The sequence below is a fragment of the Thamnophis sirtalis genome, unplaced genomic scaffold (genome assembly GCF_051295495.1).
Source record: "Thamnophis sirtalis isolate CommonGarterSnake01/CBP01778 unplaced genomic scaffold, rThaSir2_p1.2 scaffold_4, whole genome shotgun sequence".
NCBI lineage: Eukaryota > Metazoa > Chordata > Lepidosauria > Squamata > Natricidae > Thamnophis > Thamnophis sirtalis.
Window position 1 is genome coordinate 61,108,460 of NW_028261384.1, and position 144,179 is coordinate 61,252,638.

The window sequence follows — 144,179 nt, forward strand, 5'->3', positions numbered from 1 at the left end:
TCCACCATATTTTTATCCAAAATGCTTTAACCTTTTTACAAGTCCACCATATATGAAAATAAGTAGCACCAGCACAATCACATCTCCAGCATTTAGGCTGTAAATTCGGATACATAGAGGCCAGTTTTTTAGGATCTAGATGCCATCTATAAAACATCTTATAAAAGTTTTCTCTCAAATTTGGGGCTTGTGTAAACTTTCCATTTCTAATCCAAATCTTTTCCCATGTATCCAACATTATTGGTTCTTCAAAATTTTGGGCCCACTTTATCATATAGTCTTTAACTAATTCTGTTTCCGAATCCATTTCTATTAATGCATTATATAGTCTCTTTATATGCACTCTTCTGCTGCCTCTGCCAGAGCTTTTTTTGTATTCTCCCACCCCATTTTTAGAGCATTCATCCATTCAGTCGGGAACATGGAGGACGGGGGTTCTCTGGGCAGTACAGGCATAGGAACAAATTCCATGCTGCTGGTAATTTGAAAAGGAGTTAATCCAATGCTGCTGTGGACAGCGTTGTTATACACGACTTCAGCAAAAGGTAGCAAGTCTGACCAATTGTCCTGCTGGTAATCCACATAACAACAGATGTATTGTTTGACCATTGCATGTGTGTGTTCCACTGCTCCATTTGTGCTGGATGGAAAGCTGTGCTGAGTCCTTGCATGGACCCAACAGACCTCAGGAAATCCCTCCAGAACTTGTCAATGAATTGAACTCTGTGGTCCGAGATTATTCTCTTGGATATCCATGTAGGCAGTAAATGTGTTTGAGAAATATCTTCATTAGCTTTATGGATCCTGAGCAAGTGATGAAATTAGCTTGCTTGGAAAATAAGTTGACTGTCCAAATTACTTCATTTCTGCTGTTGTCTAGGAGCTCTACAATGAAATCCATTGTGATCTCTTCCCATGGCTAGACCTGGGCACCTGTTGCAGTAATCCAGGGGGGTTGTCTGGCCGTATTTTCATGGTGCACAAGTGGCACAGCTTTTCACTTATTCTTCCACTTCTGCTTTCATTTTAGGCCACCAAAATTGACGTCTGTTGAGGTGGAGTGTTTTTAGGAATCCAAAATGACCTCCCAACTTTGTGTGGTGGCTATACTGTAGTACTACCAGTCTCAAGTTCGAAGGGATGTATCCTTTCCAGGCTAAGCCTCATCTCTCATCGTCATTATGTCTTTGTTGTCGTTGAGCCAGGGGTCGGTTGGCAGTGCCGACTTCATTGCTGTGGTCAGCTTGTCCTCAGCCAGAATGGGCTGCCATCTGGTCTGGTCTCTAGTGGTGACTTGAACTGCCTTCTGGTTGGGGGGAATGATGGGGTGAATCACTTCTTTCCTCCAACTGTCATACTGTGGTTTCCTCAATAAGGCATCTGCCAGTAAATTCTTCCCGGCAGGGATATGCTTCAGTTCGAATTTAAACCTTCTCAAGTATGGTGCCCATCGGACTTGCTTTGGAGTCAGTTTCCAGGGACTTTTTAGGGCTTTGAGTATTTATGGTCAGTCCAGACCTCAAATGGCACATCCCCCCTCTAGGAAATGTCCCCAGGTGAGTAGTGCCCACTGGACTGCATAGGCTTTTTTCTCCCCAATAGCCCATCTTCTTTCTGTGGCGGTGAGTTTTTTAGAGACAAGCACATGGCAAGAGTTGTCCCTCTTTGTTCTTTTGCAACAGCACAGCCACATCACTGGCTTCTGCCTGGATTATGAATTGCTGTTCTGGGTCAGGGTGTTGCAGAATGGACTCTTTGGTGAAGAGCCATTTTAATTTTTCAAATGCTTTTTGACAGTCTATTGCCCAGCCAATAGGCTGGTTTGGCTTTGGCTTTGTTGGGGATGGCCTTGTTTTTAACAGTTCACTCAAGGGCAGAACGACTTCTGCAAAAGCCAAGATTAATTGCCGATAGTTAGCAAATCCTAGGAAACTTTGAAGCTGTTTGCGGGGGGGGGGGGGGATTGCCAGTCTAGCACCATTTTCACTTTCCCTGGGTCCATTTCTATCCCCTCACTGGAAATACAATAGCCAAGGTAGTCCAGTGAGGTCTTGTGGAATTCACACTTTGATAGTTCATCCCTGTCCCTGATTGGTATGTGGTAATATACCTCTCTCAAGCCCAGTTTGGTGAACACCTTGCCTTTGGCCAAGTGGTTCAACATGTCCTTCATGAGAAGTAGTGGGTACGTGTTTGCTATGCAAACAGCATTAATTCCCCGGAAATCAACGCAGAACCTCAACCCCACACCCTAGCCTATCTTTCTTCTCTTTGAAGAGTACGGGGGCTGCTACTTTTGACTTGGTTGGTTGGATAAAGCCCCATTTCAAATTGGCATCTATATATTTTCTTAATTCCGTCATTTCTTTATGGGCCATGGAGTACATCTTCAGCTTGGGTAGTGATGCCCCAGGTACGAACTCTATTGCACAATCAGTGGGTCAGTGATGGGGAAGATAATTGCAGTCTTCCTCACTAAAAACCCTTCCAAGTCTCAGTATTCTTTCAGTATTCGCTGTATGTCTGGAAGTTTAGAATCTACAGCAGGGCCTGCAGGCTCTGGACTGTCCACTTTAAGGGGTTTGATGGTCCTTGGTCCTCAGGTGGCCTTCTGGCTTCACGGGGGTAGCGGCCCAATGCCAAGGGTCAGTTTTCAAATACTTTATTGTAGGTGCCCACTTGTCTAATCATGCAAGCCCCAAGATGATTGATTCATTCATTTTTGGTGCTACAATGAATCTGAGGAGTTCATGGTGGCGCCCTATCTGCAACTTGACTAAGTCGATGTTTAGCTTGGCTGGGGAGCCTCTGATTAGTGTCCCATCAACTTGCTCAAAGCAGATATGATGGGGCAAGGGTGAATGCCCAGCTGCTCCATGACAACATGCTGAGTAAGCACCGGGTCCAGCCCGTGTCAACAACTGCCTCAACTTCTCCTTCTACCCCAGTCTTGGGGGATATGTTTGGCTTTGATGGAAAGGGGCTGATGGATGCACTTGCCATTGGATCATCTTCACTGCTTTTTTCCTCCTCTGAACTGGAGGGGTTTCCCCGTTTGGTGGAGTCTCCGTCTCCTCAGGCTGGGAAGCAAGACTGGGGCCAAGCATTCTGACACTCTGTGCCCATGTTGACCACACTGGTAGCACTTTATTGTTCCTGCTGGTTTTGGGGAAGGCATTTTGGCTTGCTTCGTTTGGGTTCAGTGGCCCAAAGGTCTTCTAGACTGCTTTTCGGTGATAGGCTTTCGATGGGGGTGAAGTTCATGATCGAGAATGACTGCAGTAGTATATCAATTCTGGATACATTCCGGCACCCCTCTGATGCTGCATGTTTTTCTCAGTTTGGGATCTTGGGTATCTTGGACCGTGTGCACAAAGAGTCATTCTGGCCAGTTCCGTAGTTTTCTAGCTGCCCTTCTAAACTTCCAAACTAATTCCTTTATGGGACAGCCAGCCTGCTGCAACCTTTGGATTTGCTCTTCTGCTTTCACATATTGAGCCACGTTGTTAAATCAGATCCACAACAGTTGAACTAATACATCGGCATCTTCCATTCAAGAGCCACCTTGTCATGGAGCTCTGCTACCCATTTGGCCACTTCCCCCTCGTTCATCCCCTTAGTTATTGCGCAAAGAAGCTCTCGGTCGGAAGGGTACTGATCTCCAAATTGATCAACATGTGCCCAGATTTGATTTAGGAAGTAGGCTAGCTGCCTAGGGGCTCCATCAAATGTCATTCAAAATCAAGGGGGTGCAGGAGCCAGCGGGCTGGTGCCTGGATTTGTGTAGGTGCTTGAGGCTGGAGCCCCCATGCACTGCTGCTCCCTGCAGCTGCAGTTGGGCAGGAACCTGTTGGGGCATTGCAGCTTGGGGCTGCAGTGTCGGTTGGGCTGAAACTGCTTGAGGAGTCACTACTTAGGGTTGCCTTGGGCCAGTTATCTAAATCGGTGCCATCTGCTGGGGAGGGGAAGGCATCCATGGTATTGCATCCAACCGTGGCTTGGGAAGAAAGCCCATCTCGGTGGAATTTGATTCACAGATTGCAACCCAAACATTGGTGGCTGGCTAGGGGGCAAAATCCACCAAACGCTTTGCTGCTGGCTGGGTTGACCTCCCCATCCTGGTTGATGGGCCATCTGCACCCCAGGGTGAAGGGGCACTACCATTGGTCTTATTCCAGCGGCAAAGTTTTGGGCTGACCTGTGTTCACTGTATGGAATCCCTACTCCAATGCGTTGCACCTGGGCAGGCGAACGTTAGCTGAACCATGGTCAACCTGGGTGGTTCAGAACTAAGGCAAGGGTTGATTCCACTCATGTTAAGCTGTTTGAATTGGTCTGGGAGGCTGATCAAAGACTGACCGCATGATGGTGGCGGGGATCCCCAATCTTTGAAGCATCTGGTTGGCATCTGCTTTGATCCTTTCCACTCATGGGTTGAGGCTGATCCCACACTCATCTGTGGCTACAACAGAAACTTCTTATGGGAAGTAAATCCTGTGGCTTGGTCTTGCGGAGTTAGTTCCGATTGTGAGGGATACCTAGGAGCCAGCTCTTTGCACCTGGCGCCTAGTTGGCATTCCCTCTCTGCGGCCTCCACAGCTTCCACCATGGTTTTGGAATGGTCTTGACATAGATAGGCAAACCATCATCTGCCCATGGGCTTCTTCTCTTCCTCCATCTTCCCTGAGTCTTTATGCCGCATGGATTTGGGTCAGTGCTGGGGCTCAGAACCCCGGACAGCACCAAAAAATTCGGGGTAGCTGGCAAAGTATTTTAATGGAGATTCGTGTTAATGTCAAGGTTCCAAGTAGCATCCAAAAGTAAATCAGAATCCATGGCAAAGTATTGCTCAAAGTTCCAATTTATTAAGAAGACATCTGGAAAAACCCAAATCTGAAAGCTTCCTGGTTTTCCCCACATAGTTGAAATTTCAAGATCTTGCCCCAAGTCCATCACATGGTCCGATCTCCTAGAGCCATGCTGGCAGTTCCACCCATCCAATTCCAGTCAGGTGCAGAGGTGCAAAGACAAAGGATGACCTTGGCTTTCTAGAAAGAATTTTGTTATGGCTACATAGTATGTAACTCCTTACAATCCCTCTCCCATTTTCCCACAATAGAAAATGCATATTAGAATAATAGAAAGTGTGGCAGGCCAAAGATCCAAAAGAAAATATGGCTGCAGGCCTGACAAGGGGATAGTTTCAATCTAACTCTGAATGGGGTGTCTCTGTATGTATGCTTGGGTATGCAGCTACTTTTAAAATACAAGCAATGCAGACATTTTGGGCACATTTCCCTCCCACCAGACAGAAACCCAAGGTGTTCAGAACTTGCTGTTGCAACCACTCCCAAATAAAACTGATTACAATATAAATGAGACAAGAAAGAAAACTGTTAGCATTCCAAATATCATCCAGAATTAAATCAGAGTTCAAGACATAACTTTCATCAAAGTTCCAATTTAATAAGACAGACATGTTGGTACATTTGTGGAAACCCGAATCTGAAAGCTTCCTGGGTTTCCACCCTGTTGAAAGTTCATGATCTTGTCCCCACACCCAAAAGTCCATCACATGGTCCAATCTTCCACTGCCGAGCTGGCATTTCCACCCATCTAGTTCCGGTCAGGTGCAGAGGTGCGGAGACAAAGGGGATGGAATGGACCTAGAAATTTTGGGCCTAATTTCTTACTAAGCATTCCTAATCTTATATATTTGGTAGATACAAAAACTTTGTCCTCCACACAAAAGGGGGATTGGAGCGAATGGTGTTTATCAGCTTGCTTCTTGTAGACTTCTGCTGCATCTGCTAGAGCTTTCTTCATATTTTCCCATCCTTTCTTTAGTGTGTCCATTCATTCATTCAGAGACATAGAGGAGGGAGGTTCTCTAGGGAGCTCAGGCATGGGAACAAATTCCATGCCACTGATAATCTGGAAAGGAGTTAATCCAGTGCTGCTGTGAATCGCATTGTTGAACCCCACTTCGGCAAAGAGTACCAAGTCCGACCAGTTGTCTTGTTGATAGTCCACGTAACACAGAATGTATTGTTCCACCATCGCATTGGCCCTCTCCGCTGCACCGTTCGTGCTGGGATGAAATGCTGAGCTGAGTCCTTGTGGACCTTGACCCAATGGATCTCAGGGACTCTCTCCAGAACTTGGCGGTGAACTGAACTCTGCGGTCTGAAATTATCCTTTTGGGCACCCTGTGCAGGCGATAAATGTGTTTCACAAACATTTTCGCTAATTTCTTTGCGAGTGGCAACCCTGAGCAAGCGATGAAATGAGCCTGCTTGGAAAACAAATCAATAAGTGTCCAAATTACTTTATTCCCACTGTTATCTGGGAGTTCAATGATAAAGTCCATTGTGATCTCCTCCCATGGTCGGCTAGGGCTAGCCACTCATTGTAGTAGTCCAGGGGGCTTCATCATTGTGCAAGTAGCACAGCTTTTTACGTAATCTTCTATTTCCGATCTCATCTTTGGCCACCAAAATTGATGCCTAGCGAAGTGGAGCATTTTTAGGAATCCAAAGTGGCCTCCTAATTTCGCATCATGGCTTCACTGTAGGACTTCCAGCCTCAATCCTGCAGGGATGTAGAGTTTGGATCCCTTCCAGGCTAAGCCACCACTCATCGTTCGGATATCCTTGTTATTGTTGAACCACGGGTCTGCTGGGAGTGCTGCTTTGAACTCTGTCGTCAGCTTATCCTGGCTTAGGGTGGTGATCTGGGCCACCTGTTGGTGGGAGGAAGAAATGATGGGTTGAACAAGTTCTTCTTACTGTCATATTGCGGTTTTCTCGACAAAGCATCCGCCAACAAGTTCTTCTCTGCAGGGAAGTGTTTAATTCCAAACTTAAACCTTTGGAAGTATTATGCCCAGCAAACTTGTTTGAAGTATAGTCTTCGATGGGTGTGGATAGCTTCGAGGTTTTTATGATCAGTTCAGACCTCGAACAGCATATCCCCTCCTTCCAGGAGATGTCTCCATGTGAGCAGCAGCGTTCCCTCTAAGGTGCGTGCGTGAGCGGCCGCGCAGGTAACAAAAAAACACCGCGCACAAGTTTCAAAGTGCAGCGCAGTGTTTTTTAATGCCTTCAAATGTGACTGAAAATATCCCCTTTCCCTCCCTTCTGAACTCTGATTTCTGATTGGTGAAATCAAGGAAGACTCTGCCCAGAGATCGATGACGCTGCAGAAGGGAGAATTCCCATTGGTCCTCTGGGGCTTCGTCAGTTCCTGGGAAAACGGGATTCGCTGGTTGTAGCGTTTCTCTGCACATCCAGGGTTTCTCAGGCATTGCCTCGTCTGAAGCCCGTTCTGGGCTCAGCATTTTTTCTGCGATCCCTTCGCTTTGGGGAGAGAGGGAAGCAGCGTGGGATTGGAATGCCTGAGCCAAAGGGGTCCACAGGATCTTGAGACTTGAGTTTTGAGCAGTACCAATCCTTTCCACTCTTTCCTTTTCCTTTCTGTCCTTCTTCTAACTTCTGTTCTTTTTCCTTTCCTTTCTCTTTGCCTTTCCTTCTTTTCCTTTTCTTTCTCCTTTCCTTTCCTTTTTCCTTTCCTTTCTCTTTTCCTTTCCTTCTTTTCTTTTTCCTTTCCTTCTTTTCCATTTCCTTTCCTTTCTCTTTTCCTTTCCTTTCTTCTTTCCCATTTCCTTTCCTTTTTCCTTTCCTTCTTTTCTATTTCCTTTTCTTTTCCTTTCCTTTTTCCTTTCCTTTCTCTTTTCCTTTCCTTTCTTCTTTCCCATTTCCTTCCCTTTTTCCTTTCCTTCTTTTCTATTTCCTTTCCTTTTTCCTTTCATTTCTCTTTTCCTTTCCTTTCCTTCTTTCCCATTTCCTTTCCTTTTTCCTTTCCTTCTTTTCTAGTTCCTTTCTCTTTTCTTTTCCTTTCTCCTTTCCTTTCCTTTTTCCTTTCCTTCTTTCCCATTTCCTTTCCTTTTTCCTTCCCTTCTTTTCTATTTCCTTTCCTTTTTCCTTTCCTTTTCTTGTTTCCCATTTTCTTTCCTTTCCATCCCCCTCCCCTCCCTCCCTTCCTGGGGGTCTGAGGGAGAGGGAGGGGCCCCTTTTCCTCCTTGCCCCCCTCCCAACATCTGCTCTGATGGCAATTATGGCTAAAAAAAATTCAGGTGCTCAGGCATGAAAATGTGCTGCTTGAACACTATACTTTTCCGCACACACTGAAAAAAAATTAGAGGGAACATTGGTGAGCAGGCTCTATCTGATCGCAAACACTTCTTTCTCTCAAATGGCCCACCTCTTTTCAGTAGTGGTGAGTTTCTTGGAGATGTAAGTGCATGGCAAGAGGTGGCCCTCTCTATTCTTTTTTTTTAAAATATATTTTTATTATTTTTACATTTAAAACAATGCAGTACCGCAAAATCGGAGTGACCATACATTCACATTATATACAACTAGTCTCAACCATTAACTATTAGCCTACTTAGTACATTGTCTATGTTTCTGTCCAATCACAATATATACAATTTGTTCCAGTCTTGTCATCTTGTCTTATACCAATCATAAAATCTGTTCCAGACTTCAAAATATTCTGATTCCCCTTTATTTTTAAGTTCAAGAGTGAGCCAATCTGTTTCCGCACAGGCCAACATTTTTCTGATTATATCTAGCTCTGTTGGTGTATTTAATCTTTTCCAATACTGCGCATAAGTCATGCGCGCCACTGTTAGTACGTGTATAATTAGAAAAAGTGTATCTTTCTTAAACCTCTCCAGTATTATGCCTAGGAGAAAAATTTCTGGTTTAAACAAAATTTGGTCTCCCACCATTTGTTCCAACCATGATTGAATCATTTTCCAATATTTTTTTTTGCCTCATTGCACGTCCACCACATATGATAAAAAGTGCCTGGTGTTTTTTTTACAATTCCAACAATTTGGGGCCAAATTTTTAAACATCTTGGAGAGCCGTGCTGGGGATATATGCCATCTGTGGAACATCTTATAAAGATATTATTATTATTATTATTATTATTATTATTATTATTATTATTATTAGTTTTAAAAAGTTTTACAAATATATACCTCCCCTCCCCCCCGAACCCTACTCTCCCCACAACCTCCCCCCCTCAATCTCCCAGAGCAAATACACGGTATAAACATTAACATCTAATAATAAACTAACAGACTTTAGCATCATCCCGCACTTGTACTTTAACTCCCCTTTTGTAAAGCTAACTTTAAACAAGTTGTATCATTCCTTGCTCATTCACTCATAAGCTATCTGGAGTTTCTTAGTCCCATATTTGTTTTGAATATAATCAATCCATCTTCTCCATTCCAGGTTGTATTTTTCAATTGAATGGTCCTTAAGATATGCTGATATTTTAGCCATCTCTGCTAAGTTTGTTACTTTTAATGTCCATTCTTGAATAGTAGGTAATTCTTCCTTCTTCCAGTACTGCGCCACCAACAGTCTTGCTGCCGTTGTTAAATTCAGAATCAAATTAGTCTCTATAACTGTACAGTCTGTAATTATACCTAGCAAAAATAACTGAGACGTGAACTTTATCCTCATTTTAAGAATATTTTGCATAATCCACCATATTTTTATCCAAAATGCTTTAACCTTTCTACAAGTCCACCATATATGATAATACGTAGCATCAGCACAATCACATCTCCAGCATTTAGGTTGTAAATTCGGATACATACAAGCCAAATTTTTAGCTTATTTCAATTTATTAAAACTTTTCCACCAAATTGTTAACTCCAAACAAACCGCTTGTTCCAATTATTAACTCTTGTAACTTGTTAGTAAATCAATGCTGTTTTAAGTGTTCTTAAACTCTGTAGTAGCTTGTTAAGTTTCGATTCAGCCCCACCTTCAAAATTCCAGTGCCATTTTGACTTCTGTCACGTTAGTTTTAACAGAAGGGTTTTGTAAAACGGAGCTAAAGTTTTAATGTACCTGCGATTGTGAACTCTCCAATATTTGCTCTGCCTGCTTCTTGCTCAGATGTAAATCAATCATTGATTGCAGGGGTGGACGTGACCCTTTGTTCTGCGAAAAGCAGAAGAATCCCAAGCTCAGAGTGTGCCGAGCTACAGGGCGGCTCACACTTTCCACACCCCAGAATTATCTCCTGGGGAGTTAATGGAGCTCTACCCACGCTCAGCAGCTCTCCCCCTTCCTCTTCACTCAAGGAAAGGGTTATCAAACTGTCAGACAGTTGATATACGCTGTCCAAACAGTGTAATGCGATCTCGGGGCTAGAGCGTCTCAGAAGAGACCTTGTCAGGGCTGCACAGTGCCACCGGAAGCTTTTTCTTTATACACCGTAGCCATTGTTAGTTTCCGATTAAGTATCCAAAGTTTTTCCCACTTAGCCAATTCCACATTATAACCGAAATTTTTCACCCAGGTGACCATAGTTTCTTTGACATGTTTTTCCTCTAGTTTATGTCCCAACAAAAATCTATACAACACTTTGATCAACTTGTTTTCTGTCTCTTTCAAAAGTTTATCTAATATAGTGTAATCTTTGGTAATACCTTCGTGTTTCGGTATAGTGGTTGTGTTTAGTTTTGTTCCATACTAATAACAGGGACTGTCTGATGTAGTGTCTATTGAAATATTTATGTGCAGATCCTTTTTCATGCCATAGGAAGACATGCCATCCTGCTTGGAGGTCATGACCTTCCAATTTGAGTAATATTTTATTTCTCAACATAATCCATTCTTTTAACTATGCTAGAGTGGCCGCAGTATAATAAAGTTCCCAATCTGGTATGCCAAATCCTCCTTTTTCCTTAGTATCTTGCATAGCTTTGTTTTATTCTTGGTTTTCTTCCCTGCCAAATAAATTTCAAAACCAATTGATTCAAATCCTTAAAAAAACCTTTTTCTAATTTAATGGGAATATTTTGAAATAGGAAAAGAAATTTTGGTAGTACATTCATTTTTATGACTGCAATTCTACCCATCAGGGACAATTGTAGGTTTTTCCATCTTTCTAAGTCTTTCTTAGTTTTATTGACCGGATTAATATAGTTGTCTTCTTTGATGGACACACGCCTCGCAGATAAATGTATACCTAGATGTTTTACTTTTTTGACAATTTGGATACCCAATTTCTTCGTTAACTCCTCTTTCAATTTAGTTGTTATATTTTTAACCAGCATTTTAGTCTTTGTCATATTTATCTTTAAACCCATTACTTTCCCATACTCTGTCAATTCCTCAATAGGTTCATACCATATTTTATAGGATCCTCTAACACGAAAACTAGATCGTCTGCAAAAGCCTGTAACTTAAATTGTTCCTTTTTAATTTCTAGTCTCTTTATCTGTTCCTCTTTATGTATATTCCTAATAGAACTTCTAAGGTTAATATAAACAGCAGCGGGGATAGGGGACAACCTTGTCTTGTACCTTTCTGAATTGCTGTACTTTGCATTAGTTCACCATTAATTTGGCTTTGGCTTTTTGATTTGCATATATTGCTCTAATTGTGTTTATAAATTTATCGCCAAATTCCATGTATTCCAATTGTTGATGCAAAAATTCCCAGTTCACATTGTTGAATGCCTTTTGGGCATCGAGAAAAAATAGTGCAACCTGTTTTTCATTATGCACTTCATAATATTCGAGAATATCCAACATAATTCTCATATTGTTTTTAATTTGTCTTCTGGGGAGGAACCCATTTTGATCTGGATGAATGATGTGAGGAATTTTTTCAACTGTTCTGCTATTATCAGAGCAAAGATCTTGTAATCTGCATTTAGTCTGTAATTTTGTATAAACATCTGATCTGTGTCCACATTAGGTAATAATACAATGTTAGCCTCCATCCATGATAACGGTGTCTTCGCCTCTTTCAACACTGCATTATAAACTTCCAACAGCGTTGGAACAAGCACATCCTGGAATTCTTTATATATTTCCGCTGGCAGCCCATCCAGCCCTGCAGCTTTATTATTCTTTTGTCTTTGTATGGCTTCAATTATCTCTGATGTTTTAATTTTTTCATTGAGCATATCTTTTATTTCCTCTGGTATTTTTGGCAGATCTGACTTTTCCGGATATTGTAGTATTCCTTCCTTTATATAGTCTTGGTTTTCTCTTCATAGAACTCTTGGGTAATCCTTTTTTTTCCCCCTAGTTGATAGCAGATCTCGCCTTTTTCATCTTGTAATTTATGATCCAATTCTCTTGCTTCTGCTTCCTCAGCCTAGAGGATAGCCACCGCCCTGGTTTATTTGCATTCTAAAAGAAATATCATTTTGGTTTTTTTATAGACTGTGCCAATTTTGCTTTTTCAAATATAGCCAATTCATGTTTAATCAATTCCATACTTCCTTTTATACTTCTATTTTGTGATTTCTTTTGAAGTTCATTCTCTAAATTTCTATACCTTTCTTTCAACTCTCTTATTTTTTGATTCTCAATTTTTATCTTCCTAGCTGTAGCCAATATTGTGACCCCTCTTATAAATGCCTTGTATTGCTGTGTCTCCTGGCCAGTTTTCTTTGAAGAAAAATCTCAATTCCTGATTAACTCTTTTAATATATTCCTGATCCTTTAGGATTCTTCTATTGAATAACCAATGATAACTGCCCTTTTGTTTTTTCCATATAATCCTCATGGGATTGTGGTTGGCCCATAAATTAGGTTCTATGTCTATCTCCTTCACTTCCGAAATTAACTTCATTGATATCCAGACCATATCTATCCTTGACCAGGATTCATGTCTATTCGAGTAGAAGGTATATTGCTCTCCCTCTGGACATCTTTCTCACCATACATCATAGATACTTAATTCTTCGGCCATTTGGAAGAACGACCTGGGCAAAGTTCTCCTAACTCCTTTTTTCTTCTTTCCACTTTTATAATCCCATTTCTGGTCAACTATAACATTGAAATATCCCATTAAACAAACATTTTCATTTCCCATCTCTTAAATAATGCTATGTAGTCTATAATAAAAATTTCTCCGGCCTTTATTAAGTGCCTATATTACAACCAGTAACACCTTTTTTTGGTTTAACATTATTTCTACAATTAATATTCTCCCTTCCTCATCATGATAAATTAGTTTAGTCTGGATTGTGTCTTTAACATATAATGCTATTCCTCTTTTCTTTTGATCAGCTAATGCCATGTAAATTTTACCCAATCTAGGATATTCCAAGGTCTGGATCTGTCGCTTAGTTATATGGACTTCTTGCATTGCAATTATATCGTAATTCAAACGCTTTAGTTTATTGAAGGTTGTTTTCCTTTTCTGGGGCAAATTTAGATCATTGATATTCAATGATAGAATCTTAATTTCTCTCAACATGATTCTATGTGTATTTAGATAGTGTGCTTCTTGTTGCCCTTATCTTTCTCACTTCTTTTGATTCTTCCCCTTTGTTCTCTAAAACAACTTCTTTCTCCTTTCTTGTCTCCACTAGTTCCTTTTCTCTTCTTATCTGTGCCCTGAGTCCTTGTATCCTTACTCCCAACTGTTCTCCTTCATCTTCCTCATCCTCCTGCCCAACAAGATTATTGTAGAAATCTTCTGCTTGTTCCACCGTGTCTATTTTGAATCTTCTATCTCTCCAAGTTACCAGTATGCCCTCCAGCATCAACCATCTGAATTTCGTATTTATTCAGCACAGATGTTAAAAATTGAAAGGGCCTTCTTAGTTCTCTGATTCTTCTCGGTACCTGTTTTAGGACTGTTAGTTGTCATTGATTGTGTACTATCGGATCATCTCTTGTTCTATTCAGCACCTCGTTGCGTATTGATTTTTTAAACAAATTTTACATGGACTTCCATCGGGAGATTGTTCTTTTCTGCGTAGTTCGTCTGGATTCTATATGTCTCATCGATCTCACTTGCCATCTCATCCTTTCCTATTCCCAAAGCCTTTGCCATAAGGTGTGGCATCAAATCTGGTAAATCCTTGCCTTTTTCTTCCTTTACATTCTGAAACCGTAGCAATTGGACCGCTTTATCCGATTCTAACATGACTCAAGTTCTTTGTTTGTCTGGATCAAACTAGAACTCAGCTCCTCCATTTTTTCCTCCTCCTTCTCCATCCTTCCTTCCATTATATTTATTCTTTGTTCATTTTTATTAATCTGTTCCTGGAACTTTTCAAATTTATCATCCATCTTCTGCATCCTCTCCTTTAGTTCTCCAGTATCATTTCTTATTTCTTTGATATCCTTTTTCAGTTCTTTGTGATTTTTAGCCATTGTCTCCTGCATAACCTGTAGTATCATCTGAAGCTACTTGGTTGAATTAGATCTTTCTCTCTGGAGCATATCCTCAGAGGATCTTTGGTTCGAAGGACTGGTGGCCGCTAGAGTTGGCTGGGATGCTGACTTCCTCTCCGTGCTAATTTTCATTAGGTTTGTAACGCTTGTCACATTTTTAAAGAATTGGATCCCTAATTTAGTTATTTTACAGAACTCCCACTTTCTTCTCTCACGCATAACTTTCTCTGGTCCTTCTTCATTTCTGCCTTCTTCCCCCTCCCTCTTTTCCCTCCTTCTCCTTTTCCCTCTTCCTCTACTCAATAATAAATGTAAAGGAGTATTAAGGGTAGTATAATCTATATGTCAATAGATTAGTATATTATATGAAAACAATTATCATAGGATAAAAGGAGAATGAGAGAGACTTGTCAATTTATCAATATGTATGTATGTATGTATGTATGTATGTATGTATGTTATCACACTTATAATATTCCTGTATTTCTATATTGCTATTAATCTATTCTATTAATCTAAAAGTCAATTCTAAGAGTCAATTCCTTATTATTATTCATTCTATTGTAATCAAACCATCTCCTTAATTAATCAATACTAATGCGAATAATATCTAAAATGGTGGAATTAATAATCTTACAGCAATAACAATACCCAATGACAATAAAAATATGTTTCTTTGATAGTAGTATTATAACATTAATTGCTAACATAAATATACTGAGTCCCCTTGGTCGATTAAATATTCTTTCTCTCTCTCCAATCGTTTCTTTTAATAATGTCCAGAGATTAACATTAATGTTCTCCAATAGTCAGGTCTCTGTTATCCAAGAGGTATAGTCACCAAAAATTCTGTTTTCTCTTGAGGTATACCATGGGGGGGGGGGGGGATTCCAGATTTCGCCAGTAGATGTCGCTCTTCCACAAGCTATCCAGATACAGACGAACAAGATACAGACTTAACAATATGCACTGTCATGTTATGAGTAAGCTTATTCTTCTTCAAACCTTCAATAGTTAACTCATTTCCCCTGAAGGCATCCATGTAATCAGAGTTATTCATAGCTGGCCTTTGTTATGTTAACTAATTAAGTTTAGATTCGACTCCTCAGAAAGTTCAAAAAGAAAAAAAAGTCTCCAGCCTTCGCTCAGCATATTCCTCTCGCTTCTACAAAGGGGGGAGGATAGAAGGAAAAATCCATCCCACTCCTTCTTCGAGCCCCTTAATCTCTTGAGCTATTTTGGAATAAAATATCTTCTACCAAGATCAGGAATCTGTTAAGCCACTCACAACTCCTACAGCTTCTCTGTAATAAATCCTCGCTTACTTTGAACTGTTATCAGCACTCTGGGATGGCCTTTACAGATTGCCCCCTTCCACGGCCGGGGTTATGAAGGAAATTTCAAGCACAGACCATGAACTGCCATCCTATGGTCGTGCCAAACCAACCTTCTCTTCAGTCTTCCGTTTAGGAAATCATCGGTTTACAGAAGTCTTTCAAGAAACCCCTCTGGATGCAGACCCAACTGTTCTTCACAGAACTCTCCATTCAAGCAGCCATTCGTGCTGGCACTAGCCCCACCTTTCTATTCTTTTGTAGTAGCACTGCATCTATTACTACATCACTGGCATTTGTCTGGATTATGAATGGTCATTCTGGGTTAGGGTATTGCAATTTGCCCAAGAGCCCTTTTAATTTCTCAAAGGCTTTTTGACAGTCCATTGTCCACTTCAGGGGTTGGTTTACTTTTGGCTTGATTGGGGAAGGACCCATTTTTAATAATTCAGTCAATGGGAGGGCAATTTCCGCAAAAGTTGGAATGAACTGCCGGTAGAAATTGGCAAATTCAAGGAAGCTTTGCAGTTGTCTGCGAGTGCTTGGAGGTTTCCAGTTTAACACAGCTTTCACTTTTCCTGGATCCATTTCTATCCCCTCATTGGAGATGAGATACCCCAAGTAATCTAGTGAGATCTTGTGGAACTCACACTTCGACAACTTGTGTATAGCTTGGTGGCCAGAAGTTTTTTCAGGACTTGCCGTACCAGCTTTACATGTTCTTCTAGGGCAGTGATGGGCAACCTTTTTGGCGTGGTGTGTCAAAAATCGGCAAAAAATCAAGCATAACTCGCGTTGTGTGTCACTTCAACAAAAACATAATTTTGCGCAATTTATAGTTTAAACTACAAAAATGTATAATTGCAATATATAATTGTATTTAATAAACCAAAAACAAATTATTTAACATACCTGCTTAGTAACTTCTTTGTTCATCAGTCGATTTCGTATGTTGCCCTTGATATTATTGAACTTGTTTGGGGTGCCGTGAACCAGGGCTGTGGAGTCGGCTGCTTCCAGCTCCACGTCCTCATCAACATGCTGCTCCAGCCCGCCCCTGCTATGAATATTCCTAGTGACCCGAGGGCGTAACCGACAGTCCCAGGAGTAGACTCTCTGTGCCGGCCTGACTGGAGAGAGGCGCGCACTGTTCCCGCGCTCCTCTCCTGCGGGTCCTCCCTCGCCGCGCTGATGACGTGTGTGCGCACGGCACGCACGCCTTACCAGCAGCCCCTGCGCTCAGAAAGGGGCGGCGGCGATACAGTAAGTGAGTGTGGGCGGGGGAGATCACACGTCCCGCCCCCCCCCTTCCTCCAGCACAGATTCTTTCATCCTCGGCGGCCGTGCAGGAGCCGAGGATGAATCGCATGAAATCCTGTGCGTGTCACCCCAAATGGCTACGCGTGTCAGCACTGACACGCGTGTCATAGGTTCGCCATCACTGTTCTAGGGTTTCAGAGAAGATCAAGATGTCATCTAAATAAACAAGCACTCCGCGGTACAGGTGCTCATGTAGCACCTCATTTATGTACTGCATGAAGACTGTGGGGGCTCCTTGTAGCACAAATGGCATGACTTTGTATTGAAAACTGCCAAGGGGGGGGGGGGGTTTAAAAGTTGTCTTCCACTCATCTCCCTCTCTGATTCATATGCAGTAATACGCATCTCTCAAGTCCAGCTTGGTGAAGATCTTGCCTTTAGCCAAGTGGTTCAACATATCTTTTATGAGGGGAAGAGGATAAGTGTTCTTTTCGCATACTGCATTCAAGTCTTGCAGATCAACACAGAGACGAATCTCGCCATCTTTCTTTTCTCTGAAGAGCACTGAGACTGCTACTTTCCACTTCGCTGGTTCAATAAAGCCCCATTTCAAATTGATGTCAATGTACTTCCTCAATTCAACCATCTCTTTGGGAGTCATGGAGTACATTTTCGGCTTCGGTAAAGTAGCCCCATGTTTGAAGTCTATTGCGCAATCTGTGGGCCGGTGAGGGGGAAGATTGTTGCAATCTTCCTCACTGAACATCCCCGCTAAATCCCAGTAGTCCTTTGGTAGTTGTTGGATCCCTAACGGGTTTGGTGTCTGCTGTAGACACAGCAGAAGTTGGTCTGGGAGGTTCCAATTATCTTGCCTCCTCCAGCCGTGTATAGAATGGGGCGTTGGTTCTTACCTGATACGCCCCTTCTCTGGGCAGGTGGAGACAGTGGTCATGCATGGGTTAACTCAGTCAGTAACCAATAGAACTGAGTCTACCAAAGTGATGTCATCAGCTCTGAGGAGCATGCTCCCGCTTTTCTTGACGAAGGAGATTAGTAGACTGCTGTGTGTGAACAATCGCTTCCTCTCCAGACTCAACACAATATGCTCCCCACACACCCCTGCAAGGTAAGTTAGAATGCTAGGGTGGGGATGACCGCTGTCTCCACCTGCCCAGAGAAGGAGTGTATCAGGTAAGAAACAACTCCCCATTCTCTTAAGTTGGTGGAGACAGCGGTCACGCATGGGACGTACCAAAGCTGGCATGTCCCCGGGAGGACATGAGACTGGCCTAGGAACTGGAGGACAGAAGGACCTGCTGGAGCACTCGCCGTCCAAAAGCTGCATCAGCCAATGCATACCTATCTACCTTGTAATGTCTGATAAAGGAATTAGGGCTAGCCCAGGTGGCCGCCTTACAGATCTCTTCCACCAAAGCCTGCCGCACCCATGCCGCTGACGTGGCTGCGCTGCACGTGGAATGAGCCATAATGTTGGGTGGAAGAGGGAGATGATGCCGGTTCCACCACAATATCGTGAAGCCCTTCTCCGCGGAGACATAAGCGCGAAGGGCTAATCTGCGCCATCCGAATCGCTGAAGCAAAATCGACCTTACCGTGCTGACATAATGGGCGGAGGGCAAATCCGTGCCTTTCCAAGCTATCTATGAACAAAATGTGACGCTAGCGCGGCGTCATCACGCAGACGCAATCACACTAACATGTTGCAGCTGTCAAAGCTGTCAACTGTCAAAGAATCGCGCGTGCGTTGCAACTGTTAAAGGATTCAAATGGCAAACCATCGCGTGCTGTCAAATCATCGCGTGCACGTTGCAACTGTCAAAGCTGCCAAACGTCAAACCATTGCGTGCACGTTGCAACTGTCAAAGCTGTCAAATGGCAAACCATCGCATGCACTTTGCAACTGACAAACCATCGCACACACATGCTGCAATTCAAACGGCTGTCAACTGTCAAAGCTGTCAACTGTCAAATGCTGAAAACGTTAAAGAGCAGCTACCCTCACAGGTACAGGTTGCAGTTCTAAACGCTGTGAAAGCTGTCAGGTTGCTGTTCTGAAGCTGTCAAGTGTCTACTGCTTAAAACGTTAAAACCCTGACACAATCTCAAGCTGTGCAAAACCTGTATAATTAACTGCACTGTGCCAGTAAAATTAATTCTCAATATTACTTTAATTTAAATTTAAAGTGGCATGGAGATGATAAAGTCAAAAAAAAGCAAACCTCATTTACTCTATGAAGGTTATAGATACCGACAGGACAAATTAAATTTAGATAAGTCTTCTTCCTGGAGGTGTATTAAAAAAGAGTGTGCAGGCAGACTTAAGATGAAGACAGATGGCACATTAGAATAGCAATAGCAATAGCAGTAGACTTATATACCGCTTCATAGGCCTTTCAGGCCTCTCTAAGCGGTTTACAGAGAGTCAGCATATTGCCCCCAACAATCTGGGTCCTCATTTTACCCACCTCAGAAGGATGGAAGGCTGAGTCAACCCTGAGCCGGTGAGATTTGAACCGCTGACCTGCTGATCTAGCAGTAGCCTGCAGTGCTGCATTTAACCACTGCGCCACCTTGGCTCTTACATCTACTGAACACATGCACGCTCCAGACACTGCCAAAAACGAAAGTGAGAAAATAAAAGCAACTATACGCAAAAGAGCGGAAAACAGTGTCGAAAAACCATGCCAAATTATTCTCAGTAGCACAGCTGGAGTCTCACTAGAAGCAGCCCATCTTTTGCCATCCTTTTCAGCAAGCCAGCATACTATACAGCGAAAATGGAAGAGGCCTGATGTCACGAATCCTAGACCACAATGTGTTCAAGAAATTATTATTCCAGACTCTATGAAGGTGACAACATGTTCCGAAAATTTTCTTCTCTGGGATTCGGGTGAGCAAGACACAAACAGAATGTTTATGTTCGGGATTGCAGCAAATTTAAAAATGTTGGAGGAATATCCACACTGGCTCATGGATGGAACATTCAAGATAGCGCCTGAAATATTTCTCCAGGTATTTACCATTCATTCTTTAATTGACAATCGCCCAATTCCACTAATATATGTTCTCATGAAAACAAAATCACGGGCTGACTATGAGAGGGTTTTCCGCAAAGTAATTGAACTGCAACCTTCTGTCACGCCTGTCAGCATTCTAATAGATTTTGAAATAGCAACTATGAATGCACTGACTACTGTATTTCCAAATGCTACCATACTTGGCTGTCTGTTTCACCTTGGTCAGTCCTTATGGCGTCGTATACAAAACGAAGGGTTATCCAATTTATATCATGACGATGATAAATTTAAAATGTACTAAAAAATGCTGATTGCACTGAGTTTCGTTCCTCCGGAAGATGTTGGCTCTGCCTTCGATGAACTTAATGACACTAAACCTGACAATCTACAAAATATTTACGATTACTGGGAAGATAATTACATTGGCCGTTGGAGACGCAATCGAAGAGCTAATCCATTGTTTCCTATCACAATGTGGAACATGCGAGAATGTGTTGCTCATGGCTTGCCACAAACCAATAATTCTATCGAGGGTTGGCATCACGCTTTCCAATCATCTGTAGCATGCCACCATCCAACCATTTACACATTGGTTCATCATTTCCAGCATGAGCAAGACATGACAGAACAAACCATCACACGTATTCAAAGCGGAATCACCAACAGTCAACCAGCCAGCAAATCTAAATATATACAACTTTCAAGACGTCTTGCTGCAATTCTGCCAACATATGCAGGGCGTGAACGTCCAGATTATCTACATGCAATATTTCATAATATTGACTTCTAAATTAATTGATTTGTTGACATAATAATTTTGAATAATTTAAAACTTAATGTATTTTATCTTATTTACTGACATAATATGCTTCTACTGTTGACTTTTTATCTTAGTGACATAATAAGCTTCTAGTTCTGACTTTTTATCTTATTTAATGACATAATATGCTTCTACTGCTGACTTGCTGACTTTTTATCTTATTTACTGACATAATAAACTGATTTATTGATTCTGTATATTTAATGACATAATATGCTTCTACTGCTGACTTGCTGACTTTTTATCTTATTTACTGACATAATAAACTGATTTATTGATTCTGTAATCGATATCTTTATTCCATTTGATGCAACAAAATAAACTTTTAGTACTACATTTTACTGTCTGTAATTGATATCTTTATTCCCTAACCCTAACCCCTAAACCTAACCCTAACCCTAACCCTAACCCCTAAACCTAACCCTAAACCTAACCCCTAAACCTAACCCTAACCCTAAACCTAACCCTAAACCTAACCCCTAAACCTAACCCTAACCCCTAAACCTAACCCCTAACCCTAACCCTAACCCCTAAACCTAACCCTAAATGTAACCCTAAACCTAACCCCTAACCCCTAACCCTAACCCCTAACCCTAACCCCTAACCCTAACCCCTAACCCTAACCCCTAACCCTAACCCTAAACCTAACCCCTAAACCTAACTTATTTAGTGACATAATAAACTTAATAATAAATAAATAATAATAAAACTAGTCAACAAAACTGATAGATTTGATGCAACAAAATAAACTTTTATTTACATTTCACTGTTTCAAAACATTCAAAAGCTGCATTTTACATATAAAACAAACATTAAAAAAACATTCAAAAGCTGCATTTTACATTTAAAACAAATGTTAATTTTTACTGTGGTTAAAACAAAAGTTAACTTTTCCTAGCATTCAAAAACTTCAAAATACAAAATCCTTTCAAGATTCATAGCATTCAAAACAAACGTTAACTTTTCCTAGCATTCAAAAGCTTCTGTTTCAAAACATTCAAAAGCTGCGTTTTACTTTTTACTGCGCTTAAAACAAACGTTAATTCAAAGCATTCACTTTTTCGGGCTGCCATCGTCGCGCTGATATTGACGCGGTAATGTGGGCACGCTAATGACGACGCGTACTTGTCGGCGCGTATTTGTCGGCGCTCTTTTGACTAGCGCGGTTTTGTCATGCCACGGATGATGCCTGATGTAAGTTTGAGCAATGGCAGATCTGATCCAACTTCCAATAATGGAAGGAGAAGCTTTTAGGCCCTTGTTGGTTGGGTGAAAAGAGACAAAGAGGGCTTCACTGTGTCTGAAGGCAGACGTCTTGGCGATGTAAGTTTTAAGAGCACGCCTGATGTCTAGCTTGTGCCATTTGTGCTCCAGACTGTGAGATGGAGCCGGGCAGAAATTTGGAAGGGTGAGATCAAGAGAATGATGGAATGCTGAATTTACCTTCAGAACAAAGGTGGGATTGATGCAAAGTACCACACGGTCTGGGTGGAAGACACACAAGTCGGCCCGGATGGAAAGGGCCACCAACTCTGACACCCTCCATGCTGATGTTATGGCCACCAGAAAGGCAGTCTTGAGAGTGAGGTGGTGCAGAGTTGCCGCCCTGAAGGGTTCAAAGGGCGGTTCTGTAAGGAAGTCGAGGACTTTGGTCAGATCCCAAGAGGGGAATCGGTGCATGACAGGAGGACAGATATTGGATGCCCATTTGAGGAACCTGTGGACATGAGGGTGCAAGGAGAGGGGTTCATCTTGGTGGAGAGAGAGAACTGAGAAGAGAGCTGCCACCTGCCGCCACAAGGTATTCGGAGAAAGTCCCTTATCAAGATCCTGCTGCAAGAATTCAAGAAGCTGGGGTACTGCAGCTTTCAATGGATCTTCCCCTTGCACCAGGCACCATGTTACAAAAATCTGCTATGTAGATTCATATATCCTATTGGTAGCTGGGCGGCGTGAGGCTTGAATGGTATGGATCACAGTCTCGGAAAGGTTATCTGCTCTCAGGACCGCCCGCTCAGCCTCCAAGCCATTATGTGTAGCCAGCGTAGATCTGGGTGGTGAATGGAGCCCTGATGAAGGAGAGACGGAATCATTGGCAGGAGCCATTGAGGTTCCACTGAAAGATTGACCATGGTCGGCGCAGCCAATTGGGGGTGACCAGGATAAGCTCAGCCTCTTCCTCCAGCATTTTCCGAATCACCCTCTGTATCAGGGGGAAGGGAGGGAAGGCGTAGAGGAGACGTGAGGCCACCTGCACCTGAGACCGTCCGTCCCTTCCGCGCCTGGTGTCATGTATCAAGACAAGTACCTGGGTAGCTGGTTGTTGGCAGAAGTTGCGAAGAGGTCCAAGGTTGGAGTCCTGTACCAGGCCGACAGCTGATGAAATATGCGGCGATTCAAGCTCCACTCCACCAGGTCGATCGTTGTGCGGCTCAGTCAGTCTCCTGCTGTGTTGCCGACCCCGAGATGTGTTCGGCATGTAGGGAGAGAAGGTTGGCTTCCGCCCAGGTTCCTAGTTGAAAGGCAGATTCCATGAGAGAGACAGTTCTCGTTCCCCCCTGGCGGTTGACATGCTCCTTGGCTGTGGTGTTGTCCGTCCGGATCAACACATGTGAGTTTTGGAGAAAGGGCTGGAAGGGAAGGAGAGCTAGATGGATGGCCCTCAACTCTAGCCAATTCATACTTTGTGATAGGTCTGAATTGGACCAAAGACCCTGTGCTACTTGTTCCTCCAAGTGAGCTTCCCAGCCCGTGAGGCTTGTTGTTACCACAAGACGTGGAAGGTCCCTGAACGAGAGCCCTGAGCTATGACTGGGGAGATCCACTAGTCCAGGGATGACAGGACTTCCGGGGTCAGGAGGACCTTTACTAAGGAACAGCTGCTGTTGGTCTTCTGGAAAGGCCGTGCCCAAGGGACGATGGAGAAGCAGGAGACCATTTTCCCCAGCAGTTGAGATAGCTGAAAAAGAGGGATCTGCTGCCTCCTTCGTACCTCTTTGGCTAACTCCCTGAGACTGCTCTGGTGGTCCTGGGACAGGAACTTTCCCCTAGGATGAATCTATGAGGGCTCCCAGGGGCCCCAGGCGAGGAGTGGGGACAAAGTGACTCTTCTCCCGATTGATGGAGAACCTCACTTCCTCTAATACCTGAAGGGTGTCCTGGAGATCCCTGGGGGCCTGGGTGCATGACCTAGACAATAAAAGGATGTCGTCCAGGTAGGAGAAAATCTGGATGAGCCTGGCCCACAGATGTGCGGCTACTACTGACAGAAGTTTCGTGAAAACCCTCGGGGCTGAGGACAGCCTAAAGGGAAGGGCCCGATATTGGAAATGGAGGCCCGCATGGACAAAACGGAGAAACCTCCTGTGCCGTTTGTGGATGGGCACGTGGAGGTAAACCTCCGTAAGGTCCACTGATGTGGGGAGATTGTGTCTGCGAACACTCTCTAGAATTGAAAGGAAAGAGTACATCTTGAATCTCCTGTATCTGATGAATTGATTTAAAAATTTTAGATCAAGAATTGCCCTCCAGCCCCCCAAAGACTTTGGCATGATAAAAAGATGAGATTAAATACCCCGTACCTCCTGGCCTGGAGGCACAGGCTGAATGGCCCGAATCTGGAGAAGGTGGTAAACAGCCTGCTCTACCAGGAGCCTTTTTTGAGGGTCCCTGGAGATCGGACATGGGACAAAGTGGTTCGGAGGGCTGGAGTGCAAGTCCAGGAGAAGGCCGAATCTGATTGTGGACCTGACTCACGCGTCATTGGTGATGTCGACCCAATGATCCACGAAGGTCGCTAGACGCCCCCCTATTGAGAGATCCTCCAGGCAGTCACTTCTGACTCTTAAAGGAACGGTTGGAATTGTCCTTGAAGGGCTTTCTGGGCTGGAATCTCTGATTGTTCCTGTCTGATCTATAGGAGAAGGATGGGGCCTGTCTAGGAGAGGCCTGTTGCTGGGGACGGGAGTTGAAAGTACTACCCTCCTGGGCACGAAAGGACTGCCTACGGTAAAAGGATTGGTTCCGACCTTCCTGCTTTTTAGTGGCTGGTTGCAGAACCTTCCTCTTATCTTTGGACTCCACCAGAAGGGATTCTAATGGAGGACCAAAGAGGAGGGATGCAGAGTAGGGAGAGGATGCAAGCCTCCACTTGGCCCGAGCTTCCGCTTGCCACTGCTTCAGCCAGATAAGCCGGCGGGTAGAGATGGAGGAGGCAATGGCTTTTGAGGCCGCGTCCAGGAAGGTATCTGCGGTGTATTCTAGGGCCGCCTTAATCTTATTGATGTCCTTGCGAGCCCTAGAATCCCTGGCTGGAAGGCGAGCCTGAAGTTGCTTCAGCCATAGAAGAACTGATCAACTAAAGAAGGAAGCTGAGGTGCCCACCCTAACAGCCCAAGCTGAGTCCTGGTAACCCTTGACCAGAGTTTGCTCTATCCTCTTGTCCTCTGGATGTAGGGCTTCTTCTGGAGCTGCTGAGGCTGCGTTGGGGGAGGAGAGAGCAATTACCGGCAAATCAATAGAAGGTACCTCTAAAGCCTTGGCGAGGTCAGGAGCGACATTGTACAGACGCTTGTCGGAGGCATTGGGAAGGGTTAACTTCCCAACTTTATAGGACCTTATTCTGGGTATTATCAAAAATTTGGAAAGTATTAAATGTTTTGCTTAATATTTAATATTTTAAATATTAAATAATGGTGGGTCCCAGTCTTGCCTTTAGCTATAGGTAGCTGCATATAGTCCTATCACAGTATGGGAGCATGCTCTGTAGTTATGCTAATATGCTGCACTCTCCTGATTTGTCTTCCTAAGAAGAAGGACAAGTCTGCCTAGCAGCTTTTTCTTACATTGCATGATTACACCTATCAAAAGTCAAGAGCCAACCATGGCTAGTTAAGTGCAATTAAATTTGGATTTTTCCCCATCCCTAACATTGTGAATTTGTTTGGACTTAAATGATATTTAAAGGTATTTTATCAACAAGATCATAGGAGTATGTTGAATCGTGACAAAATGAAGGTGAACACTTTGAGTTCTGGTGAACTGTGGCTTCTGGTGAATTGTGCCTTTGACTTCTCTGGCACCTGTGGCAAAAGGCTGATGTCCAGGTGTCTTATCAGATTCCAAGACTGGAACAGCTCAAGTCGGTTATGGCATTTATGACTTTTTAAAAGTTTTTTAAAGAACTGATTTATCTCCTGTCTGACCATGGGTCATTCAAGCAAGGGAAAATGCGCATCTCACCTAATCTATTCAATTGAACCCATAGAAGATGATTTGCATATTCCAGGTATAGCAACGGAACAGCAAATGCTTGATAATATCAATATGGAATCTGAGTGGAAATATTACTAGATGTGTGTTGAGTGTTAATAGAACCCTGGCTTCCTGGAACTAATGACTAGAGATTGTCTTTTGATTCAGTAGATTTTGATAGGAACCTATGCAGAGAAAGTACAGCCACTTCAGGAACAGTTCTCCACACTGCTGAAATCTATACAACAATGAACTTGGTTACACGTTCTTCCTGCTGATCACTATAAATGCTGCACGAACTGATCACCAGTTCAGTTACCACAAGATTGGCATTGCTGGGCTGCCATATGATTGATTGACTTTGTACTAGGACTGATGCTATATTAGCTTACCAGAACATTGGGATGGTAAACATTTGGGCATTGGTTTGTATGTAATTATTTGTATGCTTTCATTTATTGTGTGTATTTTCTGTTCATGTTCCATGTATTTGAAATGTATTTATAGCCTAACTACACCTTACAGAAACCAATCTGGGGAACCTCCAGGGAATACTTGCAGAAGGGTGTAGAATAATTGTGGGATAGTAACTTATGGGGATAACTGACCTTGTATTTACCTTTTCTTTCTACAGAAGGATTTCTTGCTCCATTGTGCAGATGGACTGCATAACATGGAATATGCTAAACAAGATGGCCAATATTACAACTAGGTCACCTATTGACTTTGAAAACTATTTTCTCTCTCTCTTCAAATGTTGCTGTATGTTTAAAGCTAGTAGATTTCTGGATATGTATACTACCTATGGAGGGCATTCCTTTTTATTGAGAGTTCTTTTAACTCATTTTTTCCCTAGATGCATCTTATTTCTTAGTCTTTAGGATGATACAGGATGATCTATACTTCCTGCATATATTGCATATCTCTCCACACAAAGGTCATTTTTGTGGGGAATATGGCATACTGAATTTGGACTTTTAATGTCTCTGCCGCATTGAAATATTACAATACCCCCAAAGGTTGGTTAATTTTAGATATTTGGGCCTGCTGTTTATACTGTTTTATCTTATACATGGTATTTGCCTGGTTTGAAGCTCTTCAATTGGCATTGCTCTCCTCTTCATTTCTGTATTGCTTGTAATCTATGCCCATATTAGTGTCAATGCCATTAAGATACTACCTACTGGATTCTTCCCTATGTATCTATTTGGCCTCACATGGTCCTAGCTTTTTATCAGCAAAGGTGTATATTCATTCACTACTTCTGATTGTTATGCCCACTGATATGCATAGTTTTTAATGTATTTTAACTTAGGCTATGTTTTATAAAATAAGTGTTGATGTCTATTTTTCTTCATTTTTTAAAGACATTTACTCCTTCCTGGCTATCTGTCTTGACATAATTGACACCATTTTTTCATGCTTGTTATTGTGATTGATATATTAGAGATTTTGCTTTCTTTCTTTTTCCTCAGAGTGCCTGCCAAATACAATGTGATTTTTGTGCACTGGTTTCTACCAGGCTTCTATTCTTTTTTTTCCTGAGTAGACTCTTCTGCACATTTGGTCTCTAAACTGGTTGGTCAAAACTTCCTTCTTTTTGGTGATGCTGAAAGAGTCAAGGTGGCGCAGTGGTTAAATGCAGCACTGCAGGCTACTGCTAGATCAGCAGGTCAGCGGTTCAAATCTCACCGGCTCAGGGTTGACTCAACCTTCCATCCTTCCGAGGTGGGTAAAATGAAGACCCAGATTGTTGGGGGCAATATGCTGACTCTCTGTAAACCGCTTAGAGAGGCCTGAAAGGCCTATGAAGCGGTATATAAGTCTACTGCTATTGCTATTGCTATCTTTTATTTGCCCTTTAGCATCAAAGAGGGGGTTATGAGGGGCAAATAACATGGGTTTTGTTATTTGTTAACTAACATAATTACCTTGTATTTTAATTTGATTTATTTTGTCCCTTTTAAAATGATGCTCAGATTTATTAGCTTTTTAACATTCCTAAACTGATAAACAAGCTGGAGACTACCTCCAGATAAGAAAAGTTTGTAAGTAAGACTTGGGGTCTGGCTTATCTCTTTTGGAAACTTTAAACAACCTTTTCCCTTACAATTACTCCCCTTCTGACATCAGACCTCATTTTAATGAACATGTGTGATATTATTGGATACAAATATGTAATATGTTTGATTACATATAACTGATTTCCTATGCAAAGAAGTGGTTACTTTTATTCTGTCCAATCAACTTTCCTCGTGCATTTTCTTTGCTGTGTTAATTATAAAAATGAAGGAAACATGGGGCTTAAGGTTCTCTCTCTTATCCGGGTACCCTAATGCACTGCTTTTAAATGATCTTCCGACTCAGTTGCTTATTGGAAAGGTAAACTGAGACAGAATCTAGAGCCAGATTTGGCTTTCACTAGACAAATGCAGTTTTCTTGGCAAGTTTGTCATTGCCTTACTCCTAGGGTAAGAGAGAATCGTGGCTCGACAAAACCGCGCTCGTCAAAATAGCGGTGATAAAATCGCGTCGCTAAAGCCACAACGTCATCACCACGCGTCATCACCGCCGCGACAACAGCGCGGCGACAGAAGGGCGCTTTAAAACAGCACGGCGGCAGAAAGTGGATTTAAATTAAGGTAAGGGTTAGGTTTAGGTTTAGGGGTTTGCTTTAGGGTTAGGTTTAGGTTTAGGTTTAGGGTTAGGGTTATGTTAGGGTTAGGTTAGAGTTAGGTTTAGGTTTAGGGTTACGTTTAGGGTTACGTTTAGGGTTAGGTTTAGGGTTAGGTTTAGGTTTAGGTTTAGGGTTAGGGTTAGGTTTAGGGTTAGGTTTAGGGTTAGGTTTAGGGTTAGGTTTAGGGTTAGGTTTAGGGTTAGGTTTGGGATGCTGAGTGCTTGGGAATGCGCGGATTTGCCCTCTGCGATTATGTCATTGCGGTAGGGTCGCGTTTTTCCTTAGCGCTTCGAACGGCGCAGATTAGTGTTCACGCTTATGTCTCCGCGGATAAGGGCTTCACGGATTTGTGGTGGAACCAGAGAGAATGACAAGCCAAGATCACTTAATTGGCTTTATGCTTAAGGCGGGACTAGAATTCATGGTCTCTCAGTTTCTAGCCTGATGCCCTAATCACTACACAAAAGTAGTTCTTTGTCTTGCATTTAATTCTATAGAATTAAATATAACATTCTATCTTAATCTTTTGGAGAAGAGTGGCATGATAGCCTCCTATTAGGAAGGTTGAGAGTTTAATCCTAGATAGCAGCAGACAGTGACATGCGGATAGGTTTATGGCTGGTGAGGCAAAAAGAAAGAAAGTGGCTTTTGGGCGCTAGCAAGAAAGAGGCTTTTGGATGCTCTGGCGTTATGTCCGACATAGAGGTGGGACACGTCCCGCCTCTAATGGCGGACACAGCGGCGGGGCTGTGTCCGCCATTATAGCACCGGAGCGGCCAAAAGCCTCTTTCTTGAAAGCACCCGCTGTCAAGAGGCTTTTGGCCGCTCCTGCACTATGTCCGCCATAGAGGTGGGACGTGCCCTGCCTCTATGGCGGACATAACGCTGGAACGGCCAAAAGCCTTTCTTGAAAGCGCCCACCATAGAGGCTTTTGGATGCCCTGCTGCTGTGTGCTCCATAGAGGTGGGACGCATCCTGCCTCTAATGGCAGACACAGTGCCAGGGCTTTTGGACATCCAAAAGCCCTGCCGCTGTGTCCGCCATAGAGGAAAAACTTCCTTAGACCAATGGAAGGCTTTAAAAGCAGAGAGGACCTATGGAAAGCTTCAAAGAATCAATGCTGGATGGAACCAGTGGAGGACCTATGGAAAGCTTCAAAGAATCAATGCTGGATGGAATCAAAGCCGCCCTGCTGCCCTGGCGCTAGAGGCAAAAGCCGTCTGCTGCTATGTCCAAAAGCCCTGGCCTGCTGCTATGTCCAAAAGCCCTGCTGCTATGTCCAAAAGCCCTGCCGCTATGTCCGACATAAAAAAAAGTGCCAGCTCGCGTGCCAGCAGAGGCGGGTAAAACACACACACACACACACACACACACACATTACTTACAATAATGCAATTACTTACAAATTACATTAATTTTGAATTCCTCCCCCTCTCTCTGACCCACATACCTTTTCCAGCTGTTTCACAGAGGATTTCAACTCTGCTCTTGTCTGCCATGATGAAAATGTAAAAATGTAAAAGGAAAAAGGCACAAGCTGCTGAGGTCAGGCTGGATTAGCTGCTGCCAGAGTCCCGAATGGATGACTCTGCTTAACTGTTTAAAAAAGCCTCTTTAAAAAGTGCCCTCTACAGGAGGAGGCAAGAGAACCAAGTGCCTCATCTACATAAGGAATTTTTCGGCTTTTAACCCTTGTTTAAGTCTGCTTGAGTGATCATAAAGATAGACTAAATGAGGCACATGGTTCTCCCACCTCCTTCTGTAGAGGGCACTTTTTTAGAGGCTTTTTTAAGCACTTAAGCACTAAGCAGAGTCATCCACTGTGACTCTGGCAGCAACTACCTCAGTCTTTTTCCTTTTAATTTCCTTTTATTTTCATGATGACAGTGGTGAGGCCCTGCCTCCCCTGACTGCACGTCACGGGCAGCAGATGTTTCTCTCCGAGAGTGCAAAGCAAAAATATCTGCTGTGAACTCCGTGTAGGCTTCAGTTAAGGCATCCATCCAATAAACTCTCAGCTCCATCCAATTGCTCTATCCTGAATAGAATTATAGGATCATAGAAAGGGAGTTTTAATCTATTAGAGGCAGGAAATTATAATGGCATTTTTAAAAAATATGTCTTTTTGCTATTGGATAATGGAGCATTGACTATAAGGGGTGGAAAGTACCTTGGAGATTATCTAATCCCTGCGTTTTGAGAAATCTGCTACTCCTTGATATTAGACCACTCAAGTTTGTTTAAACCTAACAGAGGCCATAGTCTTCTGAAGCAGTCTGTCACACAATGAAATACCTTTTACAATTATGAAGTTATAGTTAATCTACAAACCAAATCTACTTTTTTGTAATTTAAACTAATTTTTAGGCTACTTTTGTAATTTAAACAAATTTGTTAGCTGCTGCTGGAACAGCCTTGAACAATTCTGTTCTGTAGGATGACCCTTGATCATAGATGGCCATCATGTCTCTTCATGGTTTTCTCCATACAAGCATTTCATCATTAAACAGTATGTCCTCTGGGTACAATTTTTTGTGTCATAATAGTTAGAGCTTACCACCAATGTATGTATGTGTGTATGTGTGTGTTTGTGTTTGTGTGTGTGTGTGTGTGTGTGTGTGTGTGTGTGTGTGTGTGTAGTTATAACATTTATCTTCTTAATTTATTTAACTTTCTAGTACATCATTTTCATGTTTATTTTCTAACTATTGATAGAATAGCTCCTATATATTGTAATAATCAGATTCTTTCTTTCCTTTAATTGCAAGTGTTAATCTAATCATTTCTGCACATTGTAATATTTTTAATCACATTTTCATTTGTGAGGATCTCTTCACCCTTCCAATTTTGTGCAAATACAATTCTAGCTGCAGTTATTACATGAATAATCAAATATACATTTTCTTTACTATATTTTTTGACATGATACCCAACAAGAACAGTTCAGGTTTTAAATCAATATGTTGCTGCATCTTCTAAAATCACATTTGAATTTTTGCCTAGTATTTTTTTGCTTCTACACATGCATATGATAATACGATCCCAGTGTCTGGTGACATTTCCAACCTTTAGTTGATTTGTCTTTAAACATTTTGCTAATATTTCGGATGATATATGCATACCATTAAAACATTTTATACAAATTCTCCTTGTATGCAGTTGACATTGTTAGTTTATAATTTCTATCCCATAGTTGCTGCCACTTATCTAATTCTATTGTATGCCCAAAGTTCTTTGCCCATGCTATCATTGTTTCTTTTACTTGTTCTTCTTCTAATTTAATCCACAGTAAATAGCTGAACAAATTTTTATTGCCCTTTTTCTGTTCCTATTAATATCTTATCCAATTCTGTCAATTCCATATAAAAACCATATAACTTAACATCTTTTTCATATCTAGATTGTATTTGAAATTGTGTATACCACACCATATCAATACCTTGTTTTTCCAATTCTTGCTTCTTTTTAAGTTCCCCCTTTCCTGACAAAATATCTTTATATCTAACAGTATTTCTCATATTGATAATATTTGGTGTATTAGTGCTTCCATTGTTGAAAGCCAAACTGGTATCTTCAAGTAATGTTTTTCTCTAATTTTCTCCCAAACTAATAATAAAGCATTTCTTATGTCTTTGAAAATAACTATATATCTTGATTTTCCCATACCATAAAAAGGCATGCCAACCCAATTGCAAGTTATGTCCCTCCAATGTCAATAATCTTATATTTCTCAATACAATCCATTCTTTCATCCATGTTAACATTGCTGACTGGTCATATAATTCCCAATTTGATAGTCCAAACCCTCCTCTAGTTCTTGTGTCTTGTAACATTTTAAAACTGATTCTTGCTTTCTTCCCCTGCCAAATAAATTTCATTATTATTTTATTGAGATTTTCAAAATATTTTTTTCCAATTTTATTGGGATTATTTGGAATAGAAACAGTAATTTTGGTAATATGTTCATCTTAATTGTTGCTTTTCTTTATATTAACAATAATTTTTCCATCTCTCCAAATCTGCCTCAATTTGTCTTGTCAGTTTATAGTAATTATCTTCCTGAATCGTTACACATCTTGCTGTTAGTTGATTCTCTGTTTACCATCACCTTTACCGATTGTTTATAATAAATTGTCTTAATCATGTTTATAAATCTCTCCCCAAAATCCATAACTAATTACATTAGCACGAATTGCCAATTCACATTATCAAACGCCTTCTGTCCATCAAGAAAAATCAACACCATTTGTTTCTCTGGATGACATAATCAGAATCTGAGGAAATTATGCTGATTAATAGATTCTCTGATAAAGACCAGTATTACAATAGTGAAGCACTAAATTTTAGTAAAATGACTTTGACATGTATTTCTAACCTGAAATTCATACTGTCCGTTGTGCACACGCCCAAATTATGCTAGAACATTACTACAACTGTAAGTAGAATCATGTTTTAAAATATTCAGTAAATGTGGAAAACAAATGGGAACTGTAATTCAGTAGCGTTTATCTTTAACTCTTTAAAAGAATTTACTTCTTCAGAAAAGTTTCATGAACAGAAATGGGTTAAAGCAGCATTTATTAAAGTATGGTGTGAGTTATTCTGTAGGTCATAGCTTGTTTTTGACAATAAACATTTTATGCTGAAAGCCAGCTGTGAATGACCAAGTGAATTGGTTAAAAAAAACCTATAATTTATTAACAAAATATCAAAAGGAAGAAAAGCTTATTTATAAATAGATTATTTTCTGTTTTGAAAATAAATAAGAGAGGCAGTAAACCTTTTTAGAAAAACAAGGAAAAGTATTTAGTTTTAGTTTACTATTGTCTTTTAAATATAAATCTAGGTTGTTCACAGTGGCTGCCTGGAGGTTCCCACATCAGTCCTGACCCTATGCTGGCCACCTGCACATACGTGGCCTAGGAGCTGAGCACAGAACCAAGGGACATGTGGCAGCAGAAAGCAAAATGCATGGATCAAAGGGAAGACCACTCCCTCATGCGAGGAGACCCAGCTTTGTAAGCAAAGCATCCTCACCAATGGTTGGGAGACTACCGGGAGAGGCCAGTAGAAGGGGGCAAAGGAATGACAAGAGAAGTAGGCCTGCTGGTGGCCAAGTGTTGAGACCAGATTTCCCTCAGATCCTCCCTCCCTCACATTCCAATCTCCCTCCTACTTTCCTTCCATCCTTCCTCCCTGTCTCCTTCCCTGCCTCCCTCCTCATTCCCATCTCCTTCCTTCTTTCCTCCAGTTTTTAGCCTGCTGCCTTAACCACCAAAACAATATGGCTCTATTGCATTAAGATACTGCTAAGCACTCATTGTACCATAATCTAGAATAGCACCTTGACCCAGATGCTTTCCTAACATTAGGTATGTTTAAGGTGATCAGACGTCCCGCTTTTGGCGGGACACCCCCGCTTTCCAATGCATTTTCCCGCGTCCCGCACGCTTTTTTAAAAAGCACGCTTTTTTTGGCGCTCGCAGCTCCCGCCCATCAGCTGCTAGCTTGCTGGGCTGGCTCATCGTTCTGTTCTCTATCCTAACAGATGAGCCAGCCCAGCAAGCTAGCAGCTGATGGGCGGGAGCGGCGAGCGCCAAAAAAAGCGTGCTTTTAGCCTTTTACCTCCTACAAATTTAAGCCAGCCCAGCCTGCCGCTCACTGATTGGATTGGCCTGGACTCCAGCCAATCAGTGAGCTGGCTGGGATGGAAAATTTTCAGCACGCCACGTGCTGAAAATTTTCCATCCCAACCAGCTGACTGATTGGCTGGACTCCTTAGCTGAGCACGCCTGCGCGAGTCTCCCGTTTCATTTCGTCTTTGTTTTGGGGTTGCAGCTGTGCTTACTCACTGGTGAGTAAATCATGTTCATGTTATGATTTGGTACCGGTGGGAATCGGGAGGCGCTGGGGGGAGGAGACAGCCCTCGTCTCCTCCTTCTCCCCCTTTGCGGAGTTCACAGCCAGCCCCTGTGCTGCGCTGGCATGGGCAGCACAGCTCTGGAACCGAGTGGAAGTTCTCGGGCGGCTGCTCCCTCGCTCTCCTGCTGTGGAGTCCGTTTGGAGTCCGTTTCAGTCATCAAGATAACTTCCACTCGCTTCCGGGGCTCCCGCCGCCCGGCAGAAGCCCCTGAACCACATGGAAGTTCTCGGGCGGCTGCTCCCTCGCTCTCCTGCCGTGGAGTCCTTTTGGAGTCCGTTTCAGTCGTCAAGATAACTTCTACTCGCTTCCCGGGCTTGTGCCGCCCGGCAGAAGCCCCAGGACCCAGTGGAAATTCGCTGCGCGAGGTGAAACGGCTGGCAGCAGCCTCGCTCTCCTGCTGCGGCTTCTGTTTCAGTCGCGCAGAAAACTTCCATTCGCTTCCCGGGCTTGTGCCGCCCGGGACCCAGTGGAAATTCTCTGCGCGAGGTGAAACGGCTGGCAGCAGCCTCGCTCTCCTGCCGCGGCTTTTGTTTCAGTCGCGCAGAAAACTTCCATTCGCTTCCCGGGCTTGTGCCGCCCGGGACCCAGTGGAAATTCGCTGCGCGAGGTGAAACGGCCGGCAGCAGCCTCGCTCTCCTGCTGCGGCTTCTGTTTCAGTCGCGCAGAAAACTTCCATTCGCTTCCCGGGCTTGTGCCGCCTGGCAGAAGCCCCGAGACCCAGTGGAAATTCTCTGCGCGAGGTGAAACGGCTGGCAGCAGCCTCGCTCTCCTGCGGCCAGCGTCCGTTTCAGTCGCTTCCCTTGTCCGTCTTGATTGCTGGAAGCAGTAACAAACGGCGCGTCCGCTCCGCAGCGCCCTGACAACCACCCCAGCCGGCGGCTACCGGGCCTCGCTGGAGTCAATTGCAAAACTGCGTTCAGCGCTTTGAGGACCTGAGGCATCTTGGGAAATGTAGTTCCCTATCAGAAAGAATGGAGTACCTGCGAATTTGTAACAACATAATATAACTTGGTGCTTCGCAGGTTACGAAAATCTCGTTTGATTTGCACACTGTTTTTTAAAAGTTAGATAAAGAAATTATGCTGTGAAAGCGACTAGATAGCCCCCCCTCCCCTTCCTGTGTGCGAGAAAGGGAAGGAGAGGAAGGACGGAGGGAGGGGGGAGGAAAAGAAGAAGGGAGGGGGGAGAAGATGGAAGGAGAAAAGATGGATGGAAGGAGAAAGAATGGAAGGAGAAGGAGGAAGATGGAAGAAGAAAGGAAGAAAAAGAAGAAGGGAGAAGGAAGGAGGTAGGAAGAAAAGGGGAAGAGAGGGAAAGAGCAGAAAGACAAAGAGGATGAAGTTGATAGGCAAGAGGAAGGGGGAAGGAAGGGAAAAAAAGAGGGAGAGAGGAAAGAAGAAAGGATGGAACTAGAAAAGAAAGAAGGGAAGGAGGGAGGAAAGGGGAAGACAGGGAAAGAGCAGAAAGACAGAGAAGGTGAAGGTAGATAGGCAGAAGGAAGGAAGAAGCAAGAAATAGGAAAGGAGGGAAGGAGAAAGGAACAGAAGCGAAGAGGAAGGGAGAAATGAAAAGAGCAGAAAGACAGAGAAGGCAGATAGGCAAAAGAAATGAAGCTGAAAATGGAAGGAGGAAGGAAGAGAAAAAAGGAGGAAGGGAGTGAGTGAGGAAAGGAAATGATGGAAGGAGAAAGGAAGGAAGAGAGGAAAAGAGCAGAAGACGGATAAGGTGAAGGTAGATAAGCAAGAGGCTTCACACTTAGCGACCGTTGCAGCATCCTCATGGTCACGTGATCAAAATTTTCTTTGGCAACAGACTTGTATTTATGCTGGTTTCAGTGTCCTGGGGTGACCTTTTGACAAAAAATAAAATTTTTAATCAAGCCCCCCCCCTCCCCCGGTCAATGGTGTCCCTCTGTACCAATCTGAAAATCTGGTCACCTTAGGTATGTTGGATTTTCTATTTTTAGAAAATACTACCTTAAATAAAAGAAATGATCTAAGGTGGCAATACCAAACAACTACCATTGCTGTGAATATGGAGCATGTCTGCATTTAGTCTTCTTTAAGTAACTGTTTAAATATTTTGGAATCAACCAAATCTGTAGTTGGCTGTTTACACAGTATAACATTAAGTTGCTATATAAAAAACACTCAAAAGAAACTCTGAAGACAAATTAACATTGTTATAAAAAGCTAGTAAGTAAATTATTTATAGTTTAAGTAAGCAGTGGGGAATCTTGTGAGAATTATAAAGCCAGAAAACAGATTTTAGATGGCCAACAATTGGATTGCAATGGGACCAGAATTCATGGGAATGACACAGAATTAATTTTTGAGTGAGCTATGTATCCACTTAATTGTCATGATATACATGTAACCCATACATATTTTCTAGATTCTGAGAAAGAGCAATTTTGTTTGGACCTGGAGAAGCCCCTCCCCTCTTTTTTTTCTTCTTTTTTGTCTTTTGTGAACATCCTTAATAAGCATATTGTTATTTATAAATGAAAACCTTATATTAATAATTATTATATTAATTGAATATATATAGAACAAAGATGACTTACTAAAACATTACTGAAACTTGAATCTGATTAAGTTTCATTACTTTTTCTGAAATATATGTAAAACATTTAAAGATTGCAGGATTGCATATAAAACAGAAACATTAAACATATTATCATATGGTATACAAATATCAGATTCTAACATCCTAATATCAGCCAAGTACATAGGTTTCAACCATTCTATTAATAGTTTATACCCAGATGAAATATTACCAGCTGGTGTGGATTGATGTGTGACTGATTAATTAATGTTATTCTGACCTAATTTCAGGAGCTCCCCCTTTCTTAGATTGAAATAAATGTAGGAAAATTGATTAAACACTATAATATATAAGTTGAAGTTTTCATACAATCTCTCTTGCTGTTGCTTTTGTTCTGACAGATTCTGAAAATCTCTAACCTGATTTCCCTTATTATGCTTCCTACCATTCCCAAACTTTGGATAATGGGAAATGACAATTGGGGATCATCAGATACAGGAGATCATTATTATAAGATCTGAAGAACTTGTAGCTATCAATTGAAGATGATGTATTTTGACTAAATTCCCTTTTAATAAGACATGGCATAACAAACTGAATCTCAGCTCATACTTTCACCAAGTATTTTAATCTTGCTGATTAAAACACTTGAACTAATTAATGCAATGACTGAATAAAAATATTAACTAAGCAATAAGTACCATAAATTTATAAGAACAGAACTGAATATGATTATCATATGCAACTAAATATTAATTTGCAAAAGTGCTCTGAACAATGTTACATAATAACCATATTTTTAACATAAACAATACTTACTGGATTCAAACTTGCTGTTAAAATTCTAATAGATAACTCCCTGAACTTCTTTGAGAAAAAGGTAAATCTGTGTGATGTGACTGAAATAAATTTTAAGCAGACCATATTTTTTATACCAATGCTGGCCAGTTCTATGATATTCTAAGAAGATCTATATATGATAAATAGAAAACTATCAGATCCGTATATCTGCCATTCTTCAGTGGACAAAGATGGGGGGGTTGGATTTGATACATTTTGTTCTTTCTCTTTTTTCTATGTATCCTAACTATTCTAGGTCTTGCCTTGCCTGTTTGTATAACTTTTTGCCTGATTTATAACTGTGGCCAGGCACCTCAGAGGTCTGGAAAATCCTCACCACTTGGAGGATGCAAAGGGGGCGGGGAGACATGTGGGTTGCAACTCCGGAATATGATCCTGAAAATCCCTGCTTATCTGCTTCTCAGAGAGGCCAGTACAAAAACATCTTCACACCTGCGGATTGGTGGGAATCCATATTGGTCAGGTGGGAGGGGTTCCTAAGTTCCTTTATCATGGATTGTATAGCCTGAGGCTCTCAGAACATGTTTTGAATGTTGGCTTGCTTTCACCACTTTTCAATAAAAAGATTTCTTTTGAAATACCAGGTTTTCAAGAGTCTATGCTTTTTTGAAGGGGGGAGAGGCAGGTTCTTAAAGTGGCTGAGTGCCTGGCACTCACTCCCCAGCCAGCAGCAAAGTCCCCCACCCAAGCTGAAGAAGCCACAGAAGAGGTGAGATAAGTCAAACGTGGTGCACCAGTTCACAGAGGTCTCCGCTGCTAGTAGCAAGGGGGAGGGAACCCCGACCAAGGAGAACCAGCAGCTGATCCTCTACGAGAGTGAGGACGACGGGGAGAACAACCCCGTGGTAAGTGGAGTCCTTTTTCAATCCCTGTGAAGATCATAGTGCCAAAGTTGGGAGCCCAGGGAGAGATGAAGGCACTCATAGATAAGGTGACCAGATTTTTAGATTGGTAAAGAGGGACACCTTTGGTCGGGGGGGGGGGGGCTTGATTAAAAATTTTATATGGAAAATTATGGACTGTGCCGAAATGGATAAATTAACGAAAGAAATACAGCTGGGTGAGCTCTCCGGTGCCCCGCGCTTTCCTGCCTCCTTCCATCACGAACCAGATCACAGACAGTGGTTACATTGAGGAAATGGGGATTTTATAGTATCCTTCCCCTGGAGTGGGGAGGAAATGGGGATTTTGCATTATCCTACCCCTGGAGGGGGGAGGGAATGGGGATTTTATAGTATCCTACCCCTGGAGGGGAGAGGAAATGGGGATTTTGCAGTATCCTACCCCTGGAGGGAGGAGGGAATGGGGATTTTGCAGTATCCTACCCCTGGAGTGGGGAGGCAATGGGGATTTTATAGTATCTTTCCCCTGGAGGGGAGAGGGAATGGGGATTTTGCAGTATCCTACCCCTGGAGTGGGGAGGGAATGGGGATTTTAAGGATGCGGAGGATGTGCTGGCTCACTGATTCTCCCCAACCACGCGATTTTCCTCCTTTCCAGCTGGGTGGCGGGAGCGCCTGGGATCTCCCTAGGTCAAAGCCGAGAGGAAGGGGGGAGATTCCATATGAAGGCATCCCGAGGCTCTACTTTAACCCATGCGGGAAGTTTGGTGGGGGGTTGCATCTTTTCCCTGGCTTCTCCGAGCTTCGTTCCTCCCGCTTCCGCTCCTTCAGCTGGAGACAATTACAGACACACACCCCAAAGAATCCCAGGCACACAAACAAGCAGCTTCCCCACTGTGGGCTTTGTTCTTAACTGACAGTGGGCAAAGGGAATAGAGAGAGGCGGCGGCGAGGCTACGTTTTGCGGGGAGAGCAGGAGCTTGGCCAACCGTGGAAAGGTGCCCCAGGGCTGGGATCCAAGGCGCGCTTAACTAGGCGAGGAACTTTTGCGGACCCGCCGGGGCATGGGAAGTGAGGAGAAGAATAGAGACCGGTGGGGAAGAAGAAGGAGCGTGCCGAGCTGTCATCAGGGCTGCTGAAGCTTGTGAGGGAGATCTAGAAGCAGATGGGATGGGACTTGGAGTCCTATGATCTTGGCGAGTGGGGATTCCTGCGATGGGATTTGGAGTCCTAAGACACTGGCCATTGGGGGCTGCTGCGATGGGATTTGGAGTCCAATGCCCCTGGCGATTGGGGGTTCCTGCAAGGAGATGCGGGAATAGGGGGAGGGGTCTGCACAAGCCCCCCCGACCCCGTTCTTTAGAAGAGCCGGAAGCATTAGAGGAGGGGGCTTTGCACATCCCCCCTCCCCTGAAGCCCAGCGCCTGCTTACAGCAGCCCCAGATCGCCAGTGTCTTAGGACTCGGCACGCTTCTTCTTCTCCACACGCCCCACTCTCTAGTGGGAACCTTTCCTCAGTTCCCACACCCCGGCGGGTCCGCACAAGTTCCTTGCCTAGTTAAGCGGGCCTTGGATCCCAGCCCCAGGGCACCTTTCCATGGTTGGCCAAGCTCCTGCTCTCTCCACAAAAGGTAGCCTCGCCGCTGCCTCTCTCTATTCCCTTTGCCCACTGTCGGTTAAGAACAAAGGCCACGGTGAGGAAACTGCTTGTTTGTGTGCCTAGGATTCTTTGGGGTGTTTGTGTGTGTAATTGTCTCCAGCTGAAGGAGCGGAAGCGGGAGGAACGAAGCTCGGAGAAGCCAGGGAAAAGATGCAACCCCCCCCAAACTTCCCGCATGGGTTGTAGATCCCTTGTAGGGGGAGGGGAGTGAGGGGAGGGGAAGAGGCTCCGCAGTTGGGGGAGGGGAGGGGAGGAAAATGGGGGACGCTGCGGAGGTCAAGGAGATGAAGAAGACCTTCATTGTGCCAGCCATCAAACCCTTTGGATCACTATGATTTCGCCACCGCCATTTGCAAGGAGTGGGAAGGAGAGGAAGGAAGGAGAGGGGGGAAGGAAAAGAAGAAGGGATCTACATGGCTCTCCGGCCGGAGGGAGCCGCGCGGGGGGCGAAACGGGCATCTGTCAAAACTCCGAATCCCGTCTCAGCCTCGGGTGGCTGCGGCAGAAGCAGCGACACTTCACCGGGAGAGACCTCTCTTTCCCTGCTGCATACGGATGTGGGGAAAGGGCTCGGGCGCCCAGTTTTCTCTCCTTCTTTCCTTCTCTCTCTCTGCTCTGGGAAAGGAGCAGCGCTCTGGCGAGCCCCGAGAGATTCCCCCGTTCTCTCTCTCTCTCTTGCTCTCCCAGCCCTTCCAAGCCGAGGCGGCGGGGGCGGGAAGAGGAGTCCGAAGGGGAGAGAGGGAGGAAGGGGAGGCGGCTGTGACGGCTCGGCGATGGCCAGCAGCGGCTGAAGCAGGGGGAGGGAGAGCGAGATTTTGGCGAAGAGGCCGCGGGAAGGACCGAGGGAGGAGGAGAGGACGGGGCTGCTTGGGAACGGAGAGGACCAGGGCACGGAGGGAAAGAGCAGCGCGCGCCCAGCCGCCGCCCCCGCCTCCACTTCGGAAGGTTCCTCCAGCGGATTGTCTTCCCCACGCCGCCCTCGCTCTGGGAAAGGAGCAGTGTTCCGGCGATCCCCGAGAGATTCCCCCGTTCTCTCTCTCTCTCGCTCTCCCAGCCCTTCCAAGCCGAGGCAGCAGGGGCGGGAAGAGGAGTCCGAGGGGGCGGGATGGAGGAAGGGGAGGCGGTGGCGGCGCCTGGTGATGGCGGGATGGTGGGAAGCGAGGCGCCGCCAGCGGTGGGAAGCGACCACAAGTCGAAAGAAGGGAAGCGACCACGAGGGAAAGAAGGCGGTGGGGGGACCCACAGCTCGGTGGGCGTCTCCTCACGGGACGGAACCTCTCTCTCTCGCTCTCGGTCTCTCGCCGCTGCCCCATCCTGTGGCTGCCACCATGGACAGGGAGGAGGAGGAGGAGGTGGAGGAAGAAGAAGAGGAGGAAGCGGGACGAATCCTTTTGAGAGGGGATGGGCGCGACCTGGCAGACACAGGGAAAACTCCGCAGGGCACGAAGAAGCAGCGGGGCAGTGGCGGAGCTGGGAAGGTGCTGCCCCTGGAGCCCAAGGGTGAGCGGGCTGGCGCAGGCTGGCGAGCGGGCACCTTTCTCGCACACAGGGAAGGGGAGGAGGGCGGCTGCGGCTGTTTCACTAACTCCGCGCAGGTTACTAAAGGCTTCAGCAGCGGCAGCAGCAGCAGCCGACGACGACCTCACGCGACGGTCCTTGGGGGCACTGCGGAAGCCCTGCCAAAGCGCCCCTTTCCCAACTCGGAGCGGGATGAGCAGCGAGCGAAGCCTCATTTAAAACGACGGCCTCCGCCGCTCTTGCGTGGTGGTTTGAGGAGGCAGAGGGGTGGGAAGGGCACGAAGGAACCAGCGCGGCGGCGCTTGGCAAGTGGGCGCCTTTCTCGCACACAGGGAAGGGGAGGAGGGCGGAGGCAGCTCTTTCACTAACCCCGCGCAGGTTACTAATTCCCGGTTTATTCACCAGTGAAGCAGCAAAACAAAGCAAATGGCCGCGAAGGCGAAATGAAACGGAGACTCCTGCGACTCATGCGGCGTGCTAAGTGGACTCCAGTCAATCAGTGAGTGGCAGGCTGGGCTGGCTTAGATTTTTAGAAATAGATGGGGGAACTAACGAGCGAGCTAGCGGCAGCTGATGGGCGGGGGAGCAAGCAAGCCCCAAAATAAAGCGGGTTTTTTTGAGAACCGGGCGGGACGTGGGAAGAATGATGAAAAGTCATGCCTGTCCCGCCAGATGCGGGACGTCTGGTCACCCTACTCATAGACTCAGGCTGCACTCTGTATTTAATATGCATTCAAATGGTGCTGAAGCTGGGGATATGAATAAAAAGCTGTCCTAATCCATGAAATTCAAGCAGGTGGATGGCTCACATAGGGATTTCCCCAGCGATACACCTGACAGAGCTCATGCAACTAGATATAGGCCAGCACCAAGAAGCCATCCAATTTATGGTAGCACCGAAAATGATGGAGGCAGTAATACTAGGGTTGTGACCCCCTACTATATAGTGATGAAAAAGAGAGAGATGAGTGAAGATGGGCAACACCCTTCCTCAACAAGAAAACCTGGTGGAGAGGCAGAGTGGTAGAGAGTCAAGAGGGGTGAGGATAAACACTTGAAAGCCACCTCTGTGCAGCCACCAGGGATTCCCGCACATCCCTAAAAAAGACATGGGGGAGGTGTTCAGCAAGAAAGAATGTGATGTCCTAAACCCCCCCCCCCATCCCCACCACACTGACTATGCTATAGAAATCCTGCCAGGAGCGAAAGTAAAAACCTATTTAAATTACAGTGTCTCTGTATGCTGGTTTGTGTGTTCTCCAACACCACTATCACAACGCTTCTCTGAACGCACTCGCTCTCCCAACGGGGAGCTTACCTAACAATGGTCTCATTTTTTTCTAGTTGCATTTCCTTAAGGATCCTTCTACGTTGCCCCATAATATAAGGGACCTTAAGTTATCATTAATAATACTGGTGTTAAAATGTTTTATTTCTAAAGCTGAAAGAATTCAACAGCTGTACAAGGTACAAAATCACAAATGGGAGTAGAATAGGTGCATTAATATATACTCTCCTCCAGGTGCTGTTCAAATTATACATTCACTCTTCTTAATAGATATAAGCTCACTCAGCAGCACAGTAAGCACTTTCCTAGCTTAGTGTAAAAGAGAATAATGAAATGAAAGAATAATGATACAGGTAGTTGAGTTACAACTGTAATGGAAACTGTCCATCATTGCCATAACTCATGACCATAATAATTTGGGTCACCTATGTGGGAAGCCCTGCCCAGAAAAATGAAATATTTTAAGGAATATTAAAAAGGGCAGAATATTATATTTCCCTAAATGAGAAATGGAGAAATACGTTTTTAGAGGCAGGAAGCAGCCCCCAAGTCTTTCTTAATAGCTCACAGCAGATGCCGGCACTTAAGAACTTAGTGAAAGAAGCCAATTATCTAGATGGCTTTATTCATAAGCAAAGCAAATACTGCAGGCAGAAATCCATTCAAGACAGGATATTTTAAAACTGTTTGCAGCAAAGTTTGACAGGTAACAAAAGCAGAGTGATAGAGGATTAGAAGCAGCCCCTCACCCAAGATTCAATACAGGACAAAAGCCATTAGCTACAATAGGAATTGCCCAACATCCTTTCAGAACACAAGCCCCTTCATTGCATCCCCAGAGCAGTCCAAACTTCAAAGTCACAGAAGCCTGGGAGCTCAGATAAACAATAAACGAGAGGTTGACCAGATTAGCTCAGACAAGCACCTAGGATTTGAATTTCCTCTTTTGCCTAGAGCCAGCTATGATTCCTACATAATCCCTACATGACCCCCATAGGGATCTGATAACAGATTTAATAGAATATTAAAGGACATGTTCTTGCACAGGAACAGGAAGCTCAAATACAAAGCCGAAAAAAGGTATAAAACCCACCCACTCTCAACTCCATTTTCTTAACTGCCCAGAACTGCCCAGAATCACATGTGGTTCTGCTTTCCAATCAGCCTCCAGGCTTTCAGTGTCTTTCTCCTTAGAAAGTGAACTAGATGGATATATTTTCTTTCAACACCCACATGGCCATTCTGATTTTATGACCTTTGTCATCATGATTAAGTGAACCAATGTTTGCTAGCATTAAAGCTGCTGAAAAGTAAAAATGCCAATTTTCAGAAAAACCATCATGGTCACATGATTGCAGAATGCTTAACGTGGCCACAAATGCAAATTCAGGTAGTTGCCAGGACTCAACATTGATTGTCTCAATCAATCCATCAATAACAAGAACCTTGAGAAGAGTCATAGCACCCAGTCAAAAACAGTTGGGTGTCAGCCTCTGCTTTGCTACTGCTTTGGCTGCCATTGAAACGGGGAGGGGGGGCATGGTATTTGGGAGGGGAATCATTGTTGTGCTGGAGGAAGTTTCTAGACACTGAACTGACCACCTTACTGCGCATGTCGAGGAGGAGTGTTTCCCGCGAAGGCCAACGGTCCAGCATTCCATCCTGGTGATGCCTTTCGAAGTTATCTCACACCTGACATTTGGGAGAATTATGATTGGACTGTGCACGGGGATGCCAAGGGGAGGGGAATGAATTATACAATATATTATTCGCTTTTGTGCCTAATTAACCAGACTTAGCTTAGCTTTGCAACTGTTCATTTATAATTAGTAAAAGTACACTTGATTTCAACATCCAGTAGTTTTCTTTCCTGATTACTGAATGAAGAAATGCTGACACTGGGGAAATAGCGAGCTCCGGCGAGCTCCAGGAAAATCCAGCTGGCAAACCGTCGAGAGACAAGTTCCCCAGCAGGTCCAATTCAAAGCTCTCTGGAGATTGGCAGCGGGGGTTGCAGCCGTATACGTATGACTGCTCTGGAGATGGGCATCTGGAACAAGATTTGTGTATGTGTGGAGAAACGGATGGAGTGTTTGATATGAAGGAAGATTGGCCAATGTAAGAGTAAGAGAAACAAATTTTGGAGCTTAAAAATTTTCCGGAGCTAAGCTAGCGTCTAAACATCACTCGGAATACGGAGGACAGAAAGAAAGGAGGGGAAAGCTAATGGTGAGAGAGTACTGAGACCAAGAACAACTTTGTTAATAAATTTGGAATTGGAAAAACCTAAAGCTAAAAAAAAAGGTGGGGGGAGATCAGGAAAATTGGAATATGTACTTTGAACTTTTGGTTCGACTATCGACAAGATTTGACAAATTAGTGATTTGATTACATAAAGAAACAACAAAAGCCACCTACTGGAAAGAGGAGACCTAATATCATCTTGGAACAAAGGAATAGAAGAAGGGTGTGGTCTGTCTTTTTACCTGACTATTTTGTTTACACTGGAAGAAAATATAGAACTTTGGAAAAGGATTGGATTATCTTGGGATCTGATATCAAAGAGAAGAACTAAGGAGGACTAAATTAATTGTGGTAAAATATAAAAATATTAAAAGTGTATTAAATTTGATCACGGAGGGTGAGATGTTAGAGGAGTTGTTGGAAATGCTAAAAAGTGCACGAGCAACATTAAAAGGTAACAAAGAGGTAGAAAAGGAACCAGAAAAATTGTTGAAAGTGGAGACAGGAGGAGAATAGACAATCAACATAAATGAACAAGGAATTAACAAGATAGAAATGGAAAATAAAACTCAATATGGTAAAGGCACAAAAAGAGGGCATCTGAAAAAGAAAGTAGCCAAAAATAAAGAGAGAAATAAAGGGAGATGGAAAAGAGAAACTTGGGGGAAAGATACTCAAAAAAATCTATCAATAAGTGATAGGGAAGATACAGATGAAAAGATATATGACACATAATAAAAAGAAAAAGAGAAAAGAAAATTTAGAAATAGGAGAATAGTAGAATGTAGAAAGAGTAGAAAGAGATTGTTATCAAGGTAAAAATATGTTTTAATTAGAATGTATGGGAATTATATTAAGAACCTTAAAGCTGATAAAAATTGTTATGTTGATTATATGAAACTTGAAATTGGTTCCACCACAAAAGCGCGTAGGACAAAATCGCGCTCGACAAAAGCGCGCTGTGACGTCATCACAGCGCGACGAAAAAGATCGAAAAAATGTAAAAATAAAGCTAAAACCTTCCCCTAACCCCCCCAAACCTAACCCTAAACCTAACCCTAACCCTAACTCTTAACCTAACCCTAAACCTAACCCTAAACCTAACCGTTAAAGTAACGAAAAACGTAACGCTAACCCTTATCCTAACCCTAACGCTAACGCTAACGCTCTAAAGCTAACCCTAACCCTTACCCTTACCCTAACCCTAACCCTAACCCTAACCCTTACCTTTATGTGAATCGGCTTGCTTTAATTTAATTTTTATTAATTTTTATTTGAATTTTTCGATCTTTTTCGTCGCGCTGTGATGACGTCAAAGGCGCGATTTTGTCGATCGCGCTTTTGTCGTCCGCGCTTTTGACGGGTCACGCTTGAAATTTAAAGATTCATATTGTTAATGGAAAACAATATAAAATTTGAAATTTGAAGATTCATATTGTTAATGGAAAATAGATGTAAAAGAAATGATAAATTGTTTATTTTTAAAGAGAAAGAAAAACTATATTGTTTGTACATGTTAAAAACTAGAAATTGGAAAATAGGAGAAGAAAAGTAATACGGCTAAAATGGGAAATAATGGGAATATAATGTAAAATGAATTATGTTTTTTGGTGAGAATGTTAAAGGAGAAATTAAAGGGACACTCTGTTCACAAAAGAATTTTTATTATGTAACAAAAATAAATAAATAAATAATTAAAATAAATACCAAGAACCTCAAGGTACAAACTATAATGGCAAACTATAGTTATAATATATAGAAACCATTTCATCGAACATGTACATTGGAAAAAATGAACATGCCAGTTACAACAAAAAAGTTGTACAATCCTTTCTGTAGTCATTCCAAAGCCCCATCCACAAGTTTTCTTCCCAGATTAACAGATGTAATATAGTAGTTTTATCTTATCTTTTTAAGATAAGACAATATGCGGTTGCTTTTGTTGCATCGGAAACTTTCCTCGGATTTACAGATTATATGATTATAATAACAGCATTATTTGCAAGAGAAACCATCTTTCCTTAACTTGCTTCCTCCACCTCCTTGTACTTATAAGCACCAGGAAGTTTCACAAAATTTAACATTTCGAAATACTGGGCAGAACCAGAGAAATAAGTAAAAGAAAATTGGGTGGAGCTATGTTAAAATCCTTTGGAATAGGCGGAGCCAGGTCACTGCGACTGCGGGCGCGTGGACATGACGTAAATGATCCGAAAGTACCATAGAGACTTGGAACTTATACGTAGAATCAGGAAGTGAGTTGCGGACAACGGTTAGGCAGTATCTGGCGTAGCGTCGTGTCGAGGTAGAAAATTAGTGGGTAGTGGGTGGGAACGAGACGTGAACGAGAAAGGAACGAAGAAGATGGCGTCGTTTATTACCGTGCAACTAAAGAAAACCTCGGAGGTAGATTTGGCAAAGCCTCTTTGCAAGTTCATACAACAGACCTACCCGGGTGGAGAATCTCAGGCCGAACATTGCCGAGCCGCCGAAGAACTCAGTAAGCTGCGCAAGAGCGCGCTCGGGCGCTCGCTCGACAAACACGAGAACTCGCTGGAGACCCTCCTGAGGTGAGGCGCACGGAAGACGGGGGGTGGGTGGGAGGAGGGCACGCAGGTGGGCACGCAGTGAGGCTGCGCGTGGGCCTTGCCTGCTGAGTTGCGAGCAAGTAAACCGAGCCAGCCCCCGAGCGGAGGCGGGCGCCATGCTGTGGCGGCGACAACTGGCCATCACGCTACCAATGGGTGGATGAATGTAGAGGCGACGGCAAACAGCACTCCTATTTGCCTTTAAAAAGAAAAACGACAACGCGAATTACATCGGTTTTGTGTTAGTTGAGTGTGGATTAGTAGCTGAGAGTTAATATAAAGGACCCGACGCTCTACTGCTATCCTTGAGCGTCTTCGTTGGGCATCTTTGAATAGAAGAGACGAACTCATTCCTGGTGCTTTGGCGATCCTTAGGGCAGTAGAAGCAGATGCGGGCAAAGTGATGCGCCCCGTTCTTCTAGGTTACCTTTTCTTCCTCCTGGATTTATTTTGTGACTAATATTTGGGCACAGCCTCCCCCCGCCCCAATAGTGGGCATTCTGGGAACCAGTTCATTCTTAATTCTTCACAGTTGGATTATGTGCATAAGTTGGTTGAAGGATGTATGAGTTCACCAAAAGACGTAAAGATGAATAGAGAACCTGAGTGGCCCTCTTATACTACAGTATAGAGAAAACTGACCAGGAAGTTTATGCGATTGTAGATTTCTTTATGATATTTATGTATATGTGTTCTCCATCTGGGCAAATTTTCTTTATCTTTAATGGTTGTTCGGTGAAATTTTAGATTGTTGTTCTATTTATGCGCTTATCTTGTTTGAAAGCATTCACAAAAGATGTAGTTTCTAGAATTATATGAAGTATATTTAATGAAGTAGAAATTAAATCTGTTTTTGAAATTGTTACTCCAATAAAATTTCTTGAATTGTCACTAATTTGGCAAGTGTTAAGTTTTCCGGATGATGATTTTACAAGGAGGCCAAGTATAATGTTCCTGCAAATGTATAGTATGTATATACATTTCTTTCATGTTCTCATTATACGCTAAATAATTATAACAACAATAGTATTCTAGAGACAATTTGAAGATTATATTTAAATTATAAATGTTTCTCACTGAAAATCTAGGGTAGATTAATATAAACTAGAAAAAATAGCATTTGGTATTACTTAAATTTTCAATATTTCTACTAAATGCCTTTATGAATTACATTGTTATGCACAGATTATTTATATATAATGTATACAAATATTGGTGTCCAGCAGCTACTCATCTAAAAGTCAAACATCTTGTACAGCATACTGGGTTTTGTAAAAAAATCCATTAAACAATATTTCTTACTAAAAATTAATATGTGGGTAGTGTGCAGAAACCTAGACTGGTTCTTATTAAGATGGCCTGAGCATTAACATATTTTCTAATTAACTCAGTTTGTTTGATTATTGATTTATGACACAAAATAGTGGGCATAGGTATTAAACAGCATTTCTGTGCCACTCTGTTCCAAAATATTGTGATTATGAATCAGTGACCCATGCTTAAGACAACCATGATGTCAGCCTCTGGTTTGCTGCTTGCTTTCGGCTGCCATTGAAACGGCGAGGGGGGGGGCATTGTATGTGGGTGGGGAAGTGTCAGAACAGGATTGACTGTAAAATGGAGGTGTTCTCACTATCTACTGCGCATGCTGCAGATAAAGGATTTGCCGCCAAGGCCAACTGTCCGGCATACCAGCCTGATGATGCTTTGTGAAGATGTCTCCCACATGACACCTGTGGGGTGTACTGATTGGACTATGGACTGAGGTTACCAGGGGGAGGGGGTTGGGTCCCATATTGATATCTATGCTTACGCGCGCTTTTGCCTCAGACCTTGCTTTGCCTGGCTACTATATACTCATGACCAGTAAAAGTACTCTTAATTCTGCAAAATGGAGTTGAGTGGTTTCTTTCTTGGTTACTGAGCGAAGCAGTCCTGACATTAAGCAAGGTCACAGATACGCACGGAGCTGATAACTTCCGAGGGGAGTGCACCCAATTCCTACACACACACCCTGGAACATGTCCCAGCAAGGCGGCGACCAGGGGGAGAATGAGGAAAGCCTCATGAAACAATTTGCAGAGGCTTGGAAAAAGAAACATTCAAGTCATGACCCTGGAAAAGAAACGGATCTCCATGGAACAGAGGAGAAGTCTGTAGAAAGATTGCTCTGCCTGAGGGAAGCCGGGGGGGGGAGGGGGCTGAAGGAACTGATCGAAATGATTTAGTCATGACCCCACTGACAACAGCCAAAAACATTCCAAGAGGAGGAGGGGGCCCTCGCAGACGCCGGATGGCTAAAACCTCCCTCAGAGTGTGAAAACCGTGGGACAATCAAAAGACTTATGGTTCTCCCTCAGGCAGCTGTGGAATTACATGCAACAGTTCGGAGACGTATTTTTTATTGAAGAAGCCAAGGTAAGAAAAATGACTATGGCTTTGGGAAGTAAGGCAGCCATTGGGATGGAGGCCCCGCATGATGCTAACCCCCCCCCCCACCGAGAGACTATAAAAGATTTATGGCTGCTCTGAGTAAATACTTTGATGATACGCTCATAGAGCAACAAACAAAAGCCAACAATGAATCCCTTAACCAGGGAAACAAGAACTGGGTAAACAGGGGTTTCCCCCCCCCCCCCAAATTGCAGCTCTGCTATGAACTGGCTGCGGAGATGGGAAGTGATTTAATCCATGACAATTATAGCAAAGATAGTGGGAGAGAGAAGGCCACCCCCCAACCCCCCCAAGGAACTCTAAATGAAAGGAAAAGTGGCAAGCAAACCCAAATTTCTCATCCCAAACTGAGCCCAAGGCCCTCTATTAGAGGGGAGAGGAGGCCAGAGAAACTGCCTGGGGGGAGGAGGGAGACCGCCATTAAGGCAATGGAGGCTCATCCGCAAATCCACCCTGCCCCAGGGGAAGAGGAATCACCATAGGAGGAAAGTGAAACCGAAACTGATGACGATCATCTAGTAAGCTCCTGATTGGGGCCCATGACTATCCTAGTGGAACTTAAAGCACCCTCTACTGGAGCGCAAGAAAAGTTGCTGGCTCTTTTAGATTCGGGTTGCATCGTTAGCCCCGAAGTAGTGGAAAAATTGGGCCTAAGACTAAAAACTTCGAAGGTCCCAATTGGTTTTTGGACGGCTCGATAGCTGGAGGGAGTCCGACCCATTTTGTGACTGAGCCAATAGACATGTGGATGGGAACTCACCAAGAGTCAATAAGTTTTATTGTGGCTCCAGGAATGGATCGGCCTCTTATATTAGGCTTACCCTGGTTGCATAATATAGCAATAGCAATAACACTTAGACTTAAATACCGCTTCATAGGGCTTTCAGCCCTCTCTAAGCGGTTTACAGAGTCAGCATATTGCCTCCAACAACAATCCGGGTCCTCATTTTACCCACCTCGGAAGGATGGAAGGCTGAGTCAACCCTGAGCCGGTGAGATGTGAACAGCCGAACTGCAGAACTGCAGTCAGCTGAAGTAGCCTGCAGTGCTGCATTTAACCACTGTGCCACCTTGGCTCTTATTGATCCTTATTTTGATTATTGATCTTATTGATCCACACATCAATTGGAGGAAAGGGTGGATACGCATCCGATCTGTTACACTCACTGAAGGAGAGGGGGAGGCTCCCAAGCGGAGTAAAGGAGAGGGGGAGGCTCCCAAATGGAGTAACACTGACCTGGGTACTTGAGAGACCGCCTGCTGCCAATTACCTCCACTAGACCGATTAGATCCCACAGATTAGGCCTCCTCCGAATTCCATCCGCCGGCCAGTGTCGACTGGCGACTACCCAGAGGAGAGCCTTCTCTGTGGCCGCTCCGACCCTCTGAAACAAACTCCCTGTGGAGATTCGAACCCTCACCACCAGGCCTTCCGCAAAGCCCTTAAAACCTGGCTGTTCCGACAGGCCTGGGGCTAAAGAGCTGTTGCCCCCGTCTCGAATGATATGACTGTTGTGTGTTTTAAATTTTGCATTGTTATGTGTCATTTTTTTTAAAAAAAATTGTCTGTATCCCCCTTCCCTGGTTTGAGTTGTGAGCCGCCCTGAGTCCCCTTCGGGGGGAAAGGCGGCATATAAATATAATAAACAAACAAACAAACAAACTTAGCAGCCAGGAGGCAAGAAAAAATTGAGGGGGAAGAGAAAATCCCAAAGGAATATTGGGACCTGAAAGATGTTTTCAGTGAGAAGTCATCTGATAAATTACCCTCACATCGTGCCACTGATTGCAGCATTGATATTCTTCCCAGAGTAAAACTTCCAAAACCTCAGATTTATTCAATGCCCCCCTGCGAAATGGATGAATTAAGGAAGTTTATAGACAAAAATTTGCAGAGGGGATTCATTGAGCCTGCTAGACCCCGAGTTGCTGCTCCAGTTTTGTTCAGAGAAAAGAAAGATGGATCCTTTCGCTTATGTGTTAATTACAAGAACCTTAACGCGATCTGTATACAGAACCTCTACCCATTACCGTTAATGAAGGACATGCTGGCCCAGTAGGGTAAAGGAAAATTTTTCATGAAATTAGACCTCTGAGAGGCCTATTACAGGGTCAGAATTAAGGAGGGTGATGAGTGGAAAACTGCGTTCAACTGCCCTCTTGGCTGTTTTCAATTCCAGATACTGCCATTTGGCCTACAGGGGGCACCAGCTGTTTTCATGCAATTAATGACGTTTTGCATTATCACCTCTACAAAAGCGTAATGCTCTATTTTGACGACATCCTTATTTACATGGAAACATGTGAAGAGCATGTAAAACTTGTCCGCTCAGTACTTAAAAAACTCCGGGCAGCGGAACTGTATGCGAAATTGTCTAAGAGTGAATTTCATCAAGAGAAAATTGACTACCTTGGGTATCGCATCTCCCATGATGGCATTGAGATGGACCGAGCAAAGGTCCAAGCAGTCACTGAATGGGCACCCCCCCCCCACTCCTGCAAACAGTTGCAAAGTTTTTTGGGATTTGCGAATTTTTATCGTCAATTTATTCCCTCGTTCGCCAGCATCGCCCTCCCTATTACGAACCTCCTGAAATCAAAGGGGGAGGCCAAACCTAGACCAGGAAAGCCCTTAAATTGGACTATGGAGTGTCAAGCCGCATTTGAAAAACTAAAATGACTGTTTGCAGCTGAACCAGTGTTGAAACACTCAGACATGGATTCGCCATTTGTGGTCCAGGCAGATGCAAGTGAAGTAGCAGTGGGGGCGGTGTTACTACAAGCAAATGCTGATGGAAAACTACAACCTTGCGCTTACACCTCTCAGAAGCTAACTGAGACAGAAAGACGATGGGCTATATGGGAAAAGGAGGCTTTTGCAGTCAGGTGGGCTTTAATGACCTGGCGACATTTCTTGGAGGGGGCTAAACACCCTTTTGAGGTGTGGACTGTTCATAAGAACTTGGAGGCATTAAAAACTCCCCGAAAATTATCCCCCAAACAGATGAGATGGGCACAACACTTTAACAGGTTTGATTTCACTTTAAAGTATATCCCAGGAGGGAAGAACTTTATGGCAGATGCTGTTTCCAGACTCCCCCAATACAACAGCTCAAAGCTTAGCGTGGTTCACCAAGTCATCCCAGCGAAGAATCTTGCTGCTCTGGTGGTCACTAGAAGCCAGAGCAGCTCTAATTTTGAGGACACAAAAGGACCTCGTCTCCAAACTTAAGGAGGGCCTTGATTCCGATGAGTGGTTTAAACAGCATTCCAATGAGTATACCATGAAAGACGGTCTACCTTGGATAGGAGCTAAATTGTATGTTCCTGCTGCCATTAGAACTTTGGTTCTACATCGGGCCCATGACTCATGCATGGCATGCCATTTTGGATTTGTGAAAACTCTGCATCTCATTAAAAGACAATTTTGGTGGCCGTCATTGAAGAAGGACATTGAATCTTATGTTGCCAGTTACCCCACATGTACTGCTGCGAAGGGCCCACCAAGGAAACCCCAGGGCCTGCTCCAGGGCATGGCCCGTTTGGAGGCACCGTGGAAAGAAATATCTATGGATTTCATTGTTGAATTACCTGAAAGTCAAGGAAATACTGTGATTTGGGTCATTACAGACTTGTTTTCCAAACAAGTTCATTTTGTTCCATGTTCCTAAATCCTTAGCTAAATTGTTTATTACATATGTATATTACCTGCATGGTGTACCAGACCGCATTATCTCTGATAGGGGGGTACAATTCACCTCTTTATTTTGGAAGGAGTTTTTGAAGTTGATTGGCTCCGCCCAGGGGCTAAGCTCCGCCCACCATCTGCAGACTAACGGAGCTTGTGAAAGGACTAATTCTGTTTTGGAACAGTACCTCCGGTGTTTCATTAATTATCAGCAAGTTAATTGGGTTGAGTTGTTACCTCATGCTGAAGTGGCCTATAACAACTCGGTGCACAGCAGTACGGGTTTTACGCCATTTAAAGTAGTGTTTGACCATGATTTTGTACCTATTCCGGAGGTACCACGAGAAAAGCCACAAGTCCTGTCTCTGTCAGAATGGAGTGACCAACTCCGCAAAATCTGGCCTTTGGCATACAAGGCATTGGATGCTGCTTATAGAGCACACAAGAAACAGGCTGACAAGAAGAAGACTAAGCAAAGGGAATACAAGGTTGGAGACCATATGTTTTTGTCTACCAAATTTCTCCAAACCACCCAGAAGTCTAAGAAACTGGGTCCTAAGTACGTCGGTCCGTTTCCTATTGTAAAGATTATTAACCCTGTATCGGTGTGACTGGAACTGCTAAAATACCTTAACCGTGTTTACCCAGTGTTTCATGTCAACCTTTTGAAGCCAGAACACACTTCCTCTCTGCGAGTTCCTCGACCTGCACCACCTGGCCCTCTTCTCATTGAGGGAGAGCAACATTTTGAGGTTAAGGACATTTTGGACTCTCGGAAACATAGAAATCGGATTCAATATCTCGTTTTCTGGAAGCATTTTCCACGCTCTCATGCTGAATGGGTCGATAAGTCCTACGTGAGGGCTCCTTGAGTTTTGCGAAAATTCTACTCTGCCTACCCCGACAAGCCTTGACCTGGATTGGCGTGAACATTTTCACCTTTCCTTGTTCCTGTTTTATGTTGTTTGTATGTTTGTTCGTTTTCTGCAGGGATGATTTCCTTTCCTGACGGAGGGCCGGATGTCAGCCTCTGTTTTGCTGCTTGCTTTCGGCTGCCATTGAAACGGCGAGGGGGGGCATTGTATGTGGGTGGGGAAGTGTCAGCACAGCCTCTATATTTGGTATAACGGCTTGCTAGTTCTTGCGATTAGACTTCCAGGGTGTCTTAACTTGACATCCACATAGTAATTCTCAGGTCTGGATAAGAAGAGCTTTTGTGCCTTGTATTGCCTTTATGTTACAGTCAAAAAGTGAAATAATTTCTGTAATAGCACTTCCTGGTTGTATTCCATATAGATTCATATTTCTCTCTCTTTTTCTCCCTTGGTGGATAAACTTGGTGGACAAAATCAAGCTTCATTTTTTAAAAGTGCTTTTTAAAGAAAATACGTATTATTGAGCTGTTCAAACCATGATGTTGCAAATTAGTTAAGAAATGTTTTCTGAAATGAAATACAATATTTTGATGGCCTAAAGACTGATATGGGTTGCTATGAATTAAGAATATTTTGCCTAAAACATTTCAGATCAGAAAAAGTTCAAATTATTAAAAATGACAATAAGATTTTAAGAAAAAATACATTTTCATAAAAATAGCCTGAAAGCTGCAATTAAATACCAGAAAGATAAAACACATATGACCCCAAGTATGCCTGACTTTTTGCCTAAACGTTGTTGCAGTTGTTAAATGAGGTGCCCCTATGACTGCTTGCTCAGTGATTGCACTTCCACCTTCCCAGTTGCAGTTGCTAAGTGATCACAGAGGTCATTAAGAGGCTAGATTGAAAGAGCTGTCTTCTGAAAGTGGACGGGCAGCATTCCCTTGTGAATAGAAGGGAATTCCTAGTCTCTGCTGGAAAATCAAAACTCAGATCCCAAAGATCTGACCTTTCTTTCTTTAACCCAGCATGGCTGTTCTGTTTCACATATGGAGACGAGAACTGCTACACTGTGCCAGAGAAAGAAAGCTGAAATCCTTTCTCCCATGGACGGTGCCAGTTCCCTCTATATGCAAAAGGTTACAAATGCCATGGTGAAAATGAGCCATACTAAAATCCTGCTTGGTTTTCATAAAGGACTTTTTAAGTCAGCAGCAGGCTGTCATTCTGCTTTCCAAGAAACTGGCTGAAAAAGATGTGTCCCAAAATGGGTCTCAACAACCTTTTTCAGCCTGATCTCAAGAACCAGAAGGATTTCTGCAGTAGTGATATGTTTTTCCTGCAAACTTCACTATACACTTTCTGAGGTTCACATGATTGTGGAATCTTGACATCCCATTGTAAAGATGAACAGATTGCCAAGAGGCCAGATTGCATTTGTGTGATTACGAGGTATGCTGCAATGATTGTAACTTTGGATACTGGTTGTAAGTCCTTTAATTCAGCACCATCCTAATTTTGAACAGTTGCTGAATGAATTATTGTTAAGCGAGGATTAGTACAATGAAGGCAAATATACGTGCCCCACGATAATGTTGCAGGATCCAATCTGGGTCAGTCAGAGATTTTGTCTTCTAAGCTTTCGAACTCATGCTGAAGCCCATCTTCAGGGAACTTCTCTCTAGCACAGTGTGCTATATTCTGTGTATGGTATTTATAGTACCTATTGTAAGTGGATTCTTAGATGTTGATTGGAGTGTATTAATGAATACTTTTTAAGTCATTAGCTGTCATTTGCTTGTGCTTCTAAGTACTTGTGATAGGCTCATCAGCACTCCTGTTGACTGATGAGGACCTGTTTCCCAGGTTCAATCTCATTGGCTTAGAGGTGGGGGGTACTTCCAATGTAAACTACTGAATCCCTGCATGAATTGCCAATGACTATGTAGGATAGATGGGAAGGTAGATTGCAGCTACTAAGATTTTTGGACAAGCAGGCATAAAAACAGCCAGGAAAGTGATTGAAGTCTGGGAAACACGCCCCTCATCGGCCAACAGGAATGTTGATTTACCACCAGACAGTCAACTACTTAGAAGATGAGAGCTGGGTAGCAAAAGCAAATAGCAATGGAAATTTTGGACTCCGTTACGGTTGTGGTTGACAGCTAGTGATTTAAAAGCCAGCCATTGACTTACCCCAATCAATATCTAAAAAGCCACTTACAACAGGCACTATAAATACCACACACAGAACAGCACACACATTGCTCAAGAGAAGTTCCCTGAAGATGGGCTCCAGCATGAGTTTGAAAACTTAGAAGACAAAACCTCTGGTCCAGGTGCCTGACCCAGATTGGATCATGTAACATAGCACAATATCAAAAATAGAATTTTAAAAAACTTAACACAGATTCCAGGCTTTGCATATTACTTATTTCTGCAGAAAGAAAATGTCCTGAAGTGAATGTGTCTCTTTTTAAAATTCCTGAACTTTTCCAGGTTTTTGGAGATTCCAAACTTTAATCAGAAGCTAAAATAATGAAAATCCCATTCTTTACTCAACCTTTTTCTATGAACTATGCTCGCTATGTTTTAAAAAGACAAAATCTTTAGTAAAATAGATTTTTAAATTTCACTCAGTAACCAATCCATAAAACATATTACATACTTAAAATACATACTAATTAATTAGATATTGCTGTACATTGTACATAAAAATGGCTACACAACATCTTTTCTATATGTATGTATATGTACATACATATATTAAGTGTATATATACACATACATACATGTATGTACATATACATATATATAGAAAATATTTTTTATATGCATACTTTGTATATTTGTACATACGGGAGGGGCGGGGAGGAAAGGAAGGTCAAACTATGTGTTCATATAGAGATAGCCATCTCATTCATGGGTTTGTGGATTCCAAATCTGCTACATTTGCAACAATATATACATTTATGGTGGTATTTGTTTATTTCAGATACTATGATCAACTGTGTTCCATTGAACCAAAATTTCCATTTTCTGAAAACCAGGTGATGTATTAAAGCTTTTAAATATTGTTTTGAAATGCAATATAATGTGTAAGAGAGCAGCTGACTTTGGAATAAAAAGTTGCTTTTGAATGAATTCTACACTTTTAAGTCATACTTTTCTAATTAAATAAGTGAGGCCGTGAAAACATCAGCCTTGGACAAGCATCTATTATACAGTGTGAGTACTCTTTTGGATCACAAGGATACATATCAACCACAGTTTTAGAATATGTTAGTTTCCCAAGAAAATTTCAGTATGTACTTAACTCTACAAAAATTAAGAATAGTTCAATTAATTGAATTGCATAAATGTGTATTGTTTTAAAACAAAGACTCTACACCCAATTCTGGTTATAACAATAAAATAATTGATGTAAAAGGAACTTCAAATATACCCATTTCTTTACCATACATCAAATTTTCTCATAAAACTTCCTTGTATCTGTATGTATTATCAGATAATGATAAGGTGCAGCTTTTTACTGTTTTTGACATTTGTATTTCTGCTTAAGGAAAGTTTTTGGAACATTTACATCTATCTTAAGGCTAGAAATTAATTTACTGTTTTTATTTATATTTTTAGATCTGTGTAACTTTTACCTGGAAAGATGCCTTTGACAAGGGGTCACTGTTTGGCGGATCTGTTAAACTTGGTAATTACAGAATTCAAAATATATGAAATCTAATCTTCTCATAAGTATTCTAACTTACCATATTTTTAAAGAATTGCTTATTTATTTATTACATTTCAACACAATTCATCTCACTGATGTGACTCTAATTTAAAAGTCACTTTAACTGATTCTGCGGAAGAGACATGTGTCTTCCTTCATGAATTTGAGCATAATTTTTGTTTTTATCCTTAGAAACAAGCAGAATGGAATAATATACTTGCTTACTAAAAGATTGCTTAGTTTTAATAAAATTTTCATTGGAATGATACATATGAAATTGGTTTGTGCTAAGAAAACTACTTTCTATTGATTTTGCAAATATATTCTTCATCTTCACAACCCTAGAGGTTTTAAGTTGTTGAGGCACCTTGAGGCTACCTAACTGTGTAAATATTGTAGATCCTATCAGGTTTTTTTTTTCATTACCTACTTTCTATGCTTTATCAGTTGAAAGAAACTAGAATCAAGCCAGAACCAGAATTGAACCACATTATCATTTTGTATTTTGATAGTCAGATTGGCATTCTTATTCCATTAGACATATATCCCAAAAGCAAACATATAAATATTGAATGTTTATAAAGAATGTACTTGTTTCCCCAAAAATACAACCTACTCGGAAAGTAAGCCCTAGCTTGATTTAAGTCCTACTCCCAAAATAAACCCTAATTAAGACCCCACCCTCTCCAGGGTGCACAAGTTAAGTTAGGGTGGGGATGGGAGGAGGTGGAGCTGCCCTACTACTTACCTTCCAATAATTGCAGCCATACCTTGGCCCAGCAATTTCTGGAACTGATTAAGAAATCCAAGTATGCAAACACAGATAGTCCTTGAGTTACGAATATAATGGAGCCTGCCCATTCCATTTGTAACCTGACAATTCATGGGAGTGAATCTCATATCTTGAATGAGATTACTCCCTCATTTCGCGAAGGCATTCACTAATCAAATGTGAGGCTCGTTAAGTGCACATAGGGTATTTCAGGGTGTGGAAGGCCTTGGGTGGCCTTCTGATAGAATAGGCCAGTGGTCCCCAACCTTTTTATCGCCACGGACCAGTCAGCCTTTGATAATTTTACCGTGGCCCGCTGAGCGCGCGCAGGGGTGGGGGGGCGTTGTTTGCGATGACACATTGATTGTTTATATATCAGATTGTTTTGATTAAACAACTTTTATTTTATTGTATTTAAACATGCCTTACAAAATAAAATACAATTACATAAATATAAAGTGCTTTAATATGCCCCCCCCCCCGGACAGACTTATGTTCCTCAAAGACCATCCTGAACCCTCAACCCGGACCAACCTTTCTGCCCGCCCTCCCCCTCCCCACCACATTCGGTGGGCAAAGAACAGAGCGCGCGCGCGAATGCCGTGGAGAGAGAGAAAATAAATATATATATAAATATATAACTGTTTGGGAGTAAAAGCGGGGAGGCGCACCCGGCCGGGGGGGGGGGAGGAGGAAGGAGGGTGGGAAGGAAGCTGGCAAGCGAAGAACAGAAAGTAATTAGCAAGGATTAAAACGACCTGCCGGAAAAAGGAGAGGGGGGAAAAAAAACACCAGATCTGAGGCTAGTGCAGCCTCCACCGGAGGGGCTGCAGAAACACACACCGCCAGTCCTGTCCTTCCTTTCCAACCAGTCTCTCTCCGCGCGCGCGCATACACACACACACACACCACACAAACACCCACCCACCGGCAGATATGCACGCACACACACTTTTTTTTTTGCAATTGGCAGAACTACGGTTTTCTTTCTTTAAAAAAAAATAATTAAATGGAGGTGGGGGGTGTGTGGAGAGAAGGGGAGAGAAGCGGACACATAAAACCGAGCCGCACTCGTGAACCACAGCATGCATCTGGGTGACAAAATTGCAGGGAGAAAGCAGGAAAAGCCGAGGAGAGAGCAAAAAAAGAAAAGAGCCAGACCAAGCGCGGCAGGGCGGGAAGGAAGGCGATGATGATTGGGGGAGGTTTGAAAAAGCAGATCCAAGCGCAAAAGTTACTGAGTCATTTCAGCGGCGGCCGGAACAGTTTTCTTGACTCCCTCCCTCTCTCCCTCTCTCTCTCCTCTCTCACTCTCTCTTTCCCTGGCGATGGATCGGTGCGAGAGGGGGGGAGAGAGAAGGGAGGAGACGGGGAGGGAGGGAGGGAGAGAGAGCCGAGGATGAGACCAAAGGTGGGGGGAGAGAAATGCATTTAAGAGGAGCGGATTTAAAAGAGCGATCATGGCCCCTGGCCGCTGCGTGGCCCGGTGCCAGGTACTCCACGGCCCGGCACCGGTCCGCGGACCGGGGGTTGGGGACCACTGGAATAGGCTATCTGCCTAAGGCCACCCGAGGCCTCCCTGACCCATTGAAATACCTCATGCTCTCCAAATTGCTTCCCCCATGGAGCATACTACATTGGGTCACTTACCCTGTGAAGATCTAGCAAGCAGTCTCCTCTCCAGCCTTGTGTGCCCCGCCAATGCTCTGCTTGGCCCTCTGCGGGCCTTCCCTGGCCCATTGCAGGCAAAATGGAGCATCTGAGGCATGGATCCCTGGAGGCTCCATTTTGGCCTGCAACAGGTTGTGCTGTTGCAAGATTTGTAGTTTTGGGTCTTGTTCATAAACGCTAGGGCATTGATGGTTAATCTTTTTCCCATTATGTGCCAAAAGTGGAGGGAGCGCAGGGGGGGGTTGTCATGCATGGGTGTGTCCACACCCATAATTCTATGCGGATGATCCCCTACACACATGCACGTGCGACCTCCCCCTATGCACATGCATGCACGATTTCCACCACCCCCGCTTTTGGCCCTCTATGGATTCGTTTTTCGCCTTCCCCAGGCTCCAGAGGCTTCCTGAAGCCTCCGGAGAGTGAAAAACAGCCCTATGGGCAACATGGAAGTTTGGGAATGGCTGAAAATGAAGGCTGATGTCAGCTGACAGGGCAACGCCTCACATGCCCTAACAAATGGCACGCACGCCATAGGTTTGCCATCACGGACTAGGGGGTGCTGGTCGCATAACTTTGAACTTTTGCTAAGGGAACTCTTGTAACCCGGGATTACAGACTCCTTGCTCTGAACTACAACTTTATCAGTGAAGGCTTTCACTTGGTTTGGAAAACTCCAAAATCTGCTGGAGAGATTATGTTTTGATCCCTTTTTGGGGAACTATTACATAAAGTGATTGTGGCCAATACCACAATTTCCTTGATCTGGAATTCTGAAGAGCCAATCTATTCTCTGGCTCCTTATTTTGCTGTGGTTGTCAGCTCCACTTCATTATTTTTCAAGAAATCAAGCTAGTTGTGTTTACCCAGAACCCATAAAGGCAAATAACACAATGATATGAATGCAATGACAATTATTTAAATTTTTTCATCTCAAATCATAAAAGTTTTATTAGCAACTAGATCACCTGGAAATCAACTAATATTAATTTTGATTTTGTTAAAAAAAGAATTGTGTATAACTTATTTAATGAATTCCATAGATCTGCAGATTCATTGATGTATGCTTATTATTGTTTTTACTTTTATTAATTACTACAGGCTCCATTACTGTTTATAGATAAGAATGTTGATTTGTATGCACTTTGTTTCAGCTTTGGCAAGTTTAAGCTATGAGAAAATATGTGTATTATTTAATTGTGGAGCATTGGCCAGTCAAATAGCATCAGAACAGAATCTTGAGAGTGATGAAGGGATGAAAGCTGCTGCTAAATTTTATCAGGTATTCTTCTCTATGGTTAACAAATTATTAGAATTTGGAAGTTGCTTTGTTTAAACATTAGGAATATATCTTTAAAAGATCAGTACCATGTTTTCATCAAAATACGACTATCCTGAAAGTAAGTCTTCCACTGATTGTTTTTTGGGGGGACTACCTCAAAACTAAGCCCTAGTGAAGAAGGTGGGTGTGGCCAGCCCAGGAGGTAATCTTCCCTTCCCCGGTCACCTTGATCCTTAACCACGGCCCATGGGTCAACTGACCCAGCAAGGGCTCCAAGTTCTGTCTCTCCGGGTGCCTGGAGATGTTTCCAGCGATGAGGCAGAAAGCCATGTGGCCTGTTGGAATTGACTCCCCCTCCTCCCCACCTCTGCTCAGCTGCTGCTGCTTGAAAAAAGGACAAAAAGGCAGGCAATTCTGAAAGATTGTGGGATGCATCTGCTTATGGTAGAAGCAAAGTGAAGTCTGTCCCTTTCAAGCAATTAAATGTCTGTGTGTGTGTGAGAGAGAGAGAGAGAGAAAGAGAGAGAGAGAGAATGGAGGGGAGTAAGAAGAATTGCAGGCAACGCTGTTTGAAAGGGTTCCCCCCCTGCTCTTGATGAGCTAGAGGCACCGCACATGCATGGTCACCTCACGGTAAGAGAAGAGTGTGTTGGAGCCCAAATACTGAGCCTTGCCAGCCTCGGAAACCAGGCTGCCCAAATCCCCAGGTTTTTTTGCAACTCGAGCAAACCACACAGCTGTCTGTCCCCAAGTAGCGTGGAGGCTTTGGAAGTATAGGCAGAAAAAGGAGTACAAGCAGGAAAAAACCCCTCCCAATTTTCCTGCCAATCACTGAAAAGGCTCCCCACTCCCCCAAGTCTTCAGCCTATGCCAGGATTACAACACTGAAGGCTGCCTTTTCTTAAGCTCAGCACAGATTAAGAAAAGGAGGACAGGCAGGAAAAATCCCCTCCCCATTTTCCTGCTGATCACCAAAAAGGTTCCATCCTGAGCTTTCAGCGTTGCAATCCTGCAATACCGCCACCTTCCTGGCACTGCTCTGGGGCTTGCACAGCGCCGGGGGCGGGGAGGCCATCAAAAGAGGCCTGTGCAACTCATGCCTGCGTCCACCTTGCCTTTGCCAGGGCAGCAAGCGTTAGAAGGGTGCTGCCTTTAGCTGGGTAGTCCCAAGCATTGTCCCGAAGCCTCCCTGCTGCTTGGTTTGGGGTGGATGGTTAGGCGCCTTGCTCGAGTTGCAAACAACCCAGGGATTTGGGTGTCCTTTACATGGCCTGCAAGATCCCTGGTTTCTGAAGTTGGCGAGGCTCATCGTTTTGGCTCCGGCACACACTTCTCTTCCTGGGCGGCTGCTGCATGTGCGTGGAGCCTCCAGTTCAACGAGTCTTCTTGCTGATCTCAGCTGGTGGCAGCTGTGGCCAGATCCTGGCTGCCAATGCTGTGGGCAAGAATCGACCGTGTCGCTTCTGCTGCATGGCCACACAGATGTAGCCTGCCTCACATGGGAGAGGAGGTACTACGAGGGAGCCCATCGTATTAGCCAGGTGGGGGTTGCCTACGGAGGTGCCAGGCCTCGGGGTGCCACCCTGAGCAGATGCCGAGCTGAAGGCTGGGGAGGGTAAGTTCCCTTACCTGGTTGTCTGCCCTCCACCGTTTCTCAACATTGTGTTTGTGTGTGTGAGAGGGGGGGGGGAGAAATGGCGGTGAGTTGCCTGCAATTCTTGTTACTCTCCTCTGTTGTTTCTCTCCCTCCCCCCCCCCCTCTCTCTCTCACACAGACACACACACGAACACATGCACGGACAATTTCTTGAAAGGGACAGGGTGCACTTTGCAGGCTGCTTCCACCCCCACCCCCCCGCAGCTGAAGGCTCAGCAGGAAAATAGGTAGGGGGATTTTCCTGCCTGTCCTCCTTTTCTGTGCTGAGTTTAAGAAAAGGAGGATAGGCAGAAAAATCCCCCTCCCCATTTTCCTGCCAATCGCCGAAAAGGTTTCCCCCCTCCCCCGGCAAGCCTTCAGCGTATCCCAGGATTGCAACGCTGAAGGCTCAGCAGGAAAATGCTGTTTAGAAAAGACATTCAGGCTCAGGCTCTTTTTGGGAGCCTGAATGTCCTCTGCAAAATAGCTGAGCTTGTGTGTCTTCACTAAACAGCTGATTTTGTTTTGCGAAGCTGTTTAGCGAAGACATGCAGGCTCAGCTCAGCTGTTTTGTGGAGGAGGTTCAGGCTCTGAAAGCGGTGCAGATCAGCTGTTTAGTGAGGCCATGCAGGCGCTAAGTGGGGGAAAAAATGGGAAAAATATAAGACCTCCCCAAAAGTAGGCTTGGCACCCAACTAGCTTACACTGAAACAGGATTTAGGCTAGAAGGGTTAATAGGGAATGCTAAATAGGTAATAGGAATAATAAAAAGAATTACAATACTGAATTCTAATATGTGCTATATGAATAGTTATATCCTAATGATAATTATTTGTGACAAATCCTTAATAGCCATTTTAAAGAATCATCAACAATATGTTCTCCAAATTCCAAATGTACCATCAATTTGAAAAGGTTGAGACATACTTCCTCTTCTCAACTGACTTAAATTGTATTGACATCAATGAAATTCTAACAGCCTTGGATGCAGAAATACAGTAAAAACTTATAGTAGCCTTTCTCATCCAATTCACATCCAATTAAATTAAATGCAATATGAACAGTACTTAAATAGAATGTTTATCTTTCTAGTGTTTTTCACTATAGTATTTAGCACACTTCTATAATAAAATGTATTATTTTTTCCAAGTTTGCTAGTGGTGCTTTCCAGCATATTAAAGATACCGTCCTCTCTTCATTAAATCGAGAACCTACAGTTGATATTTCTCCAGATACAGTTGGCACACTAAGTCTTATCATGCTGGCTCAAGGTCAAGAAGTTTTTTTCCTGAAAGCTACCAGAGGTATGTGATATAAAGTGGAAATATATAGATTTTATAATCTTATTTTTGCCAGAAATTAAAATCATTGGAAATATTAGTATATTTATTCAAATTGGACATATTTTCAATTTCAAGTTTTAAGTGGGTGCTTTCAATTATATTGAATGCTGGAAAATTTAATGTAATTTTAAAGGTAAAGTTAAAGGTTCCCCTCGCGCATATGTGCTAATCATTGCTGACTCTAGGGGTGATGCTAATCTCCATTTCAAAGCCGAAGAGCCAGAGCTGTCCGAAGACGTCTCTGTGGTCATGTGGCCGGCATGACTAAATGCTGAAGTCGCACAGATGCTGTTGCCTTCCCACCAAGGTGGTCCCTATTTTTCTAGTTGCATTTTTTACGTGTTTTTGAGCCACTAGGTTGGCTCACTCCGTTACAGGGCATTATGGATTCGAACCACTGGACTGCCAACCTTTCTGATTGAGAAACTCAGCGTCTTAGCAATGTAATTTATACATTGCTATTCCTATAATGTAATTTAAATGTAGAAGTCAAAATATCATACGATGATTCAAGGAATTTTAATTTATTCATTTATTTAATGAACTTAAAGATTACCTGTCTATTGCTACTTTAGCTGGTGTATAATAATAAGAATTAAATTTAAAATAAATAAATAAATTGTGTGTGTGTGTGTGTATGTATGTATGTATGCATGTATCTATGTTGTGGCTCGGTAGGAGCCTTTGGAGCTGCTATCAGACTGACACAGAAATCTACTGTGAGTGGTTTCAGGATGGTCATAGGAGAAGATAACAATGTAGCTGGGGCTCATTAAGGATCTCCTCCTGTGGACAAAAGACTGATGGTGCCACGCCTTAGTTGCAGAAGTCAACATCGTTCATTCGTTAGTCCCGTTCCGTTCCTGGTCTAGTTCGTGTTCATGATTCAAAGAAGCACTTGGATAAGTGATTTGCTTTATGTAAACCTGGTTTGCATTTGCTGTTTAACTTTTTGCCAGAGAATTTATCTATGTTTATTTTGGGCTCGCAGCCAGCAAAAGCTGGGACTGATAAAGATATTTCCTTTGAAGTTCTGTCTGGCTGTCGTTTCTGAACGAGCAAAGTGGGGTGTCAGAACAGTTATACACACACACACACACACACACAAACACACACATATCCATATCCATGATAGCAAACCACAATCATACTACAGTTAATAGTTAAGGCTGGACACAACAGCTACAGGTGAAACTCGAAAAATTAAATATCATGCAAAAGTTCATTTATTTCAGTAATGCAACTTAAAAGGTGAAACTAATATATGAAATAGACTCATTACATGCAAAGCAAGATAGTTCAAGCCGTGATTTGTCACTATTGTGATGATTATGGCTTACAGCTCATGAAAACCCAAAATCCACAATCTCAGAAAATTAGACTATTACATGCAATCAATAAAACAGGGATTGTACATAGAACAATATCGGACCTCTGAAAAGTATAAGCATGCATATGTACTCAATACTTGGTTTGGGCCCCTTTTGCAGCAATTACTGCCTCAATGTGGCATGGCAAGCTATCAGCCTGTGGCACTGCTGAGGTGTTATGGAAGACCAGGATGCTTCAATAGAGGTCTTCAGCTCTTCTGCATTGTTCGGTTTCATGTCTTTCATCTTTCTCTTGGCAATGCCCCATAGATTCTCTATGGGGTTCAGGTCAGGCAAGTTTGCTGGTCAATCAAGCACAGTAATCCCACAGTCATTGAACCAGGTTTTGGTGCTTTTGGCAGTGTGGGCAGGTGTCAAGTCCTTCTGCAAAATGAAGTCAGCATCCCCATAAAACTTGTCTGCAGAAGGAAGCATGAAGTGCTCCAAAATCTCCTGGTAGACGGCTGCATTGACCCTGGACTTAATGAAGCACAGTGGACCAACATCAGCAGATGACATGGCTCCCAATCAACACAGACTGTGGAAACTTCACACTGGACTTCAAGCATCTTGCAGTGTGTGCCTTTCCATTCTTCCTCCATACTCTGGGTCCTTGGTTTCCAAATGAGATGCAAAAGTTGCTCTCCTCAGAAAAGAGGACTTTGGACCACTGAGCAACAGACCAGATCTGTTTTTCTTTAGCCCAGGTAAGACGTTTCTGACGTTTGTTGTTCAGGAGCAGCTTGACAAGAGGAATATGACATTTGAAGCCCATGTCCAGGATCCGTCTGTATGTGGTAGCTCTTGATGCACTGACTCCAGTCTCAGTCCACTCCTTGTGAAAGTCCCCAACACTTTTGAATGGCCTTTTCCTGATAATCCTCTCCAGGCTGCGGTCATCCCTACTGCTTGTACATCTTTTTCTTCCACACTTTTGCCTTCCATATAACTTTCTATTAATGTGCTTTGATACAGCACTTTGGGAACATCCAACTTCTTTTGCAATTACCTTTTGAGGCTTTCCCTCCTTATGGAGGGTGTCAGTGATGGTTTTCTGCACAACTGTCAGGTCAGCAGTCTTTCCCAAGATTGTGATTTCTATTGAACCAAGCTAAGAGACCATTTAAAGGCTCAGGAACCCTTTGCAGGTGTTATGGCTTAATTAGCTGATTAGAGTGGGACACTTTGAGCCTAGAATATTGCACCTTTTCACAATATTCTAATTTTCTGAGATTGTGGATTTCGGGTTTTCATGAGCTGTAAGCCATAATCATCACAATTATGACAAATTACGGCTTAAACTATCTTTGCATGTAATGAGTCTTATATATTAGTTTCACCTTTTAAGTTGCATTACTGAAATAAATGAACTTCAAATTTTTTGAGTTTCACCTGCACTCTATAACTGTAACAAATTCAATTACCATCTTTGACCAATGTATAGGATTTATTTTTATCTACATAAAATTGTTTTCTTTGATAAAAATATTTTATTTCCATAGAATATTTTCATATGGATAGATTGTACCTATCCACATAAAAATACCTGCCAACAACATTTCTCATATTGGCAATCAAAGTTTTCAAGTGTAATTTATCCTATTCATATAACTATATGAATAGCTTATCTAATTTGTAAGTAACTGGTGACATACAATAGACAATAAATATATAAAAAGAAACATTTAAAAATAGAAGAATCAACATTAAAATGGAAATAATTTAAATGATTTTTAAAGATTTAAAGATACAGATAATACTGATACGTATCAGTATTGTATATGATTAACTTAGCGTACTATGCATTTCTGGATGGCCATCAAGTGATACATTCTTGCTGATGGATAGTGCAGTTCAGAATTCATACCAATACTGTATGCATTATTTGAATGCATTAATTTAAAGTGTATGGTTCATAACAGTGCAAAAATTAAAAGTTTGCAAATCTTGAAATAACTTTTAAGATTTTTAACTATTAAGATTTCTTCATAGAAGAGAAATCTCTATTCTTTGAGCTTCATTCAATAATTTATTCTTTGAGGGAAGCTTTTAAGAAATAATTTAGCTTTATGCATTTTCTAGAAGTTGTCGGGTTTCCAAAAAAATGCCCTAATTGATTCATGAGCCTCAAGTCAGATTTCAAAAGAGAACCAGTCATTTATTAGGAGCATTTTGACAATGCCTCTTTTGTGCAGTCAGATCTTAGCCTTATTTGAAATACAGCTGAACTTTACCTCTCTTCCTTCCTTCCCCACAGTGTGTGTCATAAATCACATTCCCTAATGAGGTGCTCCCCTCCCAAGTCTGCTGCGGTAATCTTGAGATCCGACTTTAGCTGAAAGTATGCGTGGACTGTGCTCTCCCCCCTCTCCTCACTATGACAACTTTAGGAGTTGACATTTGGTTCCCCTCACTTTCCAAAAGCAATCTGTGCGAAGCAAAAACAATTAGAGTACAAGTATAGGATTTAAGGCTACGTCCTCCTCCCAGACTTGTTTGGATGTTCTACATGGAATTTTGCTATAAGGCAATCAGCCTGGATATTTCTACTCTTTACCCAAGATGCCTCTGACAAGGAGTAGCCCTTCTACTTGATTAATCATGGGAGTTGTCTCCTGTGCGACCTCGAATCAAGGATTCATTGCACCTCATAATGGGTTTGGCCCCCTATGACCACAGGGCCCAGGGTAGTGGTCTCCAGAGTGGATCCGACCATGGGTTTTAAGAGGCTGCTATGGAATACCGGGTGTATGTTCCCTAGCAGTTGGGGCAGTTTCAATTTCACTGTGACTGGATTGATGATCTTTACTATGGGGAATGGTCCCATGAACTTTGGTCCCAGTTTCTTGCTAGGGAATATAAACCTCAAATATTTTGTGGAGAAGTAAACCTTCTCTCCCACCCAGAATGTCCATTGTAGCTCGATGTTTATCTGCCTGTTTCTTATAGCTTTGAATTAGAATGCATAGGTATTTCAGGATGTAGAGTTTCATCCCCTTCAATGCGAGGTCATCTCTATTTGTCAAGATGTGTTGGTTGTTTCAGAACCAGGGGTCTGCTAACAGTTCAGTTTGAGTGTCATGGTTAGGTTGTTTGCTGGTTAGTCTTGCCGGTCACAGCGTTGTCATCTGGTGGTCACTTGGGCAGCTATTTGGGTAGAGGGAATGATGGCATCCACCATCTGCTCCCGTTTGCATTTGTACTGAGGCATGCGGGAGAGGGCGTCAGCTAGAAAGTTCCTTCCCCCTGGAATGTGATTTAGTACGAGGTTGAAACGGTTGAAGTATTGAATCCATTGGACTTGCTTGGGTTTCCGCGGGGTCCTGAGAGCCTCCATATTTTTGTGGTTAGTGCAGACTTCGAATGGTTTCTTCCAACAGGTGTCTCCGGTTAGCAGTGCTCATCTCATCAGGAAAGCCTCCTTTTCCCATAAGGCCCATTGCCTCTCTGTGTCTGTGAGCTTGTAGGCGGTGTAAGTGCAGGGTTGTAAGTTTCCTTGGTTGTTTCTTTGGAGTAGCAGTTCTCCACTGCGTCTGTTTGGATCGTGAAGGGTTGCTCAGGTTCCTTTGCAAACATTTCTTTTAGTATTTTGAATGCTTTTGTAGAGATTGTCCCAGGCAAGGTTTTGTTCTTGGGCTCCCTGTCTTTAGGAGGTTTGTCATGGGTTTGGCAATCTTTGTGAAGGAGGGGATGAATTGCCTATAAAAATTCACAAACCCTAGGAAGCCGTCTGCGGGTGCGAGGGGGTTGCCAGTTAGGACAGTTTGTACTTTTGAGTGGGTCCACCTCTATTCCCTCATTTGACACTCAGTAACCCAGATAGTCTAGCCATGCACAGTGCAATTCACATTTTGATAGCTTGACGTACAGTTTGGCTGCCAGAAGTTTTTCCAGTATCAAGGGTATGTGGTTGTTCATGGTCTCCATGTAGATGAGTATGTCGTTCAGGTAGACGAGGACCCCCTTGTAGAAGCGCTTGTGCAGCATGTTGTTTATTAACTGCATGAACACTGCTGGGGCTCCCTGCAGTCAAAAAGGCATCACTTTGAATTGTAAGCTCCCTAAGAGGCAGTTGAACGCTGTTTTCCACTCATCTTCTTCCCTGTAGTATGCTTCTCTGAGGTCTAGTTTGGTGAAGACTTTTTCCTTGGCCAGATGAGATAGCATGTCCTTCATTAGGGGGAGGGGATATAGGTTGTGTATGCACATGACATTGATTCCTCCTGTGAGGGGAGAAAATATCAGTTGGAAAGTTGCAGGTAATAGGCCTAAGAGTGAGCTTGCAGGTCTTACTGAACCAAAGTTTTAAACTAATATAATTGAAAAATGTACCAGACTAATATTTCCAAATGTGCTGACTTTTGTCTGCATTTTCTGCACAGTTTATACTTTGTATGGATATATTTAGAACAAGAAGTATGGGATGGTCGGAAATGAGGAACTGAAAGTAACAAGTATCTGAGAACTTCAAATGTACACAGGTGTTTGCAGAGAGTGACAGTCAATAAAACAGAATAAGGAAGTAAGTTGTGAAATGCGTGCAGAAAAGTATAAAAGGATTGTCTTGGGAAGAGTTCAGGGCCACTGGCCGTAGCTAATCCTTGCTGGATTTAGCTATGACAGTGGACCTTATTGCAATAAGTTGCTAGTCTAATTAATGCTATGTTTGCTATTCATGTTCAAAATTGTTCATGAAACAATAAACCTCTGATCTTAAAGTAACATTTATTGCCGGTTGCTTGGGGTTTCCCTTTGTTTTTTTATATAAGACAATTTTTATAACACTCTAAAGTCCACACACAGTCTCATAGTTCTGCCTTTTTTTTTCTTTGAAGAGGACTGGTGCTGTGGCTTGGCTGGCTTGATGAACCGGTTTTAGGTTTTTGTCTATGTATTTGCGCATTTCTTGCATTTCCAGGGCATCATGGTGTACAGTTTCAGTTTGGGTAGTTTTGCCCTAGGGATGATTTCGATGGGGGGGGGCAGAATGTTGCACTCGGTCTCGCTGAATATTTCTGCAAGGTCTTGATATTCCCCTGGGATCTGTTCAGTCTCTGGGGTTTCCTCAGATGTGGCTGCCAGTTGTTCTTGCATTTCCCAGGGTATCTGGGATGGTGGGCTCTTTTGGGGGGTTCCTTGCTTGGGTGGTGTTTCTGTTTGCTGGCGTGAAAGGGGTTGGGGGTCCCTTTTCTATCCTAAGTCTGTGGGTACCCCCTTGCCACCATATGGTCGGTCCCCATTTGTTTAGCCAGGAGAGTCCCATTATGACTGCATCTATCATTTTAGGGGCTGTTATGAATTGAATTACTTCCCAGTGATCTGCTAGCTCTAGTCTCACTGGTTCGGTCAGGTGGGTGGCATAGGCTCCTCCCATTAGAGACCTGTCGACCTGCTTGAACCAGATTGGGTGGGCCAGTCTTTTTGCTCTGATCTCCAGTTTCAGGGCTGTGGTCAGGTTGAACAAGCATCTAGTGCAGCCTGAGTCCATTAGGGCTTGAAAATCCCTCTGGTGTCCTGTTTTTGGAGCTGTGAGGCATATTGGAAAAATGAAAAGGTGAACTGGTCCTCTCACTATTGGGTCATTTTTGCCCTCGTCATCACTGTCATAAGATTCTGGTGACTGGTCGTTGTTGCCTGGGGTCTCCCCCCCCTTTTTCTGCATGGGGAGGCACCTCTACAGCCTGAAGGGCCTTCCAGGATGTGTGGGTGGTCCGTTTGTGGCCCCATTCCAGTCGTGCCCTGGGTGGTGGCTCTGGCCTTAGCATCGGGGTTGGGGTCATGTACACAAATACCATGTGGTCTACCCCCCTGCATCTGTAGCATTTCAATGGACTTCGAGGGGGGCTGGGTTTGGGGCCTGCTGTGTTGCAGTGGGTCCCCATCAGTCGGGTAGTTTCAGGTCGGGTTTACCTCTCTCTTTTGTGTCTGGTGGTTTTTTCATGTCATTAGCTCACAATCCTCTGTCGACTTTTATTGCTACTCGGAACCACTCAGAGAGTCGATTTGGGATATTTTGGTAGGCAGTTACCTGGGCAATCTGCTTGTCTAGGTTTGTTCTGAAAAAATGCACTAACAGACGCTCTGGTAAAGAGGCCTTCCAATGACTCCTAAATTCACGGCTCTTTAATGGGGCGGCCCTCTGCTTTAGGTTGCTGAGCTCATCTTCCGCATATAGATCCTCCTCTACCTCCTCAAATCTGGCCTCTAGCAGTTGTAGGAAATCATCTACACCTTGCAGTTTGGGGACTCTCCTCTTGTTGAGGGCTGCTAGCCATTCCCTTGCTTCTCCCTCTAGTCTCTCTGTGATAGTATTCACTATGGTTCTGGGGGATGAGTACAGTTATCATTCTGTGTGGATCTCAGCTGAGTCAAGGAGTAGGGCTATCTGGTCTGAGTCCTCATCAAACATTCCCCTGAACCAGGGTGGTTCAATCAGCACTGCCTCTCCCTCCTCCTATTGGCCTCTGTATGCTTGTGCTTGATATGTCTGGCCATATTCCTCAGCTCTAGTTTGGAGGGAGGGAGGAGATTGTCTGCCCTGGGCAGCCTGCCTACTACATGGGAGAGGCACTGGTTTCATCCCCCTTCTCATGGGTGGAGAAGGGGGGCTGCATTCCCATCTGCTTCTCATCACCTCAAGAGGATCCACTGCTGCTCCTCTCTCTTTTGGCCTGCATAATGGCCTATCTTCACGAATGGTGGCCCAGTCAAATTCCTCCCTCCGTTGCTCTATGGAACTCCCCAGGGGCTCCATCGGGCTTTTGAGAGCTTGGCTTGGTTTCAGTCCAGCATCCACTCCACTCTTCCCAACTCACTCAGGGCCCTTCTCTTTTTCTGGGTATTGGGGTGGGGAAGCTCAGCTTTAGCTGCTTTAGGGGCTGAATACTCATCTCCTCTTGCTTTGCCCATCTTGGCTTTGATGTCTGAAGTCAGGCTGCACTCTGGCTGCAGTCAGGCTCTCTTCAGATAGCTGGCCCTCTGCCATGGTTGCCTGAGTTTCCCTCCAGGCACCCCTTATATCGGGGAAGCAATTGAAGAGTCCAGGACTCAGGAGACCTGGTAATCTTGATAGATTTTTAAAAGCGGACCTGACTGTCTGTCAGGTTTCCTAAAAATGCCCTAATTGATTCATGAGCCTCGAGTCAGATTTCAAGAGAAAACCAGTTATTTATTAGGAGCATTTTGGCAATGCCATTTTTGTGCAGTCAGATCTTAGCCTTATTTGAAGTACAGCTGAACTTTACCTCTGTTCCTTCCCTCCCTTCAGTCTGTGTCATAAATCACATTCCTCAATGATGTGCACCCCTTCCAAGTCTGCTGCAGTAATCTGAGATCCGACTCTAAGCGAAAGTATGTGTGGAATGCTCCTCCCCCTCTCCTCACTATGGCAACTTTAGGAGTTGACAGAAGTCTTGTTTTCAAGCAAAAACTAAGTAATATTTTTAAAAATAATATTGTATACAGTTCTATATTGTCGCTGTTTGATTTACAAAAATAATGGAGAACTTTAACTTCTGGTAACAGTATGTGTAGCTCACTGATTTTGCTCATATAAAAATACTGGATCAATTTTTCAAAACTGACATATGTTTTTTTTTTTCTGTAGATAAAATGAAAGATGCAATCATAGCTAAACTTACAAATCAAGCTGCTGATTACTATGGCGATGCATTCAAACAGTGCCAGTACAAGGATACCTTACCCAAGGTTGGTAATTTAATGCTGAAGGCAGCAGAAAAGGAGTACAAATATGATACATGTTGAGATAGTTACTGATTTGAAGCTATCAGTGACATTTTCAAATATTTTATGATCCTTGCTTGATATTTGGCTTGTGGAATGAGATGAAAAGATGCAGTTAATTTCGAATTACAGTTTGTGAAACCAGTATATGATTCCCAGTACCTCTTAGGAAGCATGTAAATCCATTCCCAGTTTACCACTTTTAATCTACAAGTATATCGTATAAGAAATATAAGTATTGTAATTAAATATAACATGGGATGCTTGTGACTGTTTTTCTAGGTACATTGTTTATTTCTTCTTTTAGTAAATGTAGTTTCAACTTAACACACTTCTTAATTAGTTCAATCTTCTCTGTTCTTAATGTGACCAAGGAAATTAATATTGGTTTGGTCCAAATTAATATTGAGGATGTTACTGCTTTATTTTGTTGCTTTTAGAAACACAACAGAAAACAGAATGCCAAATGAGCTCCTTTAGAATATATTTATATTCACATTCTGAGTTATTTGATTGCTTGAATCAGTATGAGTTTTTGCAAATAAAAATTCAGTGTATTCTTATTTATATGTGCTACTTTTGTATATCTCATTTAATTTGTGATATAATTAATTATGTTTTTTTTAAGTAATAAGACTATATTGTGGACATTGACCAGGAGATTGATTCTTTTGCTACATCCCATCATCTTTTTGTATATTGGGAGACACACCAGGGCTGATTTGGGTCTTAAAAGATGCAGTTGGGAAAAGAGTGAAGAAAATTTCTCAACTTTTTGTAGTCTTTCATAATATAATACTTTGGTTAAGACAATTTACTGTTGTATTTAATTTTGGAAAAGCTATATAGTGAGCTATCGGAGTGCTTCATTTGGCATGTGTATAAGCAGCACTGCATTGTTCAGTTGAAAATATCAGTAATTTACTACCACTCTTACTTCATAATATATCAGTATTGCAATATAGAGTCACCTTGCAAGGAAAGGGAAATGGGAGGGAAATAAATTTAATAATAATAACAACAACAAATAAAGTAAAGAACAAAAATCTCCTGAAGGCCCAACAGACGAAACAAGAATACAGAAAAGAAGTGATAAAATCAAGAATGGAGAGTTGGCAGAACAAAGCACTGCATGGCCAATTTCTGGAAAAAATAAAAGATAAAGTGGACAGTGAACAAACTTGGTTATGGTTAACAACAGGTACATTAAAGAAAGAAACAGAGTCACTAATCCTGTCTGCGCAAGAACAAGCTATCCGCACAAATGCCATTAAGGCCAAAATCGAAAAATCCTCTGATGATGCCAAATGCAGACTTTGCAAAGAAGCTGATGAAACTGTTGATCACATCCTCAGCTGCTGTAAAAAAATTGCGCAGACTGATTATAAATTGTGGCACAATTCAGTAGCACAAATGATCCACTGGAATCTGTGCAAAAATTATAATATTAAAACAGCAACAAACTGGTGGGAACATCAGCCTGAAAAAGTCACCAAAAATCAGATGGTCAAGATCTTGTGGGATTTCCGTATACAAACAGACAAAATACTGGCGCATAATACACCAGACATCACACTGGTTGAGAAAAATAAGGTCACAATCATAGACATCGCAATACCAGGGGATAGCAGGGTCGCGGAGAAGGAACATGAAAAAATCGCAAAATACCAGGACTTAAAAATTGAAATTCAACGACTATGGCACAAACCAGCAGTGGTAATTCGAGTGGTAATTGGCACATTGGGTGCTATTCCAAAAGCACTGGAATTACATTTAAAACAGTTAAAAATTGACAAAATCACCATCAGTCAAATACAAAAAGCCGCACTGCTTGGATCTGCACGCATATTACGAAAATACGTTACGACGTCCTAGGCCCCTGGGTGGGGCCCGACTAGTAACCAATGCCAAATCCGGCGAAACAACTGGCCGCTGTGATACAATTGTATAATAATAATAATAATAATAATAATAATAATAATAATAATAATAATAATAATAATAATAATATGGCTTTTCACTGCTGATCAACTGTGGACATATTTATACAGTTTAAATATCTTTAACTTTTCAATATATTAAGTAATGATTCTCAATCATTTCTTATTTTATTTCACAGCTAAAGTATGTAAAGTGTAAGATTTATTAACAATCAAACTTGTACCTGCTTAAGGCAAAAGGTTAGAAAGAATAAATCATGAGTTCAAGTGCCAACTTAGCTATAAAAGCCAGTAACCTTGGTCCAACCATTATCTTCCCCCCCCCCCAGTGAAATAAAATAATTGATTAAAGTGGGGGGGATCAAGTTTACCAACTTCTTCCGATTTAAATTTTTTACTGAGTTATAAGATGAAATAAGATACAATATATGAAAATAAATTGGAAAGCAATGGGGAGGAAGAGGGGGAAGAGAAGTGAGGAAGGATTAGGAAAAAGAAAAAGAAGCATTGACTTCTGACTCTGTTGCAGTAAAATAAGGCATTAACATCAAATCACATCTTTTTGTTTTTTCATAATAATATAAACTAGCCTTTTCTATAAGGATCTATCAGTTTAATCAATAAAATCCAAAATCAAAGTTTCATTCTTTTCCACATCAAGCACAAAGTTCAGAAACAGTCTCCATGTGGAAACAAAAGTACTTATATTCTTTTCTTTAATCAAAATATCAATGTTGCCATTTCAGCCAACTCCCATCAACTTCTGCAACCATTTGTCCATGGTAGGAATAGAGGTGTCCTTCCATTGTTGTGCATACAATAGTCTTGCTACTGTCAACATATATAGTAACAAGGTTTCAATTTTTTTAAGGGCTTTTTCCATTGGATTCAAAAGGAAAAAGTTTGGTTTCACCTTTATCTTCATTTTCAAAATTTTCTGTATTAAAAGATGAATCATACTCTGAATTTTTTTTGCTTTATCGGATGTCTACCATAAACGATAAAAAGTCACTTCTTTACTTTTACACTTCCAACATTCATTTGACATACCTTTATACATCTTAGATAACTTATCTGTTGTTAAATACCAGTGATACATCATCCTATAGAAATTTTTCTTTTAGATTATAATTTAATGTAAATTTTAAACCCTTCATCCACGTATTTTCCCATTGTTCGAGCATTGCATTATATCCCAAATTCCTTGCCCTCTGAATCACACAATCTTTTACATACTCATTTTCCAAATTCAATTTCAATAACATTTTATACATCTTAGTGGTACGTTCATCATTTCCATATAATAAAATTTCCAATTTATTTTTAACAAAGTCAAATGCAGAACACTTTTTTTAATTAACAAACATGTAAATTACACACACACAAAACTTAGACGTACACCACATTTATACAATACAATACGAACAGGAGCTTCCTGTTCTTTATAATAGCAATTATCAATCGATACTGCTCACCTTATATTATTTCCCCTTCTATTGTATTTCATTTGGATTTCACCATTCTTAACCCTCTTATTTTACTCATAACTATTATTTTTGAGCTTTGTTATATTCCTTCATTGATTTTTGTTTCTTTCCTCCATCCACCTATACTTTTTATCCCATATCTGGTAGAATTCTGATTTTTCCCTGTATTTCTTTAGTTAGTTTATCCATTTCAGCACAATCCATAACCTTTCTTATTATTTCATCTTCGCTTGGAATTAATTTGTTTTTCCATTTCAGGGCAAAGGCAATCCTTGCCGCCATAATTATATGTAGTATTAAATACTGGATTTCTTTTTTGTATTTCGTAGACATTATTCCTAATAAAAAAACTTAAGGTTTTCATTCTATTTTAACTCCTGTTATTGCCTCCAGCCAAGTTTTGATCCTTTTCCAAAACATTTTAGCCTCCTCACAGGTCCACCATAAATGGTAATATGTTCCGTGTATTGATTCACATTTCCAACATTTTGGGGAGGTATTTGTTAAAATTTTAGCTAACTTTGTTGGTGCCAAGTGCCATCTGTAAAACATTTTGTACTGGTTTTCCTTGTATGCAACTGATAATGTCATTTTTAAGTTTGTTCCCATTTTTAAAATTTTTCCCATTTGTCTAATTTAATATTATAGCCAAAGTTCTGTGTCCATTTTATCATTTGTTCTTTCACAATTTCCTCTTCCATTTTATACTTCAGGAGGAATTTACATATTCCCCCTGTCATCTTTCTATCTGAGCTTTGAATAATTTTATCCAATTCATGTGGTTCTGTTTCGATGTCATATAATTTAGTATCTCTCTTGTATTTAGTTTTGATTTGGAGGTAAATTAGCCAGTCACCTTTCATGTTCTGATCTACCAATTCTTCAATTGTTTTTAAATTTCGCTGTCTATCAATTAAGTCTCTGTATCTTAGTATTTTGTTCAAATCTATAAAATTTTGGTGAGTCGTCCTTTATGTTGGTGATAGCCAATTTGGGATTTTCACATAGTGGATTTTTTTGATTTTGAGCCATTTTTGCAATAACGCTCTTCTGATTAAATGATTTTGAAAGTATTTGTGCGTTTTATTTTTATCATCCCATAGGAATGTATGCCAGCCTGCTTGCAGATCATGGCCTTCTAAGGTCAAAATTCTTTTATTCTTTAGCTCTATCCAATCCTTCACCAATGTTATTGTTACTGCTGATGCGTATAAATCCCAATTTGGTAATGCTAAGCCTCCCCTCTCCTTGCTGTCTTGCATTGCCTTTAGTTTAATCCTCGCTTTTCGTCCCTGCCAAATAAACCTAGCGGTTATTTTGTTTAATTCTTGAAAGAATTTTTTACTCGGATTAATAGGTGCGGCTTGCAACAGGAATAGGATTCTTGGTAAAATATTCATTTTAATTGTTGCTATACGTCCCATGAGTGATAACTGAATATTTTTCCAATTTTCTAAATCTTTCTTTATTTGTATCACTAATTTATTATAATTATCATCCTTAATTGTGGAACATTTTGCCGGGACCCAGATCCCCAAGTATAATCCTTTCTTAGTTATTTGCATTCTGGTTGCTACTTCCAGTTCCTCTTCTTGCTTTTTTGTCGGTTCCACCACAAAACCGCGGTCGACTAAAGCGCGTGTCACTAAAGCGCGGTGACAAAACCGCGCCGTCAAAACCGTGCGACAACAGCGCGCCGACAGAAGCGCGCTGTAACATAACCCTAAAAATAACCCTAAACCTAACCCTAAACCTAACCCTAAACCTTACCTTAAGTTAAATCGCGCTTCTGTCGGCGCGCTGTTGTTGGCGCGGTGTTGTCGGCGCGCTTTTGACTTTCGCGGTTTTAGCGCCGCGGTGTTGTCGGCGCGCTTTTGACTTTCGCGGTTATGTCATGCCATGTTTTTGTAATGTTCTTGGTTATCATTTTTGTTTTGTCTTTATTGATCTTTAGTCCTGCCACTTCACCATATTCTTCTAATTTTTGAATAAATTTCAGGCTGGATTCTAATGGATCCTCTAGAACAAATACTAAGTCATCGGCATAGGCTTGGGCCTTATATTCTTCATTTTTGAGTCTTAAACCTTTTATTCCCTGGACCTTCCGAATTTCATTTAATCAAATTTCCAAAGTTAATATATACAGCAAAGGAGAAAGAGGGCATCCCTGTCTAAATGCAGAACACTTTTATTCCAATTTAAATATTTCAGTTGTTGATAAGTAAACTAATGGCAAACATAACCTTCTTCTTCAAGGTCTTCCCTCAGCTTTAATATTGGGTTGCCATAGTTGAAAGAATTTTTTTTACCATATATCAACCAGTCCGGCTTTGCCATTTTGCCATTTCTTTTCTAAAGAAAGCTTCCTAGGGTGATACCCAAAGAGGCAACTTCTTAGAGAGCTTTGTTTTATATTTATTACAAACTCTTAGTACGTCTAACAAAATGATTATTAAACTCAACATTATCTTTACTTGTATCATACCATAAGTAACCATGCCATCCAAACCTTGATTTATGGCCCTCTAATTCAAATAACAAAAAGTTTAAATATCTTTAGCTTTTCAATATATTAAGTAATGATTCACAATCATTTCTTCTCTTATTTTAGAGCCAAAGTATGTAAAGTATAATTTTTTTTAGCAAACCTGTACCTGCTTAAGGCACCAAGTTAGAAAGAAGAGACCATGAGTTTAAGTGCCAACTTAGCTATAAAAGCCAACTGGGTAACATTGGTCCAATCGCACTCTTTCAGCCCAACTCATCTTACAGGGTTGTCAGGAAATTGGAATAGGAAGTTGTATTGGATATGTTCACCACATTGAGTTATTTGTAAAAATAATAAAGACAGGATATAAACAAGTTAGCCTATTAGAGGTTAAATTGATTGTAGAATTGACTTTCAAGATACGAATAGAAATTCAAGTTTGAAATGGATGTGCAGTTTTAAAGAAAAAGATTTATTTGAAAATGGACCAAAGGCAGAAGTGGTATTAGCTTTCAATTTTGTTAATATTTATATATTTTCTCTTTTTAGTGATACCTTTTGCAATATTATAAGAATAGACAAGCCAAAGATATTCTGATGATAAATACTACATTTTCATGTTCTTGAAGGTCAGGTATTTCCAATAAAATAGCAAATAGAAATATATAGCATTTTAGATAGTTATTGCAAGTAAAGTAATTAAAAAAAAATTCAGTAACTTTATTAAGATTTATATGGCACTTTTACATAATCTCTTGATCTATGCACATTTGCAATTTTCTTATATATCTTTACCATAAGGATCATGTTAGCCTTTTATATATAGTCATGTGCTTAAGCTTATTTAGTGACCCCCATTTCTCTTTGGACTTAATTCATCATTTTTTCTCAAGAATGTTAACTTGGTGATTTACATAAACTAGTTTTTCATAATTTAAGGTCTAGATAATTTGTTTAATTTGGGTTCATAAATGTAATGTGTAAACTACTGTATCCTTGCCCTAATTCCTAAGGCATATTCGATTTCTTAATCCTAAAATAACCTGAATGATGAAAGGGATGATTTAGAAAAATTCTAAATCAAATTAGCATTTCCTAAATTTAACTGTTCAGATTAATATTCATAATTTCACTAAATATAATCCCTGCCTGTTGGTATCTTTATCTCCCAGGCCTTATCTAAAACATTAATTGGGTGTGTCTAATGTCATGTTCTTTTCTTCCTGCATCCCATGTTGTCTGTGATGGTTTATGTGGTTGGACTTTTCCCTTGGTCAGTATTTTTATTTCCAGGAGGTGTTCCCTCTTCTGGCTGCAAAACACTGCATAATGCAAGCCCATGCAGAGTACCATCAATCTGTACTGGCAAAGCAACAGAAGAAATTTGGTGAAGAAATTGCAAGATTGCAAGTTAGTTTTTTTTTTCATGGGAAAGAAATAATAGTGTCTTCAATTGTAATTGCACTAAGAAAAATCTTAATTTGTTTACTGAGATCTTATCTATGTAGATTAGTTCATAATTTTGCGAGCATTACTGTTTAATAGAGGCAATTGATAGCACCTAGAAATAAGTAGGATGTCTCAGAAAAATGAAGCATCCTGTATGAAAAATCTTGACACTTGGAAATGGGCAAACAAAGATCTCTAGATATTTCATTAGACTCAGAGTGGCTGTAAGAAATTTCTAAACAGAGGAATGTGTTGTTAGTCATATTTTTTTTGCTGCTGAGGACCTGAATTATTCATTATTAACTTAATTCTTCAAATATCATTTGGAACATTCAAAAAGCTACTACACATATTTTGTCACACAAAAGAAACAATTGCTCTATACTTGCTAATATAAATATTTGATACTCCAAACAGTTACATGAGTGACACAAATAAATAAACTACACAATAACACAAAACAGATTTTATCTCCCATATAATATTATACAATCCAATACTGTAAAATTATCCTCCAAGACTGCTGATGACAAATTATTTAAGGCATCATAGGAGCCAAGGTGGCGCAGTGGTTAAATGCAGCACTGCAGGCTACTGCTAGATCAGCAGTTCAGCGGTTCAAATCTCACCGGCTCAGGGTTGACTCAGCCTTCCATCCTTCCGAGGTGGGTAAAATGAGGACCCAGATTGTTGGGGGCAATATGCTGACTCTCTGTAAACCGCTTAGAGAGGCCTGAAAGGCCTATGAAGCGGTATATAAGTCTACTGCTATTGCTATTGCTATCAATGCACTTAGATACAAAAGATATCTGAACAAAGGGAAAAGTTAGGTTTTCCTGTAGAAAAGTCTAATAATTTAATCAAATATTGTAGATGCTCATAACCCAAAGTTCTTTGTCTTTTCTTTTGCTTTTTCAAGCTCCACAATTAATAAGGCATTTAAAGAAAATGAGATGAAACTAATCAGGATTCCCTATTCTGTGCCAGTTAAATTGATCAAGCACAATGTTTTGAGAGATGCTAAAATAGAGATTTTTTTTTATTAAATTTATTATAGCCACCTTGCAGATCTTGAATGGCTTTAGAAAAATCTGATGCTAAGTTAACATAATTAAAAACAAAACAGCCTGAACTAAAAACATCCATTAAAAACATAGTGCAACTGCACAGTGCCCATTCTCTATAAACAAAATAACCCCCAGGCTTGAGACCAAAACCAGGTTTTAAGACCCTCTGTAATTGGTAAAAAACAAGCTTTGATCTGTACCTTAATCACGTCTGCTGCTAACTATAGTGCTGACAACTTGGTAAAATTAGAGTAAGACTTGAGAACTATCAGCCATTATATCAGAGCTTTAATATTAAAAACTTTGATGGCTATTTGATTGTACTATATCTGCATTTAGATTGAACATTATTTATAATTTACTACCATAGATTTGCCATTTATTCATTTATATTTAACAAAAACTAGTATTCTATCTTGCTTATAGTTGATTGATCAAAAGTGTCATCCTATACTAAGAAGGTAAATATTGAAATGCTGTTCTCATTTTATGGGAGTTTGGCACAGAAGTACAGCATTATCAGCATAAGTTATCCATCTATTACATTCAGTGAGTAAGATTTAAATAGGACATTTAAAATTGTTAAATCTCTGTTAGAATATTTTACTGCCAATGTGAAAGGCATATGATGTCCAAGTAATAATTGATTATTAAACGATCAAAATAATTTGTTGTTGTGAAACTTATATGTAAAAACTCTTTAGTACTTGGCCATTTATCATAGCTGGCATTTGGAAAACCAAAACAAAATTCAACAAAACAAAATGGATATGCTAGGAAATTCTGAGTAAAATATGTCAATTCATGAACAAAGCACTACTCATTATGCATACCACTTTTGTAATTTGACAACTAGTGATATTAATATGCAGAATATTACAGAAATATTCTATTTGGTTATTACAGAACTGTCTGTTTCAGATTGTTTTGTTTTTAATTTAGCATGCTGCGGATCTTGTAAAAACAGTGACATCTCGTTATGATGAATATGTAAATGTTAAAGACCTGTCTGACAAAATCAACCGTGCACTTACTGCTGCAAAGAAGGATAATGACTTCATCTATCACGATAGAGTTCCTGATCTTAAAGATCTTGAACCAATAGGAAAAGTCAGTCTTGTGAAAGCAACTTCCATTACTCTCCCTCTGAGTCAGAAATTTACAGGTAAGCGTGATTATCACTGCATTCTGATATTGGGCACATGACTTCAGCAATCCCATTCAGATTTTGGAATTTAAAGTTGTTTGTGTTGTCTTTCTTTTGAATGTCAACCCAGTTGGAGTGGGATTAGCTTTACTTTTACTTGTATTTTTCAAATGGGAACTTGTTTTATTGCCCATATCAGTTCACCAGTATATTATTTGATATCATTAAAAAATTTTAAACTACCCATGTTCCCCTCAATGTACTTCTGCTTGTTCACAGCAGGGCAGGGGGCTGCTTGACGTGCTTGTGGCCAGTTGTGCAGGCTCTTAGGTAGGGTTTATTTTTGGGGGGGGTTAGGGCTTATATTAAATGCACACATAAAACATGATAGGGCTTATTTTTTGATAGGGCTTATTTTAGGAGAAATGGTATCTGTACAAGTGTTTGAAGCATTTGATATGTTCTTAATGAATACCAATTTCATTTTAAGTGTGTTTCAAAGAATATACAATATACAAATGAAATCTATAATCTGTCTTCTACAAAGTTTTAGTAATCCCTTTGTTTTAAAAACTGAATATGAAATATTATCAAATAGGCTCCAAGTCTTCTGAAAACAGGTATGTAACATTTGCATTCTTGGTGATACAAGATCACTGTTACATGTCTAGCTTGCAATATGTAAGTTACTTTGATGACATTGCATTTGCATTAAAAGTACTGTAGGTTTCAACACATTCACATTAAAAAAAACCTGCCTTTACTCTATAATCCCATAATTCAAATGTTTCATATGGTAAGAATAAAATTAGATTATCTTTAAATAATATCACTTGGAATTTTAAGTGGGAGTATCTTGAGGCGGTTCATTAGTTCAGTCCTCTTTATTCATGTTTTGGGGTATAAGTGAAACTACTAACAAGTTCACATGTTGATTCTTTGTAGATCTTGTTTTGGGGAAAAAAGATAATGGGGAGCATAAAGTCCAGTAATTTCAGATAAATAATGGTGAGAGAGCAAGAATATGAATCTGTTTTACTAATTATAGTGTTTTGCTTTATAGATTTGTTTGAGAAGATGGTTCCTATGGCAGTACAGCAAGCTCTTGCTGTCTACAACCAAAGAAAAGCAGACTTGGTTAATAGATCAATAGGCCAGATGAGAGAGGCCACCAATTTGGCAAATGGGTGAGATGATTATTTTGATGTCTGCTAGGTTTTAGAGAAATTTTGCATTAGCAGAAAAGGATTTGGTGGTGCAGTTGATAAATGTTGATATACTGTATTAATACCATAGTAAAGACCCTTTGATTTCAGACATTGGATTGGGAATGAGATTCTGATGGCCATTTGACCCGCTCTCCAGATAGTTACTCCTTCTTTTGTGTATGCCTCTTTGAACACAAACAAGAAAATCAATTTATAAAATAAAAGTCCAGTTTTTTAAAATGTCTCTTCAGATGGCTTCTTTGATTGGTATGCAATTGAAACTTCATATATAATTGAATTCCTTATACTCCCAATCAAAACACGTCTTTTTTAACAGTAAAGATGCCTGGTAATGTTTTGTTGATGTAAAAATTAGCATTGGCATAAAGCACTAAATTGACTTGTTTAAGCTGTATGTTTGTTGTGAAGTGACTACAAGATGGTAAACTGAAATAATGTAATCTCCTCTAGAGTGCTAGCATCCCTTAATCTTCCTGCTGCTATTGAAGATGTTTCTGGAGATAGTATTCCTCAATCCATTCTACAGAAGTCTAAATCAGTGATTGAACAGGGAGGTGTTGAAGCAATAGATCAGTTGATGAAAGATCTTCCTGAATTGTTGCAAAGAAATAGAGAGATTCTGGATGAGGTATGTTTGCAGTAATAATTGCATTCTTAAGAAATCACATGCCTTTTTCTTGGTAGAATGGGCAAATTTTCACATTTAAATGTTCATTAGTTAATTGATAGGGATTGCAATATTTATTTAGTAGGAGAGGGAACCAGTTTAAGAAATATTAACCCTGATATTTTATTGTTCAAATAACACCTGGCTGATATAATTGCAAAGCATGGTATCTAATTTAGATATACATTATTTAGGTTTTAAGTTAATTGTTTGTTAAGTCACCAGCTTAAGTCATATCTATTAATGGGAGATAATTTAAGCCATGCTGGCAACAATCCATTAAAATATGAACTAAAATTATTTTAATTGGTTTTTTTTTAAACAATGAAAGTCACTAAGGATATTGGATGAAGAAGAAGCAACAGATAATGAGTTGAAAAACAAATTCAAGGAACGTTGGCAAAGAACACCATCAAATGATTTATACAAGTCTTTGAGGGCAGGTAATATATTATTGTGTATTTGATCATTACATTAGGTTGCTTACTACATAGACATTTGCATGAATCTCTTTTTGTCATGATTTTTATCCCCAAATATATTGATACAACATTGAAGCAGGTAGGTAAGAGAGCACAGTAGAAGAAACAGTCTGAGAACAGGAACAAACTTATACTAGGCTTGAATTTAATAGAGGATATGTTTAAGTTCCAATCTGAATTGATTACGTTGAGTCAGCATACAGATGATAGATTTTGGCAATACAAGATGTTGATTAATTATTAGCTTATATAATAAATTGATACTAATGCTTTTGCTTTTATATTTCAGAGAGCTAGATATTAATTTATTTTGATCCTTGAGTATTCATAATGTAAAAATAGATAATAAAGACTTGCCTTAATAAATGATTATTACAATATTTTAATGTTGATTAATTTCAATATTGACCATTTTTATGCTATTAGTTCCAAGAAGTATTTATTTATTTATTCATTCATTCATTCATTCATTCATTCATTCATTCATTCATTCATTTATTTATTTATTTATTTATTTATTTATTAGACATATACCGCTTCATAGGGCTTTCAGCCCTCTCTAAGTGGTTTACAAATTTTTTTAGCAAATTGAGTCAGCAACTTGCCCCCACAGTCCGGGTCCTCATTTCACCCACCTCGGAATTTATAATTCAAGTGCAAACAGGGCTTGAATGAAGCAAAACATCAACTCAGAATAAATGGATTAAATATCTTTGCCTTCATTGGGTTCCATTTTTGGCTTTCTAATTTTTCTCAATACTATTCAAATGTTTGATAGTTTTTCAATATTTTAACAAGCACACATTTTTAAAAGTATTGTGCTTCCAATAACTTCTTGTAGGATTTGATTTTAAAAATATTTATTTAAAAAACAACATCCCATTGACCAGTTTTTGGCAGGTGGTACTTAGTATAGATTAGGATCCTGAGATGAGAAATGAGGGTGGAGTTGTTTGTTTCAAGGTCTGTTATGCTATCTCAAATGTTTTGTTTTCATGATAAGAAAAATACTGTTTAGAAAATAGAAGCACCACCCACTCTGAAACTGGGTTATGTGTCACTAAATAAATTTGGATTTCAAATAACCATTCTTGTTCAAGTGTTAGAAGGAATTTTACCTTTTGTACTGTAGAATTTTAATTTTTGAACAAGCATCTGAATAGAAACTGTGTCTTTATAATGATTGCTAGTAGAAGGCACAGTATGGTATCCCGGCTATATGACATCTGTCATAATTTAATAAAGCTTTTAAAATCCACCACAAAGATATGTGAAATCATGTTTTCCAACACTGGGAAGAATATACTATAACTGACCGTGACCCAATCAAATTCATGGAACTACCAATTTAACAAAGTATTGGTAACCAATTCACACAATCAGTTCCCCAGAATCCAGGAATATTGTATTTTCAAACTAATGGAGAGCCAGAACAGAAGTGTATTCCTCCTTAGCAGATGAATTGTAGCAACATTTTTGTGCCAAGAGATTATTAGGAAGAAATGTAAAGACATCAAGGAAGTGTTACCTTAAGATATAAGTAAAGTAAAATAATTCAATTTCTAAGATGCTCTAGTCATTTTTCCTTTTATCTGATTAAAGAAACTTTATGAGAATATTGCTTTCTTGGTTGTAAGTAGTTGATAAGGGCTTAACAATTCACTGTATTGCTAATTAGTAAGATGTCATATTTTAGCTGCAGATTTTTCTTTGGGCTTTTTTTATAGAAGGAACCAATTTCCGTAATGTACTGGATAAAGCAGTACAAGCTGACAAACAGGTTAAGGAACGATACCAATCTCATCGAGATACAATTTCATTGTTATCTAAATCAGAACAAGAACTTAATGCAGCCATTCCATCAGCAAATCCAGCAAAAACAATACAAGGGAGTGAGGTATGAATAAAAATTTTTAATGATTACATTTGTTGTGGGGAAACACCAATTTAAAAAAGAAATCAAAGCATTTGGAGATATATGCAACACTAATTCTTGGCCAACAGAATTCAAAAGAATCTTGGTTTAAGCAAGGCTATAGGCTATGTACCTTGTATATTATGTAAGAATAGTAAAGAAAGCAATATAAATCATAAATTGACAGCCAAATTGTAGCATCTGATAATATGGGAAGACTCTATTTTGAAACACTTCGAAATTCCATTTTACAAACTGGATACCATGCTTTCCTCCCTCCTAATGATACTAGGAACATGTAACAAACAATGTCTCTTATTATACCTATAAACTGGCTCCACTGAAGCAAAGACATCAGTCTGGATCCTCTCATCTGTTTTCTCTTTCTGTACACTCACCACTTGCCTTTCACTGTTTCTAAGCCATGCACATATGTAACATATTATTAACCTCACACAGTGAATAGTTAGATACTCTAGTTGGTTCATAATTATCACTGTTTGATTTACAGTAGTTTGATCTATTAAAAATGAGTTTTAAAGATCAGAACCACAGTTTAGGAATACTGCTTTTATAGCTTCATCTCATAATTTTGTAATGTGTAACTAGAAGTCAATAGTAATGCAAAGGGATGCATGCACGGGCACACACACATGCACACAGTCTAATGGAGATGTTTTTTATTTATTAGCTTTATATCTTACCTTTTCAACAGCTCACAGTTGCACCCTAGCACCCCTGCCTCCTCAAAAAACAATCCTATGAGGTGTGAGAGAAAGTGACTGCTCCAGTTAGCTTTTGAGGCTTACAGGGGGAACTTTAACTTAGGACTGCCAGTTCTAACAATACATCACACTGGTTCTGTTTATTCTCCAGTGCGCTGCTTGGAGAGTCCAAGCGTGGGTTAACACAGCCTATCTGCCCTTGGACTGAGTAATGATTTTCTTGACCACGCCTCCCTTTGCCTCTCCATGTTCAGTTTAAAAACTCAATCCGCCCGTAGGGACTGTTTTGGGAGTGCTCCAGTCCAAGGGTAGATAGACTGGGGTTTCCCAACTGAAAATCTGACCACTCAAGCTACTTCCATCTTAAATACATCTCTAAATACTTCTGCAAGGCTGAAGAGCTGCATTTGAAGGCTTCTTTATGCTGAGAGGGGCCAGGCCTTTCATTCCGCTGCCGCGGATCGCAAGCGGAGCGGCGCATGTGAATCGCTCGTCCAGCATCAGCTGGCAGAGATAGGGACGGGCAGATCCCTTGACGATTATTGCTGATTTCTCCGGTTTCTCAGCCTACGAGGTGTTCCTCGCTTCTGAGGCACTCCAGCTTATTCTGCCAGGCAACAGTGGTGGCCATCTTAGCGGCTTCACACGCTTTCTCCTCATTGGATGCCTGGTTGGCATGTGGCGGATGCACGCACAGCGGGGGCCATTTTGAATGACACTTTCGCTGTGTGGGCTCATTTTGACCTGCGAGCCACCTTGTGAGGCAGCGGTTGCGATTTGGTGCGAACCGAACCAGGAGAGCGTGAATTGCCCAGAGCTACCCCTCAGCCGCAGCTACCGCCAGGAAGCGCAATCTTAATCCGGGGCGCCGGCTAGGCCTGCCCTTTACCCTCTACAAGGCAGCGACATCGGTGTGCGGTGGGGAGGAGGATTCCAACCTCTCGGCGGCCCTCCCTCAAAGAGTCTGCGGACGCGCTTGAGCTATCAGGCCAGCGTCAGGTGCCCTAGTACTACACACAGCGTGTCAGCCATCTAATTCAGTCGGCAGGCAACCGAGGCTGCAACATCTTGACCTCTTGCTCCGGTTTGCAGGGCAGCATGGCTGATGATAGTGTGAGGCCTCGGGAGGAGCAGGCAGGGCCCTCCAGCAAGCATAGTAGGTCTAATCCTAACTCTATTGGGGGGAAAGGGGATAAAGGTGCCCGTGAGAAGCTCTCCCCGCGTCCCTCTGAACCCAGTGATAAAGGCAAGCAGGGCGCTCGCCACCGCAAGCAGGCGGAGGGCTCAGAACGTCAGCTTCAAGGGTGGCCTCAGAACAGGCCAGGAATTCCCCTGAGGAGTCTTCTGTCAGAGATGTGGGTGGAGACTCCCCTTCTATCAGGGACAGTGGCTCTCCATCTTTGGATCGAGAATCTTCCAGGGACCCATCCCCTGATGCATCCTGGGGATACCCTGACTCACCCAGCTCATCTCTCAGGGAGGAACTGGGACCCTTTCAGGGCATGTTGCCCGCAGATGAGGAGTGTATCAGTGGCAAACGCAAACGCCTTGATCTTCCCAGTAGGCATCGCCCCAGGGAGGACAAGGGCTCAGCTCTGTCAGCAGAGATGAGGGAAGTCATTTCCATCGCCATTTCCCAGGGCATAGCTGAGGGCATAAAGCTCAAAGGTTCTAGCAAGTCCAAGCCTTCCAAATCCAAGCAGCCTAGCTCAGCCTCCCCCTCTAAAGACCAGGCCTCCCCGGATGCCTCTGCTTCCTCGGAGAAGGCCGAGGGTTTTGTCCTCTCAGAGGATGAAGACCTTCCCCCCCGACCAGCCAGCCTTCACTGGCCTCTTCAAACCAACACTATTCAAATCTATTCTTCACAAGGCCAGGGTGGCCACTGAATTGGGATCTAGTCCCAAACCTGACTCAGTCCAGGCCTCTTCCTCTAAGGATCACAAACAGGTCTGTTTAAGGAACCTCCTTTCACCCGAGAATCCATTCCTGTCCTGGATCTCTTTTTGGACGTGATCCAGAGGCAATGGGTCCAACCTGGTACCCTAACCAACCCCAGCGCGGGGGATAAATCTCTCTATTCAGTTGAAGATCAAATGGAGGAGGTCTTGAAACTGCTGGAGGTGGAGGCCCCAGTAATGTCTTTGACCTCGAATTCTAATTTGCCTGCGGACCTTCTTGAAGGTCTCAAGGCCGAAGATAAAAGATCGGAGAAAGCATGCCACAAAACACACATGGCAGCTGCCTGGGCCATCAAGGCATCCACCTCGGCGTCTTTCTTCACCAGAGCATCACTGCTCTGGCTGAGGCAGTTGCGGTCCTAACTGCCTACCAGAAAGTCAAAATGGTGCCATGATCTCACAAAAATCATTACCGCCATTGAGTATTCAGCAGATGCTTCGCTCAATGCAGCGAAGTTTGCTTCCAGGGCCCTAGCCTCCAACGTGACATCTAGACGCCTCCTGTGGCTGCTCCACTGGCAGGCCGATATGAAGGCCAAGTGGAAGCTTGCTTCCGCTCCTTTCAAGAGAGGACATTTATTCAGGGATGCTCTGGATAAGTTTGTTATAGAAACTAAAGACAAGCGGAAGATTCTCCCGGCCACCCTTAAGAGGAACGAACGCAAACAGTTCGGTTCCTTTCGTAGACAGGCCTTTCGAAATCAGGACTCTGCCCAGGCATCTTCCTCCTCCTCCTATCTGAGGACCTTCCATCAGGGGGGCGACAGGAACCAGGACAGGGGGTCCTTCAGTACCCGGGGGAGGCACCATCAGTCCTCCTTTCGGAAGCCATTCCGAGGGGGCAACAACAATAGCTCTCGCCAGTTCCGTAGGGGGAAGTGACTGCCAAGGGATTCCTCCCATAGGGTTACAACTATACACCGACAGGTGGGAGGAAATCACCTCAGACAGCTGGGTCCTCTCCACTATCCAGAGGGGCCTGGTTCTAGAATTCCTATCCTTTCCCCAGAGGAAGTTCATCTGCTGTCCCACCCCCAAGAATCTGTTAAAACGGGAGCTCATACAGGCGGAGATCCTCCATCGTCTCCAGATAGAGGCCATAGAGCCCATCCCCAAAGAACAGGAACGACAGTTCTGAAGAGTTCGGGGGGTGGGGGGTGGAGGGCCATCTTGGACCTAAAGAGCTTCAATCACCATCTGGCCTACAAGAGGTTCAAGATGCAATCCCTCCACTCTATTCTGGATTGCATGCGGGAGGGGGATCTGTTAACTTCCATAGATTTAAAGGAAGCCTACCTCCATGTCCCATTTATGCTGCCCACAGGAGGTTCCTGAGGTTCTGCTCCAAGGGGAAGCACTATCAGTACAAGGTTCTCCCCTTCGGTCTCTCATCAGCACCCAACACCTTTACCAAGATCCTGGTGGTGGTGGCAGCCCACTTCCGGACTTTCCCCATACGTCTGGAATGTTATTTGGATGATATAATTATTCATTCTGTCAAAGCAGAGCAGGCTCGACGAGATGTCCACCTCATGGTCCAGACGTTGCAGCAACAGGGCTTCTCCGTCAACTTGGAGAAGAGCCAGTTTCGACCATCAACACGCATTCAACATCTAGGCGCCATCATCGACTCGACCTCCAGCCGGGTGTTCCTGTCGCCAGATCGCCGGAACAATCTGAAGACCAGAGTCAAACGTTGTTGTCTGTCCAGGTCGGTGCCAATCATCGAACTCTCCCAGCTGCTGGGGCTGATGATTCTTGCCTGAAAATCATGCCCTGGGCCCATCTCTATGTCAGGGAACTGCAATGGTTTCTCCTGCCCATGTAGAGAGCTAAAACCAGCAATTCCCACAGGCGGGTGTGCCTTCCACTGAAGGTGGTCCAATCACTGACCTGGTGGAGTTCCAAGGCGATTGTAAAGGGTTGCCTGTTCAAGGAACCGGAACGAATCGTGGTCACCACAGACGCGAGTCTTCTGGGATGGGGCACCCACTGCCAGAGTCAACTTGCCCAGGGTCAATGGTCCCAGAGGGAGGCCGCCCACAGCATCAACTGGTTAGAGCTGAGGGCAGCCCAACTCGCCCTGTGACGCTTCTCTCGCATAATCGAAGGAAGGCATGTACTGTTACTCACAGACAATGTGGCCACAAAGGCCCACATAAACAGACAGGGCAGCACACACTCCAAGACGCTTATGAGCTTGGCGGAAGCCCTGGGAAGGTGGGCGGAAAGACGACTGGCTTCTCTCAGAGCAGATCACATCTCCAGGACCAGCAATCGAGAGGCAGACTGGCTAAGCCGACAGCGCATCGATCACTCAGAGTGGCGTCTACATCCGGATCTGTTCCAGCAGATCGTGAGGAGATTCGGCAAACCGCAAGTAGACCTCTTTGCCACACACTCCAACACACAACTGCCACGATTCTTCACCGGCTACCATTCACCGTCGGCGGAGGGGATGAACGCACTGAGGTGCGAGTGGCCCCGAGAACTCTTATACTCATTCCCTCCTCTTCCCCTCATCCCTCAGGTAATTGCAAAGATCCTGAGGGAGCGGGCAGAAGTCATTCTGGTGGCACCGTTCTGGCCCAGGAGGTCCTGGTATGTGGACCTTGTCAGTCTATCCATTCAGAGACCGTGGAGAATTCCTCAGGACCAAATCTCCCTCAATCAAGGGGCCATCAATCATCCGGAACCCCAGTGGCTGCAAGTAGCCATTTGGCACTTGAGGGGGATCTTCTGAGGAAACAAAACATCTCTGACAAGGTCATCAGAACTATTCAAGCGTCCAGGAGACCTTCTACGACCAGGATCTACGATGTGACCTAGGCTGCCTTCTCCTCTTGGTGTAAGGATAGAGGCATTGTTGATTTCTCCACCTCAGTCCCTCAGACTTTGGACTTCTTACAGGAGGGACTGGACAAGGGACTAGCACCTAGCACGCTTAGGCGTCAGGTATCCACTTTGTCCACCATTCTGGCCAGGGGTTCTTCTTGCTCTCTGAGTCAGCACCCCCAAATCAAAAGTTTTCTAAAGGGTGCAGTGAACATCAGCCCATCTGCAATTCACCATTATCTGTCCTGGGATCTTCCCTTTGTCTTGAGGGCTTTAATGGGGTCCCCTTTCGAGCCCCTTCGGAGGACGAGCTTACGCCATCTGACGATTAAGACTGCATTTCTGGTGGCTATTACTTCCGCTCGCAGGATCTCCGAATTGGCGGCTCTCTCTGTCAGGGAGGATCTGTGTGTGGTCCATCCTGACAGGGTTATATTAAGACTTGACCCCTCATTTATCCCTAAAATCAATTCTACCTTCCACAGGTCTCAAGAAATTATATTGCCTAATTTTTGTCCCAGACCTTCTCATCCTAGGGAACGCGAATGGCATAAGTTGAACGTGAGGCGTGCCATCCGCATTTATGAAGAGAACAAATGACTTTCGTCGGTCAGAAGCTCTTTTCGTCTCGTTCCTTCCCGGGCACTCGGCCACAAGGCATCATCTCACACTGTGGGTCGTTGGCTGCGTGCTTGCATCAAGTTGGCATATGAGCATCAGGGCAAGCCAGTTCCGGGCATTCTACCAGGAGCGCGGCCACTTCGGCAGCATGGGCAACCCAGGCATCTATTCTGGACATTTGCAGGGTGGGCCACCGCCTTCATAAAAAACTATAAAATAGACTCCTTTGCCTCAGCCGAAGCCTCCTTCGGAAGAAGAATTTTGCAAAGAGTCGCTGAGACTCCGGAGGCTCCGGCCCTTTCTCACCCTGGGAATCAATAGCTTGGGCATGTCCCACGCTTGGACTCTCCAAGCAGCGCACTGGAGATAGACCATTGGCTTACCTGAACGGTCATTCTCAGGGCGCTGCGAGGAGAGTCCAAACCCACCCAGGGTTTTTCTTTTACAATCTGTGACTGTATTATTGACTGTGAACTCTTACCTTACTTTTGTCCTTTTGTTTTTAAACTGAACATGGAGAGGCAAAGGGAGGCGTGGTCAAGAAAATCATTACTTAGTCCAAGGGCAGATAGGCTGTGTTAACCCACACTTGGACTCTCCTCGCAGCGCCCTGAGAACGACCGTTCAGGTAAGCCAATGGTCTTTCTAGTTCTTTTCATCCTGTAATTGCTGCTGATTATAGTTAGGCATTTTTATGGTAATATGAAACTGTATATACAGTTGGTTTTTCATGTTTAAATATGAGTTATTTGTTTAACTAACTACTTGTGTATCATCATACTCGCAAAAGTATTCTAGACAGCTTATGCATTTAAATTTCCCTTTGTTGCTAAAAAGCACCTAAATAACTTCCAAAAATTGCATAAAACAGTTCTATTTAACCAAACAGAGATGGCCCATCAGGTTTTCCATATAAAATTATCTGTTTTTACGCAGAATAAATTATTTCTGAGATTCAACAGTCTTAAGAACTCCCAAGGTCTTAATTTGAATTGTATTTAGGCTCAGCATTGCTATCATATTCTTAAGCAATATAGATATAATAAAAGTATTAATATGAAAAACTATGTCCAATTTTATTTCTAATTTATTTTCTTTTATTAGGTAGTTAACATCCTAAAATCGTTGCTAGCTAGTCTGGATGAAGTAAAAAAGCAGAGAGAACAACTTGAGAATGATCTCAAATCAGTAAACTTTGACATGACATCTAAATTCCTAACAGCACTAGCAGAGGATGGTGCTTTAAATGAAGAAGCCATTTCTGTCACAGAATTGGATAATCTTTATGGTGGTCTTACTCATAAAGTACAGGAAACCCTGAGAAAACAAGAGGAGCTGCTCAACACCATTCAGGTAATTATTATAAAGTGTTTTAAATCAAAGATCTGGCATATTCTCTTGCACACTGCTTGGAGAATCCAAGCATGGGTTAACTTCAGCCCATTAGCCTAGAGACTGAGTTAGAAAAAGTCTTGAACATGTCTCTTTCGCTCTCTGGAATCTAGTTTTTTAATTCAGTCTGGCCTGAAAGAGACGTATTCAAGACCTTTTCTAATTCAATTTCTTTCCATAGGCATAGGTGGGGAGTTTTTGCCAAGTTGGATTCTCCGTTTTCTCACAGTGAGTTTATAATAGGATTCTTTTGGAGATATTTGGTGTGCAAAATCCCATTTCTGCTATTTAGCTGCTGGTAAATGCGCTGGGTTTCCCCAGTCTGCCAGACAAAACTGCCACTGCCCTGATCATTGGTTTTCGCTCCACTATCAGACTGGGATCTCGGGTGGCAGGTGATATTGCCTGATCACTTGGGCTAGCCGATTTTCAGGTGGCTAGCAAGCGGAGAGCCGGTTCGCCAATCTCAAGTGCTATTTTTTGTGTTAGAGGTTGTTTGAATTTTGCACTGGCACCAGGGCACCGCGAGAAACTTTAGGCACTGTGAGGGCTGGTTCACTGCTCCTGCCCCATTTTGGAAATGCATTCTCCACTGAGAATTGTATTATGCGGAGGCTTAATTTGGTGCTCCTTGGAGGTTCGACTTATCCTCAGCCTTTACAGCTTGCTCTCTGCCTTTTCACCAAGTTTCCTGTTCAGGGGATGAAGGAAGTCAACGACTTCGCTGTCCCTGGCTTCAAGTCCTGCTGTATGCCTTCCCGCCTCTCCTGCTCATTCTAAGAGTTATCTGGAAGATCTTGGCAGAGGGAGCGGAAGTGCTGCTTGTAGCTCCTCACTGGCCCAGGAGGCCCTGGTTCACCAACCTCATCAATCTGTCCATCTCCTGTCCCTGGAGAATTCCCAACAACTGGATTGTCCTCAGCCTGGGACTCTACTCCATCCAGAGCCCTAGTGGCTTCAACTTGTGTGGCACTTGACAGGGACATCCAAAATCAGTCCAAATTCTCCAAAAAGGTTATCCACACTACCCAGGTGGCCAGACATCCCTCTACTACCAGAATATATGAGGTCAGTTGGGCGACCTTCAGCAGATGGTGCCAGAGCAGGGGGATTGACCTGTTGACAGTTTCAATCCCACAGATCTCAAATTTTTGCAGGACAGCTTGGACAGGGGATTAGCCCCCACTACCCTCCAAATGCAGGTAGCGGCCCTGTCCACAGTCCTGGCAGGAGTGGGCAATCAGTCACTTACGTGCCACCCTAGGGTATGTAGTTTTTTAAAGGGGGCATCTAATCCGCGACCCTCCCATGGTCCATTGTTAACTCACTTGGGACCTTCCCTTGGTATTACAGGGCCTTACCTCCATTCAAGCCACTAGGAACTGTTAGTCTTCGGCTTCTGACATTTAAGGACTTCCTCATCGCTATCACCTCAGTGAGTAGGGTGTCAGAGCTAGCAGTCCTGTCAATCAGGAGGGACCTCTGCATTTTCCATGCAATCAGAGTTGTGTTGAGATTGGACCCTTCATTCCTTCCAAAAGTAAACTCCTGGTTTCATCGGGGCCAGGAGGTCATTCTTCCAAATTTCTGCCTAAGACCAACGCATCCATTGGAAAGGAAGTGGCACCTGCTGGATGTCAGACGGGTCTTTGCTAATATATTAAGCGGACAGCATCCTTCCACAAGTTGGAGTTGCTCTTTGTTTCTTTTCAGCCGGCCTCCATGGGCAAGTAGGTGATTCCGTTTACCATAAGCAGTTGGATTACAGCCTGCATAGATATGACCTATGAGTACCAGTCTTGACCACTACTGAGATGTATCACGGCCCGCTCCATCAAGAGTGCGGCTACCACGGCAGCCTGGACCACTCAGGCCTTGGTGGAAGAGAACTGCAGGGTGGCGACGTGGTCTTCCCTGACACCCTTCATCAAACATTACAAATTGGACATGTTCGCCTCGGATGAGGCTTCATTCGGGCAACGAGTTCTACAGAGAGTCCACTCCACCTCCAGGGCCCTGTACCAGTCTTCTTCCCGCCCATAAGAATTTAGCTTGAATATATCCCATGCTTGGAGTCTCCAAATAGCACACAGGAGAAAGTTCATTTGCTTACCTGAATGGCTGTTCTCTGTGTGCTGTGGGAGAATCCAACCCCACTCCGTGACCAGTTGGTCCAGGGTTAGCAAGGAACCTACCTGTTAGCAGTAGATAATTTCCGTCATGGACATACTTCCTTTTGGCTGTGCCTCGTTAAAAAAACTGAACTCTGGAGGGCGGAAAAGGCGTGGTCAAGACTTTTTCTAACTCAGTCTCTAGGCTAAAGGGCTGAAGTTAACCCATGCTTGGATTTCCCCGCAATTCACAGAGAATACCCGTTCAGGTAAGGCAATGGATTATCTGATGTAGCTTTTTACTGAGACAGTAATATTAAATTATTATTCCAACAGAGAATCTTTAGGTCTAAGTTGAGGGAACAAAATATTTTGTAGTTGGTTTTTTATATCTTATCCTGTTTCATGTTTAGAATTCTCATCAGGAATTTTCTAAGATGAAGCAGTCAAATAATGAATCCAATTTAAGGGAAGAAGTTCTGAAGAATTTAGCTATAGCTAATGACAACTTTGTGGAACTTACAGCCAACTTAAAAGAAGGCACAAAGGTATGGTAACACAAGAGTCCACAAGACTAATAATATCTCAATAGATGTGTTTTATTTCTGGTTTTCAAAAACTTAATAGAGCATAAGTTTAATAAGCAACTTGGAAAAGTCCTTGAATGAATCTGTGGGTCATGTATTGCAAAAATGCCAGTTTTGAATTGAAAATTTTGCTAGATGTTAAAGGATATTTTGTAGCATCATACTTTTATAACAGAAACTAGAGCAAAATAGAACAAAAGGATTAAACAAAGTTAGTAAATTAACTTAAATTAATAAAAAAAATCTATCTACCTGTTAGAGGATATAAGACGATAATAGACAATTTGTGAGAATGGTGCATCTTATACTCTGGAAAAATGCAGTAACACATACTGCAATACATTTTAATTGAACCATTTTATTTGCTTATTTTGCAAATTTGCTTGGTATTTGTTCCATCAAACTATCTATTTCATATAGATTGTTAAAATACAATTATATAAAATGTTTTCATTAATATATTTTTCTGCCATTACAATAAATTTATATCTATGTACGTGGTGGCTCAGTAGCTAAGCCGCTGAGCTTGTCTATCAGAAAGGTCAACAGTTCGGCAGTTCGAATCCCTAGCGCCGCATAATGGAATGAGCTCCCATTACTTGTCCCAGCTTCTGCCAACCTAGCAGTTCGAAAACCCACAAAAATGCAAGTAGAAAAATAGGGAACAGCGCTCCATGTGCCTTCAGCATTTAACCAGCCACATGACCATGGAGACGTCATCACAGTGCTGGCTCTTCGGCTTTTAAACAGAGATGAGCACCGCCCCCTAGAGTCTGGAACGACTAGCACATATGTGCAAGGAGAACCTTTACCTTATGTTTATACAGAAATTTATACATCTATGTATACACATACACACACATGTATGTGTATGTTTTTGTGTGTGTATGAATATATGCATCGGTTTTTTTTCCTTTCCAGTTCTATAACGAATTGACTGAAATCCTTTTGAAATTCCAAAACAAATGCAGTGACATTGTGTTTGCCCGCAAAACAGAAAGAGATGAACTTCTGAAGTAAGCCTTTACAAATACTGTAAAAAATATTTGCTTCTGGCTGCTGATTTTAAGGAAAGAGAGCTTTGTAATTAAAACAGCTTAAACTGAATGTTCTTTCACATAATACAGATTTATCCATAATAGCTGAGCTGGAAATAATAGGTAATGCTTCTGTTTTACAATTATCAAGATGTTGATTAATTATAAAATCATTATTTATGTTTTTGTAATATATAGAATTATAGAATGTTTTCTAAGTTAGGTCAGGTATTTTCTTGGTTATCCTTAAGATAAAAGCAACTAATGTGCAATTAATCCAATAAGTTAATTAAATAGTATATGTATTTTTGTCTGACAGATCTTGAGGACAGTTGTGATCCTGTGTAGTTATTGATATTTGTACACAATGTTTGCTTGTTCTTTTTTTTTTTTTTTGAATATATGTTTTATTGGTACATTTTTCTTTAAAACATAATAAATTCATGTCTATTTGAACAGCGTGTTGTCTGGGTACAATTAATTTTAAGTAAAGATACAATAATAAACATAATCCTATTAGTAATCTCAATAAACATATCAATATTAATCACAAAACAATAATACAAATAGTTTATCCATCTTACAATATTTTCAGTACAAATTTCTATTATCTTTTAATATTCTTTTTAGATTCTAACCTTTGTTTCTGTTAGTTAACTGTTGGTAAAATAAATCCCACATTAAAAAATATTCTGTTTCTTCCTTTTCTTTTATCTTAAGTGTCAATCTATCCATCTCAGCACATTCTAATATTTTTTTATTACACTTTCATCTGTTGGGACCTCATCATTTTTCCATTGTTGCAGAAACACTATTCTTGCTGCCATTATTACATGCAGAATTAAATATGTATTCTCTTTTTTATACTGTTCGGGTAATATCCCCAACAGAAATATTTCTGGTTTCAAATTATGTGTTGCTTTATCATTTTTCTAACTAAGTATGTATTTTAGTCCAATATTTTTTGCCTTTGGGAATGTCCATCACATATGATAATATGAACCTGGTATCTGATTATACTTCCAACATTTAGCTGATAGGTTTCCAAGCATCTTTGCTAACCTCGCTGGTGGTTAATGCCACCTATAAAACATTTTGTATACATTTTCCTTATAGGCCATTGATATTGTTAGTTTACAGTTTCTATCCCACAATTTCTGCCATTTATCTAATTCTATTGAGTAGCCAAAGTTTTTAGCCCACCTTATCATTGTTTCTTTGACTTGCTCTTTTTCCATTTTAATGCTCAATAAGTAGTAATACATTTTTTAATTAATTTTTCATCTGTCCCTAGTAATATCTGGTTTAATTCTGTTGGTTCTTTATAGAAACCATACATTCTGCATCTTTCTCATATCTTGATTGTATTTGCACGTGTGGCCACCATGCTAAACCAATCCCTTGATTAGTCAGTTCTTGTTTAGATTTCAGATCCCCTTTATCATTCAAAATGTACTTATACCTTACAATTTTTTTCCATATTAATCACATTTGGGTGTATCAGTGCCTCCATTGTGGAGAGCCAGACTGGTATTTTCATGTAGTATCTTTCTTTAATTTCCCCCCATACTAACAGTAATGCATTTCTAAAATGGTGCCTTTGAAAATATCCATATATTTTATTTTTCCCATACCATAAAAAGGCATACCACCCCAGTTGGAGATTGTATCCCTGCAAAATTTATAGTCTTGAGACTGTTAGGTCTCAAATTTGCCCATTTTTTCACCCAGACAAATGCAGAGGCCTGGTAATAGAGCTCCCTGTTGTGACTCAGCAGCAGTCTCCTGTGAGTCTTCCAATCTGGCAACCCAAAGCCACTTTAAGTTTAATATCTTGTAGCAGTTTTGATCTTATTCTTGCTTTTTTCCCTTACCAGATATATTTTAGTATCATTTTGTTTAGTTCTGCAAAGATTTTTTTTCCTAATTTTATCGGAATTGTTTGAAATAAGAATAACAGTCGGCAATATGTTCATTTTTATTGTAGCTATCCTTCCTATCAATGATAGCTGCAGATTTCTCCATTTCTCCAAGTCTAATTTGAGTTAGGGTTCTGACCGATGCCCTAATTAAATCATGAGCCTCAAGCCAAGCTTCAAAAAAATCCAGTTATTTATTAAGAGCTTCATGTTGGCACCAACCAAGTGAAACCAACTCTGACCATTTAATTCAGCTCTGACCCTGTTACCCCCTCCCCCCAAGGGGTATCATCAGTCACATTTTACAGGTTGTAGAGGTCCCTGCCTCTGGCCACTGTGAGTCTGCCTTGACGTGGCTAGCTGGAATATGCTTTGTTTTGATTGAAGTGCAAGTTCCTCAATGCAGCTGCAATGTTCGATTACCTATCCCCCTGCCTATGGCAACTCAAGAGCAGGTCAGGAATACTTCACGAGTTGACATTAGGCTTCCCTCATTTCCTGAAGGCAACTTGTGCAAGACAAAAACAGTTTGAGTACAGGTATAGATTTTAGGGGTGTGGCATCCCCCCCAGGCTTTGATGGGTTGTCTTCATGGAATTTAGCTATGAGGCAGTCAGCTTGGATGTTTCTGTTCTTTACCCAAGACACCTCTGATAAGGAATAGCCCTTCCACTTGATTAGGTATTGGAGCCTAATATTGTATTACCTGTATTATCCTGTATTACCTCAAGTCAAGGATGTGCTGCACCTCGTAAAGGGTTTGGCTCCCTATGACCACTGGGTTCAGGGGCTCATGAGATAGTGGCCTCAGGATTGACCCGATCACGGGTTTTAAAATGGAATTATGGAATACCGGAAGTATCTTCCCTAGCAGTCAGGGCAGTTCTGATTAAATGCCCTAATTAAATCATGAGTCTCAAGCCAAGCTTCAAAAGAAATCCAGTTATTAGTAGCTTCATGTCAGCACGGACCAAGTCTGACCTCACTTAATTCGCGTCCTGGCTCTGACCCTGTTTCCCCCTCCCCCCAAGGTGTGTCATCAGTCACATTCTCCAATGAAGCAATTTCGTGGGTTGTAGAGGTCCCTCCCTTCGGCTGGAATGTGCTTTGTTTTGACTGAAGTGCAAGTTCCTCAATGCAGCTGCGATGTTCGATTCCCCATACCCCTGCCTATGGTAACTCGAGAGCAGGTCAGGAATGCTTCGCGAGTTGACAATTTGATTTGTTGTAACAGTTTCATCTTGTCTAATATTTCTTCACTTTTTGGCATGTCCACCACATATGATAGTATGAACCAGGTATCTTGTGACATTTCCAACATTTTGCAGATTTATCCTTAAACATGTTTGCTAACCTTGAGGGTGGAAAATGCCATCTATAAAACATTTTATAAAGATTTTCTTTATATGCAGTAGACATTGTTAATTTATAATTTCTATCCCATAATAGCCAAAAAATTTAGCCCATACTATCATTGTCTCTTTTACTTGTTCCTCTTCCATCTTAATACATATATTTTCTGTATTAATTTTTTCATTGTCCCTATTAATATCTCATTTAATTTTGTTAATTCTTTATACAAACCATACATTTTAACATCCTTTTTGTATCTAGATTGTATCTGCACATATGACTACCATGTTATCTCAATCCGTTGCTCGCTCAGTTCCTGCTTGGTTTTAAGGTCTCTCTTTTCATTTAAAACATCTTTATATCTAGTAACATTCTCTATATCAATAATAACATTGTGCAAATCAGTGCCTCCATTGTGGAGAGCCAAACCGGTATTTTCAAATAATGTTGTTCTTTAATTTTCGCCCATACTAATAATAATGCATTCTTAACACAGCGTTTTTGGAAATAGCTATGTATTTTATTTCTTCCATACCATAAAAAAGTATGCCAACCTAATTGAAGATCATGTCCCCTCAAGGTCGATCGTCTTTTATTCCTCAAGCCAATTCATTCTTTCACCCAACTAAGTATCAAAGACTGGTGGTACAATTCCCAATTTGATAGCCCCAAACCACCTCTATTTTTAGACTCTTGCAACATTTTCAAACTTATTACTTTTTTCCCTTGCCAAATATAATATTGTTTTATTTAATTCTTCAAAATATTTTTTCCAAGTTTTATTGATGTTGTTTGAAATGAATATAATAATCTTGGCAAGATATTCATTTTTATAGTGGCTACTCTTCCTATCAATGATAATTGTAGATTTTTCCACTTCTCCAAATCTGTTTTAATTTGTTGCACCAATTTATAATAATTATCTTCTTTAATCATTATATATCTTGCCATTAATTGAATTCCTAAATATTTAACTTTCTTGACTATCTGTATACCTGTATACCTAGTTCTTTTTTCTCTATGTCTATAACATTTTAAACTATTGTTTTGTTTTTTCTTTATTTAGTTTCAGTTCTGCAACTTCATCATATTCTTCTATTTTCCTAATTAGTTTAAGTCCATTTTCTTCTGGGTCTTCCAAGATAAAGACCAAATCATCTGCGAATGCCTGTAGTTTATATTGTTCCTTTTTTATTTCCATACCTTTAATTTCTATATCTTGTCAATATAAATAGTGAAAGGGATAGTGGACATCTTTGTCTTGTGCCTTTTTTAAAGTTAAAATTCTCTGTCATATCTCCATTTAGCAACACCTTTGCTATTTGTTTATTGTATATTGCCATTATCATCTTAATAAATCTCTCACCATACATCTTGATGTGATAGTTCTGTCATTTTAAAGAAAGTCCTAGTGGCAGTATGTGCCTTTTTATCTATTTCCCTACTTATCCAATTTTGCGCCCACAATTGCATCAAAGTCCCTAACACACAAATGTTTTCATAATCCATTTCAGTTATTTTCATGTGAAGTTTTTTTTAATAGAATCCTTCTTATTATTTGGTGTGTATATTACTATCAACAGTACTTGTTTTGGGTTTATTATTACCTCCACCATCAAAATGCTCCCCTTTTTATTGTTTCCTTTATAAAATCATCGCCCTTTTCTTTTGTTGTGCTAATGAGAAATATACTTTTCCCATTTTGGGGTATTCTAAAAGCTTTACTATACAGTTTTTTAATATGGACTTCTTGGAGACAAATTAAATCAAATTTTAATTTTGTAATTTTGTGAAAGTTTTTTTTTCCCTTTTCATTAGTGAATTCAATCCATTTATGTTAATTGATAGCATCTTTAATTCTTCTTCAATCTTCTCATATATATAGGTCGTATTGCCTAGTTGATTTTATTTCTCTGTTTGTTCCTTTGCTTTTGCCCCTTCTCGTTCTACTTGTTCTATTTTCTCGGCCTCACTTTCTTCTTGCCGCATAGTCTTTTCCAAATTTACTGGTTCTTTTTGTCCTTTATGTTCTACTTGTTCTCCCCTTTCCTGTTCTTCAGTAGTTCCAAATTGATATTCATAGAATTCATGTGCATCTAATCTAATGAGTCCAATCTGTATCTTTTTTCATTCCAAGTTACTAAAATTCCCTCTGGTGACAACCACCTGAAATTTACATTCTATTTGATCAGCTAACCTGTGTGGAATTGGTATTGTTTTCTTAGGTTTTTTACTCTTCTTGGCACCTTTTGAAGCACCACAATTTCTTTGCCTTTATATTGAAATGGTTCGTTTCTTACTTTTTTGAGTACTTCAACTCTTATCATCATCTTGACAAATCTGACATTAACTTCTCTTGGGACAGTATGTCTTCTTGTGTAGATTGTATGTATTTGAAATATTTCATCAATATCTGCTTGCATTTCCTGTTTTGTAATTTGTAAGGCATTTGCCAACAATTCTGTCATTCTATCAAATAGGTCTTCTCCTTTTTCCTCATCTGTTTTGAAATCTCACAAAGTAAGTGGCCTTTTTCACTTGCAATGAAATCACATTTTCCTCCAACTCTTAATTTTCCTGTGTAAGCAATTTTCCTGTGTAAGCCTTTTATTCATTTCCTCCATTTTTTTCTCTGCTTGTTCTGATTTTTCTTCTGTTACCTGAATTCTTTGTTCATTTTTTTCTATCACTTGTTGGAAATTCCCTATTTTTCCCCTCATATCGTGTATTGTTTCTTTCGTCTCTCCCAATTCAGTCTTCACCTCATTATGATTCTTTGTTATGCCTCCTGTAAAGATTCAAACATCATCACATCTTTTTGGAATGAATTTAATTTTTCTGCTTGTAACATGCTCTCTATCGATCTTTCATTTGATGGACTTGATGGTGCTGCTGATGTTGCTGCTGATGTTGCAGATGTGCTAATTTATTTAGGTTTGGATTACTTGCCATTTCTGCTTGTATCTGCTTGTGTCTATTAACCAGGTTAATTTAGACCTTAATTTACTAAAATACACCACAATAATCTCCTAATCCTCAACCAATTTGACACCTCCCCCTATTTTAAACCAAGGAAAGAACACTTTTTCTCTTCCAATTTCCCACCAGTATCACAATCTTATAATTTTTAAAATCACCAGATCAGTCCAATAATAAATCCCATAGTAGTGTGAAATGCTTCTTTGCAAATAATTGTTTTTCTTCTTCTTCTCTCAGTAATTAGTATCTATAATCCACAAGGCCCACCAATTTCCCAAGCCATTGTAAGTCTCAGTTCATTGTTCAAAGTTCACAGCTGCTTCTGTTTCACTTTGTTAATTATATTTGCAGTAAACAGTTTACAGGTATTCTTCCTTTCTCAGTAGTAGATATTTGTAATTTGCAAGGCCCACCAATTCCCCAAGACTTTAGAAATCTTAGTTCACTGTTCAATATATTTATAATCCCAAAGAGGTGGGGGACACAAAACACGCTATTTGCAGTATCTAGCCAGTCCAGGAACCAAAAAAAAAGGGGGGGGGGAATAAACAAAAGAAAAATCATCCACTTAGTCTCAAAAAAAATAAATCCAAGCTGTTTCTGTTCTTTACTTTGCTAGTTCAATTTGTAATCCACAATAATGCAAAGCATAGTTCAAAGCATTTCAATATTTTCACTCTGTATCTCCAAATCTTCAAAGTGAACAGTGTTCAGGTGCTGTTTTGTTTCAAACTCCTTTTCAAAAACAACCGCTGTAAACATAAAGACTTCTTTTCACTTGTAGTATCCTCTCAAACCAGTAGATGTTGCGCTCACTTAAATTTTCCCTTTTTGCTACAGTATTTAAAAAAATATTTTTGTAAAAGTTCATCCAAATTTAATAACCATAGAATCAGTTCCATTTTTTTTAAGTGTGGGAAAAAACAAAGGGAATCAGTTCAGGCTTTCCAGTAGTTTCAGCCTATGCCTCTTATTTTTAAAAATAAATCAAGCTTTTTCCAGATGTGTCAAAGGCTCAGAATCTTAGTCGCTGCTAAGCTTTGGGGAGTGGGAAAAAGAACATCCTGCCTCTCGCTCTTGAGTCACACTGTCAAAAAATAAAATAAGAAATGGGGGGAAATTCCCTCCAGGAGTTAGAAAAGAAAAAAAATCTAACCCAGATCACTGCCAGTTTGAGGGCTTCCTCCAGACCTGCAAGGGGTTTCTTTTCTCCTTGCGATCCAACCTGTGTCCCCTCTTCGTCTCCTCTCCGGGATGACCTTTGGCCCCCTAGGGGGGCCTCCTGACAGGTAGAATTTGGCTGACTTATCAGAGCCCCGCTAAGTCACCACTGTATCACTGCAACATCAGCCCCACCCATCCATGTTTGCTTGTTCTTAAACCTCAACAATGGGAGAGTTACAACTTTTCCATTTCTGATCTTCAAATAGCAACACATTAGTGTTACCATTACATGATTTTTAACTGAATTTCCCCCATATGTTGTGATTTACCACTTTGCATATATTTAACCTATTCTGCCATTCCTAAAACATACTGTTAGCCATCAAATTTTATGAATATAGATTGAGAAGCCTAGTTCTCTAAATTAAACATGGAACTTTCCTTTTCTGTATTCTCTGTATTGTACTTACTATTTATGCTTATAAACATACTGTATTCCATTTTGAGAGTTGGGGATAAATAGAACATCTTTTGTAGGTGCAAAAGCAGTGCTTGAAACAAAATCTAATGTTTTAAGTCTGGAGTATTGCTTTAATTATTAAGAGTCCTTCAAAAAGTTCTATTTTTGTATCAAATGCTTTTTCATCCAAGAAAAAACACTTCTGGGGGACTCTAAATCTAATAATGCTAGGCTGTAGCTAAATGAAGGTGAATTTAATTAGGACTTGACTTGGAGTGAATATTAATTAGTAGTTTTCCTTCTCAGACACTGAAATCAAGATCTCAATACAAAATACACCCCAGATGTTCTATTGTAGGCTAAAATTCTAATGCTCCATGTTCACCTTCCATTTTTATTATGCTTCTATTTTAAGAGATTTGCAACAGACTATTGCCAGAGAACCCAGTGCTCCTTCTTTTCCTTCTGTGCCTGCATATCAAACTGTTCCCTCTGGGGGAAACAAGCCCTCTGCATCCTCTACTCCAACTCCAGCTCCCCGAACCAATATGGTAAGTAAATCAACAGTAAAGTTATTGTTTTATGCTTCCTCTATTTCAGTAAATTCAGTGAATTGGAAGAGTAGCCTAATATACTGAATACTATATATTGAAAAATTGTAGTGCAAAGCACAGATGAAAAATAATCTAATCATAGCCCAAGTAGATGAGACAGAAAAAAAGAGAAACAAAGATAATACCATGTTTCTCTCTAATCAAAATAGCATTTGAAAACTATTCTAGTTTTCTTGATAATTGATAATTTTGAGATTTGAGTTTTGGTTTTTCTAACAAAATTCTGGGCTACATAGAATTGTTCTGTGGTTATGTAGGGATTGCAGAAATGGGCCAAGCAAAAGAGAAAGGATGATTGATAGGACACAGGAACAGTGAAGTGGATAACTAATATTGCCATTAGATCAACAACCTGATAGTGATTGTGAATATTATGTATCATTTTGTATATTAAAGCTATTGCATTTACAATTTACAATATAATCTATTTTGTGATGTTATAAATTGCTCTCAGTTATATATACATTTCCTCAGATTTACTAATTAGATAAGAAAAATGAAGGATCATCCTTGGCAAACTTGATTTAAATAGGTAATTTAAGAAAGATTCTGTTGGATATTTTTTTATAATAATTTTTATTGAACAGTTTTTTTCCAGTTTTATAACACAATTATCACCTTTGCAACATTTCCGCATCGGTATACATCCGTTATACTATTCCCCCTTTATATCCATACATATGTACATATATTTATTTTATACATATTAAGCTACTAGTGTACTAATTTATATACAGTACATCTTACATTTTATATCATGTCTATTTATACGGCTTTGTACCTATTTTCTAATTCTTTAATCTTTCTTCCCTTGATGCTTTCCTAATCTTTACATTTTTCTTCTAACCATTTATATCATATATTCCATACCAAATAATATTCAGATTCTGCTTTATCTTTTGTAAATCTATCTATCTTAGTGCACTCTAACACTTTTCTTATCACATTTTCCTCTGATGGTATATTTTTATTCTTCCAATTTTGTGTGTATATAATTCTAGCTGCAGTTATGACATGTAATATTAAATATTGAATTTTTTCCTCATAATTCCCTGTAATTATCCGTAATAAAAATAGTTCTGGTTTTAATTCTATTGGTGGTTTAATTATCTCAAGTCATTTTTTTTATTCTTATCCTTATATTTTTTTTTTGCTACTGTACATGTCCACCTAATATGATAGTATGTTTCTTGGGCCTGACTGAATTTCCAGCAGTCCGTATTAGCAAACATTTTCACTAGTCTCACTGGTGGTAAATGCCATCTGTAGAACATTTTGTATAAGTTTTCTTTGTACGCTATTGATATTGTCAATTTGTAATTTTTTCCCCAGAATTTTTCCCGTTTCTCTAATTCTATGTTGTAGCCAATTTTTTTTGCCCAAGTTATCTATTTCTTCTTCCATTTTAAATTGCAGTAAGTAATTGTATATTTTTCTAATCAGTTTTTCTTCTGTCCCTTGTAAAATTTTATCCAGTTCTTGAAGCTCTTTATAGAATCCATATAGTTCTAAAACTTTTTTGTATCTGGTCTGAATCTGCATATATGGCCATTCTGCATTGATGTCCATTCCCTGGTTTTTTAAGTTCTTGTTTCGTTTTTAATTTCTCCTAGTTATCTAATAGGTCTTCATATCTTACTATTTTGTTTATGTCTAATACATTTGAATAGATTAATGCTTCCATATATACAGTATATACAGTTCTCAGTTTTCTCGTCTTGTCTCTCTCTGTATCTCTGCTCTTGTTCGTTCTCTTTCATGCTTCGTTCTTCTTGTTCCGCCTTCTTGTCCTCTAATTGCTGTTCTTCTTTCCTCCCTACTCTCTTGTTCTTCCTCAGTTGTAAAGTGACGTTCAAAGAACTCATGTAACTTTGAATTTCTTCTCCTGCCAGGTAATCATAATTCCCTCCAGAATAAGCCATCTAAATATCACGTTGTACCTTATTAGCTTTGTGGTTAGGAATTGGTAATCTGGTCCCTCACTCTCCTAGGTGTTTGTCTCAAGGTTTGTACTTCTCTTCCTTTGTATATCATAGGTTTCTCCCTTGCTTTTTTGTACACTTCATTTCTTATTGATTTTTTTTGCAAACCTCACGTGTACTTTTCTTGACAGTCTATGTCTCCTTGCATAGTTCATGTGAATTCAGTACACTTCATCAATGTCTCTCCGCATCCTGTTTTGTTTTTAGTGTGCCTGCTAATATTTCTGCCATAATTTCTCCCAAGTCTTCCTCCTTATCTTCCACTATATTTTGGAATCTTTAAAAAAATGCTGCTTTTTCCATCTGTAGGAAGACAATAGTTTTTTCTAAGTCTGTATTGGCCAGAGTCAATTTCTATTCTATTTTCCTTTCTGTTGTTCCACTTTCGTTTCTACTGTTTGTATTTTTTGTTCATTCTTAATAATTTCTTTCTGAATATTTCTTATTTTGTCATCCATTCTTCTAATATCTCCTTTCATTTCTCCCATCTTGTTTTTGATTTCTTCCTGGTTTCTTTTTGTTTCTTCATGATTTTTTGCTATTGACTCCTGAGTCTTTATCATTGTTTCTTGTATCATGAGTAATTTCTCTTGCATACTCTGTAAATTTAATGTTGAGCTTGTTTTCTCTGTATCTAACATGTTCTCTATTTAGCATTGGTTTGAAAGCAATGACGCTGCAGGGTTTGATGATGCTTTCTTATTTATTTTAGTGATAGTTATTGTTCTTGTCATCTTCACTGCACATACAATTTTTTTCTAAAATAGCATATAATAATTCAGGTTTTTCGAATTTTTCTTTTAAATCTTCCCTTCCACTTCTTCTATTATATTTCTCCCACTTTCCAGTTCAGGTTATATTTAATTATTTATCAGTTAATTCACTGTAATAGTAATAATACCTTAAATATCCAGGTAGCTATATAAATTAATAGTAAATTAATTAAGTTAGTTAAATTCATATAGTTGTAATGTCTTTATAGTTTGTTATCAGTTTGTTATCAGTTTGTATATTTATATATAGATATGGAAATATATATCAGCTATATATAGATATAAATAGATATATACAAATTAAGATATAGCTATAGATAAGTATGTAAATTAATTAAATAGCTTAATCACCTATACGTTAAATACATATTTTCACTTATTTCTATTCTCTATAATCAGTAAAGTAGTCTTTCAATTTTTAAATTTATCAGCAATTCAGTTCAACACATTTATGTATCTATTTCTGCATTCAATGTTCATAATCAATCTTTTTTTTAATTGACAAACAAGTCATCTTTAAGAGTTCATTAAATGTCTATTTTATACTTTCCCAAATATGTTCCAATAAGTTTAGATTTTTTTTAGATTTTATTTATTATTTATAGGCCGCCCTTTTCCCTGAGGGGACTCAGGGCGGCTTACAATTCATGGGAGGGGGTGTGCAAGACAAAACATAAGACAGTACGTGAATAAAAAAATAAACAATAAAACACAACTTTCATTCAACATTCGGGTGGGGCGGATTAAAATCTTTATCCCCAGGCCTGACGGGATAGCCAGATCTTAAGGGCTGTGCGGAAGGTCTGGACGGTGGTGAGGGTGCGAAGTTTTCTTCTTCTTTTTTCTCTTTCTTGTTTCAGACTTCCAAATCTCCTAGAATATTTTCTTGTGTATTGTAATTATTATGGATATTGCATTAGTCACTTTACTTTAGTCACTTTATTTTATTCAGTTTATATCTCCTCAAATCTCTAGATGGCACTCTTGTTCTCTTTGAAGCTTGAAGTTTCAAAAGTTTTATTTTCCAGTTTATAAAGTTTGTTAAGTTCTACAGTTTACAAAGGTTTTTTCCCCCCCAGTCCAACTCTGTTGCCAATGTAAGTAATATTTAGTCTTTAGTATCATTTTAACTATAACTATAAATCTGGAGTTATTTTCCTTTCTCTTCTGTCTTCTCCTCCCAAAACTGTGAACAGTTAGAGGATATTGTTAAATGCTCCGATCTCCTTACCACTGCTAACTTTGGGCGGAAATCCTGCCTGACTCTTTAGAGTCTCAATTTCACAGCTAACACTTTTAAAAAGTAAATCTTTTACCGTAGTTTGATGTATCTTCTTTCCCTGATCTCGTCGCGTTATATTTCAATATTGTCTTCCTCATCTGCAGCTGTCACGGCTCCAAATCCAACAAAATGGCCAGTTTCTTTCCTGTCGGTTTCAAGGGGGTTCTCATGTCGGTTTGGGAGATCGCCTTTCTCCTCGACATCCTCAGAGTTTCCTTTCTCTCTTGTTGATCCCTCTGGGATTAATGTTGCCTTTTTAAGGTCTCAAGTAGGAAAAATCGGGCAATAGGAATGGAGCTGCCATTCCTTTGCACCACTCCATCCTGATGTGACCTCCCAAAGTCCTTTTGGATATTTAAAAGGAAACAATTTAAATAAATTTTTCTTATTGTGTGGCAATTATATAATGCTATTTGTGTTTTTAGTCAGCCTTTCATGACTATGATTGCCATAAATATAAAATATAAAGAATATAACTGTAGTTCTAACTTAGATTATATAATTTTGTTGTTTAGTCTAGTAAACCTCAGCCACCAGCACGCCCTCCTCCACCAGCAATTTCTATAGCACCTGTAGTGACTGCTCCTGGTTCAGCAACCACTGGGATATCATCTGCTCCTGTGGGTTCTGCAGCTAATCTAACACCTTCACAGGCCCAGGGGCCACCTTATCCAACCTATCCAGGATATCCTGCGTAAGTTTGCAAAGATGTGAACTAATTAATGTCATCGTAATGCGATGTGTGAATGACCTTGGGGAACAAAGGGAAGATAAGCCGCCTAGGAAACAATCAGACAAGAGATGGAGGAGACCCCAATAAATTAACAAATCAGTGGAAGAAACTTTTGCCCTAATTGATCAGATGGTTAAAAATGGCAGTGGGAAATCTGTATCTTCAGACTTGCAAAACTCTGTTAATATAGCCTTACAGTAAAGCAGAATTAGCTCACTTCGGCCTATTTCCTATTTGTCTACTTGGGAGTTCTAACATATACAGTTAAGATACTTCTAAACTTAGTGCCACTAATATTGAACATAATATATTTATGTATTAAATAGTTTTAGTTCCAATATTAGTTTGGAAGAGAGAGCCAGTTTAGTTTAGTGTTAAGGCACCAAACCACTGTGAGTTCTATCAAAGGGACTCTTTCCCAGCTCACAACATCAGGCTTGAGAAACAAATAAGTTGGTTAATTCCTGTGGTAACCAGTGGAACAATGCTTAGCTGATCCAAAAAATAAAAGTGGGACCTGGTCTTTTGGGAAAATATAAGAAGAGAAAAAATGTTTTGAGGAAAATAAATGGAACCTATAGCACAATATGCTGATTAATAAGCATTTCTTAAAAATAATACAGTACAAGTAGTCCTTGATTTAAAACAATTTGTTTAATGACCATTCAAAGTTACAACAGCACTGAAAAAAGTGACTTATGCCTGATTTTCACATGATCAAGATTTGGGTGCATGGCATGACTCATATTAATGATAATTGCAATGTGCCAGGGTTACGTGATCCTTTTTTATGACCTTCTGAAAACAAAGTCAATGAAAAAACCAGATTCACTTAACAACTGTCATTGAGTGAGGTGATCATATGGTTCAGAAATTTGTGACTATCAATTCACCAATTCAATCTGCTATTCACCTTAGATGATTTTTTATATTAAAAAAAAATACATAAATGTTTATGTAAGTTATCAATTATAAATAACAGGCTAATAATATCTTTTTATTTTCCATGATGTATGAGAGGGAACTCTCACTATCTACCGTATTTTTCGGACTATAAGAAAAATTTCCCCTCAAAAAATGGGCTGAAAATCTGGGTGTGTCTTGTACACTGAATACAGCATTTTTTGCCTCCCAAAATCCCACACCCTTCACCAAAATGACCATGCATAGCATTTACGAGGCCTTCAGAGTGCTCCTGGGGGCTGGAGAGGGCAGAAATGAGCAAAAAAGGGCCATTTTTTGCTCAATTCTCCCCCAGCCCCCAGGAGCACTCTATAAGCCTCCTAAAGGATATGCATGCCCCCCCTTTTTTGCAAAAAAAATGGGCCCGTTTTCACAAAAAACAGGTGGTTTTTTGCTCATTTTTGACCCTACCCCTCAGGAGCACTTTACAAGCCTCCTAAAGGCTATTTGTGCCCTTTGGGGGGGGGGAAGTGGGGGCATTTTCACAAAAAACAGGTGGTTTTCGGGTGGTCTGCAGAGTGCAAAAAATTTTTTTTTAAATTTGCTTCTTCAAAATCTTGGTGCGTTTTATACTCTGAAAAATACAGTATATTGTTTTAAAAAGTGAGACTGATTCAGAATATAGCATGGAGATCTCATGTGACTGCATGTTTGGCTTAGAAACATACAAATGTCTTGTATAAGGGCTGATTTAAGCCAGAAATAAAGTAGTACAGGTAGTTCTCAATTATCCTTAGTGACTGGTTGAAGTTACAAAAGATACTTTTGACCCAGTTCTAAAGTTCTAATGGCGTTCCCTCTATCCACTAATCATGTGACGGTGTTTTGGCTGCTCAGCTGTTTTGTATTTATGTCTGTTTTCAGTGTCCTGCTATCACTTGACTATGTTGTGTTCAGTTTTTGGCAAAAAATAAATAAATATCCATAGCAAACAATGGATTTGCTTAATGACTGATGCAAAAAAAAGAAAAAAGGGTTGGCATTCGATGATCTGCAATCAGCTATCATAACTGTAATTGGCAGACTCCACTATGGTTATAAGTCAAACCTACTTGTATTTGTAAAAAATCCATATGAAAATGCTGAAATTATATTTTGCCCATTTGCATATTGTTTTGATTAAAGTAAGACAGTTATTACGATCTTCTTTCATTGCTAAACTTGGTAATAGAGATTGAATTACTATTTCTCACATGATGATTAGATTAGATACTTTCATGTGTAGATTGTTCAGTGTTTAGTTTAATAGCTTTATGAAATGAAGATTATTTCTGCATCGTCTAAGATTTTTGGGATTCTTCATTCTAATAAAATACCATTTTTTTTTTGTTTTCACAGATATTGTCAAATGCCTTTGCCATTGACCTATAATCCTTATATATATGGCCAATACAATCTTCCATATACACCATCACCTGCGTACCAAAATCCTGGACAAGCTTCTTATCCAGGTCCACCACAGCAACCTGGATACCCTTATCCACAACAGCCATATTATCCACAGCAATAACGTATTAGAAAAGAAACATTGCTTGTTATAACTTAGAGTAATTTGCAATAAGCATACTAAACTTCTAGTTCAGCTGATGTACCTCACTGTATTGGAATGGTTGATAACTTCCTTTCCTATTAATACTCCAAAATATATATTTTCTCAATTGAATTTTGGTTATATCAGACTTGTTGAGAAAGTGGCAAGCTACTACAACATTAAATTAACATAATTAGATTTTAGTGAAATTCAATTTATGTACTAATTTACTTACACCAAAAATTCCCCTCCTATAAATAAATACTAAATGATTGATCTAAACAAACTGGCACAAGCATTGGTCTGATATAAACTATAAGAGTAAATAGAATTTCTATATTATATTGGTTTGTATTTTGGATTTGCTTTTAGTTACCAATACGTTTTCTTTAAAGCATTGTAAATTGTAAGTGGAAAATAAACTGCATAAGATAGTTTGAAAATTATACTTAGATATTTTATATTTCGCTATAACTAATGGATGTTTTTGAAGCTAAGGCACCTTCTTTTAACACTGATTTTGATGCTGAGATTTCAGCAAACCAATCATGGTTTCTTATATTAAGTTCCTATAATATACAAACAATCTCAAAAATCAGTATGTTCTTCCAGAATAAGGTAAAATAAATCAGCATATTTTTATTGAATCATTCAAAACCTAGCTTGTAAGGTATTCATTGGGGATGTACACTTGACATTTTGATATTTTACTTCTGGCTTATCTAATTATATTGTTTTTTGAGATGCTGAAAGTTCAGTTGTCCCCTGCAACTTGCCTTTATCCTACCTCATTGCATGTGCCTCTGTATATAGAAAGATGATCCCATGCAACCTACTTTTCTTGGGATGTCTGAAGAAAGCTTAAGCTACAAACATGGATAAATAAAAATAATTACATTAATTTAACCAATTTACTCCATTTTCAAAGTTTTGAAAAGAACAAGAACCTCATGCTGCAATTAAAATAAGATTCTACTAGAATTGTTTGTCTTAAATCCATGCATTTAAATATAGTTCACACCTGCATGACATATAGGAGGCAATGTGCCTGGCTGAGAAGCCTGTGCAACCCACCAGCATTTTAAAAAAAAGTAATAAATGTACTACTGCCACCAAAAGGTGGAAAGTACACTTTCTCAAAGTGTCGCTGCTAACACTGCCATCTCCAGTGCTGCTGCCACTTTGCTAACTGCAAAATAGCTGTTATACATGCCTGATATTATTTTGCAGCCTGCAAGAAATTTTAATTTATTGACCATTCATTCAGTTTCTATAGCTCTCACATTGACCAAGTGAGTGGCTTAACAATTCTAAAACAGTTAAAACAATTAAAATTATAGAATAGTAATCAAGAAAATAAATACAGTAGCCAAGATAATTAACCAATTAACAATATAAGCCAGAAATTGAGCATTGCAGGCCTGAGTACTAGTTAAGTTTTTTGAGCCTTGCAAAAGGCTAACAGGGTGGAGGTCATATTTATTTCCAAGTGGAGAATGTTCCACAAAGCAGGGGTTACAGCAGATGATGTCCTAGTTCCTGCCATTCGAACGTCTTTGGCAACACATCCAATCTAGATTGAATTGGATGGGTAGAGACTCTTGGAAAAAGACAATCCCACAAGTAACCCCAGTCCCAAGGCATATAAGGCTTTAAAGGGGACAACCATACTTTGAACTATACCCAGAAACACACTATCAATTGAAGTAGCTATGTAGTTGTTTTAGTTGTGTCGTATATCTGGCACCATTTGCTACCTGTGCAAATGTTTTATGTTCTCTTTCAATTTCATAAAAGTTAAAACTAAGGGAGAAAGAAATATTTAATTCTTTATTTTAATTACTAAAATTCTATTATAAATTACTAATAACCCTGTGAAAGGGATACAACTTCCTTATCTTACTAGTAAGTGGTAATCTGAATAAATAAATCTCATTTTTATAATAGCAGCCGAGAGTATAATTTTACCATTTAAAAAATGGAAGAACAAGAAATATATTTCATGTTTCCTACAATGCATAAGTTATCATAAGACAGGAATACACAAGTGTTAATAAATATTTATTAAATATTAAATTAAATTTTAGATTGTAGGTATATAAAATTGAGACTCTGCTTCTGAATACAGTACAGTAGCAAATAAAAACAGGTCCATGTTCTAGTTTTTTAAAAGTCTCCAGTAGAAGGCAGACTAAAACCATGCTATCAAGCTTTTTCACATAATTATTGTATAAATTTATTATTCTGCTGACATTATCAAGGGAGCTAATGATTAAAAATAAAATCAGATTGGTATAAATTATAAAAACTGAAAACATTATGCAGGAACATATCAGAATTAATAAAACGTGGTGAATCATGGCTGTTTAAATGAAAGAGCTTCATCTTACACTTTTAACTTCACTATTTCAGCCTTTCTAAGGACCAGATTTCTATAATTGCACCCAAGACAATTCCTTAGTTTCTCATCTTGTGTCTTACCTTGTGTCTTATCTTACTTGAGTGTCTTACCTTGTGTCTTACCTGAGCTGCTCTTCAGCTCAGTGACTGAAGAGCAGGCAGAAAAAGGCGTCTGAAAGGAAGAAATTCTTGAGCAAATTATTTGAGAATAAGATGTTTTGAAATTATAACTTCAGTTCTCAAAAGTTTGAGCAGGCAATCTTGTTTTTTTAACTGTTTTAGTCAATTGTAAGTGTACATTGCAGCAGAATATAGCTATCACATGATTTGTTATATACAAATAAACCAGATTAGACAAAATAAATATTTTCCTTTAACTATTTTTCATTCTTTTTTGTTTCTATTAAAATGTGAAACTATTGCTCAAGAATAGAAGTTTATTTGTCTACCTAATATCTAAGAAGGAAGCTAAGATGCTTTTTCTCAAAGCATCTCTTCTTTGAGAAAGAAGTCAAAAATATAATCTGATACTTGGGTTTCTATGCAAATATCTAACTAGCTTGTTCTAACTTCACTGATTTTGTTTCACATTTTCACAATTGGTTTGTGAATGGGAAAGTAAAATTAAGAATGGTAAGGAAAGACAGTGTGATTGCTGTCTTTCCTTATCATCCTTATTTTTACTTTCCCATTCCTCAAAGGAAAACTTTCCATTCCTACAGATTTAGTTGCATTGCTTCAAAAGACAGTTTCTCATTACAACTTTTCCAAATTGCATGGTTGCACAACTACACCTTATATTTGCAAGGTTTTCTCAACATTTGTTACATTCTGTATTTCTGGACTTTAGGAAACAAAATCCAAATCACATTTTTATATTTTTATATTTTAATTAGGAGAGGGGTGAAGGGAAATAAAACCTGTCTTCTCTGTCTAGTGAATGCTGATCATCTACATAATTCTGGGAAGATGGTATAGACTAGTTGAATAATGATTCATCTCTCAGATCAGAGACATGCATCAAACAAAGATCAACCTAGAATTTTAAAACATGTCGGGCATCCATTCTCTATATTATCATTAGCTTTGCTGTATCAGTCTCTTTGTTTCTTTATGATGTTGCTTACATCAGTATCTAGGAAAGCATGATTGAAGGTTTTCTTGGTAGAGCTTTTATATAACATAACACAACATTTAGAAATTTCAGTTTTTGTTAAAAAAAAATGTATAACGGAATCTGTACTGAAGGCAATTATGATAAATTTTTCTGCTGCTGTGCCATATCTGAGATGATTTTGATAATATGTTCTTGTATTTTCTTTTGAACTAGCTTTTGGAAAATATTTTAATGCAAATATACTGAAAGTGTCAATAATAATGAATGTATAAAAGAAATGCCAGGTTTTTAAAAAAATAATATATATTAAATTTTCAAACATTTAAAAGACAAAACTCAAAACACAAATTTACACTTGTAACATATCTAGTGTTAATACCCTTTTGTTTTCTAATTGCATCCAATCCTTAAGCCATGTTACTTCTGCTGCTTGGTAGTATAATTCCCAATCAGGGAGGCCAAATCCTCCTTTGGCTCTAGAGTCCTGTAAAAGTTTAAGTTTTATTCGGGCTTTTTATCTAACCAGATAAATTTGCCTATTATTTTATTTAATTGTTCAAAAAATGTTTTCCCCATCCTTATTTGTAGCTGAAGCAATAGCAAAGCAGTCTTCTATAATAAAAGCCAGATCATTCACGAAAGCTTGGACTTTATATTCTTCCTTTTTAATTTTCAGCCCCCCTTTATTGTTCGATTTTGACTAATTTGTGTCAATAATATTACCCCTTTAGTTATAATCTCCATTGTTTCCCCATTTACAATTATTTTTTCCAGTTGCTTCGAATACATCACTTTAATCATACCCGTAAATTTCTCCCCGAAATTCAAATTTGTTAATTGATTTATAAGATAGTTCCAATTTAAATTATCAAATGCTTTTTGGGCATCTACAAACATTAATGCCAACTGCTTTTCAGGATGTGCCTCATAGTATTCTAATGAATTCATAATCATCCATGTGTTGTTTCTATTGGGCAAGAATCCATTCTGGTCCGAATAAATGATTTCATTTAATATTTTTTGGCTCTTCCTGCCATTATCATCACAAATATTTTGTAGTCCACATTAAGTAGTGAAATTGGCCTATAATTCTTAATTTGTTGCGTATTTGCACCCTCCTTTGGAATGAGTGCTATCAATGCCTCCATCCAAGTCTTTGGTAATTTTGCCTGCTCTAGAGCTTCATTGTATATATTCAAAAGTAAGCTTTCCAATGGTATTTGTATTTCTTTGTAAAATTCTACAGGGATGCCATGTGGACCTGATGTTTTATTATTCTGTGTGCTGCTTGGGGAATCCAATCATGGGTTAACTTTGTCCATTAGCCTAGAGTATGCAAATCTTGACCACGCCTCCTCTGACTGGACCAGATCAGTTTTTTTACTCAGTCCAGCCTAATGAGACGCATCTCAATTTTCTCTCTAGACTAATCGACAAATTTCTCCTTTTACTTGGATTCAGCAGCACAGATTACGACCTTAAATTGGTATATTTGCTCAGAGGTGGAGGCGGCAGTTCGCTGCCAGCCCAGACCCTCACCGCCGTCATTTCTCTTGCCTGGGATCGGAAGCTGCGAGGTCCGCAGGCTCACGTGCTGGGACAGCAGCGGCGCTTCCAATTGCGGAGATTGGCGTTTGTTTCCCTCGCCTTGTGTTTGGCGCGTCCTGGGCTGGTGCGCCGTCCTGCGCCGTTGCGAGCCGGAAGCGACCCACCTGCGCGGCACGGTTCAACCCAGTCATTGCCATTGCCTCGTGGAGTTTCCTTGGTCGCAGCAGCGGCGTTTTCGCCGCGGAGCCAGCGGTTTGCAGAATCCCTGGGCTTGGCGGTTTAAATATTTGCACCCTCCAGGGCAGCCGCCATTTTGGATCAGGTTCTGCGCATGCGCCAGAATCGGCCGGAGGAGGCGGGTCGCGTGATTTCACGCCCAGGCATCGGCGCCACCCTGACGGCCCTCCTTTTCCCCTCACTTGTGGCTAGCTGAGTCACTGAGGAGTCATTTTTTTTTTAGTCATTTTATTGATATTTATAGGCCGCCCTTTTCCCTAAGGGGACTCAGGGCGGCTTACATTTCATAGGAGGGGATGTGTGAGACAGGACACAAAAAGGAAAAAAAAATGTGAATAAAAGAAAATAACCAATAAAACACAACATTCATTCGACATTCGGGCGGGGCAAAATTAGGGACTTATCCCCAGGCCTGACGGGATAGCCAGATCTTGAGGGCTGTGCGGAAGGTCTGGACGGTGGTGAGGGTGCGAATCTCCACGGGGAGATCGTTCCAAAGCATCGGAGCTGCAACCGAGAAGGCTCTCCTCTGCGTAGTCGCCAGTCAGCATTGACTGGCGGATGGAATTCGGAGGAGGCCCACTCTATGCGATCTGATGGGACGAAGGGAGGTAATTGGCAGGAGGCGGTCTCTCAAATAGTCAGATCCACTACCATGAAGGGCTTTATGAATGGTGAGTAGCACCTTGAAGCGCACCCAGAGATCAACAGGTAGCCAGTGCAGCTCACGGAGGATTGGTGTTATGTGGGCGAACCGCGGTGCGCCCACAATCACTCGCGCGGCTGCGTTCTGGACTAGCTGAAGTCGCCGGATGCTCTTCAAGGGCAGCCCCATGTAGAGCACATTGCAGTATTCCAGCCTAGAGATCACAAGGGCTCGAGTGACTGTTGTGAGAGCCTCCCGGTTCAGGAGTACTGGCGTACCAGGTGAACCTGGGCAAATGCCCCCCTGGTCACAGCTGACAAATGATGGTCAAAAGTCAGCTGTGGGTCCAGGAGGACTCCCAAGTTGCGGACCCTGTCTGAGGGGTATAAATTTTGACCCCCCAGACCCCCCAGCAGTAGCTGATTCGTTCCAAATCAGCTACTGCTTTCATGTGGCGCTTTGTGCAGAGGAGAAATTTGTGGCATTTACTCATTAAAGGAGGTTGAGCCTTTCCAAATCTCTTTCTATCATTACAACGGCTGATCAATCTGTGTCCAAAGGTACTGTGGAGCCCTCTTGTGAGCCCTGTTACCCTGGCGAGGAGGGGGGGGCTAGCCCAAAGCCCAGCAAGGCCGCTACTAGGGCCACTAGTCATAGGCCTTGGGCCTCATCCGCCATTAGGGACAAATCCCATAAGCACAAGGATAAATCCAAGGCACCAGCTAAAGCCTCTGGGACACCCAACAGCTCACCCCCGGTTCTGATTCCGCAACAGGCTTCCCAAGCACGCCCTACAGAGCAGGGTTGGTCCCCTGATATTCAGATGCCCCGGGTTCCTATGGCAGCAGAGGGGGGGGGTTGGGCCCCCTCCCCCCTCCCATTTCTGATCTAAGTATGGCTTCGGCCCACTTGCCCCCATGTGCAGGGCCTTCTGCTACTTTCACTCCTACTGCTGCAGGCCTCAGACCACTGGAAGGCCAGGATTTGGGCCTCCCCTCTAATTTGTACCAAATGATTTCTACTGCTATTTCTAAAGGGGTGGATGCGGAACTACTTCGTAGAGTCCAGGCTCCCAGGGCCACTGTGTCCCGGACTGGCCTTGATCCCCAGACAGTGCAAGGGGATTCGTCTATTCCTCTAACAGAGCCACCTTCGCCAGTCTATAGTGAGGAGTTGGTCTTAGTGGAGGAAGGTGAGGTCATAGATAGGGAATTTTCCGATGATGAAGGGCTTCCACTGGATCAACCTACTTCACCGGGTTTGTTCCACCACTCTCTCTTTATGTCGTTGCTGTATAAGGCTAAGACCAGCACCCACATGGGGGAGGCGGCCTCTAAGGATAGCACAGCTGTGGAATTGGATGCAACTGAGCGCCTCTTTGCTGAGCAAGTGGCCTTGCAGGATGTTATTCCCTCACCCAAGCTCTTTCTGGATCTGATTCAGAAGCAGTGGGATCAACCGACCGCGGTTAACCCACCCAGCAATGGGGATAGGAAAGTGTACACTTCTACCCCGGAATTGGAAGGTCTTCTCCAGTTTCCCACTCCCATTGCTGCCCTCGCCTCTCCAGCATTAATTCCATCAGAAATTTTCGGAGGGTTTGAAGGCTGAGGATCGTACGGCCGAGACAGTCATTCGCAAGATCCATCAGGCTGCGGCCTGGGCCTTACGCTCGGCTACAGCAGCATCCTTCTTTAATAGGACTTCCTTGGTCTGGCTTAAGCAATTGCAGAGTGGGCTTGCCCCAGAGGAAATGCGCCTTCACCAAGACATTACCAAATTGATGGCAGCCTTGGAATTTTCTGCGTATGCTACTCTCTGTGCAGCAAAATTCGCCTCTCGAGCCGTAGTCTCTAACGTAGCATCCTGGCGCTTGCTGTGGCTACGCCATTGGCAAGCTGATGTCAAGTCCAAATTGCGCTTTGCATCCACGCCCTTCAAGGGCAGAGCCTTGTTTGGGTTGGTTCTAGATCCTATCCTCATTCAGACCAGGGATAAGGATTCCACTTTAGAACGTGCTTGATTCCTAGTAACAACTGGAGCAGCGAGGCTCATCGTGGGAATGACAGGCTGGACCACACTGAGTTTAGAACAGTTGTACTGAGGAAGCCTGGATAAAGCATCAGCCATAAAATTCTTCCCCCCCGGAATGTATTTCAGGGTGAAATTAAAACGATTGAAATGCTGAGCCCAGTGCATCTGTTTAGGAGAAAGTCTTCTGGGAGTCCTCAAAGCTTCCAAATTCTTATGGTCAGTCCATACCCCAAACGGGTGTTTGGCGCCTTCCAGAAAATGGCGCCAAGTGGCCAAAGCCCAACGAACAGCAAAAGCTTCTTTCTCCCAAATGGCCCAACGTCTCTCCATGTCAGTTACTATGAGAGAGGTGTATGCGCAGGGTTGTAAGTTACCTTGACTATTGGCTTGAAGCAATACGGCCCCCACTGCCACGTCGCTGGCGTCAGCTTGAACCACAAAAGGCACGTCCATGTCTGGGTGCTTGAGGACTGGTTCCTCTGCAAAAAGCCGCTTTAACTTCTCAAAGGCAGCTTGACATTCCATGGTCCAATCCAACGGCTTGCTAAGCTTGGGTTTTGCCCCACCTTTGGACTTCAAAAGGTTAGTTATGGGAAGAGCTATCTTAGCAAAAGAGGGGATGAACTGGCGATAGAAATTGGCAAACCCCAAAAATTTCTGCAATTGCCTGCGTGTACGAGGAGCCTCCCACTCAGTGACCGCTTTTACTTTAGCAGGGTCCATCTCAACGCCCGCGTGGGAGATACGATAGCCCAAGTAGTCAACTTTCTCCTGATGGAATTCACATTTGGACAATTTAGCGTAAAGCTCAGCAGCCGAAGTTTCTTCATGGTACGAACCAGCTTTACGTGTTCCTCACGTGTTTCTGTGTAAATAATGATATCATCTAAATATACGATAACGCCTTTGTAACCATGGCCGTGTAACACCTCATTAATTAACTGCATGAAGACCGCAAGCGCCCCCTGTAGGCCAAATGACATCACACGAAATTGGAAACAGCCAAGGGGGCAGTTGAAAGCTGTTTTCCACTCGTCTCCCTCCTTAATACGGACTCTATAGTACGCTTCCCACAAGTCCAACATAGTGAAAATGCGGTCCTTCCCCAATTGTGCCAGCATGTCCTTCATCAGTGATAATGGATAGAGGTTTTGAGCTGATATCCCATTCAGGTTTTTAAAATTAACACACAAACGAAGAGAGCCATCTTTCTTTTTCCTGAATAGCACAGGAGCTGCCACCTTGGGTCTTGCCGGTTCAATAAACCCCCTCTCCAAATTCTTATCAATGAATCTTCTCATTTCCTCCATTTCCCTAGGGGACATTGAATATTTTGGGGCTTGGGAAGCTTCACCCCAGACAAAATATCAGTGGTGCAATCAGTGGGCCTGTGCGGGGGGGGGGGGGAGTTTATCAGAAGATTTTTCACTAAACAATCCCCTAAGATCCCAATATTCCTTTGGTATTTTCTCCTCCCCTTCGATCTCCTGCCCCCTGGCTGCCAATGTGGGGCTAGTATCAGCAGGATCCGGAGTCTCAACTTCCCGTTCAGGGGGTATGTTAGTGCAAATATGTAACCACCCCTTTCTCCAGTTAATGCGAGGGTTCCACTTACGAAGCCAGGGGAGTCCCAAAATAAGGGGTCGGTCCATGCCAGGTGCCACAACAAAAGTTATTAATTCTTGATGGGTCCCCATTTTCATCTCTATGGGCTCAGTAGAAAAATGAGCAGGACCACCTCCTGCAATAGAACCATCAATCTGGCAAAAAACAATAGGGGTTTTCAATTTTAAGCCAAGTTTCTCCACCATTTCAGGACTTATCATGCAGCGAGAACAGCCAGAATCAAGGAGAGCTAAAAGTTCTTCAGTCGCGCCAGAAGATGGCACTCTTAGTTCAATTGGGATAAGCATGGGGCCCCTTCTGGAACTTACCCAGCGATGAGACTGCTCCTAATCCGATTTGTCAGATGAGCTGGAGCTAACGCCTCCCTCCTCCTCCAGCTGGAAGTGCTGAGGAACATTCTCAGCGGCGAACGCAGCTTCTCTCTTCTTGCTCGTGGCCTTTATAGCTCGTCCCTCTTTGCGGGGAGGGGGTGGAGCGGTCTGAGCCAATTTTATGCAGCAATTCACGATGCGATGGCCTTCCTTTCCACAGCGGAAGCACGTGAAATTCTTGGTTTTGCCAGTGAAACCCCCTTTTCCCTCACTCCTGGGGTGTAGGGGGGCTTTTAGAGCTGCTGGGGGGATTTCTCCGCCTCTCCCTCCTTCATGCATTGAAGCCTGGCTAAATCCAACTCAACGTCTGCCGCGTGTTCATACCAAGCAGCTACACGGCGTGGAATGCGTCTGTTTATGCACTGTTGGTATATTTTTTCATTCAATCCCTCAGCGAATTGATCCAGCAAAGCATCTTCCGACCATCCCCTCATATAGGCTGACAACTGTTGAAATTCCTGGACATAATCTGGCACCGATTTATTCCCCTGTTGCAGAGCCATAAATTTCAGGTGCCCTCGTCACTCGGTCAATGGGTCATCAAATCTCTTCTTCATGGCTGCCATAAAGTCATTAAAATTCCTCAGGAGAGGGGAATTGCATTTGTGTAGGCCAACCATACATTCGGCTGCCTTCTTCTCTAAGGACATCAACACCATTCTCACTTTCATCTCATCTGTCTCTAAATCAGGTCCATAGATTTCCATATAATTCCAGACCTGAATTATAAAAAGCCCAAGACTTTTAGGGTCTCCATCATATTTTACAGTGAAGGGAGGGACTTTTGCCATTCGGCGTCGCCTGCCCCCCCTGCTCTTTGAGCGGCCCTAGCTGGAGGGGGGGAAGGCTGGTTCTGAGTTTTCTTGCGCCCAACCCCCCTCGGCTTCTTCACCCTCCCTTAAACTATGCATCGAGTACCTTTGCTCAAGATCTTCAGCCGGCTTCCTTTCCACTGCTCTCTCACAGCTTCTGTGTTCAGTCCAAGCTTCTTTGAGGAGTCTCATGGCGTGGGAAAGCTTGTAATCCTCTTCCCCAGAGTCACCCCAATCCGCTGACTTTTTCTTTGGTCTCCTCGTGACTCCAGCATCCAATTCCTCAGATTCCTCTTTTTGTCCCACACTCAAAGTCCATCTAGGACGAACAGCAGGCTCTTCCACTCTTAGTCCCGCCATCCTTTTGGTTAAAGATGGTCCTGCCGTTGCCCCCTCTTCTTCCTGTTGGTCATTCACATGCAAAGACATTTCTTTTCTTCTTGTGAGGGCACCCCCCTCGGTAGATTTTAGCTCCGGGATGGGTGAAAAATGAGACTTAGCTTATTGTCAGCAGCACTTCATTCAGTAATCAGGAAAGAATACCACTGGACTCCATTTGTATTGAAATCAAGTGTACTTTTACTAATCATAAATGAACAGTTGCAAAGCCAAGCTAAGTCTGGTTAATTAGGCGTGAAAGCGAATAATATATTGTATAATTCATTCCCCTCCCCTTGGCATCCCCGTGCACAGTCCAATCATAATTCTCCCAAATGTCAGGTGTGAGATAACTTTGAAAAGCATCACCAGGATGGAATGCTGAACCGTTGGCCTTGGCGGGAAACACTCCTCTTCCACATGTGCAGTAAGGTGGTCAGTTCAGTGTCTAGAAACTTCCTCCAGCACAACAATGATTCCCCTCCCAAATACCCTGCCCCCCCTCCCCGTTTCAATGGCAGCCGAAGCAGTAGCAAAGCAGAGGCTGACACTGTCCTCATCTCGGACCCAGGCCCTACGAGATTTGCAGGTCACGATGGACTCCCTGTGCAGTCACGGGTTCATTCTCAACCTCCCCAAGAGCCACTTGTGGCCAACCACGTCGCTGCTCCACCTGGAGACCATCATCGATTCGGTGTCTTGCAAAGTCTCCCACTTTCCGGAGCGGCAACAAAGCATCCAGCACCTGGCAAATCAAGTTCTATCCCAGAGACTTTTGCTGTTGGCAACGCTGTCCAAATTACTGGGAAAGATTTTATTTATTTATTTATTTGTGTTTATTTGTATGCCGCCCTTTTCCCTGGGGGGACTCAGGGCGGCTCACAATCCAAAGGAAGGGGGGAAAACAGACTTTTACATATAAGACAGTACATGATTAAAACGCAACATTCATACCATTCGGGCGGGTTACAATCTTTAGCCCCAGGCCTGACGGGATAGCCAGATTCTAAGGAGGGTGGTGAGGGTACGAAGCTCCACGGGGAGATCGTTCCATTGGGTCGGGGCTACTACCGAGAAGGCTCTCCTCCGCGTGGTGGCCAGTCGGCATTGGCCAGCGGATGGAACTCGGAGGAGGCCTAAACGATGAGATCTAATGGGTCGTGTGGAGGTGATCGGCAGTAGGCGGTCTCTCAAGTACCCAGATCCACTACCATGAAGGGCTTTATAGGTGGCAAGTAGCACCTTGAAGCGTATCCGGAGATCGACAGGTAGCCAGCGCAGCTCGCGGAGGATAGGTGTTACGTGGGTGAAGCGAGGTACACCCACAATCGCTCGCGCGGCTGCATTCTGGACAAGCTGAAGTCGCCGAATACTCCTCAAGGGCAGCCCCATGTAGAGCACATTGCAGTACTCCAGCCTAGAGGTCACAAGGGCACGAGTGACTGTTGTGAGAGCCTCCCGGTTCAGGTAGGGGCGCAACTGGTGCACCAGGCGAACCTGGGCAAATGCCCCCCTGGTCACAGCTGACAAATGGTGTTCGAAAGTCAGCTGTGGGTCCAGGATGATTTCTTGTATCAACGTGATTCCCTGGGCCAGGTTCCATGCACGCCCACTTCAGTGGTTCCTGCTTCCCTTCCAGAGGGCCCACACCAGCCATTCCCAGACCAAGGTTCGGCTCCCGCACAAGCCCCTCACATCCCTTCATTGGTGGACATCCTCCAAGCTCCTCCAAGGGTGCCCCTTCAAAGAACCTGACCGCATCCAGATTACGACGGATGCCAGTCTATTTGGATGGGGGGCCCATGCCCTGGACTGGGTAGCTCAAGGGCGCTGGTCGAGTCAGGAACTGTCAAACAGCATAAATTGGCTGGAACTCCGCGCCATCTGCCTAGCCCTTCTGGAGTTTTGGGACATTGTATCACACAACCACGTGTTGGTCTTGACCGACAACGTTGCCTCCAAGGCCCATGTCAACCGCCAAGGAGGCACCCATTCCAAGGCCCTGATGCTGGAGGCGGAGAAGTTACATTGCTGGGCGGAGACCACACTTTTGTCAATCCGGGCGGAGCACATCTCGGATGTGGCCAACACACAGGCAGACTGGCTGAGCAGGGCCACTGTGGATCAAGCGGAGTGGCAGCTCCACCCTGACCTCTCTCGCCGGTTCGGCCGTCCCGAGGTGGATCTGTTTGCACAGCCACACAACACGCAACTTCTGAGATTCTACGCCAGGTACCAGGCTCCTGGAGCGGAGAGGGTGGATGCTCTACGCAGTCCTTGGCCAGACGGCCTCCTTTACGCCTTTCCCCCTCTCCCGATTCTTCCGTCGGTCATCCAGAAGATCTTGACGGAGCAGGCAGAGGTGCTGTTGGTCGCCCCGGTGTGGTCCAGATGACCCTGGTACGCAGACCTCGTACACCTGTCGGTTTCACGGCCGTGGAGGATTCAGGACGACCAGATCCAGCTCAACCAGGGGGCTCTCATCCACCCTAACCCCCAGCTCCTGCAGTTAGCCGTGTGGCACGTGAGCGGGCTATTCTGACCGGCCTTCACTATTCAAGTCAAGTTATCGACACTATCCAGGCGGCCCAACAACCATCCACTATACGTATATACGAGGCCACCTGGCAAGCCTTCTGTAGGTGGTGCCGCTGAGCCGGGGCTGACCCCATCAGGGCTTCGGTGCCTCAAGTCTTAGACTTCTTACAATCGGGACTTAATAAGGGCCTAGCACCCAACACACTCCGTAGACAAGTCACAGCATTATCCACGGTGGTTGGAGGCGGTCAGGGCCGCTCCTTGTCCCAGCACTCACGGGTCAAGGCCTTCCTGAAGGGTGTGACAAATTTGAGGCCTCCGATGGTGCACCATTATCCTACCTGGGACTTGACCTTGGTGCTCAGGGCGCTCACCTCTGCTCCATTCGAGCCCATCCACTCCATTAGCCTTCGGCTACTGACGCTTAAGACAGTGTTCCTGGTGGCCATTACATCGGCCAGGAGGGTTGGCAGCGCTGTCTGTTCGTGCGGACTTCTGCATATTTCATCCTAACAGAGTAGTGCTCTGTTTGGACACTTCCTTCCTCCCGAAGGACAACATGTTCCACAGAGCTCAGGAGCTTGTCCTTCCAGACTTTTGCCCGCATCCTTCCCCTCGTCAGGAGCACCAGTGGCATCATTTGGATGTTCGTAGAACTCTCCGACATTATGTGAAGCGCATGGCTTCATTCAGAAGATCAGAGGTGCTGTTTCTTTCATTCCAGCTGTTGTCCATGGGACAAAAGGTGTCCTCCCACACCATCGGCCGATGGTTGAAGGCGTGCATCGCATTGGCGTACGACAGTCACTCCCGACCGGTTCCCAGGCGTATTACTCCTCATTCTACCAGGAGTGCGGCCACCACGGCAGCCTGGGCTATGCAAGCCTTGGTGGAAGAGATTTGCAGGGCGGCTACTTGGTCATCGCCCTCGCCATTTATTAGACACTACAAGGTTGATGTATACGCCTCGGCTGAGGCCTCCTTTGGGCGGAGAGTGTTGCAAAGGTTCTTTCTTCTGCGGAGGATCCTGACCAGCCTAGCTCCCGCCCTGGGACTTAATTGCTTTGCCATGTCCCATGATTGGATTCCCCAAGCAGCACACAGGAGAACGACCGTTGACTTACCTGAACGGTCCTTCTATGTGTGCTGCGAGGGGAATCCAAACCCGCCCGCAGTTTCGGCTGGCCAGGGCTTCACCTTGACTCTGACTCTATGACTGACCTTGCCTCTTTGTTTCCTGACTGGACTCATCTGGACATGACTTGATACATCTTTGGCTATGGCTATGAGTGACATTGACATGCATCTTTCAACGGCTGACTTCGTGCAAAACTGATCCGGTCCAGTCAGAGGAGGCGTGTTCAAGATTTGCATACTCAGTCTCTAGGCTAATGGACAAAGTTAACCCATGATTGGATTCCCCTCGTAGCACACATAGAAGGACCGTTCATGTAAGCCAATGGTCGTTTTTTTTGCTTTTGAATAGCCACCTTTATCTCTGTCATTGTGATTTTATCATTCAGCATTTCTTTCATTTTTTTCTGGTATTGTAGATTTCTGTCCTTTAGATATCGCATAGTATCTTCTTCCTCTATTCTCTCCTGTCTATATAGAGTTGGGCTATCTTGGGCTATTCTCTTCTCTTCTATCTAATGATGGATATTTGCCTCTTTGTCCTATAATTGTACTATTGTCTACTGCTATTGCTATTAACCTTTTTTCTTTGTCCTTTTTCAATTTATAGGCCAGCCATCTCCCTGGTTTGTTAGCATGTTCAAAATGCACCTGTTTTGTTGCCCTGAGCTTTTGGGCCATTTTTTCCTGGAAGATCAAATTTAACTTAGGTTTAACCGAGTCTTTTTCCTCTTTGATTCTCTTATTTGGGGGTTCTTGCATCTTCAGTCTAATTCAGTGGTTCTTAACCTTGTTGGAGGTACTGACCCCCACCAGTTTCATATGCGCATTTACTGAACCCTTCTTAATTGGAAAAATAAAATATGATTTTTTCAAATTTAAAACATAGGTATATATTTAGGTATATATTTATACATAGGTACATTTTTATACATAGGTGCACAAAATGAACAAAACCATTAAAGAACAAAACCATTAAGAACAAAGAACAAAACCATTAAATATTAAAACATGATTTTCACACAAAAACAAAAACATAATAATGAATATTTACTGCAAATCAGTGTGACTTCTGCTGTTGCCTTTCAGAGACCAGTTCAGAAATGTGCGGCTTTACCTTGGCAAGTGCCACTCTCATGTCATTTTCGCAACGAAGTCTATTCCTTTTCGTTTGTATGTCCAGCATCCTCAAAAAGGATTGCTCGCAAAGATATGTTGTAACAAACAGTATGAAAATCTCCAGAGCTTTCTTAGCAATAACAGGATACGTTACCATTTGTTGACACCAAAACGTTGAGAGCATTGTTGTTCTGAAGAGTTGCTGTTGAACCTTGCTCTGCTGAATTTCAATGATTTCATCGAGGTATTCATCATTGACATCTGTTGTCTCAACACTAAACGTGAACGGCTGTCTCACCCATGCTGGATATGACTCTCTTGTAGGGAAGTATCCGTCAAGAGACTTTGCAAGCGAATCTAAGTGCGTGGCAATTGCTTGCTTCAGTTCCGCGGGTACAGAAATGTCTCTGATTCCAGATACATCTTCGATCTTACTTACATAGTCGTCTAGCAGGGGAAAGTTTGCAAAGTTATTGTTCTCTATTCGTCGTTTCCATAACGGTAGCTTTTTTTGAAAAGCCTTCAGGTTTTCTTCCGCTTCGATGATGTTGACTCCACCGCCCTGCATCTGTTGATTGAGATGATTGAGAGCTGCGAAGATATCAGCCATGTACGCTAAAATGAGAATGAACTCAGAATTTTTGAAGCAATCTGCATGACAATGTTGGTGCTCTTGCAAAAACAGGGCTAATTCCACACGCACGACAAAAACACGATTCAGCACCTGTCCCCGGGATAACCACTGAATGTTAGAATGGTACAGAAGTACCTCGAATTCAGATCCCATTTCTTTACACAGCTCCCTGAAGATGCGGTGCCTCAGAGCACTATTTTGCACATAGTTCACGCATTCCACTACAATTTTTAATACTTCTGCCAGTTTTGGAGGCAAGGTTTTTGTTGCCAACGCATGCCTGTGCAGAATACAATGCGTAACAATGATGTCTGGTGCATCGGCTTTCACTAGCGCACCAAAACCAGACTTTCTTCCCAGCATGCCTGGAGTTCCGTCCGAACAAACTGCAGAAACCATATCCCACAAAAGATTGTTGTCTTTGAAGAAGTCATCCACAAGTTTCTTCACATCGGCTGCCTTAGTTGTTGTTGTAAGAGGCTTACAAAATAAAAAAATCTTCCTTTATCATGTCGTCTTTCACATAGCGCACGAATACTGCAAGCTGGCTTAGATTGGAAACGTCTATGGTCTCGTCGAGTTGAAGGCTGAATTTTGCCGGGCTTGAAATCAGATCTGCAACTACTTGAGCCTAGATGTCTTTGCTCATGTCCTCTATTCTGTCGCTGATGGTGTCATTTGAAAGAGGAATTTGGGATAACTTAACTTCAGCCGCTTTTCTCAGCATGATATTCACCATCTTCAACACAGCTGGTTTTATGAGTGTTTCAGCAATGGTGTGTGGTTTGCCCTGCTTTGCGATCAGGTAAGCAACTTCGTACGATGCTATGAGGATCGGTTTGTTGGTGGGTACAAAGCCGAGAACAGGTAGAGTAGCCTTTTCATCGAATCTAGCTCTCTTCACCTTGAATTCAGTGAGCGTTGTGTTCTTGTATTTTCCATGCAGCTTAAGGAAGGGTTCTCTTAGTTTTGCCGGTGCTAGACTAGAATTGCTGAACTTGGCATTGCAATCCCATCACGTTCCATTATACATGTGAATCCATATTGTACATATTCGTCCGACCACTTTCTTTTTTTGCTCGACATAGTATGAAGGGATTAAAATATTAAGAAAGAAATCACACGATGTACCATCGCGACAGTTACAATTTGACTACTGGGCGCACCAAATTCCCTGCAGTACATGCGATGTGGCGTTATCACCTGCAGCCAATGATGGACAAGTGGGGCGTGTCATCACGAATCATATGAGTCGGGCGTGTGTCTTGATCTCCGCCGAACCCACGAGACTAACTCACCAAACCCCTGGTGTTCGATCAAACCCAGGTTAAGAACCACTGCTTTAGTGTCAACCATTCTTTAACCAACATCAAAGTTGCTGCCTGGTGATATAGTTCCCAATTGGGCAGGCCCAATCCTCCTCTTGTTCTTGCATCTTGTAACAATTTTAGTTTTATTCTTGCTTTTCTCCCCTGCCATATGTACTTCAACACTATTTTATTTAAGCCATTAACATATTCTTTCCCTAGTCTAATTGGAATCGTCTGGAACAGATATAAAATTCAAGATAGAATATTCATTATAAATGTAGATATTCTCCCTATCATCGAAAGTTGTAGATTTTCCCATTTCTTCAGGTCCATCAAGATCTGTTGTTTGAGGTAATAGTAATTATTGTCTTTAAGAGCGCTGCATCTTGCTGTTAAATATATCCCCAAATATTTAACCTTGTTCGTAACGGGCATCTCCCAAGGTTTCCGCCAACTCTTTTTTTTTGTCTTGTTGACATATTCTTTGTCAAGATCTTCATTTTGTCTTCATTTATTTTTAATCCTGCTACTTTTCCATATTCTTCTATTTCTTCTATCAATTTAGGTGCTGTTTATAATGGATCCTCTAGAATGAAGACCAGGTCATCTGCAAATATTTGTAGTTTGTATTCTTAATTTTTGCTTTTCATTCCTTTTATTTCTTTTCCTTCTCTGACTTTCCTATTTAAAACTTCTAACGTTAAGACAAAAAGTAATGGTAATAATGGGCAGCCTTGTTTCATCCCTTTCTTTATTTCAATAGACTCTGTCAGATCTCCATTTATCATTATCTTAGCTGTTTGTTTATAATATATAGTTTGTATGGCTTGAGTAAATTTCTCCCATCTGTTTCAGTTGTAACAGCCAATTGTCAAATTCCTTCTGTGCATCCAAAAGCATCAATGCCAATTGTTTTTCAGGATGTGCCTCATAATATTCCAGTGTCTGAGATTATCCTCATATTATCTTTAATTTGTCTCTTTGGCAGAAACCCATTTTGATCAGAATGAATGAATGAAACCACTTAAGTATTTTTAAGTCGTTCTGCCAATATATACAGCTGTGCGAAAAAGTCCTGCACGCTTTATGGTTTACAGTTTATGACATTTTTTGGATAGAACATTAATTTTATGATATTTTATGCCAACTGCTATATTGTTATATTTAAATAAATACTGGAGGTTTTTAAGTGAAAAGCATAAGCTTTTTGCAATTTGATGGTGTTTGGATAGGGATTGTGAATTTTCTTGCATGCTTACAATGCATGCTTACAATGACTATGAAAACAGATTAACTGATGCATACCCAGTGGCATACATGTTGCAATTACTAAGGCCGATGCTAGTGTTTTGTTAACATTTTTATTGTTTGTGGCCCTGAAAAGGACCGTTTAGGTAATCAAACATGATTACTAATATGAAATTGGCCAGCCCTTATTGCTTATCACCAAGCATCATCACTTCAGAATAGACTGTATAAGCCTTTGCATGTGATCTTTGGTGACAATGTGGTGCCAGGCTGCAATAATAGATTCAATCAGATCCTACTTGGTCTTCAGTTGCTTCTTGCTTATTTTGTAACCAATCTTGGCCCACAAGTCCGCAATTGAGTTCAAATCTGGGCTCTGAGCTGGCCAATCCAAGAGTCGAACACCATGCTTCTTCATCCATTGCTGGATGGACTTGGCTCAATGACAAGGAGCGTTGTCATCCAGGAAGTAAATGTCCTTCTCTACAAGTTGCTTAGCTGAAGGAAGCATGGTCTTTTCCAGGACTTCAACATACTGCTTGGAATTCATGATTCCATGCATGATTTGTATCCGACCAATACCAGAAGCAGTGATACAGCCCCAGATCATCACGTGCAATGGATGCTTCACAGAGAGATTCAGGCAGTGCAGCCTAAATTCTTCAGCTGGAAATCTTCCAACATACTTATTGCGCTGATTCCCTGTCAAGTAGAAATTGCTTTTGTCACTGAAGATGACCTTGGCTCACTGTTTGTTGGTCCACTTGGCATACTTCTTGGCTCATGCACATTGACGAGAGTGGTGAGCAGCTATGAGCAAAGATTCACTTCGAGCCCTGCAGCCTTTGAACCCTCTGGCAAGCAGTCTGCGACACACTGTGCTTGTGCACACTTATACATCACATGTTTCACCCCAAATTCTTGTAATCTGAGATGAGGTGAGCTTCCTGTCAGCCATTGAAATGAATTGCAGAGCCCGATCTTGCAGTTTTGTTGACTTTCTTGGTCTTCCAAAGAGGAGCTTGTCATCAACCGAACCACTTATTTGGTATTTTTCAACCACTCTGCTCATTGTGGTGCGATGGCATTTCACTTTCTTGGCTATTTTTGTACAGGAGTAACTCTCTTCATGAAGCACAATGATGTGATATCACTACTCAGTACTGGTGAAACAAAGACCTTCATCCTTGTCTGCAGCCAAACCTAAATTAAATTTCTCAATGCTTTTCATGCCTATTTATAGTCAGAGAATATGACATTGATTGGCTCATAGATTTAGCCTCTGTGCATTTTGATTGGTCATCCAAAGTTGCTGTTGATTGTCTATTTTCGATCCTACATCCTCGAAAATTCAAGTTGTGTTTGTTTTAGCACATAAACTCACTCAAAACCTTAAAAAGACTTTAGTTATATTAATAAAAGATGCATCTCAATCCAACTATAGAAATTTTCATATACAGTATATAAGGGCTGTGGTGGCTCAATAGCTAAGACGCTGAGCTTGTTGATCAGAAAGATCAGCAGTTCGGTGGTTCGAATCCCTAGTGCCGCATAACAGAGTGAACTCATTACCTTTGGTGGGAATGTAACAGCATTCTGTATGCCTTTGATGTTTAGTCGTGCTGGCCACATGATCATGGAGACATGTTTGGACAGCGCTGGCTCTTAGGCTTTGAAATGGAGATGAGCACCACCTTCTAGAGTTGGGAATAAAGTATAGATCCATTTCAATACAAAATTGAATACAAAATCCTATATAAAATGGTTTCGGCCTGGAAGGCTCCTAGGGTGGAGCTGAAAGGCAAAAAGGGAAGCAATATGCTTCTTCCCATATTTGGAGCATACCAGGTGCCTTGACAAAACATATAATCACTGTATGTATGTATGTATGTATGTATGTATGTATGTATGTATGTATGTATACATACACACACAAGAAGACCAGTGTGTGTGTAAATATATATATATATATATATATATATATATATATATATATATATATATATATATATATATATATATATATATATATATATATATATATATATATATATATATATATATATATATATGTAAATATATATATATATATGTAAATATATATTTACATATGGATATGACATGGCTCACGAGTAGGTCACTGGGTTGTAGATTTTGTTTCTTTCTTGTTTCTATGAAGTGGAGTGAGTTTTGTATCTGTGAGATGATGGATTCTGAGTAGGATTGGAGGAATTTGGCAAAATTTTGGAGAGGTGAGATCTAGATCTAATTTTTATATACACATATATAAATATGGGAATGAATGGCATATACAGAATAAACATGAAATGTATATCTGGTTTGTATTTTTATATTGTCAATACGTAAAGTGTATTATACAAACTGTGTTGTTAAGTAGTCTCTTCTAGGGTAGATTATTATAGTCACTATATTATAGTCACTATAGTCCACCAATATTTAAAAGTACTTCTTTGTCCATTAATTTTGCTATTGCATCAGCTGCTCTTCTTATTTCTAAGTGTCATATTCTGCCTATTTAGCACAGTCACCATCACTTCTCCACTTCACCATTGCTATTAGAGTCTTCTTGTAAAAATTCTATATTTTCCAAACCACTAAGTTCCCCCCTCCAACACAGCCCCAATCCAAATGTCTAATCCCGTGATGGTGAACCTATAGCACTCGTGCCAGCAGTGGCATGCAGAGCCCTCTCTGGGGGCATGCATTACACTGCCAGCTGCTCTTCTGGTTTCTGGTGTGCATGTTGTCATCAGCACCAAAACCCTGGAAAACTGCCTGAAAACAGCCCAAAAAATGCCCCCAAAGTAGGCTATTTTTGGGCTGTTTTCTAGCCTTTTCCAGGTCATTTTGGGCTGTTTTACAGCTGTTTTCAGATGATTTTTTGCCCAGAAAATGGTCTGAAAATGGCCTGAAAAATGACCAAAAAACAGGCATGTGCACTGGTAAGCTAGCCTTTGAGTTTCCAGTCCTCTGGCACACACACATGCATGCATGTATCAGTTTGGCATCCGATGCCAAAAAAGTTTGCCACCACTGGGTTTAATCTGTTCTTAAGAATTTTAGTAAGCACCAGTTCATCCGACAATGTCAATATCCATCTTCCCAAGCCTCCACTACCACCACTAAATCCCTGCTGCTTTTGGGGACCACTTCCCTCTCACCTTGGAATCTCACTTTATCCGCAGCTGTAGTTTGCAGGTCACATAATCTCAGGAGTCATGTCCCCAAATTTCCACCAATCTCTGCCGATACTTAATGTTGCTCTCCCCCTTTTTTCTTCCTACTCCATTTGATCAATCAGGCCACCATGACTCCGGATCTGCCAATCTTTTTTGTGCCGGATTTGAGGGGTTCCTCTTACCATGATAGGAGATCGCTCCTCTCCATGTTATCTCTGGAGTTTCCCCTCTATGCCATCGGTCCCTCCAGGATCAACTTCACCTCTATAGGCCTCCAAACACAAAAAATCGGGCAAAGGGAACAGAGTGCATGCTCCCACTACTGAACCGGTAGTGACAATACGAGATACCATTACTGATCCAATGCTGATTGCCTCTATAGCCCACTCACTTGCAGCACGAGTGCTTCCCTTTCAATTGGATCACCCTACCCCAGAAGTGCTGCCAATCTCTCCCCCTTACCTTGTCCTTTCTGAGCATGAAGGAAGGAAGGAAGGAAGGAAGGAAGGAAGGAAGGAAGGAAGGAGATGGGAATGAGAAGGCATGGAAGGAAGGAGATGGGAATGAGAAGGGAGGAGGCAGGGGAGGAGGCAGGAAAGGATGGATGGAGGCAGGAAAGGATGGAGAGGATCGGGACATTAACTTCCTCTTCCATATCAGGACAATTCTGAACAGATTCCATTTGGCACCACTGCGCAGTGTTTTTAAATTTTTTAAATTTTTAATCTGTATGGTGAGTGATGTGGTATGACTGTGGTTGATTGAATGTGCCCACTTTTATTAATTATATTGTTGTTATTTTGTTTTAAATCATTTGTGGGGATCGTCTGATAGTATGGTTGTGTATGTGTGAGAAGACTGGGACCACAGCTGGGTACCTCCTGCACTGAGTGCTCTGCAGAAGTGTCAGGGGGGCCTAGGCCTAATCCCATCCTTAGGATGTCTGATTCGAAGGGCCTGTCAGGGAACGCGTTGGCCATGGGGGAGGGTGGAGGGACCATGGACACGGGAGTGGGCTGGAACATTATGGTCATAACAGGGAGGGGCAGATATGGCGGGGACTTTAGGGCTAGCCATTACCGGGGAAGGAGGATTCGCTACGTCACAGAGATCCCTCCTTCCGGCCCTATTAGTTCCACTCCAAGGCCAGATGGCGTGAGTAATCAGGGCCCTGGTTTCAGGCTGCTGTTACTAAATGCCAGGTCTGTGGTTCACAAGTCTCCCCTCGTCCGGGACCTAATTTTAGACGAGAGGGCAGACCTGGCATGTATTACTGAAACCTGGAAGGAGGAGTCCCCCTCACTGAGATGTGCCCAGAGGGTTTTCAGGTGCTTCATCTGTTGCAGCAGATAGAGGTTTGTAATCTACTTACGAAAGACCAGGACGATACCACGAAGGAAGAGAAACAGGTTTATTGGATGCATCGAGTTCAGTGTGTTCACACACCAAAATCTGAACTGCCTGGGCTCTGCCCGGGTTGCTACTTTTATGCCGTGTTCCACACAGTGCATTCTCAAGGCATTTCCATACACGAGACGAGCATGACATTTCGAAAAGCAGAAGTTCATTTGGAATGTTACAGCGAAGTACATAGGAAAAATACAAGAAAGAGCAGCTCCTATAATGTCTTAAGCTGTCAGCAGGTTTTTTACCTCTGTTCTATCTCTCGCCCACGTCTGGCTTCCTGTGCCCCCCTTTACAGGGTCTTGCCACACTGTTCAGCCCTATTTTTAATACTTATGAGGAAGTTTGGGGAGAAAGTTCACTCCAGCTAAAAGTCAACTATGGGACTCCAGGGCACTAGAATGAAAAGCCAAACTAATATGAATTTATAAGGTCCATTCTATTAAGACCACCTAACCTGGCCAGCCACTGGTGGGTTTACCTGTGCAACCCCTCCTGCATCATTCCCCCCTATTGAAACTTCACCCAATCCTAAGATTATTGTGTAGGTTCATAAATGGCAGGTTCCTCTCCATTCAGCATGAGCCCAACATATTTCCTCAAGCGTCCTTCTTTTGAGCGTCCCACCAGGGCCAGGACCTTTGCAGTACCCCATTTCTCCATCAAGAGGGGTAAGGAGTTTGTGATAGTACAGACAAAGATTGGCATAATGCAGGGGATGATTACACAGCCTGCTGCGATCAGGCCAATCAAGGCAATGATGGCCTGCAACCTTGGCAGTTTTGGGAACCAGGAGTTAAAAGTGGAGGTTAAATTAAATCCTTTCCATTCTTACCCTGAGAAATGAGTGAGTTGCCTCATTTCTGTGGTGAGCTGCTTAATGACACTTCCAATCTCATCAATTTGAAGGCAGCAATTTAACAAGTTGAACTTCCCACAGACCCTCCTTCCCTTGCGTGGAGGTAATCAAGAGCCAATCGATTTTGGTACAGAATTTGTCAGTGGCAGTGGAGAGGATATTCAAAGATTTATCAATCCTCTCCCCAGCCAAGTCCAATACTGCCTGCAAGCGCATGATTGATTGATCATGTAGATTGGGGTGTGGTAACCCCAAGACCCATCCTCTGCCCAAGGGCCCTCCCATCTGTGCATACGATTCTCTCTGAGTTCCACATGCCGGATTTCTCGTATTCAGCCAGTTCCTTACAAGGGAAGTTAGAGAAGGCTGTGTCCACCTCCCTCTTCTGATGGGTGCGGCCCACTGAGTCATACACCGGGACCCCTAGCACCTATCGTGATTGGATGGGCAACAGAAAGAACGAAGGTTTTATCCATCCAAGAACACAGGGAGGACTTCGTAGGCCAATGTGCCACGAATCCAATACATGTTCTCCGGGGCTTCCCAAGTGCCAGATGGGGTCCGTGGCTTTTTTCCCATTTTGTCCTTCTGTGGATCCTGCAGGCATTGAGTGCATTCCAATGGAGAGGGGGTAATGGCCTCCCTTGTGGCCCTGGGTTCCCTTGGGGCTCCCTTTTCCTTCCCTTGTGGGCCATCCCTCCCACCCTCCTGAGGGGTGCGTGTGGGATGGGGGTTCCTACCCTGTTGTAGGAGTGGCTCCAGAACCACCGTTCCCTTTCCCTGTGTGTTTAGGGTGGCTATAGCTGTTCTGCCGAGGGCCTTGTCAAGTGTCCCCGCATGGCATTGATATGTTTCCAAGTAGTTGGATTGGGTTATCCAGATCTCCAGGCAACTGGCTTTAGCACTAGTGTTGCACGTTATACCTATGCGCCAGTACTTACTCAGATCTTGTGCATTCATGCTTGACAGATTCTCATCCTCTGACCACCATTATAGAAACCACTGATTCCCTACATCCCCAATAAGCTGACAAGTTATCTCCACTATTATGGGAATCTGGTCATAAGTTATGTCATATTCCATTTTTCAGACTGAAATCAAGGGGTGCCCACTTCACCTGAGCCCTTGTCCTTTCTGGAAAGGGGTCTGGGAAGGGTCTCTGAATGGGCTTTTTGCAATGGCACCTAATGGTCGAATTGTATCGTTTGTTTGGTGCCCAAATTGTGACATTGGGGTTCATTTGACACTGCCAATAGTTCCCTGTCTCCTCTGAACAGGGAGATAGCTCCTCCTCCGGATGGCAATTTAATAACCAGCGTTCATTATACACAAAATGCAGTCCCTGTTCACCCTGATAAAAGCAGTCTTTGCAATGGGGAAAGGGCCCTGAACCATTTCCTCTAGCATTGGCTCAGAAGTTACCAGTGGAGGGGAGTCATTTGTAGAGGTGAGGGGCCTAGCTTCCGGTTGTTGGGGAGTACCCTCATTATCCTCATTCCCCCCTATAGGAAAGGATGGAGCAGGAGAGGGGGTTGGGTCCTCGTAATCATTTGGAACCTCCCACACCACCAATGGGGCCTCACCCTTTGCTCTGGCCAAGATTGCCTGATAGAGATAAAGAGAGTCAATGAGAATAGAAATGAATAGGAGAAAAACCACGATCAGAACTGCTGGCATCAGGCCTCTCCTAATGCACGCAGCTTGGCGTAGGCGCTAGTCAGTCTCCATGGTTGTGCCTGGGCGTTGGACGGGGGTGGAGTTTCCACAGTAGGCGCATTACGTTGCCTGTGCGATGGATGTCGGCGGCACCTGGAGCGACACCTGCAGAGGGCGTTGGTTCTTCACCACCTGGTGGTAGAGCGATAGCCTCCGGTGTATCAGCAGACAAGGTGGCAGAGGGCGCTGGTTCTTCACCACCTGTTCGTAGAGCGATAGCTTCCCGAGTATCCACAGAAGAGGTGGCGTCCTTCTGGTGTTTCCGAAACGTGAGGCAGGGTCCCTGGAGGCAGTCCAGCACGTCTTTGCAGCCAATTTGAGATGGGTCCAGTGAATCCAAGGCTTAATTTCAGCTACCTTAACAACAAGGGGAGAAAAAAAACAACAACAGCATACAGCCCACACCATTTGGGGCCCAAGAGTTCCTTCTACCAGTCCTTCACCCAGACTTCTTGTCTTGGGTGGAAGTTGTGGACTGGAGTTACAATTCCATGAGAACGACAAGACAGAACATATTTTTGTAATTGATGGACTATGGCATTCAGGGCTTGCAACTGTTTGAGCTTCACCATGTCTGCAACTTGGGGGTGGGCAACACCTGTGGGCCAAGCAAATTAGGAACCCCCCCATACAACAACTCAAATGGCGAGACACCCAACTCCTTGGTGGGAGCGCACCTCTTTGCCAGCAACGCCATGCTGTGGGCATTCGGCCATTTGAGATGGGTTTCCTGACAAATTTTGGCCAACTTATCCCTTATGGTGTGATCTGCCCTCTTGACCCTCCCACCTGAACTGGGCCTTGACGTGGGTTATTAGCAGCACATACCTGACATTGAGAGCAAACATCAGCTGCCAGGCTAGACAAATTGTTGATATAGACCTCCCTGAACCAAGGCTTTTTTTTTTTTGAAAGCTGTTTTTCCTAAGTGCAAATGCTTATGCAGGGAGGAAACAGCATCCCATGTCAACTGCTGGGAAACAAACACCTCTTTGTCCGGCAGAACCCACCACCCATCTAGTAGTTCCACCCCTATCGCTTCAGCTTGTTGGGTTCCTGAGTGACTATACGATGGGGGTTGTTCTTCCTGGGCTGGGGTCTACAGAGTGAGGCATGTGGCCTGTAGAGAAGGGGGATCCAAAGCTGCTGCTCCGGCAACTCGATCAGCTTTGTTGTTTTCTCTTTCAGCTGTTGAAACCCCTTTCTGATGACCCATACATGCATAATGGCAACTTGTTTGGGGGCCCATACACTGTCCAGCAGACACATAATTTGGGCCATATTTGATGTCCTTTCCTCCTGCTGTGATGAGGCCTTTTTCCCGATATAAAGCTCCATGGACTTGGACGGTTAGGAAGGCCTATTTGGAGTCTGTGTAAATGTTGACTCGTAGATCTCGTGCCAATTCCAAAGCCTTGTGAGGGCATGTAGTTCTGCCAGGTGGGCACTGGTTTCTGGTGGTAGGGGCATGGCTTCTCACACATCATCAAGGGTGACTACAGCATAAGCTGCTTTTCGCACGCCCTCATGTAGAAAGCTGGTTCCATCTGTAAAAAGAGTTGCATCTGGGTGGGAGAGGGGTTTATCCTTCAAATCTGAGCGACTGGCATAGGTTTCTTCAATTGTTTGCAAGCAATCATGAGTGATTTCAGAGTCTGGTTCAGGCAATAAGGTTGCTGGATTCAAAGCATATGACTGGACAAGCTTGATGAGGGGGTTATGTGTAATAAGCCCCAGGTATTTCAACATTCGTGGATTGGTAAGTCACAAATGACCTTTCTGGTCTAGGACAGCCCGAAGAGCATGGGGGGGCGGGGTGTAGATATTTAATTGCTGTCCAAAGGTGAGCTCATTGGCTTCCTGGGTAAGTAGGGCAGTTCCTGTTACAGCCTTGAGACAGGCTGGCCACCCTTTGGCCACCTGATCCAGCTGGTTGGACAAATATGCAACCGGACGATACTATGTTCCCAACTTTTGGGTCAGTACCCCAAGGCCATATTCTGCTTAGTGTCCACAAACAACTGAAAAGGCCTGTCAAGTCAGGAAACTAGGAGCCTGAGTCACAGCATGCTTCAATTCCAAAAAGCTATTCTGTTCCTCTTCCTCCCACCTCAAGGGTTCCTTTTCCATTCCCCTTGGTAGCTTCATAGAGTGGCTTTGTTAACAATGCAAAATTGAGAATCCAAATGCGGCAAAACCCAGCTGCTTCCCCAAAAGCCCCTTAATTCCTTCCTATTTTGTGGGGCTGACAATTGGCAAATGGCCTCTTTCCTTTCATGGCCCAGAGTCCTTTGTCCCTATTGGATG

The 144,179-nt window shown here is 41.8% G+C and overlaps 2 protein-coding genes across 4 annotated transcripts; one reads left to right on the forward strand and one right to left on the reverse strand.

Annotated features, from left to right (window-relative positions):
• The first annotated feature begins 47,755 nt into the window (after positions 1-47,755).
• PDCD6IP (programmed cell death 6 interacting protein) lies at positions 47,756-118,323 on the forward strand. 3 transcript variants are annotated; one of them, XM_087713015.1, is made up of 18 exons: positions 47,760-48,072; positions 58,106-58,160; positions 58,744-58,813; positions 62,432-62,559; positions 65,346-65,499; positions 74,515-74,615; positions 81,845-81,976; positions 84,025-84,247; positions 85,293-85,416; positions 85,909-86,086; positions 86,457-86,568; positions 88,335-88,504; positions 95,766-96,014; positions 98,578-98,712; positions 99,673-99,767; positions 108,079-108,214; positions 112,830-113,008; positions 115,349-118,323. In XM_087713015.1, the coding sequence occupies exons 1-18, from the start codon at positions 47,867-47,869 to the stop codon at positions 115,518-115,520; spliced, it is 2,619 nt and encodes an 872-aa protein (XP_087569141.1). In that variant the 5' UTR covers positions 47,760-47,866; the 3' UTR covers positions 115,521-118,323. The 3 variants fall into 3 exon arrangements, 2 of the variants coding, with proteins under 2 accessions (XP_087569141.1, XP_087569142.1); XM_087713016.1 differs by having other exon boundaries at positions 81,860-81,976; XR_015696383.1 differs by lacking the exons at positions 112,830-113,008; positions 115,349-118,323 and adding an exon at positions 102,739-102,897 and having other exon boundaries at positions 47,756-48,072; positions 108,079-108,198.
• A 13,119-nt stretch (positions 118,324-131,442) lies between these two features.
• On the reverse strand, positions 131,443-132,534 carry LOC148045879 (protein FAM200C-like). The gene has a single exon (XM_087714396.1). It carries the CDS (start codon positions 132,532-132,534, stop codon positions 131,443-131,445), a length of 1,092 nt encoding a protein of 363 aa, XP_087570522.1.
• Positions 132,535-144,179: the final 11,645 nt, after the last annotated feature.

Excerpts from the sequence above, each read along its gene's own strand:
- PDCD6IP (XM_087713015.1), top strand. The coding sequence starts at position 47,867 with ATGGCGTCGTTTATTACCGTGCAACTAAAGAAAACCTCGGAGGTAGAT. Across the intron at positions 65,500-74,514 it reads TTTCCTGAAAGCTACCAGAG|ATAAAATGAAAGATGCAATC; the intron begins GTATGTGATATA and ends TTTTTTCTGTAG. Across the intron at positions 96,015-98,577 it reads AGCTGCTCAACACCATTCAG|AATTCTCATCAGGAATTTTC; the intron begins GTAATTATTATA and ends TTTCATGTTTAG.
- LOC148045879 (XM_087714396.1), bottom strand. The coding sequence starts at position 132,534 with ATGGTTTCTGCAGTTTGTTCGGACGGAACTCCAGGCATGCTGGGAAGA.